Source organism: Arvicola amphibius, chromosome 12 (assembly GCF_903992535.2).
Source record: "Arvicola amphibius chromosome 12, mArvAmp1.2, whole genome shotgun sequence".
Taxonomy (NCBI): domain Eukaryota; kingdom Metazoa; phylum Chordata; class Mammalia; order Rodentia; family Cricetidae; genus Arvicola; species Arvicola amphibius.
This window is the reverse complement of record NC_052058.2, coordinates 76,832,552-76,954,447: the sequence shown is the minus strand read 5'-3', so window position 1 is coordinate 76,954,447 and position 121,896 is coordinate 76,832,552. Positions and strand designations below refer to the sequence as shown.

Below are 121,896 nucleotides of genomic sequence, written 5' to 3'. Positions count from 1 at the left end.
TATTTGGACAGTATCAAAACTGTCCATTTCTAATGAAAACATTTAAGAAAACAAGCACTTCTTAAACAAGTGACATGTGAGGCTACTTATACTTTTGCATCTTAGCTGCTGAAAGTACAAATGAGTGATTCACTGGAGTAAAACATGACGATTTTACAGTGTCTATTAAAAAGAAGTTCTCTAAGAGAAAGCTACAGTATCCTGGAGACTTTTCAAGAGCTACTGAGTACATGCACCTTTGGGCTCAACATGATTTTCCTTCCTTCCTTCCCTCTTTTCCTGCTCTTGGCAAAGTCCATTTCCATCACGTACACTCTGATGACACTTCTCACTACTGCATTTAGCTGGGAAGTAGCTGTAACTTTTCCGTGAAGCCCACTACAGCAGTGAACCCCTCAGGTAATTATGGTTAAATTACATCCAATGTAAAATTTCGAATTACATCCAGAGTCGAAGTATCAAAGCCGCACATATCCAACATGCCTCTATCGTCTGGGTCTGCGATGGTAAAATCATTTGATGTCATCCCACAAACAATCAATTTAGCAGGAATATCCATTTTCTGTATGAAAAATATAGGGAAAAGCAAATACATATATAATTATATGCAAGAAAAACAAAAAATTAAGACCTTCTTTTGTCAGGCTGGTCTAGAACTCACAACCATAGTCCACCCTACCTAATTCTGAGATTGCAGTGTGTACCACCAAGTCCAGCTTACAATTTTGATATATACAATAAATCTTACCCTCCAGAACTACAGTTCTGCCCCATTCTCTCTCTGATCTTCTCCGTCTCCCACCTGTTTCTCTCCCTTCTTCTTACCTATCTTTTGTGCTATGGATCAAACCAGGACCTTGAGTATAATAGATAAGCTTTCTACTACTGAGCTATAATCCCAGTGTCTTGATATGTAGTTAAGATCACAATAACTAATTATTAAGGAAGAAACAATCAAGGTTCATTTTGTCAGGTACTATAACAAACCTATGAAAAAATATATTATTTATTTATTTATTATGTACACAATATTCTGTCTGTATGTATGCCTGCAGGCCAGAAGAGGGTACCAGACCTCATTACAGATGGTTGTGAGTCACCATGTGGTTGCTGGGAATTAAACTCAGGACCTTTGGAAGAGCAGGCAATGCTCTTAACCTCTGAGCCATCTCTCCAGTCCTGAAAAAATATACTTAAAGACTTTGTTTTCATAAACTTTCCTTGAGAGAGGATTTCACATATCCCAGGCTGACCACAAACTATATAGCTGAGGATGACCCTTCTCCCTCTATCTTTCAAATGCAATGACTATAGGCATGTATCACCATCCCGAGTTTTATGCAGTGCTAGGGATTGAGTTTTCCTGTATGGTAGACAACTACTCTACCAATGGAGATACATATCCAGCTCTTACTTATTTATATATTGTGACAAGATCTCACTATATATGTAGCACAGGCTAGTCTCGAACTCCTTATATAGCTTAGACTGGCCTCAGACTCTTTTGTTTAAAGACTTTATTTTTAATGTGTTTATGTGTGATGCAGGTGGTTGTAGACTCATCAGATCTCTTGGACCTGGAGTTATTGGCAGTTATGAACCTCCCAACATAGGTGTTGAGAAATGAATTCAAATTCTCTGCAAGTGCAGTGTGTGCTCTTAGTTACTGAGTCACCTCTCTAGTCCCTTGCCTTCATTTCTTGAGTACTAGGATTACATGCTAAGTCACCATACCCAGTTCTGATGATAAATTTATTTTGGACACAAGGTAAAACTGTTACCAACTCTAAGATGTATGGACCATTATCTACTATGACATTTTATCAGTTAACTAATTTGTGCAGAATCCACAGTTAGCAGAAGAGACTTAGGACTAATATTTATTTTGTAAAATATTTATTGAAGATGTGTTACAATTGTTTATGCTGTGGAATATTTGTTTAATGATGCAAAGATGTGTTGCATTCTTTTATGTTGCATTTGTTTAACTCTGTGAAGCTGTGTAACGTTGTCTGCCTAAGACACCTGATTCTAATAAAGAGCTGAATGGCTGGTAGCTAGGCAGGAGAGAGAAACAGGAGGGGCTGGAAGGCAGAGAGAATAAACTGGAGGAGAAATCAGGAAAGAAGATCAGGGAGCAAAAGGAGGGGAGGAGGACTCCAGGAGCCAGTCACCCAGCTACACAGCAAACCACAGAATAAGAAGTAAAGAAAGGTAAATAATATATAGTAAGGTAAAAGCCAAGAGGCAAAAGATAGACAAATTAATTTCAGAAAAGCTAGCTAGAAATAAGCCAGGCTAAGGCCAGGCATTCATAATAGGAAACACTAAGCCTCTGTGTCATTATGAAGGAGCTGAGTGGCGGACCCCCTCAAAGAGTAAAACAACCAACAACATATCCAAAGCGCTTTTAAGTGCAAATACTATTTCCTACGTTATGGCACTCAAAAGCAAAGCACTCATGGGAAACCTGAAGTCTACTGATGGGGTTTGACTCAGCAGATGTCTGATGGGGTCGGCGATTTACATTTCTAACATGAACACCGAATGATGCTTAGCTTGTGGGAAAATTATGTTGTGAGAACCAGTATTTTTCACAGCAGGTTCTGCTTATCCTTCTAGCCATGTGAGCCACATGTTCATGCTTAATAGCCTAGTGACCAACGTCCACCAAAAAGGACACAATAGTAACAGAACATTTTTGTCAAGGAGAATGTCAATTAAGATATATCCATGAAATTTAGAAGACAGACTGAAAAGCGTACTGTAACTTTATGTAGTTCTTTAAACTCACAAATGATAATTTAATTTTTCAAGGAATGCAATGTATCATTAACAATATTAGCTGCAGTCAGATACTTATTTGGTCATTATCAAAGCTGCTGGCAAAGGGCATTCTTATTACTATTTAGCACTGGAAATGGGTGATGTATGTGTAGTCCCTACCTTTTTACTTCAAGTACTGCTGAGCCCATCTGCCACTGGCTTTCCTACACAAATGAAGAGAACGTACTCAAAAGGAAGGAAGTATGGTTTGTCTGCACAGGTTTGTGCTTTACCTTTCGGTACTCCCTCAGGGCAGCAGCAGGAGACACCTGTCCTGAGTAGGTCTCATTATCAGTGAAGACAATGAAGACATCAGCAGCTGTGTTTGTCTTCTGGGCCCAAATCATTGGAAGAGAGCAATCGGTGCTACCTGCTGGGACCTATCTCAGGGAAAGAAAGACAATAAAATAAAATTACCTCAAAGTCTATCTAGCATACGTCTCAAATGAATACACAGAAGCTCTAATTTTTAGAGCACCATATTATGTAAAACCAGTATCAAGGCTTCGCCACGCCTGCACATAGATATTTTTGGTTGTGCTTGCTATGGGAAGTTAGAACAATTCCTTCCTACAGATATTATGCATACCCCAAATTAAAAAAAATATAGGTCATATAAATAAAACAGTATCTTACTTTAGTCATAGCTGTTAAAACCTGCTGCAAGGTCATGTCTGAAGTCACAGGAAACGGTACCATATCACAGGCAAAAGCAACTACTGAAGACTCTTTTTCTGTTTGTGTGACCAGCTGTAAAATGCAATGTAACACTTTTCAGCATACTGACATAATTACAGTCTCTTAAAGGCTTATAAAACTTCATCTCTGAAAGAAACACTATGGGGCTTATTATTCCTGAACTTGAATATTTGTGTTTCAGAATACAGAGTCACGGCACTGTTGATGTCTGGTGAGATGGCTCAGTGGGCAGAGGTGTTAGCTGTCGACAATCAGAATTCAGTCACTGGAATCCACGTGGTGGAAGGACAGAATGACTCTTATGAGTTATACTCTGAGGGTCTGTCTCCCCAGGGGCCAATGCACTCCATAAATGAAAACAAATAAAAAGTATGACTCAAAAACTCTCTGAGAAACTGGTATTTACAGCACCCTCTAAGGCGAATAAACAAACATAAGCTTCTCATTTTACTAAATTAGGAATAAAGGCACAGAAGTGAAGGGGGCTTTCTTGCCACGTAGTGATGGAAGCATGATTGAGAACTGAACTGCCTAGTACCCGTCAATAGTTTGCACTTTTAACATGTTTTCCTCCCTCCCTTCCTTCCTCATTGTCCCCACCCTTTCTTTGTGTAGCCTTGGTAGTCTGGGAACTCACTCCCTGGACCAGGTTGGCCTCAAACTCACAGAGATCCGCCTGCCTCTGCCAAAATCTCTGGGATTAAAGGTGTGTAGCACCTCTGCCCCGCTAAACATATTTTTTCTAATTATCATCTACTTTTTTTTCTTTTCTTTTCTTTTTTTTTTTTTTTTTTTTTTTTGGTTTTTCGAGACAGGGTTTCTCTGCAGCTCTTTTAGAGCCTGTCCTGGAACTAGCTCTTGTAGACCAGGCTGGCCTCGAACTCACAGAGATCCGCCTGCCTCTGCCTCCCGAGTGCTGGGATTAAAGGCGTGCGCCACCACCGCCCGGCTTATTATCTACTTTTACAAATACTAGTAACATTTAATCTTGCTATAAAATTTGGCAGCTCAATTCTGATTGTTCCTTACACATGCATTTTGAGCATAACTGAAACGTTGTCTTTAGATATAAAATGGTAAACATTACATAAATGGACTGATAAAGTAAGTGAAAAACAACTCTTTTTTGTTCTGTTTTTGTTTTATTTTATGTGCACTTGTGTTTTGTCTGAATGTATATCTGTTCTGAGGGTGTCTGATTCCTTGGTACTGTAGTTACAGACAACTGTGAGTTGCTATGTGGATGCTGGGAATTGAACTTGGATCCTTTGGAAGTGTAGCCAGTGCTCTTAACTGCTAAGCCATCTCTCCAGCTCTGAAAAACTAATTCTTGATAATGTTCACCTTTAAACACATTTTTGGGGTGGGAATGCTAAATCGTTTTGGGGGTCTTACCATGCACATTGCTGCAGCAACAGTACTAGCAGTGAGTATACTCCCCAAAACTCTCTGGTTCATAGAAGCACTGACATCAACAGCCAGCAGGAAACGCTTCCCAGTCGGCTCAACTGTCTAAAAGGCAAACAAAGTAGTCACAACAAAGGCAGAGTAAGCAGGAAAAAAAAATCGTATTTCTTCATCTTCCATTCAAAAGGGTCCCAGAGGAAAGGCCTGGTTTTTTGATATCTAAGTTAAATGCCTATTATTTTTAAAACTCTACCTCTTATTAACTGGTAAAATGAAGAAAACAATGTAAACCATTTAATTTTACTTGAAGAAGCTATGGTCCTAGTTTGAAAGACTTTTCTCAATGAAGTAACATGGAAACATCTAAGATTTATTTTATTTTTTTTTACTGTGGAAAAAGATAAATAACATTATAAACAATAATGTTTAGCCACTTTTAAGGGCATAATTCCGTGGCATTAGGTCTACATTTACAGCTTACAAGCACTGCCTCTATTTCTAGATGCTCTTACCATCACAATAGAAACGTCATCCGATTAAGCAGCAACCTTAAGCTTACGCATTCACCTTGAGCAGCCTTGCGCCTTCCAGGCTTTTTCTGGCTCTACAGTGTGTAGTGTGCTTCAGAAAGTGAAACACCTGGGCACCTTTTGGTTCCTTGAATAATGCTGGGATGGACACTAGATACAAATACAAGGTCAAATACCTCTTTTTGGTCTTCTGGGTCTCTGTCTCTCTGTCTCTGTCTCTCTGTCTCTGTCTCTGTCTCTGTCTCTCTCTCTCTCTCTCTCTCTCTCTCTCTCTCTCTCTTTCTCTCGACTGGGTCTCTCTATGCAGTTTTGGCTGTCCTGGAACTTGCTCCATAGACCAGGCCATTCCCCAGGTAACCTCATATTAGAAAAGAAAGAGCAAAAGTATGCTTGCACATCCTGGCCATCTGTCAGGATGGAATGGGTCTACTTGTATGAGCCATATTATTAATGTCAAAAGAACCAAGTAATCACGTCCTGAGTCAGAATGTGTAGCGACACTTACCAACCATTCTGAGCAATGTCCAAACTCTCTGACAAGGTAGAAATAGGCTCACATTTTTGGGCCTCCACAATCCAGAAAATTTTGAAACAAAAAACTTTTAACTTATAGTTCTCATTCCCATTTTGAAAACCTGATTATCAAGACTGATGAGACTCAGCTCCTGATTAGCAATGGAATTTAAAAAGAATACTAAGTTGAAGGAACCCACAGAAATACAAATTCTCAAATTCAGTAAATTATCAATATGACCTTAAAATGTATTAAAATGATCTTGGGATAAGTAGCTGTTATTCAGAGTAACAAGAATTACTCATAAACTTACAACATCAGTTTTGCAGTCAGCTTCATACCAATTAAGAAAAACCCATGCATATACACTTTAAACTAGATAATTAATAATTAATAATAATACTAATATTATTATTAAAATGTGTTTTTACAAAATATATTAATCCATGAGTATTTTTTAAATAAACAAAATAAGCTATTACCTTAAATGTTTTATAAAAAGCGGCATCCAATGCTTGCAAAATTTCTTTATCTGGAGTCCACTTCAGTTTTCCTCTGAGCCCATGGCCTGTTCTGTAGGTTTCTAGTGCAATTAAAACATGAAATGGATGTATACAAGCCTAGAAACAAAACAGACAGAAGGTAGTTGCCAACTTCAAGTTAAAATAACAATTATGAGTCTTCAGAGTTCTCTATTACTATAGGTAATAAAGACACTTACTAAAAAAAGAACAAATATTAAACTTAGATTTAAGAATTAAATGCAACTTGTCATGAGAGAAGTCTTAGTTCACTTGAGAGCCAACTTCTTTAGCTAACCACGTCATGGGCCACACATACCTTTCTGAGCAGTTTTTCATTGCACAGTTTCTCACATACTAAAGATACTTCAGAATTTCCTGGTTCAAGCACGGAATTAGCCGTCATCTTTCCCAGATTCCTCAGGAGTGCAGTAAGGGGCATTTCTTGTAACAAAGCCTTCCATACCTACAGGGGGAAAAAGGGAACAACAGAGGGTGAATAGCATAGCTAGAAATGTAAGAAATTAATGGGAAATGGGTCAGTATAACAGCTAAATCAACCATATTAACAAGATATTCTGTCAAGTTTTTACTTGGGGTTTAAAGAATGCAAATAAAGTGATCAAAGGATTATCAAGTAAGAACTTGAAGGTTTTGTGGAGAAAATACAGGGCTTTTTAAATTTTCAAGGTAGTCTTTTTTTTTTTTGGTAGTATAATAATGTCAGTATCATCCTAACATTCAATTTTTTTTTCTTTTTTTGGTTTGTTTGATCCAGGATTTTTCGGTGTATCAGCTCTGGCTGTCCTGGAATTTGTCTCATAGACTAGCGGGCCTCAAACTCAGAGATCTACCTACCTCTGCCTCCAAGTGCTACGATTAAATGTGGCCCAGCTACACTGAATATTTTTAATAGGTATCACTGTAAAGATATATTTGGGTTCTCTCTCTATATGAGTGTGTGTGTGTGTGTGTGTGTGAGAGAGAGAGAGAGAGACAGAGAGAGAGACAGAGAGAGAGAGAGAGGAGAGACAGAGAAAGAGAGAGAAAATATGAATGAATGAATGAATGTGTGTCTGTGTGAGTGAAAAGGCTGATATTGATGTTGGGAATCGAGAGAGAGAGAGAGAGAGAGAGAGAGAGAGAGAGAGAGAGAGAGAGAGAGAGAGAGAGAGAGAGAGAGAATGAATGAGTGTGTGTGAGTGTGAGTGTGTGTGTGTGTCCTGATGTTGATGCTGGGAATCTTCCTTGCTAGGAAAAGCTTCTAACTTTTCCTTTTGAGGCAGGGTCTCTCAGTCAAACCCAGATCTCCTTGATGTGCGGTCTGGTTGGTCTTGCTAGTTACCTTGCTCTGGGATTCCATCTGTGTTCCTACTGGCATATGAACACTGCTTGGTCCTCCAACGTGTTCATCAAGTGCTCTAAACACTAAGTCCTCTTCCTATCCCCTTCTCTTGTTTTGGAGTGTTGGGGATTGAACCCTAGGTCTGGAACCTGAGGTTTCTCTTTTCAAAGGAACTAACTCACCTCTTTAGACTTCAAGTGGTTTGTGAGCAGATGCTCCCTAACTAACTGGTGCTCTTCGATTAGATGAATGACCTCCAGCTCGTCATTCGTACGCTTCACTTTCTCCACAGCCTCTAGATACTTTAACAGTTTTTCAGTCTCCCCAGAAAGTGCCTTTTCTTTATACAGTTCGTGAACTTCTTTCCAGCCCTTTGTGATATATTTGGTCACAACAGCAAGTCCTTTAACAAGATAAGGAATTGGAAAGGGAAGGAGGATTAGTGAAAACAGAATGAACGTAATCAGCTTAACTAGGAGACAGGAGCTGACTCCCTTAAAGTGGGATGTTATGTTCTGCCGCATAACAAACACATTTAAGCAAACGAAGTGAGTTTTTTTAAAATACACCTTTACCGTCTACACATGTGGTGGTGGAGGAATCTGTCTATAGCTTAAACAAATTGTACTAAGAGGCACTTTTGAGATACTGAAATTTTAAACTTTGTAGATAGTCTCTATTTCATGTCCATGACCTCACTTAGAGTACAGATCTATTCCAATGATTACCATACTTTTTTGTCTATGCTTCAAGCCCAATATTTAAAAGAAGGAAAAGAACTTGTACATTCCTTTTACATTTTTTTATCAGTAAAAAGAGGTTTGGAGTGAGAAAAATCTATGCCTACAGTTTGCTTCTCGTAATATCTTTTGCTGAAAACACCTTTTGTGTTTGAAAAGACTAAACTTTGGTCAGACCATGAAACTGGTTTCATACACCTTGAGATCATTTAAAACTATTTACTTAACCTTCTAGTCTACTGTGTACTGGTTTAAGTTCAACCTGCCTTCAGAAAACAACGTAACCAGACTTATTATGCCTTGGATTTCCCATGTAATCAGCCAGCTTTTACATCCTAAGCAAATCTTAAAGTATGTACTCTTCCATGCCTCTGACCCAGATTAATGTATTTATGTGTGTGTGTGTGGTGGTAATTATATAGGTTAAAAGCAACTTAAAATAACAAGTATCTATGAAATGTTGGAAGCAACATATGGATATAGGTTGATAAGTAACATCCGTGCTGGTTTTAAGAGCTATTTTGGGGGCTGGAGAGATGGCTCAGCGTTTAAGAGCATTGCCTGCTCTTCCAAAGGTCCTAAGTTCAATTCCCAGCAACCACATGGTGGCTCACAACCATCTGTAATGAGGTCTGGTGCCCTCTTCTGGCCTTCAGGCATACATGCAGAGAGAATATTGTATACATAATAAATAAATAAATAAATAAATAAATAAATAAATATTAAAAAAAAAAAGAGCTATTTTGGTTCAGTAAAGGAACTTTTTCCCTTGTAAACTGTGTTAAAGATTTTTACAGCAAAGTATTCCTCATGCCTTTTCCAGACCAGTTTTCTGTGCTGTTCTACAAATACAGAGCAAATCCCTTTGTCAGGACAGGCAACAGTACCAGATTAGAGACAAACTACAGACAACAGATAGGCCACAGACCACAAAGAAGTGGAGAATTCAAATTTGGGCTCATTCTTGGTCTAAACTACTCCAACAGGGAGTATATTATTTTTCATTCCTTAATGCACATTTCTGATAAACTGTGATCGATCTTTCTACCTCTTAATCTCCAAATCTGTAAAGGGTAGAGATTAATAAATTCAGGTGAAACACAGAAACAGGTCATGGTGATCTGAAAACCATGGCCAGAGAGCCATGGTAAAAGACATGGCCAGAGAGCATCAACTGACACGCACTGGTTTAGTGGTTCCAAAACAAACAACCCCACCCATCCCCAAACAAACCAAAAACCAACAACCAACCAACCAACTAACCAAACAACAACAACAACAACAACAGCAATAAAACCTTTCCAGAAGTTTTGACCAGGCCTCTTAACACAGGCCTCTAATTCTAGCTTCTCAGAGGTCGAGGCAGGGGGATCGTAAGTTCAAGGCTAGCCTGGACAATTTAGTGAGACCTTGCTTCAAAATAAAAAGCCTGGAGTGTGGGAGATATAGCTCAGTGATAGAGCTGTACACCTCATATGTGTATAGCTTACGTCTAATCTTGGAAGGTCAAGATGAATAAATGAGCAATAAAGAATAATAAGAGGGTTGAGAATACAGTTCGGTGCTTCATGGAGTACTTGCCTACCATGTGCGAGGCCTCAGGCTCAACCCTAGCACCATGGTCAGCTCATCTGGAGGCTGGTCAGAATACAGATTTATATATCACATCTTCTGATTTTTTAATATACTGACAAAACTTAGTTTTTCTTAAAATATTTTATAGGCTAAATAAAACATATCTCTAAGTAAAGCTGAAAAAGCCTATGTGCTATTTTTGAACTCTAATTTAGAAATTTGATCAAAAGTTAGTATTAACATGCAGGAATTTCTACAGTATTGTAACTTGCTATCTTACAGATTTATGACAAAGCTGTCTTAAATGATTCACCTAGAAGCATCTTCTATGTTGTTTTTCCAATAAAAATAAAAATTCCTTAAACCTAAATATTAAAAACTTAAAAGTATAAAATCAGCATGTTCAAACTTTGATTTGGCAGGTCTTTTGTTTCAAACTGATTTTAAATATGTCTGCATTAATTAAGCAACATTATGTTTTGTGAATGAAAGCTAATTCTAGAAAATGAATGAAATTTTGCTACTTATTAACCACCTATGTCTGCTACCCATTAGGGAATCTTATGCTTACCTTCGCTGGAAGGTTTAAGATGTGACAGTCTTAAGAGATCTTTGTGAGACCAGCCATTCCTTTGCTTATACTTTGTAACTGCCAGAGCGATGGCCATGCCACCTTTCTCATTGTACCAGTCTGCAACGGCCTTCCGGAGGGCACGCCCCCACATTCCACACTTCATGCTTTCCTTCAGATCTTTCTTAAACTGGATGAAAGTGAAGAGATGGGTTGGAATGCGACAAACTTCGGGAACAGCTTTAAAGGCTGCCTGTTTGGTCTTTGTGTCTGAACACTGGGAACAAATGGCAAGCGCAAACAGCAAGGGCTCCTGTTTCGCACTCCTGCCTTCCTGACTAAATGACCTGATTTCCTGTATCACTTCACCTCCTCTGCCATCTTCAATCAATCTTACTAAGGCTTCGGCATTTTCGAGACCCAGCTTCTGTTCTTTGATATAGTAAGTACCACCTTCAGAACCAAAACATAAGAAGCGGTGCAGCCGGTTCATGTCTGTGACCTGCCATATGTATCCGCCCTCCGAGTTGGCCACTTGACTATCACTCAGTGGCTGCAACTGGTTTGCAGATTCTTCCATCTTCCTTGTCCTTTGGGAAATCTATCAAAAAGACAAAGTGCAATTACAGTTAAATGGATTTAGTACATTTTATAAAGGCAAACAATAGTAAATCTCTGCTTATTGAAATGTTTTGAGCTTTTTAAAATTTCAAAACATCTTTTGAACTCAGAAAGTTTTTCTCAGTAAAACATCACCAAAAATGTCATGAAAAATTAGAAAAGGCAGAAATAGAAAAAAAAAACACTCAAAATCACATGTGACCATCCAATACTGACTTAGAGTAAGACCTTGCTTATGATTTAAAACTTTTATTATCTACTCATATTTTTATAACCTAGAGAAATCCCAATTTTTCAACAACAGTAGCAAGTAGTATAACGATCACAAATAACTAATTTTAAGATACAATATATTATGTCTAACTAATTATACAATATATAATACAGTGTTACACATGAATTACACCACTTATTAATGAAGTAGGTCAGTGTGAGAGCTAAGGTCCAGATAAGGACAAAACGGGAGCAACTATAGACATCAGCTCCCTAAAGAAAAAAAATCAGCTCCCTAAATAACTGTGCATTTCTGGTCTCCATTCTAACATCTGCCTTCACAAGAGACTACAGGGAAGAGGATTCCAGGGAAATAATGTCTGGCAATGTCCAGTGCTTGGAGATCATCATCTAAATAAGATAATGATGGGAATGGCTATTGCAGTGGCTTGGAAAAGAGAGATGACTAGCCAATCCAAGTGCAGCAAAGTGACAGAAGGAGGCTGAGCCAGTGAGAACAGGAGACAATGCTCTTTTCCTTCCTTCCTTCCCCCCACAGGGTTTCTCTATGTAGCTTTGTTTGGAGCCTGTCCTGGAACTCACTTTGTAGACCAGGCTCGAACTTGATGGAGAGTTCTATGTGTTAATTTCATTGGTTAATAAAGAAACTGCCTCGGGCCTTTAATAGGACAGAAAATTAGGTAGGCGGAGTAGACAGAACAGAATGCTGGGTAGAAGGCAGTGAGGCAGACAGTTAAGGCAGTCACCATAAGCAGTAGCCATGCTTTTCTCCAAGACAGAGGCAGGTTAAGGTCTCTCCTGGTAAGACACCACCTCGTGGTGCTACACAGATTACTAAATATGGGTTAAAGCAAGATGTGAGAATTAGATAATAAGAGGCTGAAACTAATGGGTCAGGCAGTGTTTAAATGAATACAGCTTCCGTGTAATTATTTCAGGTATAAAGCTAGCCGGGTGACGGGACGCAGCCCGCCATTCCATCTACAGGAACTCAGAGATCCACCTGCCTTTGCCTCCCAAGTGCTGGGATTAAAGACATGTGCCACCACTGCCTGGCTCAGATCTGCTCTCTTTACAGAAGCATGGTTCTGAGCTATAAAGGAAGGCAGGACAAAAACTGCGACCTAGAAGAAAACTTTCCTGCAGTCTTCAGGAGTGTGCTACTGAGGGTGGCGTTGAGTCAACCTGGAGAATGGGCGACAACAGAGAGAGGATAACTGAGCAAGCGAGACTCCTAAAAGAACAGGACAGAAAAGGTTACTGAGTTTGAAATTGGTCCGGGGTGACAAAATAGAGACACTGCCTTTTCTGAGGGAGTGAGATGTGCTAAGAAAGAGAGCGAAGCAAGATGAAAAATGAAGAAAGTCCCATCTGGCGGAACATGCAGCGTTTCCCATAGGTGGGGAAGCCAGGTAGCCTGAGGACCTAGGGTATCACACAGCAAACAATGGTGTAGGGATACATGCATAAGGGGATGGGAGAGTCTTACATTATGAATGAGACCGAGGGGACAGTGATTAAAATTTACATTAGAAATATCAGAGTCAAGATTTCAAATTAAACCTCAAAGCTGCTTATGTTAGGGCAAGTGTAGGGTATGCCTTATGTAGTTGTAGAGAAAGTGACCACATCAGGAATTAGAGAGGGCTTTAGAGTTATAGAAGACAGGCTGAAATTCCTGACACTTAAAGTCTCCGAATGAAATGAAATTTATGCCCTGACACTGAACCTTGCATGGGCAGCCATATATGGCAGTTTTGTTGAATTTGTCCATATTGGGTTTCATGGTCTAAGTTAATGAGGACGACTGGCTAGGTCTCAGATCTCATTATAGTTCATTGTGATCCACCATGTGGTTGCGGGGAATTGAACCCAAGACCTTTGGAAGAGCAGGCAGGGCTCTTAAGTGCGGAGCCATCTCTCCATCCTGCTTAATGCCCCTAGTTTGCCAAAATCTTATAAGGCGGGAGAACATTTCCAGCGACTTGCAACTTCAAAGAGAAACCCTTATCATTTGATCTTTACGACACATTTATCATTACTAGACTTTTCTTGGCTTTCACAGAAATACGGTGATGGTGCTCCAGCCTGTCTATCCCAGCCTATTCACATGTGTTAGCAGAGTAACACTGACATGACATTTAACATTGTTATTTTACTATTTCTGTTTTCCTCTCCCAAGGTTCAAATGGTGATTTAAAGATCTGAGCCCAAATTTCAAAGCACATCTTTCTCATTCTTTTCATTCTATTATTCATCCCAAGCATATCTATCTATACATTACTGGCTCCTAGGAGAGCAAGGACTGGATTTTATGTTAAAATATTTCTTCTACATCTATGACGTCGCAGCTAAGTAAGGTGCAATACATATTAAAAGAAATCTAAATAGCATCAAAATTGATTTTATGAATTATTTGCTTAATGGAAGTAATGCAAAATGGATTTTCTTTTCTGTAATTCACTTCTTTTGAAAAGGCCTCAATGATGAAAAATTTACTATAATTCTTTATGATAAATCCTGCCCCTCTCTCTCTCTCTCTCTCTCTCTCTCTCTCTCTCTCTCTCTCTCTCTCTCTCTCTCTGTGTGTGTGTGTGTGTGTGTGTGTTTGTTTGGTTTTGTTTTTCCAGACAGGGTTTCTCTACGTAGCCCTGGCTGGCCTGGAACTCACACACCAGACCTGTCTTGAACTCAGAGATCTGCTTGCCTCTGCCTCCCGATTGCTGGGATTAAAGGCATACGCTATTATTGCCTAGTTATAAATGTATTAATGTATTATATGTAGGAAATACAATCAAGAAGAAAAGGCACAGTAGTAAGAACTGGGCAAAAATGTCAAGATAAAACAGTATTCTCTGTTATGTTTTCCCGTGGTCTCTCTGACCAGGCTGGCCTCGTACATGCAATCCTTTTGCTTTGGCCTCTCATGTACTGTGATTACAGGTGTTTGTCACCAAACTTTAAATGTAAATACAACTTATGAGCAATTAGCAAATTGGCTTATTTTTCATTTTAAGCTTCACTTACTTAGTATTTAGATCTAAATTATGTCTTTGGAATAATTTAAAATTTAAAAGCTACAACAATTACCCATACAGTTACTATTACAAAACCCAAAAGAGTCTTTGCTAATGCCCATATTCTAACCTGTCTTTCTGAGTATCTTTTTTCTTTGTGTGTGTGTGTGTGTGTGTGTGTGTGTGTGTGTGTGTGTGTGTGTGCAAGCTTGGTGACATTGGATGTTGTGAAAGGAAAAGAAAATTCCTAGAAAAAAGCTCTCTCTCTCTCTCTCCATGTGTGTGTGTGTGTGTGCGCGCGCGCATAAAGGCTGATGAACTGATTAAGACCCTGGATAGCCCAAACAATCCTGAGAAAAAAGAACAATTTTGAAAGGCTTACCATTCAAGACTTGAATATATATTACAGAACCACAGTAATAAAATAAAAATGGTAACTTTTTTTAAAAAAGGTACCAACTTAAAATAATAACTTTTTAAAATATTTATTTATTTATTTATTATGTATACAATATTCTGTCTGTGTATATGCCTGAAGGCCAGAAGAGGGCACCAGACCCCATTACAGACGGTTGTGAGCCACAATGTGGTTGCTGGGAATTGAACTCAGGACCTTTGGAAAAGCAGGCAGTGCTCTTAACCTCTGAGTCATCTCTCCAGCCCTTAAAATAATAACTTTAAAAAAAAAGAAAAAAAGACCTAAATATGACACTTAACTACGGCCTTATAATATTAGACAAAGATGTTAATAACATATACTGGAGAAAAGACAGCATCTTCAGCAAAGAATACTGAGAAAACTAAATATTCACATGCAGAAGAATGAAATCACCAAACAGATCAAAGACCTAAGTCTGAAACCTAAATGTGAAAAAGGGTGATGGTGGTTGGGACCGTGGGGAGGGAGGGCAACACAGAAGGAGAGGAAGGAAGGAGGGTAAAATAACATATGGATATCTGAAAAAGTCATAAGAAGTCATATTATTATCTATTTACCTAAAATTAGATACAATACATGTAAGTCTGTGTATACATAAATAGTTTAAATAAAATTTATCTACTTGGGCCGACAATGCTTCCCCTAAGACCCAAAGACCATCTAACAAAACCCCCAACACTAGGTATGAGAGTCCCTTTTGAGTTGTTGGTCAGGGTTGTCTAAGAGATTCCCCCCCAAATGACAGGCTATTGCTGTTACCTATAGTTGCCTCCCACAGCTGGAAGGTAAGTCCTTACTGCTTAAGATATCATGTATTTCAGACACGTGACCAAGAGGACCCAAACTGGATCTGTCCTGAAAGCCCCCTCCCTAAGGGCTAGCTTTCATGATACCAGAATGATGTAGGAGGATCTTCTATCTACCTGTTGCTTTCATTGGTAAATTAATAAAGAAAACTGCTTGGCCTGATAGGTTAGAACATAGGTAGGCGGGGAAGACAGAACAGAATTGTGGGTGAAAGAGAGTGTCGGGCAGATGCCATACTTCTCCTACCCAAGGTGGTTAGACTCATGCCGGTAAGCCACAGTCAAGTGGCGATATACATTAATAGAAATGGGTTAATTAAGATGTGAGAGTTAGCCAGTAAGAGGCTAGAGCTAATGGGCCAGGCAGTGTTTAAATGAATACAATTTGTGTGTTGTTTTTTCGGGTGTAAAGCTAGCTGTGCGGGGAGCAGGGCGGGAGCCAGGTGGGATGAAAAGCAGTCCTGCTCGCCTCATCACTACACCAGAAGTCACCATGCAAGCTTCCAAGAAAGGGAAGCGACTCACAGTACTACCTAGCTACAATGCCTATCTATGAACTACAACGACCAGCATGTCATCAGACAAGACTTACATTGTCTTCTGCAATGTAAGTCAGAGGGTCCGGGCCACATCTGAGCAGAGGTCTCTGAAGAGAACTCCTTCAGGCTGTAGAGCAGGTATTGTGGAATTGCATCTTGGCATCCTGGTGACTAGGTCACCTACAGTACTTCTTTACTTATGTATATATACATTCATATATATAGCAGGATAAAACATTTAAATATAGAGAACTGAATGGTAGTATATTTCAAGCTATATATATATACCATTTCCACCCTAAGCACTGAAACACAGATTACTTTAAAACTGCCAACAATATATGACATGGTGATACAATGCTTACTGATCATTTAAAAAATCCTCTGGAATGTGCCAACTGTTAGGAGTATCTTAGTAATACTGATGAATTGACTCATCCTGACCCCCAAGACAGTTTCAAGATACCCATCAACAAGCAGGAGCTTAGTTTCTTCTTTCTTCAACGGCCTGAAGACCCGGATATTAACCCACAAGCCTATGAACACCTGATTTTTGACAAAGGAGCTAAAAGTACACAATGGAAGAAAGAAAGCATCTTCAACAAATGGTGCTGGCAGAACTGGATGTCAACCTATAGAAGAATGAAAATAGATCCATATCTATCACCATGCACAAAACTCAAGTCCAAATGGATTAAAAATCTCAATATCAATCTGAACACACTGAACCTGATAGAAGAGAAAGTGGGAAAGAGTCTACAACATATGGGCACAGGAGACCACTTCCTACGTATAACCCCAGTAGCACAGACAATTAGGGCAACATTGAATAAATGGGACCTCCTAAAACTGAGAAGCTTCTGTAAAGCAAAGGACACTGTCAATAAGACAAAAAGGCAACCTACTGATTGGGAGAAGATCTTCACCAGCCCCACAACAAACAAAGGTCTGATCTCCAAAATATATAAAGAACTCAAGAAACTAGACTTTACAATGCTAATTAACCCAATTAAAAAATGGGGTACTGATCTGAACAGAGAATTCTCAACTGAAGAAGTTCAAATGGCCAAAAGACACTTAAGGTCATGCTCAACCTCCTTAGCCATCAGGGAAATGCAAATCAAAACAACTTTGAGATACCATCTTACACCTGTCAGATTGGCTAAAATAAAAAACACCAATGATAACCTTTGCTGTAGAGGATGTGGACTAAGGGGAACACTCGTCCATTGCTGGTGGGAATGCAAACTTGTGCAACCACTTTGGAAATCAGTGTGGCGGTTTCTCAGGAAATTCGGGATCAACCTACCCCAGGATCCAGCAATACCACTCCTGGGAATATGCCCAAGAGATGCCCTATAATACTACAAAAGCATTTCCTCAGTTATGTTCATAGCAGCATTATTTGTAATAGCCAGAACCTGGAAACAACCTAGATGCCCTTCAGTGGAAGAATGGATGAAGAAACTGTGGAACATACACATATTAGAGTATTACTCAGCAGTAAAAAACAATGACATCTTGAATTTTGCATGCAAATGGATGGAAATAGAAAACACTATTCTGAGTGAGGTAACCCAGACCCAAAAAGATGAACATGGGATGTACTCACTCATAATCGGTTTCTAGCCATAAATAAAGGACATCAAGCCTATAATTTGTGATACTAGAGGATAAATAAGGTGAACCCAAAGAAAAACATATAGTTATCCTCCTGGATATTGGAAGGAGACAAGATTGCTGGGCAAAAATTGGGAACTTGGGGGTGCAGTGGGATGGGGGCAAGGGGAGATGGGGAGAGACAAGTGAGAAGGGGAGGATTGGGAGAGTTTGGGGGAATGGGACAGTTGGGATGGAGGAAGCGTGGATATGGGAGCAGGGAAGTACATATCTTAATTAATGGAGCCATTTGAGGGTTGGCAAGAGACTGGACTCTAGGGGGGTTCCCAGCTGTCCAAGGAGATATCCCCAGCTTGCTCCTTGAGCAGCTGAGAGGGCGCCTGAACTGGCCTTATACTATAGCCACACTGATGAATATCTTGTATATCACCATAGAACCTTCATCTGGCGTTGGATGGTGATAGAGACAGAGACCCACATTGGATCACTGAACTGAGCTCCCAAGGCCAAATGAGGAGCAGAAGGAGAGAGAACACGAGCAAGGAAGTCAGGGCCATGAGGGGTGCGCCCACCCACTGTGATGGTGGGGATGATCTAATGGGAGCTCACCAAGGCCAGCAGGACTGGGACTGATGGAGCATGTGATCAAACCGGACTCTCTAAACGTGGCTGCCATGGAGGGCTGACTGAGAAGCCAAGGACAATGGCACTTGGTTTTGATTCTACTGCATGCACTGGCTTTGTGGGAACTTGGTCTGTTCGGATCTTCATTTTCCTAGACCTGGATGGAGGGGGGAGGACCTTGGACTTCCCACAGGGCAGGGAACCCTGACTGCTCTTTGGACTGCAGTGGGAGAGGGAGGGAGAATGGGGGGAGGGGGAGGGAAAGGGGAGGAGGTGAAAATTTGTAATAATAATAATAATAATAATAATAATAAAGAAGAAAAGTACTGAGGGTGGTGTCAAGACGTCACCCCATGGTAGTACTCTGAGCAGTACTTTTTCTTCTGGAAGTCAAAAGTCTTCCTTGGAACATGCTTGGAACAGCAGAAATCCTGACAAAATATACTCTTTAAAACCATCTTAACACTACGGCACTCTATAGGAGTCTGATGAAAGAGAATTATTAATTGAAAGTAGCCATTTTTGCTTTAATTCATCAGAACCATCTCAAGTGAAAAACGCTCATTTCTCTGTAAGGCACTGCAGCCCGATATAAGAGCCTCTTATTCCTTTGGACTTCTAGGGCAAATCTTTTAGGATAAAAAATAAACAAATGTTTATTATTTCTCTAAGAGAAATTCGCTTTCCGTCTTCCCACAAAGCTCCTTCTCAAACTCGCAACCGAGACAACGCCTCTGTACCAAAGGCGCAGGAGGAGGGGGAGAAAGTGAAAAGGGCCCCTGGCTCCGCTAGGAGCTCTGCAAGTAGCATAGTCGTCCTGGGTTCCCCAAGACCCCACCCTCGGGAGCAACCGGGCCAGGCCCGATACTTCCCGAAGGGAAACCGGTCCTGCTGCCCAGGGGGTCGGGAGCGTGGAGGCGACGAAGGCTTTGCCTGGCCTCTGCTGCTGGGATGCCGGCGGGACAGAGTGCGCACCGGCCAGACTTCGAGTGCCAGGCAGGATCGCTCGGACCACACCAAACCAGGTTCCCCATCCCACAGCAGGCCTCCAGCGACCCACCTGTGCCTGGAAGTCGGTGCTCAGGACCTGCGGCGCCTAAATGAGAAGCCCTGCGCAGCGCCGGCAAGAGGCGGCGGCAGCGGCGGCCAAAAAGGGCGAGGGCAGCTCCAGGTCCAGGTCGGAGCGAGCCCCGCCCCTTCCTTAGACCCGCCCCGCCTATCGCTCCGCCCCGGCTCCGGAGTGCCAAGGGTCCCGGATGTGCCTCCTGTCGGCGCTCTGAGGCCCCGCCCCTTCTCCCGCCGGGCGGAGGGCGCTCTACGGATGCTGAGAGGCTGAGGCGGCGGAGGAGGAGTTTCGACCTCTCCCGGGCGGCTAGAGCGTCTCCCCGCGCGTCCGTCGCGCGGCAGGTGACGGCGCCCGGAGGCTGTCGGGAAGTAGGCGGGGTGACGTGGGGTTGACGCTCGGCGGCGGGTTTTGCTGAGGTCCGCGGCCGGTGCCAGCCTGGTGCTTGGGGGCTTTGGAGAGCGCGCGGTGGAAGTGGGGCGGCGTGTGGCCGGGGCCATGACGAGCAATGCCGGGGAGTGGTGTCTCATGGAAAGCGACCCCGGGGTCTTCACCGAGCTCATTAAAGGATTCGGTGAGCACCAAGGGGACCGTCCTGGGCCGGGGGTTCCGGGAGGAGGCCCACGGTGGGCCAGGAGGTCACCTGCCGCCCCTCTCCCCCGACGCCCGGCGTCGGAGAAGTGACTTGAGGGACTGGAGTCGGCGTGCTTGGAAAGTAGGGCTGTCCGGGGCAGCCGCGTCTCCGCCGTGATCTTGGGAGCCGCACCACGAGGGAGGGCGAGGATCCCCTCTGCCTTGGCCACGGCTGTCTTCTCCGGACTTGGGACTCGACTTGAATTGACTCGAGCGCCTTCCTTCCCTGTCTCCCTCCCTCATCATCTCCTGCGCGCTTTCTCTTGTCCTTTCCACTGTCCCTTGCCCGCGTGCCGAGCCTCCCTGTCCCCGGTGGGGGTCAGGTGCATCGCTCGGGCCGCCGGGGTGCGTTTTCCAGGGTGGTGTCTGAGGCCCCAGCCGCGCAGGAACTCGAGATGCTAGTTTCTCAAAACAGAACTGTCACCTTTCGCGTATGGGCACCTCTTCCGGACCTCCATGGATGCCGACTCCGCAGCCCTGCACGCTGCGTCCCCGGTTCTTTTGCTCCCTCCTTTTTGGCTTCCGGTGAAGTGAGTTTTCTCGAGGTAGTGCTTTCTCGCCTAGAGGCCACATGCTTACCTCTGAATTTCTTTCCGACTCTTATTTCCTTCCGTACTAGTCAACCAATAGGACATTTTATCCTTACTTCACTTATGTTCCCAGCCTCTTTGGGGTCCCCCCCATTTTAATTTTTTTTCTCAAGTATTGTTTTTAACTGTGTTGTTAAAATTTGTACCGGAGATAGAGCAAACATTAATGCAGATCTTCTCTGTTGTACATGGCTGAATATTTGGATTACCTAGCATATGTTCAACTGTACCTCCGGCATACAGTTAAGGATTGGGAAATTTTAATGAGAATAATTGAATTGCTGCTGGGAAGAACTGAGAACTAAAACTATATTAAGTGTTCTTACATTGAGAGTATACAGAAAGTGTTTTAAGCATATAGATCATGGAAGAGTCAAGCAAAAGTAATCATAATCTGAATGTAGTTTATGGAACAGCTAGCCAAGTCACTAAACTATGGTGTAATGAATGGGCGGGAAGAGTATAGATCTTGGGTGAAAAGGTAAAGTCATGCCATATTATATATCATATTGAATACATTGGGTTTCCCTGTAGTCACTAGGGACTTAACGTCAAAAAAAAATTGAGTGAAGGTCAAAAATATTAAAATAAAATTAGTTTGTGATTAAGATGGATTATGCATACAATATTCAGAGTTATGAAAGAATGAGATGAGAGAACCTTCTTGAAAATGGTAAGTTTGTGGGTGATTGGCTTGACATGAAGTCATGGGCTACAGAAGAAGCAGAGTTGGTATTTGCATAATTATTTCAGTTTCAAGTTGCATGTGGAAATACCTTCTCCTCATTCTCTGGAGCAGGAATACACCCAGAACATGCTACATTAAAAAAGGAGTTCTCAGGGCTGCCAGCCTTACAGTAGAGGTTGAGCAGTAGTATATTTCTCCTACACAAACAAAAGAATTAACAGAACTGCTGGTTTACTGAATGCAGGAAAGAAGAGACAACGTGACTCCAGTCTTAGCCTGAGTTGCTAATAAAGTGCAGTTAAAATAGTCTTGATAGGAAAGAAAACTCGGTTCGTTTTGATTCTTTACTGAATTTGAACTGTTTGTAGGATTATTGTTAAATTTTACCCTCAGAATCTTTTCGAGATAGGGTTTCTCTGTGTAACAGCCCTAGCTGTCCTGGAACTAGCTCTGTAGACCATGCTGGCCTCGAACTCACAGAGATCCACTTCTGCCTCCCGAGTGCTAGGTTTAAAGGCAAGCGCTACCACTTCCTGGCTACCTTCTGAATCTTAACTTCCTTTAAAAAGTTGACTTTAGATAGTGGGCCAAGTAAGTTTATTTTTCAATTAAAGCATGCAGTCTAGAGGTGGTGATAAAACAAGTAACCAAAAAACGGCTTGCTGCCCAAGCCAGATTACTTGAGTACCATTCCCAGAAACTGGTAGATGGCGCTCACCCCTCCCAAAGTTGTCCTCAGAATTCCACACACTCGTGGCATAGGCACATTAGTACTCTCACACACACATGCACGATAACAAGAAATTCATGTAGTAGTTCACAGCCAGCTGTTGTTTTCAGTTTTACGTATACGGAAACCTTGGCATTTGAAAATAATTTAAGTACATTTGAGTAATAATGTGGAATGTGTTTGTACATATTAAAAATAAAGCAATAGTTTATTAATGGATTGACTGCTAATGTAGAAGAACTTTGCAAAAAGTTAAATGAAGGTAATTTATATCACCGAATGCTTCAAAGGAAGAAAAACCAACTTTATTCCAATTATTTCCATCTTTTTTCTGCCCAGCTCTTGTATTTACAGTAGGGTTTGTAAGTTAATTCTTTTGAAAGTGACACGCTTGTTTGTATTATGAATACTACTACTACAGGTTTCTTTGAAATGAACTCACTAACACTGACTAGACTAGTATTTACTCTGTACATACTTTTAGCTCACTGTTTTGATCCAGGTGTAGCAAGGTACTGAGGTCTTTATCTAGAGTGATTTCCTCATCTGTATCTACTGACCCGTGCCTTAATACAGATGTGAATTACTTGGGTCCAATGTGATGATGTTTCCTTGAGATTAGGTCTTCTGTGATCACATCGAAGGTATATTTTACTTTATTCTGAGGAAAGAGACAAGTTAATACTTGGCTTTCATACAAGAAATGTAGTTTGGGAGGTTCATAAGCATTGCTTATATTTATTGGGATCCCCCAAACAGGACTGATTATTTAAAGGGTATCTATCAGTCTCTGATTTAGGGCTCTCACTTAAGTTCAGATTGTATAGTCCTTTTTTTTTGAAAGGTTGCTTATTCATATTACCAGTCATGTGGCATACATGTATGTGTGTGTGTGTGTGTGTGTGTGTGTGTTTGTGTGTGTGTATGTGTACAATGATACCATAGGTTAACTGAGAATGGGGTTGAGGAAAACTTAGCAGACTGCTTTTTGTGGGGTGTGGAAGCTGGAGTCATCCCTACTGCTTTTGGTGGACTTGGTGATGTTAAGAAAATGAAAAATTGTTTTGAAGCCATCTGTTGAAAGATAGCAGTTATTTAAGGGAATAGCATTTTGGGAGAATACCACCAAATTAGTTTTTATAGGGAAGGGTGCTATGTGTATATTTAAGAAAATTATTTTTCTCTATGGTTTGGAGAATCCTGATAGCCATACTCTTGGTTTGTAATACATGAATTTATTAAGTATGTAGCAATTTAAAGTACGAAAATACATAGCAAAAGATGGAAAGATAAAGCATCAAGTCGGGACCTTAGAGAAGGTGCAGTGATTAAGAACAGTTATGCTTATAACTGCTTGTAACTCCAGCTCCAGGGGATCCTTCTGGGTCCCAAGGACACTTGAATTTATGCATATGCACACATACAATTAAACAATTAAAAAATAAACACTTAGGAAAAAGCATCATTCTAGGCTGTAGAGTTAAGTTGACTGAACAGTTAAGAGCACCAATCGCTCTTCCGAGGACCTGGATTTGATTCCTAGCACCCCACATGGCAGCTCATGAAACTGTAGCTCCAGTTCCAGGAGATTTGACCTCTGTAAATACATAAATACATGTGCACATAAATACATGCAGGCAAAACACATAAAATAATAAATCCTAAAAAAAAAAAAAAAAAAAAAAAAGAAACCAAAACATCCTCAGGTCTGAAAACACTGAGCAGATCCACTGGAGAAGTCCCTTTGAGGTAGCTGACTGGGCAGAGCAGATTGTCCCCTCCAGTGAAGCTTCCAGGGAAAGAACAAATCACAGCTTTCACAGCATCCAGCAGAGGCTAATGGAGGAAGTTGAGGCCAATTTAATAACTTTTGCTAAGTACCTGTAATTTACTGATTGTTCGTTTACTTTGACTTGCTATATATTTAATAAAATCACTCATTCAAAACCAAAAGTATGACTACCGTAAATCATTTTTTCTTGGCCAGGCATGGGAGGCTGATGCTGGAGAATCACAAATTCAAGGTCAACATAAGTTGATTATTAAAACTCTAAGGGGGGGTGGGGAGAAAAATGAGGATATTTTTGAAATTAGATTTGATGTTTTGTCAGGTTGTGGTGGCGCACGCCTTTAATTCCAGCACTTGGGAGACAGAAGCAGGCAGATCTCTGTGAGTTCAAGGCCAGCCTTGTCTACAGTTAGTTCCAGGACAGCTAGGGCTGTTACACAGAGAAACCCTGTCTCAAATAAAAAACCAAACAAACAAACAATAGTCCCTGGCCATACCACCCTGAACGTTCCCGATCTTGTAAGCTAAGCAGGGTTGGGCCTAATTAGTACTTGGATGGGAGACCGCCTGGGAAGAGTGGGTGTTGTAGACTTTAATAAATAAATAAACAAATAAATAAATGGAGTTTTATGCTTCTATAAAACCACCTGTGTCAGTATGTTAGTGCATAAATATTTCAAAATTTCTGTCATTTTAATTTTAGAACCTCTAGAAGAGTGTTCTGGTTTGGATGACATTATGTTCATATGGTCTAGAATTTAGTTCAATTACTCATTAAAATGTTCTCATAGACATCAGTAGTAATGAATGAGCTGTCCAACTCTGAATGTATCCTTCGTATCTAACATATGCATCCTGCACTGTCTTTGATTTGTATGTCTTTATCTCTTGGATCGTAAGGCTTAATAAGTGTTGCAGTGGTTTATTAATGTCTGTTCTTGACAGGGCCTACTACTTGTACCTTTGCACACAAAAAGGATTTGAAAAATACTAGTATTTCATTAACTACAAAAATTCTTCCCTCATCAATGTGTGTGTGTGTTTAGTACACATGTGTTTTTGGAGGCTAAAGGTTTCTTCAATTTCCACTTCAGTTTTTTGAGATAGGTTCTCTTATTGAACCTGGGTCTTAGCTATTAACTAGGCCAGCTGGCCAATAAGCTCCAAAAATCTGCATGTCTCTTGCCACTCTCCTGCCTCCCAATGGTTAGGGTTATAGTAGCTTGCTGTCTTTGACTTTTTTTGTGGGAACTGGGAATCCAAATTAAGGCTCTTCTGCCTGTTTGCAGGGACTACACTGCTTGATTATTCTCAACGTTTTATTTAATATAGAGTAGGAGAGTTAAGTTCTTTGTGTTTGGTATTGTTTTCCTCCCTCTGTGTGTAATAGGAATACTTTTTTTTATTTTGCTTTAGACAAAACAGGTACTGGCTTTGATTTGTATATGTGCATGAGAAAAGCAAAGCTCTGATTTTCTTTTCTTTTTCAAGTTTGAGCTTCAAGACAGCCAGGTGTGGTAGCTTAGACCCGTAATTCAGCACTTGAGAGAATGAAACAAGAGACATGAGGAGATAGGCATTTGAGCTTATGCTTTGGTTCTGTGCTGGGGATTGAATGGAGGCACTCTACCATTGAACTAGAGAACATTCAAGTTTTCTAGGAGGCCTGAAGGCTTCTTCAGTACCCATTTGAAAATAATCAGGACTATTAGATTTCCAGACAACTGCAAGCAAATGTTTTATTTAGTTTTAATTAATAGAAGCTCTGGTGAATTTAGACTGACAACTTAGCATTTTGAATACTCTTCTGTGAGTCGTATACTCTGTAGGTATTAGAGAATCCATCTGAAATAGTTTGCACACAAGAGACATTGGTAGGCATAGTCATTTTTATGTATTGTGATACTAGCTAACATCGAGTGGCCTTCAGTGTTAGGCACTGTATTAAATGTTTTATTCTTTGATTTGTGCCTCACAACAGCTGTATGAGAATGAGGGTATAGAGGCAAAATGGTCATGCATAGTAAATGGTTGAGTCATGATTCAAATTTAGCAGTTGGGGCTGAGAGTTTACCACATGACTACTATGGTTCTTCTAGAATAAAGTTTCTTAATTGGGGATTAAGAAATTGGGAATGACACTATTAGTTAGGTAATTCTGGAGGCCTCATTACATTGCCCAGGCTGGCCTTGAATTCTTGTATTTAAATTATACAGTGTTAGCTGTCTTTGACTTTTTTGTTAGCTCTGAGTACTGGGAACTTTAGATGTAGTCTCTCACCCAGCCAGATGATTTGTGTCCTGTATAATGTTTATCATTCTGTCTTCCTAATAGAGATCAGTGGTAAGTCATCTGTACTCTCCAGACTAGTGACAATAAAAAAAGGTCTCTATAGACATTGCTGTATATTCCCAGGTGAGCAAAATCACTGCAGTTGGAAACTGGTGGTCTAGAAGATTGTGCTTGGGTTAGGAAAAGAGTGATGTGGAGAGTCTTTTGTAGAAAATACATACATGGAATGTATCGAGGGTAAAGATCAAAAGTCACAGTTCTTTCACATAAGAAAGTATATGATGATTTAAGAAGGGAGTTAAAGCCGAGTGTTGATGGCACACTCAGGAGTCAGAGATGGAAAGGGGTGCATCTCTGTAGGCCAGCCTGGTCTACAGAATAAGTTCCAGAACAACACAGAGGAATCAAAAGAGAGAGAGAGAGAGAGAGAGAGAGAGAGAGAGAGAGGGGGGGGGGGGCAGGTAAGAAACAGAGCCGAAAATTGAGGTACATTGAAGGTAGAGATTATTTAGTTCAAATAAACTCTTGAAACTAATACTGTGCTGCTTTCACAGTAAGTCACTGGGAAGCAATGTAGGCAGCAGTGGGCACTGGCTAGGAGTGGTAGTAGGCTTTACCATCTTAATTTGTCGTTGTCCTGGAATGTATCTTTCTTTTAGTTAGTGTGTTGTTTATTGCTAAAGGAGAAAATAATTTATTTGTTTTCTAAAGAAAATAATTTATTTCAGGTTGCCGAGGAGCTCAAGTAGAAGAAATATGGAGCTTAGAGCCTGAGAATTTTGAAAAGTTAAAGTAAGTGAAGTTTTAGTTTTGTCTCTTCATTTTACTGAATTATCCTAGGCTGAGTACATTTAGTGTTTTTTTGTTTTTTTTTTTTTTATTCTAGCAAGTGATCAAGTGATGGATATATAGATATACTTCTAGGCCAGGCCAACCTGTTTGTTTGTAGAGACTATGTAGTAAGATTCTGTCTTTACAAACAAACAAAAAACATTAACTGTAGCTACAAATGGAGGACTAGATAAGTTTTCATTTTGGGAGAGTTCTTAGAGTCTTAGAATGGCGATAAGAAATAGGCTTTTCTAGGGGAAAATGGCAGCTGGGTCTGCTGCCTCATTCTTTGTAATCTCAGTTTAGGAGACGGAGGCAAAGGGCTGGGATGAGTTTGAGGCCAGTTTGGACTACAGAGTGAGACTTTGTCGCACAAAGCCTACAAAGTAAATAAAATAGAGGTGGGGGGGATGAGTACTTAAAGCTACAATACTGTTTTTAGTAGTAAGAAAAGATGAATTCTTTCTCCTGGTTTCATTTTGCCCATAGAAAGAGCAGTGGTTGGAGACAAAATTCATTCTGGTTGCATTCAGGAAAGGTGAAGATGTATCATATGAACTGTATTTTAAAATACAGTAAAGAATTTTTTTTTGAGAAGGAAGCTTTTAAAGATAAATCTTAATGACTTCATGTTTCTTATAAATCGATTTAGAGTGAGTAACTTTATTATGTCTGAGATGGCAGTAATCATTCAGATGGTAGTTTGAGGATTATATATAAATTCAGTAATCATGCAAAAGTGTGTACCGTCAGCTGTTTTTATATAAGCACTGTATAGGAACTTTATTTGTACATACTGGAATTTGATATAAATGAATAGCTTCCAGTTTTACTGTGTTCTTTATTTTCTATTTCCCTTGTTTATGACGAGTGACATGTAGTTGCTCAGGCTGGCCTCAAACTCCAGTTCCTTTTTGTCTCTACCTCCTAAGTGCTGGGTTTGTGTTAGTATACTCAGTTATTTTTCTGTTTTTTTAAAGTGATTTCACATAAGAATGAATTGTCTCCAAATTTGAGGGAAAAAACTATATAATTCTGTTCTAAATGATCTAGATTTTAGTTTTATTAGCTTTTAAGCCCACATTTTAATGAATAAATGGCTGTTTTAGTTAAAATTTTTCCGTATTCGCTTAACTTAGTTAATTTGTATTCTTTGTGAAATAGCTGACTATGACTTAATATGTTGATGATGTGGTTTTTGTGTTGCTAATTTAGTTTTTCATTTTGTAGGCCAGTTCATGGGCTAATTTTTCTTTTCAAGTGGCAGCCAGGAGAAGAACCTGCGGGCACTGTGGTTCAGGACTCCAGACTTGAAACAATATTTTTTGCCAAGCAGGTATGGTCTGTAGATTCTCTGAAAAATTGCACAAGTCAAGGGACTCTGTGTATTTGCATCTAATTTAGTACTTTTCTTTTGTTGTAGGGTTCCCTTGCACATTAAAAATTTATTGTCAGAAATTAATTTTGGATTATCTCTTAGTATTTACAATAAAACTGAGACATTTAAAAGGTGATTAATTGATTAAAATTTAACAAGATTGTTAGATGTTAATATAAGTAGCTTATGAACAAACTAGATGTCTACCATAATAAGCAGCCATTCTATAATATAGTTTTATGAGGCTCAAATAACATTTATTTATTTATTTATTTATTTATTATGTATACAATATTCTGCCTGTGTGTATGTCTGCAGGCCAGAAGAGGGCACCAGACCTCATTACAGATGGTTGTGAGCCACCATGTGGTTGCCGGAAATTGAACTCAGGACCTTTGGAAGAGCAGGCAATGCTCTTAACTACTGAGCCATCTCTCCAGCCCTCAAATAACATTTTAAATGAAAATATAACTCTACCAAACCAAAATGTAAAAGTGGTAAAAAGAAAAAAAAATCCATTGTTTTAAATCATCTCAAATGTGTATAATACCTGGATTAATGGCATTCATGTAGATTGTTTCTTCTGTTTCTTCATTAGTCTCTTGTTGAGATGTTAAGCTCTTTTGGCTTTTTGAGGGACTCACCACCTAGCTTGTGGAGGCCCAAAAATGTGAGTCTATTTCCACCTTCTCTGAAGGTCAGAGAATTTTAGCTTGTTTAAAGTTGTGGATGAGTGTGGCTGCACACTCTTACCTAGGGTGTAGTTGCTTGGTGTTTTGGACATTAAGATGGCCCATAAAGGTGGATACACTCCACCCTGACCAAAGGTCAGAGAATTCAAGCATATTTCTGCTCCTGCTTTTGAATTAAGAGGTTTGACCTAGGGAGTGGCTGCCTGCAATATACTTGGTCTAGGGTGGGTTTATTTCTAAACAACAGAATGCTTTTCTTATGAATTAATGACTTGATGTTTCAAAGTATTGAAGCAAGTAGCTGTTCCAGTTGTCCTTTGTATCATGTTAAAGCAGTCAGTCTCTTGCCTTCTTCCCCTGTTGTATTGGGGTATAAAAGTATATGGAAAATAAAACATGGACAGTTTCAGTACTAGAACTCCCTCCCTCCTGTGCTTCCGTTTTATTACTTTCACTCTTGTCTTTGTTCTCTTTACTTATTTTCTAATCCCCATGCTCCTACCCTGGTAAGTGGTCTACTTGTCGAAGCTAGTCTGACACCAGTTCCCTAATAAATCACACACATGCTTGTTCTTATGAATGCTTGGCCTTAGCTTGGTTTGCTTCTTGCCAGCTTTTCTTAAGTTAAATTATTCCGACTACCTTTTACTTCTGGGTTCTTATCTTTCTCTATTTCTGTATATCTTTCTTTACTTCTTTCTCCATGGCTGGCTGTGTAGCTGGGTGGCTGGCCCCTGATGTCTACCTCTCCTTGTTCCCTTGTTCCTCATTGTCCCTTCTCCCAGAATTCTCCTATTTATACTCTCTGCCTGCCAGCCCCTGCCTATCATTATGGTTCCTGCCTTACTGTTGACTGTTCAGCTCTTTATTAGGACCATCAAGCATTTTAGGCACAGTAACACAGCTTCACTTAAATGAATGCAGTGTAAACAAAAGTCATGCATCTGAAAGTAATATTCCCCAACAGTTTCTCTTTGTTTGGTTTGCTTTGGTTGAAGTCAGTAAAGAAAACCTGCACTTTTATATGTGTGTAGTTAGGAGAGGAGTAATATATTTTTAGGTAACTGATGTTCTTTGACACTGTATGGAAACTCTAAAAGTGTTATTCTTAAGGTTATGTCAAACTGGGTGGTGGTACTGCAGGCCTTTAATCCCAGAGCTTGGAGGTAGAGGCAGGTGGAACTCTGGTTGAAGGCCATACTGGTCAATATAATAAGTTCAGGCTCATCCAGGGCTATACAGTAAGACCTTGTCTCAAGAACAAAACCCAAAAATGTTAGTTGTTTTGTGAAATGGACCTTTTGCTCTGTTAAATTCCTGTGAATTATTTTATCCTTTGTCATTTTTTTTATTCTAAATGATTGTAAAACAATGTTATTTGGAAAACTCACTGTTTATATACTTCATTTAAATATTGATTTGATCGAACTGAGGATTGTAGCAAGTCACATTTGTTAAAAATCATTCTCTACATTATTAGAAAAATCATGTCATGAAGTTTGTAAACATAGGGTTTGTTCAGAGTTTTATAAATAAATATAAATAAAAAAATTCTAATTTTTATTTGCAAGTTCAGATCAATGATAAACACTTGTGAGATTTTCTTATAGGGTGCTATTATTTATTTTAAGGAAAAAAATTTGTTAGATGCTCTTGGTTGAAATCATGTTGGTTAGTCATTTATTCTTTCAAGTAAAAATGATGTTCCAGGAAAAAGGTATCAACTTAGCTTACAATTCAAACTATTACAGGGATTAAAGTTGTGTAAAAATTTTAAACTGCTTAATGCTACTGTTTGGATTTTTTATTTTTATTTATATTTTTGAGTATCAGGAGTTATTTATTATTATTATTTTATTACTTTAAAAAATATCAATCCAAATTTCCACTTCCTCCCCCCTTCCCATTCCCCTCCCACTCCCTCCACAATCCAACCCCCCACCCTCCTCTAATCTTAAGAGAGGGCAAAGCACCCTGCCCTGTGGAAAGTCCAAAGCCCTCCTCACTACATCCAGGTTGAGCAAAGTATATATCTAAAGAGAATAGGATCCCAAAAAGCCAATACATGCAGTAGAGACAAATCCCAGTGCCATTGTCATGGGCCCCTCAGTCTGCTCCAACTGTCAACCACATTCAGAAGGACTAGTTTGATCCCATGCTTGTTCATTCCCAGTCCAGTTGGGGTTGGTGAGCTCCCATTAGCTCAGGCACACTGTCTCAGTGGGTGAACCCCTCATGGTCTTGACGTCCATGGTCATATTCTCCCTCCCGCTCTTCAACCGGACTTGGGAGCTCAGTCCAGTGCTCCAATGTGGGTCTCTGTCTCTGTTTCCATCTGTTGTTAGATGAAGGTTCTATGATGATATTTAAGATATTCATCAGTCTGACTACAGGAAAAGGCCAGTTCGGGCACCCTCTCCTCTATTGCTTAGGGTCTTAGCTGAGGTCATCCTTGTGGATTCCTGGGAAATTTTCTAGAGCCAGGTTTCTTGTTAACCCGAAAATCGCTCCCTCAATCAAGATGTCTCTTTTCCTTGCTTTCATATCTGTACTTCCTCCATCTCCACTATCCCATTCCCTCAAGCTCTCCTCAACCCTCCCCTTCTCCCCTTTCCTTTCCCTTTCCCCTTCCCTCTACCCCCCACCCCAATGTTTCCAAATTTTGTCAGGCAATCTTGTCTGCTTCCAATTTTCAGGTGGATCTATATATGTTTTTCTTTGGGTTCACCTTATTACTTAGCTTCTCTAGGATCATGAACTATAGACTCAATGTCCTCTGTTTATGGCTAGTATTCACTAATGAGTGAGTACATAGCATATTCATATTTTTGGATCTGGGTTATCTCACTCAGGATAGTGTTTTCTAATTCCATCCATTTGCATGCAAAATTCAAGATGTCATTGTTTTTTACCACTGAGTAGTACTCTAATGTGTAGATGTGCCACACTTTGTTCATCCATTCTTCTGTTGAAGGACATCTAGGTTGTTTTTTAAAATATACCATTACTTTTATGCCATCAGCAAGTGGAAAAGCAGGGGAAAAGGTGAAAACTGCTTTACTTAGAATTACAATAGAAGTAATTGAACTTAGAAAGGTTTTTTGTTCTTTCTAGAGATTCATGTGTTCACACTTTCACAACTGCTCTTGTTTATATAGTGACTAGAAAAAGGTTAAATCCACGTTAGATTTTCTTCATATAACTGGCCCATTGTTTCGAAAAGTTGAAAAAGAAATAGTTTAGTTTGTTGGTTTGATCAGTGTTTGAAATCCAAGCCAAAAAATTATTTAAGTTTAAAAATTGTGATTATGTCTGATATCCTCAAATCATGTATAAACATAAGAATTTATTTCAGTTTCTACTTGTTAGATCAGACTGTAGCCCTTAAGAACCTTTGGTAACCTCTTTGGTTTTTTTCTCCTTTCCATTTGTTTGTTTATTCTTGGTCTCTTTCTATTTTCCTTTAACTTCTGAATTTCATATATTTAAGAGAAGTTAGAATTTCTTTGTTCTTTCTGGAAAATATGCTTTTATTACTGAGTTAAAATGTTACTTCCAATAGTATAGAATTATAATTATGAACATAAATACCTTTATAATCCCACACTGAGAGGAAGAGCATGGCCCTCTTGATTTCATCTCACATGGTTCCCAGGGCCTCCTGAGGTGACACAGACCACAGACATCCACACAGCCCCAGCTGTAGGTAGGCCACGGACCCAGACATGGCCTACAGCATGAGCTTGGGCCCAGTAGACATCCTTTCTCTGGGTGAAGGGACTTATCACTCAGGTAGGAATGATTGTGGCCCTAACCTTGGGCCTCTATGTGACCTTTGGTAGTGGTGCAGGACCCGGACTTCAGTACAGACTCCAGCCATGGTAGAACCATCGACCCCAACATGGTCCTCATCAGTGACTGGGTCTGATTGTCACCACTGCCCCAGTGGCAGGATGGCCCTGAGACACCTACATGGCCCCTTAATCTCTGTTGACTACATGGCTTTCTATGGTAACAGGTACATTGGACATCACCACAGATCCAAGATGTAGTAGGGCCACAGACCATAACATGACCCTCAGCTGCAGCTCTGGCCCAGATATTACCATGACCTTGTGTAGCAATGCAGGCTACTCAGATCTAGATGCTTCCTGGCCCTTGGACACCAACCTGAACTCAGGTTACTGATCTGACCCTGGGCATCCTCATGGTGCTTGGTCGCAACAGGTGCCCCATATGTTAATCCAGACCCTGGCTGCTATAGGACCATGGACCCTGACATGGCTCTCAGCAGCAACCTGGACCCAGATGACACCTTGACCCTGGGTGGCAGCATAGTCCACCCATATCTGTATGGCCCCTGCTGTGACGTGGCCCTCAGAGTCCAACCAAGTTGCAGTCTCTGGTCCAGATCCCGGACTTCTATATTGGCCCTAGTGGCAACCTGGGCCACAGACTTTAACAGAGACCCTGACTGCGGCTGGGACTTAGACCCAGACATGGCCTCATGCATCCCCTTGGCCTGTTTGACATCCTAACTCCAAGTGGTAGCTCCGGCAACTTGTATTAGGATGACTTTGATAGAAGTATGGCCCCATACACCAATGAGGCCATAGGTTGCAGCCCAGATCTCAGGCTTCATGTGGCTTTTCATGGCTCCCTTTGACATGGGGTCAACATAGACCTCATCTGTGGTGGGACCACGAACCCAGACATGGTCTTTGACAGTAGTCCAGACCTGGTTGTCTTCATAGTCCCAAGTGACAACAAAGGCCATCCTGGTCAGTATGGCCCCAGCAGCAGCCTGGATTGTTGATTCAAACATGGACGAAGGAGGCAGCCCAGGCTACTGGAATCAGCAAACACTTGACAGCACCAGGAGACATGGACATCAAACACAGACCATGGCTGTTGTTGGACAGGGACCCCATATAGTCCTTGGCAGCAGCTCGGCCCAGACATCATCATCATCATCATGGCACTAGGTGGCAAGTAGATCTTTCCCTCAGTCTACTCCTCACTGCCGTCACCATGGATTGAAGGGGCAAACGGACCAGCCCCTCAGTCTACTCACTATCATCATAGGTGCTACCATCCAGATAGCAAGCAGATCTGCCCTCATGCATATCTACCTACCTGCCACATGCACGCATTACCTGCAGAGGCTAGAAGAGGGCATTAGATCCCCTGGAACTAGAGTTAGAGACAGTTGCTAACCACCATGTGGGTGCTAGGATCAAACTCCAGTCCTTTGGAAGAGGAGTTAGTGCTCTTAATCACTGAGCCATCTGTCTAGTCCCCTGGGTTACATTTCTTTCTTAACATTATTTAATATTTTATTTGTATTGTACTATTATATTTAAGATGTCAAATTACTGGTTTCCCAATATTATGTTTTATGAGAGCCTGTGAAGAGAATTATTACATAAATACATCATCCTTGATTATGTTTCAAGAGCTTTAAGGTTTGCAGTGAAGAGTATTTAGACTTTTAGGGGTATTTTCTGGAATTTAAAGATTGCATTTGAACTGGATGTGATTGTTGAAAGCTGAAGCATTGCATTGCAGTAATACTTTTGTACAAAATCCTGTTGTCATGTTACTGACAGCTAAATCATGATTTACTAACTGCCTTTTTATTTGTCTGACTACATCTGCCTGTCAGGAGAGAGTTGATTGAGTAGTTAGAAAGACTTGTAGGCTTCACCAAAAGCTGTTAGACTCACCAGTTATGGTTTACTAGAGCTGATATACAGATAAAAATCAATAAAAGTTATTTGAAGCAAAATCCAGAAAAGTTCCAAGGGTGGAACTTTCAGTTATATTCTGCCAGTAATGTTACAAATCATACTGACTTTTCATTCAATGCTTTCTGACACTCTTCAGGGAAATTCCAACTGATTTGTAGTGGTGATGGTTTTTATAGATCTTGATTGGTTATTCATATAGGTTACCTTAGTCTCCTGCCCATAGGAGACAGAAATGATAATGCTGACCCAAAGTTACACTGTAAGGCACCTTGTTGGAATATGAGTATGGCACAAGCTCCTATACAAAGACATCTTTCTCAGGCATCACTTTTCAAGACTCCCGAGGCAGAGATGAACCAAGGAGTCAAACTTTTGAAGGCAAAGTTATTTACTGAATAAATAAAAAAGGAATTTGTCCTTGTTGAGGAGTGTAACACAAATTCTAATGGGTTTTAATAATAAAAACACAGAGTCAGATATTAGGGGAGAAAGCTGAGAGATCGGAGAAGTAGTACAGCCAGCTATTTGAGAGACCTTTTACCTCTTTGAATCCTCAGACCAAAAGGGCAGTCCTTCCCTTAGACTGCATCTCCAAACTGCATCTATCTCCACCAAACCTCAGACTTCAGGGGTGATCCTCAAACTGCAGGGATAATCCTCAGAGTGCACTGAGCTCTTGTCTCCTTCCACCTTATATTTCTCTTTCTGCCGAGCCATACATTCCTGTCTCTACTTCTCTAGTTCTGGGATTAAATGCATAGGATCCCAAGTGCTAGAATCACCTTTGTGTGAGTTGTTTCTCTTTTAGATGATTCAATTTTGTTTAGCCCAGGGTGACCTTGAACTAACAGAGATCCCTCTGCCTCTGTCTCCAGAGTCCTGGGATTAAAGGTATGTGCCATCACTCCCTGGCCTGTATGGCTGACTAGTATGGCTGCTTTACCCTCTGATCTTCAGATGAGCTTTATTTGTTACCCTCTGATCTTTATTTGTTACCCTCTGATCATCAGATGGGCTTTATTTGTTAAAACACAAACAAAATATCACTACAGAGGAGGTCTGAGCAAGCTGAAAAAGTAGTATTTCAGCTGAAACTGTAGGTTAAGTAGGTATTAACTGGAGGAAGAGGCAGAGGGTCATTCCAGACTAATGACAGCTTCATGGTAAAAGGAAATATGACTAGCAAAAGATTCTAAAAGGCCAGTAGCTAATTATGGAGAACAATGGGGAGATGTCATGTTATATGCATCATTTTTTTTTAAATTGATATTTATTGAGCTCTACATTTTTCTTTGCTCCCTTCCCTGCCTCTCCCTTCCCCTCTTCAACCCTCTCCCAAGGTCCCCATGCTCCCAATTTACTCAGGAGATCTTGTCTTTTTCTTTCTACTTCTCATGTAGATTAGATCTATGTATGTCTCTCTTAGTGTCCCCATTGTTGTCTAAGTTCTCTGGGATTGTGGTTTGTAGGCTGGTTTTCTTTGCTTATGTTTAAAAACCACCTATGAATGAGTACATGTGATAATTGTCTTGCTGTGTCTGGGTTACCTCACTCAGAATAATGTTTTCTAGCCCCATCCATTTTCCTGCAAAATTCAAGCTGTCATTTTTTTTCTGCTGTGTAGTACTCCATTGTGTAAATGTACCACATTTTTCCTTTTCCATTCTTTGATCGAGGGGCATTTAGGTTGCTTCCAGTTTCTGGCTATGACAAACATAGTTGAGCACATGTTCTTGTGGCACGATTGAGCATCCTTTGGATATATCTCCAAAAGTGGTATTACTGGGTCTTGAGGAAGGAAGGTTGTTTCCTAAAATTGCCACACTGACATCTGAAGGGGTTGTACCAGTTTGCATTCCCACCAGCAATGCAGAAGTGTTCCCTTTTCCCCACAACCTCTCCAGCATTAAGTTGTCATCAGTGTTTTTGATTTTGGCCATTCTTACAGGTGTAAGATGGAATCTCAGAGTTGTTTTGATTTGCATTTCTCTGATGACTAAGGATGTTGAACATTTCCTTAAGTGCCTTTTCAGCCATTTTGTATTCCTCTGTTGAGAGTTCTCTGTTTAGGTCTGTACTCCGTTTTTATTGGATTATGTGTTCTTTTGGTGTCCAGTATCTTGAGTTCTTTGTATATTTTGGAGATCAGACCTCTCTCTGATGTGGGGTTAGTGAAGATCTTTTCCCATTCTGCAGGCTGTCGTTTTGTCTTGTTGACTGAGTCCTTTGCTTTAAAGAAGCTTTTCAGTTTCAGGAGGTCCCATTTATTAATTGTTTCTCTCAGTGTCTGTGCTGCTTGGGTTCTATTTAGGAAGTGGTTCCCTGTGCCAATGCATTCAAGTACTTTCCACTTTCTCTTCATAAGGTCAGTGTAGCTGGCTTTATGTTGAGGTCTTTGATCCATTTGGACTTGAGTTTTGTGCATGGTGATAGATATGGGTCTATTTTCATTCTTCTACATGTTGATATCAGTTATGCCAGCACCACTTGTTAAATATGCTTTATTTTTTCCATTTGATATTTTTTTGCTTCTTTGTCAAAAATCATGTGTTCAAAGATGTGTGGATTGATTCTGGGTCTTCTATTCAGTTCCATTGGTCCTTCTGTCTGTTCTTATGCCAATGCCAGGCTGTTTTCAGTACTGTAGTAGAATTTGAAGTCAGGGATTATGATACCTCCAAAAGTTCTTTTATTGTACTGGATTGTTTTGGCTATCCTGGGTTCTTTGCTTTTCCATATGAAGTTGAATACCATTCTTTCAAGGTCTTTGAAGACTTTTGCTGTGATTTTGATGTGCATTGTGTTGAATCTGTAGATTGCTTTTGGTAAGATTGCCATTTTTACTGCATTAATTCTGCCTACCCAAGAGCATGGGAGATCTTTCCAGTTTCTCGTGTCTTCTTCAATTTCTTTCTTCAAAGATTTAAAGTTCTTGTCATAAAAGTCCTCCACCTGTTTGGTTAGAGTTACTCTGAGATATTTTATGCTATTCGTGGCTATTGTGAAGGGTGTTGATTCTCTGATTTCTTTCCCAGCCCTTTTATCATCTGTGCACAGGAGGGCTACTGATTTTTTTGAGTTAATCTTGTATCCTGCTACATTGCTGAAAGTGTTTATGAGTGGTAGAAGTTCCTTGGTAGAATTTTTGGGATCACTTATGTCAATTATCATATTATCAGCAAACAGTGAGAGTTTGACTTCTTTCCAATTTGTATCCCCTTGATCTCCTTTTGGTGTCTTATTGCTCTAGCTAGGACCTCAAGAACTATATTGAATAGATATGGAGAGAGTGGACAACCTTGTCTTGTTCCTGATTTCAGTGGAATCGCTGGGAGTTTCTCTCCATTTAGTTTAATGTTGGCTGTTGGCTTGTTGTATATGGCCTTAATTATGTTTAGGTATGTTTCTTGTATCCCTGCTCTCTCCAAGACCTTTATCATGAAGGGATGTTGTATTTTGTCAAAAACTTTTTTGGCCTCTAATGAGATTATCATGTGGTTTTTATTTTTCAGCTTGTTTATATGGTGGATTACTGTTGAACCATCCCTGCATCTGTGGGATGAAGCCGACTTGATCATGGAAGCTGATGGTTCTGATGTGTTCTTGGATTTGATTTGCTAGTATTTTATTTAGTATTTTTGTATCAATGTTCATGAGTGATATTGGTCTGTAATTCTCTTTCTTAGTAATGTCTTAGTAATGTTAATGTCTTTCTGTGGTTTGGGTATCAGGGTAATTGTAGCTTTATAAAAAGAGTTTGGCAATGTTCCTTCTGTTTCTTTTGTGTGGAATAATTTGAGGAGTATTGATATTAGTTCTTTGAAAGTCTTGTGGAAACCATCTGGTCCAGGGCTTTTTTTGGTTGGGAGACTTTTGATGACTGTTTCTATTTCTTCAGCAGTTATAGGTCTGTTTAGTTTGCTTATCTGGTCTTGATTTAATTTTGGTAAGTGATCTTTATCCAGAAAGTTGTTCATTTCCTTTAAGTTTTCCAGTTTTGTGGAGTACAGGTTTTCACAATATGACCTATGATTCTCTGCACTTCCTTCCTGTCTGTTGTTATGCCCTTCTTTTCATTTCTGATTTTGTTAATTTGGATATTCTCTCTCTGCCTTTTGGTTAGCTTGGATAAAAGTTTGTCTATTTTGTTGATTTTCTCGAAGAACCAGCTCTTTGTATCCTTGATTCTTTGTATTGTTTTTTTTTAATTTCTATTTTGTTGATTTCAGCTCTCACTTTGATTATTTCCTGCCATCTAGTTCTTTTAGGTGAGTTTGCTTCTTTTGTTCTGAAGTTTTCAAATGTTTTGTTAATTCACTAGTTTGGGATTTTTCCAGTTTCTTTATGTAGGTGTTCAGTGCTATGAACTTTCCTCTTAAACACTGCTTTCATTGTGTCCTATAAATTTGGGTATGTTTTGTGGTCATTTTCATTGAACTTTAGGAAGTCTTTAATTTCTCCCTTTATTTCTTCCTTGACCCATTGATGATTCATGTGAGCATTGTTTAATTTCCATGTGTTTGTGGGTTTTCTGTAATTAGTCTTGCTGTTGACTTCCAGTTTTATTCCATGGTGATCTGATAAGGTATATTGGGTTCCAATTTTTTTTTTTTTATTTGTTGAGGTTTGTTTTGTTACGCAACAGTTTTGTTCCTTTGTTCATGTCTGCTATTTCAGAGGTTTCTTTATGGTCCAAGATCATTGCCCGAGTTTGGTCCTTCTACCACAGTTCCAGATTTTAGATAGTAGAAAGCAGGCAGCACACTCTGTTGTCTTTATGGACATTTGTAGAATTTGTCACTGTTACATGCTTACTTCTTTTTAAATAAAGCTTGGTAACTTGAATTAGCAAAGGAAACTAAGAAGATTGTCTTTATTCCAGGTCACCATGGACCAGGACAAAATTTGGGCATTCAACTCTTATTCAAAAAACAAAGGTAGATACTAGGAAACAACTGTCAAATTATACCTGAAGGAAAGGGACAGATCACATAGTGTATTTTAGGTTGATTGACACTTTCCTTTTTTTTTTTTTTTATTAAGCATTAGTGAAATTTTAGAATTATACAGTGAAAAAAATAAGTTTCTCAAGGTTTTCAAATTTCTACATGTTATCTATGAGATTCAGGAACAATAAATCAGTATTCCTTGGATGTTTTATTATTTTAAACATCTAAAAATCTTAACACTCTATTATTTGAGAGACTTTTATTTCTTGAGAATTTCATATATACATATAATGTGTATTGGTCAAATCCACCCCTCATGCCTTTCTCCCTTTATCTCCTCTAATAACCTTGTTTCTGTCCCAATCTCATGTACTCTGCTTTTAAACCCACCAAGTCTACTGAGTGTTGCCTATATGTGCAAGGGTACAGGGCTGTGCCAGAGTAGTTTCTGAAGGAATACGGTCCTGAATAAAACCACCTCTTCTCTCCTCCAACAGTCATCAGTAAGTAGCCTTTAGCTCCCCAAATGTCCTCATATGAATCTGTGCTAGTATGCTAACTTGATCTCAGAGGCCTTAAGCATGTAGTCATAGCCACTGTGAGTTCATGTGTGCAGCAGCCTTCATTAAGATTCTTCTCTGTATTCTGTAAATAATTGTAATCTATTAAAATATTTTTCAGAAGGATGACATGATTAAATTTTCATTTAGAAAATCATCTTGGTTACATTGCAAGGATGCATTTTTGACATGTCGTAGAATATAAGTATAGATATTAATAAAATGCCAGTTGAGAATAAGCAAGACTGAAAGTAGAGATGGATGTAGCTTTGAATATACTTAATACTTAAGAAGTAAAGTAACTTGCATCTTTAGTATGTGAATAGATTGAGAAAATGGAGGAGGAAGACAGTAGTGATGCCTTTATTTTTCTTAATTTGCTGAGAATACAAAGAATAAACTGTGTATTTATATTTGATTTATAACAAATTTATGGTTTATATCTTGATAACAAATTTTTGATTGGCTCATAGTTTATTTATTTATTTGGCTATTGTTTATTTAAAGAAATACAATAAATGCCTAAGAATATGAATAAACTTCTTGTATTTTCCTCTGTCTTACTGTTTCTAATGTAATCTATATCTTCCCTCTCTTCATTCAGCATAGCCATCGTGTGGAATTCTGTTTCTTGTTCACCTTTGCCACTCTGTGTGTGTGTGTGTATGTTTCTCCATATCTGTGCATTTGTGTATGGAGGTCAGAGCCCAGTCATAGGCATTCCTCAGGCACCATCTACTTTTTTGAGTAAAGATCACCCACTAGCCCAGAACTCAGCAATTAGGCCAGGCTACCTGTCCATGGAGTTCAGGTATCTACTTACCTCTACTTCCCCAGCACGGAGATTCTGAACATGATTGTTATGCCAGTATTTTTTTTAATGTGAGTTCTGGGGTGTAGCATGAATAATAAAATCTCAGAGACAGATATTGGGGTTCAGCCTAAAGATCAGAAAAGGAAAGCAGCCAAGCCACTAGAGAGATCTTAACATCTACCAAGGTTCAGACAAAGGTGCTCACCACCCACATCACACTCCACTGAGTTCCTGTCTCTTCCCCTTTATATTCCCCTTTACGTCCAGCCATAACACTCCATCTCCACCTTCCTAAGGTTGTGATTAAAAGCGTGGGATTCCAAATTCTGGGATAACCTTTGTGTGAGCTGTTTCTCTTTTAGAGTCAATCTAAAGGTGGCCTTGAACTCAGAGAGATCCCTCTGCCTCTGTCTCCCAAGTCTTGGGATTAAAGGTGGTGCCACCACTCTCTGGCCTATATAGCTGACTATTATGACTGCTTTGTCTTCTCATCTTCAGGCAAGCTTTATTTATTCAAACACAAATATTATACTACTACCTTATTTTGCAAACACTTTATTGACATTGAGTGAACCTTCTCCCCATGATTCTTGTTTGCATTTTTAAATAGTTTTTGTAATTTTACAAACTTTAAAAAGGATATATATATAAATTTTTACTTAGGAAAAAGTATGCTATATGTAATTTTGAGATACTTTTTCACTCATTAAATTCCATGCATAAGTTGTCAGTATAATTAATTTATTTTGCGTGTTATATAATCTGCATGTACTATGCTATTGATTGATATTGGATTTTCTTCTCTGTACATTTCTTATTATTTGTTTGTTTTATGTTTTTTGGTTTCTTTTTGAGTTTTTTTGAAACAGGGTTTCTCTGCAGCTTTGGAGCCATTCTTGGAACTAACTCTTATAGACTAGGCTGGTCTCGAACTCACAGAAATCCACCTGCCTCTGCCTCACGAGTGCTGGGACTAAAGGTGTGGGCCAAAAAAAGACAAGGTTTCTCTGTGTAGCCTTGGCCATTCTGGAACTCATTCTGTAGACCAGGCTGGCCTTGAACTTAAAGATTCGCTTGCTCTGTCTGCCAGTGCTGGGTTTAATTTTGGTCTCATATTTTGTTTGTGTAAATTTTTCATGTATCTCCATGAGTAGAATGATGGCTTCATGTAATATATAGATGTGCAATTTAGGAGAAACTGTTAAACACATTCCCTGAAACAGCCTTTCTGATTTGCAGTCCTCCTAGCAAAGTATAAGAATTGAAAGCTGGGAGTGAACAAGATGGCTCAGCAGGTGAAAGAGCCTGTCACCAGACCTGCCAGCCTGAGTTTAGTTCCTGAACTTCTGTGTGGAGGAAAGAAACCTGTTCTTTTTTTCTCACCTTGTTTCTTTGAGGAATAGCATTTCTTGTAGAGTCAGTGCTTTTTATACTTGAATTCAGAAATTGTCTTCTCTCTGGTTATAAAGGGCATTTATCTATATGATTTAATTTTTAGGAGATAGGTTTTGATATAGTAGTGTGAAGAAGGTGTCCAGCTTTATGGTTTTCATGTAGATTACCATTCTTTTCCCTTAATTAATGTGTTAAATATTTATCTCTTAGTTTTTTTAAAGACAAGCTCTGCAAAGCTGCCTTTTAAAAAAAGATTTATTTATTTATTTATTATGTATACAATGTTCTGCCTGCATGTGTCCTTGCAGACCAGAAGTTGGCACCAGATCTTATTAGAGATGGTTGTAAGTCACCATGTGGTTGCTGGGAATTGAACTCAGGATGACCTCTGGTAGAACAATCACTGTTCTTAACTGCTGAACCATCTCTCCAGCCCCTATTTCCTTGTTTTATGTTATACCTATGTTGTACCCCAAAGTTCCATGTCTATGTTGAAGAGTATATTGCTTGGACTCTGATCCATTCACTGATATGTCTCATTATACACTGTCTTAATACCTTTGCTTCTTCATAAATGCCAGTAACTAGTAGGTCTTCTTTCTTGCTCTTTTCCAAGAATATGCCTGCTGTTATTGTCTCTATGGCCATCTAAATTATTATGTCACCTACAGGTAATAGGAGTTGTATGCTTTCTAAACCTTTGGGCTCATTTACCTACAATAAAATCATTTAAGACTTTGAAAGGACTACTTCTACTGTTACTCTATTTAGTATATTGGCTTTGCCTTGTTTTGTAATGTTGTTTTTTTAAATAACAAAGAATTGCCATTAATTTATTGTTTTTATTATGAAAAGATACTGTACTTTTTTTCTTTTCGAGACAGGGTTTCTCTGTAGTTTTGGAGCCTGTCCTGGAACTTGCTCTGTAGACCAGGCTGACCTCGAACTCACAGAGATCCGCCTGCCTCTGCCTCCCAAGTGTTGGGATTAAAGACGTGCCGCTACCGCTCGGTTGATACTGTACTTTTTATATTTCTGTTTAGATTATCATGGTTAGTACTCCCCATTTAATAGGTTACTATGGCTAATGCTGGTGAATTTTTCTCTTATAACCTTTCCATACCTTCACTGACCAGCTGGTCATAATGTGGTTCATCTTTATGACTGAATTAAATATTGTTGTAGTTTGCTTAAAGTTTTTAAATTATTATTTATAAACGATATGTGCCTTAATTTTTCAAAATAGTTTTGGCTAGATTAGTTTTAGTATTAGGGCCATGGTAATTCAGTTGAAATTTATTTTATTTTTATTATCTTGAAGAACTTTTTTTAAAGTTAGGATGATTGTTTTTCAGTGCTAAGCATAGTGACCCACCCCTTTAAACCCTGCACTCAGGAGGTAGAGGCAAGCAACTCTCTGAGAGTTCGAGACCAGCCTGGTGAGACCCTATCTTGAAAAAGTAAAGCAGAACAACAACAAAGAAGATGATTTTTTTCCCCCAAATTTCGGTATATTTGGCCTGTAAGGTCATCTTGGTTTGGCATTTGTGAAAATCTTGTAAACTACTCTAAATTTAATAAAAACTTCAGGCTATTTATTTCTTCTTGAGTCCCCCCCCTAGAATTTCCCAATTTGGGTCCGGATTTTTAATGTTATTTCAAATGGTTATTAGCATTTCCTTATTTTATATTTTAATTTTAGACACATTCTTGAGTTCTAGATTCCTTATTTACATGAAAGTAATTTTATTGTTAATATTCTACCTTTAGTATTTAACTTGTTTTATTAATTTTTTTAATTCATTTTTATATTATTAAAAATTTTCGCCTCCTCCCTGCCTCACATTTACCTCCCCCTTCCCCCTCCACTCCCCCTTCCTCTCGTGCCTGAAGAGCAGTGAGGGTTTCCTGCCCTGTGGGAAGTCCAATTTCCTCCCCCCTCCATCCAGGTCTAGGAAGGTGAGCATCCAAACAGGCTAGCCCCCCCCCCCCCCAAAGCCAGTATTGTAGTAGGATCAAATCCAATGTGATTGTCCTTGGCTTCTCAGCAGTCCTCATTGTCCGCCATGTTCAGGGAGTCCGGTTTTGTCCCGTGCTTTTTCAGTCCCAGTCTAGCTGGCTTTGGTGAGCTCCGATTAGATCAGCCCCACCATCTCGGTGGGTGGGTGCACCCCTCACGGTCCTGACTTCCTTGCTCATGTTCTGCCTCCTTCTGCTCCTCATTTGGACCTTGGGAGCTCAGTCCGGTGCTCCAATGTGGGGCTCTGTCTCTATCTCCATCCATCGTCAGATGAAGGTTCTATGGTGATATGCAAGATATTCATCAGTATGGCTATAGGATCTGGCCTTTTGTGGCTCCCTCTCCTCAGCTGCCCAAGGAAGTAGCTGGGAGCATCTTGCTGGATACCTGGGAACCCTTCTACAGTGAAGTCTCTTGCTAACCCTCAAATGGCTCCCTTAATTAAGATATATGCTTCCCTGCTCCCATATCTACTCTTCCTGTATCCCAACCATCCCATTCCCCCAAGCTCTCCCCATCCTCCCCTTCACACTTGTCTCTCCCCATCTCCCCTTGCCCCCATCCCACGCCACCCCCAAGTTCCCGTTTTTTGTCCGGCAATCTTGTCTACTTCCAATATCCAGGAGGATAACTATATGTTATTCTTTGGATTCACCTTCTTATTATCTTCTCTAGGATTACGAATTATAGGCTCGACGTCCTTTATTTATGGCTAGAAACCGATTATGAGTGAGTACATGCCATGTTCATCTTTTTGGGTCTGGGTTACCTCACTCAGAATAGTGTTTTCTATTTCCATCCATTTGCATGCAAAATTCAAGATGTCATTGTTTTTTATCGCTGATAATATGTATGTATGTATATAGTCCACAGTTTCTTCATCCATTCTTCCACTGAAGGGCATCTAGGTTGTTTCCAGGTTCTGGCTATTACAAATAATGCTGTTATGAACATAGTTGAACAAATGCTTTTGTAGTATGATTGGGCATCTCTTGGGTATATTCCCAACAGTGGAATTGCTGGGTCCTGGGGTAGGTTGATCCCGAATTTCCTGAGAAACCGCCACACTGCTTTCCAGAGTGGTTGCACAAGTTTGCATTCCCACCAGCAATGGATGAGTGTACCCCTTACCCCACAACCTCTCCAGCAAAGGTTATCATTGGTGTTTTGGATTTTAGCCAATCTGACAGGTGTAAGATGATATCTCAACGTTGTTTTGGTTTGCATTTCCCTGATGGCTAAGAAGGTTGAGCATGACCTTAAGTGTCTTTTGGCTATTTGAAGTTCTTCAGTTGATAATTCTCTGTTCAGTTCAGAGCCCCATTTTTTAATTGGGTTCATTAGCATTTTAAAGTCTAGTCTCTTGAGTTCCTTATATATTTTGGAGATCAGACCTTTGTCAGTTGCAGGGTTGGTAAAGATCTTTTCCCAGTCAGTAGGCTGCCTTTTTGTCTTAGTGACAGTGTCCTTTGCTTTACAGAAGCTGCTTAGCTTCAGGAGGTCCCATTTATTCAATGTTGCCCTTAATGTCTGTGCTGCTGGGGTTATACGTAGGAAACGGTCTCCTGTGCCCATATGTTGTAGACTCTTTCCCACTTTCTCTTCTATCAGGCTCAGTGTGTTCAGATTAATATTGAGGTCTTTAATCCATTTGGACTTGAGTTTTGTGCATGGTGATAGATATGGATCTACTTTCATTCTTCTACAGGTTGACATTCAGTTATGGCAGCACCATTTGTTGAAGATGCCCTCTTTCTTCCATTGTGTACTTTTAGCTTCTTTATCAAAAATCAGGTGTTCATAGGTTTGTGGGTTAAGATCTGGGTCTTCTATTCGAGTCCATTGGTCAACTTCTCTGTTTTTATGCCAATACCAAGCTGTTTTCAATACTGTAGCTCTCTAATAGAGTTTGAAGTCAGGGATGGTAATGCCTCCAGAAGTTCCTTTATTGTATAAGATTGTTTTGGCTATTCTGGGTTTCTTGTTTTTCCATATAAAGTTGATAATTGTCTTCTCAAGATCTGTGAAGAATTTTGATGGGACCTTGATGGGGAATGCATTGAATCTATAGATTGCCTTTGGTAGAATTGCCATTTTTACTATGTTGATCCTCCCAATCCAAGAGCAAGGGAGATCCTTCCATTTTCTGCTGTCCTCTTCAATATCTTTCTTCAATGACTTAAAGTTCTTGTCAAATAGATCTTTCACTTCCTTGGTTAGAGTTACCCCAAGATATTTTATGCTATTTGTGGCTATCGTGAAAGGTGATACTTCTCTGATTTCCCTCTCTGCTTCCTTATCCTTTGTGTATAGGAGGGCAACTGATTTTTTGGAGTTGATCTTGTATCCTGCCACGTTACTGAAGGAGTTTATCAGCTGTAGGAGTTCTTTGGTGGAGTTTTTGGGGTCGCTTATGTACACTATCATATCATCTGCAAATAATGAAAGTTTAACTTCTTCCTTTCAATTCGAATCCCCTTGATCCCCTTATGTTGTCTTATTGCTATTGCTAGAACTTCAAGCACTATATTGAAGAGATAAGGAGAGAGTGGACAGCCTTGTCGTGTTCCTGAATTTAGTGGGATGGCCTTGAGTTTCTCTCCATTTAATTTGATATTAGCTGTCGGCTTGCAGTAAATAGCCTTTATTATATTTAGGAATGACCCTTGTATCCCTAATCTCTCCAAGACGTTTATCATAAAGGGGTGTTGAATTTTGTCAAATGCTTATTCAGCATCTAATGAGATGATCATGTACTTTTTTTCCTTCAGTTTATTTATATGATGGATTACATTGATAGATTTTCGTATGTTGAACCAGCCCTGCGTCTCTGGGATGAAGTCTACTTGATCGTAGTGAATAATTTTTCTGATGTGTTCTTGGATTCGGTTTGCCAGTATTTTATTGAGAATTTTTGCGTTGATGTTCATGAGTGAGATTGGCCTGTAATTCTCTTTCTTGGTTGAGTCTTTGTGTGGTTTAGGTTATCAGGGTAACTGTAGCTTCATAAAAGGAATTTGGCAATGACTCTTCAGTTTCTATATTATGAAATACATTAAGGAGCATAGGTATTAGGTCTTCTTGGAAGTTCTGGTAGAATTCTCCATTGAAACCATCAGGTCCAGGGCTTTTTTTGGTAGGGAGGTTTCTGATAAGAGTTTCTATTTCTTCGCGACTAACAGGACTATTTAAATTGTTCACCTGGTCCTGGTTTGACTTTGGTATATGGTACTTATCTAAAAAAATGTCCATTTCTTTTACATTTTCCAATTTTGTGGCATACAGGCTTTTGTAGTAAGATCTAATGATTCTCTGAATTTCCTCTGTGTCTGTGGTTATGTCCCCCTTTTCATTTCTGATCTTATTAATTTGCTTGTTCTCTCTGCCGTTTGATTAGTTTGGATAGGGGTTTGTCAATCTTGTTGATTTTCTCCAAGAACCAGGTTTTTGTTTCATAGAGTCTTTGGATTGTTTTCTGTGTTTCTATTTTGTTGATTTCTGCCCTCAGTTTAATTATTTCTAGTCTTCTACTCCTCCTAGGTGAGTCTGCTTCTTTTTTTTTCTAGAGCTTTCAGGTGTGCTGTTAAGTCTCCAATGAGTGCTTTCTCCGTTTTCTTTAAGTGGGCACTTAGTGCTATGAACTTTCCTCTTAGCACTGCTTTCATAGTGTCCCATAGGTTTGAGTATGTTGTGTGTTTATTTTCATTAAATTCAAGGAAGACTTTAATTTCTTTCTTTATTTTTTCCTTGACCCAGGTGTGGTTCAGTAGTTGACTGTTCAGTTTCCATGAGTTTGTAGGCTTTTTGGGGGGTAGCATTGTTGTTGAATTCTAATTTTAATCCATGGTGATCCGATAAGACACAGGTGGTTACTAATATTTTTTTGTAACTGGAAGTTTGCTTTGTTACTGAGTATGTGGTCAGTTTTCGAAAAGGTTCCATGAGCCGCAGAGAAGAAGGTATATTCTTTCCTATTTGGGTGGAATGTTCTATAGATGTCTGTTAAGTCCATTTGGTTCATTACCTCCATTAAGTCTTTTAATTCTCTGTTAGGTTTCTATCTGATTGACCTGTCCATTGGTGAGAGAGGAGTGTTGAAGTCTCCTACTATTAGTGTGTGTGGTTTGATGGCTGCCTTGAGTTCTAGTAATGTTTCTTTTACATAAGTGGGTGATTTTATATTAGGGGCATAGATATTCAGGATTGAGACTTCATTCTGATGGATTTTTCCTGTTATGAGTATAAAATGTCCCTTTCTGTCTCTTCTGATTGATTTTAGTTTGAAGTCAACCTTGTTAGAAATTAGTATGGCCACACCGGCTTGTTTCTTAGGTCCATTTGCTTGATAAACCTTTTCCCAACCCTTTACTCTGAGTAGATGTCTGTTTTTGTGGTTGAGGTGTGTTTCTTGTAAACAGCAGAATGTTGGATCCTGTTTTCGTATCCAATCTCTTAGCCTGTGCCTTTTTATAGGTGAATTGAGTCCATTGATATTAAGTGATATTAATGACCAGTGGTTGTTAACTCCAGTCGTCATTTGTGTGTGTGTGTGTGTGTGTGTGTTTTGGTAGTAGAGATTGTGTGTCTCCCTTCTTTGAGATGTGCTGGTGAAGGGTCGCTAGATGTCTGAGTTATTGTGAGTATTGTTGGACTCCTTGGTTTGTGATTTTCCTTCTATTATTTTCTGTACGGCTGGATTTGTGGCTACATATTGTTTAAATTTGTTTTTATACTGGAAAATTTTGTTTTCTCCATTTATACTGAACAAAAGCTTGGCTGGGTATAGTTGTCTGGGCTTGTTTTCTGGGCTTGCATCCTTGTTCTCTTAATTTGTGTAGTACATCTATCCAGGACCTTCTGGCTTTCATGGTTTCCATAGAGAAGTCAGGTGTAAGTCTGATAGTTCTACCTTTATAAGTTACTTGACCTTTTTCCTTTGCAGCTCTTAATCTTTCTTTATTCTGTATGTTTTGTGTTTTGATTATTATATGGCGAGGGGATTTTTTTTTTGTCTATGCGGTGTTCTGTATGCTTCTTGAACCTTCATAGGAATATCTTTCTTTAGATTGAGAAAGTTTTCTTCTATAATTTTATTAAATATATTTTCTGGACCATTGAGCTGTCATTCTTCTTCTTCTACCCCTATTATTCTTAGATTTGGTCTTTTTATTGTGTCCCAGATTTTCTGAATGTTTTGTGATGAGAATTTGTTTGATTTGCTGATTTCTTTGATCAGTGCGTTTATTTTCTCTATGGTATCTTCAGAATTTGAGATTCTTTCTTCTATCTCTTGTATTCTGTTTGTTATGCTTGTTTCTGTAGTCTCTGTTCGTTTACATAGATTTTCCATATCCAGCTGGCCCTCGGGTTGTGTTTTCTTCCTTGCCTCCATTTCAGTTTTCTAGTCTTGCACTGTTTCCATTATCTGTTTGATTGTTTTTCCTTGGTTTCCTAAGATATCATTTACGGATTTACTCAATTCTTCAAACTTTTTGTTATTCTTCTCATCCATTTCTTTAAGGGAGTTTTTCACCTCCTGTTTAAGGGCCTCTATCACTTTCAAAAAGTCAATGTTTTCTACTTCTTCTTGATTGAGGTGTTCAAATCCTCCTGTTGTAAGATTGCTGGGTTCTGGTGATTTCATGTTGTTTTTCAGATTGTTGGAGGAATTCTTGCATTGGCGCCTGCCCATCTCTTCTTCTGAATGCTCCCCTGTGGATCTTCTTTTACAGGATCAGGTGTCCTTGCTTGCCAAGGAGCTCCCAGACAAAGGGCCTGCCTTGCTGCAGTGAGGCTATTGAAACAAACTCCCTACCCGGTCACAGCGCCCTGATCAGGCTGAGCTGGAGATGTTATGAACCCGAAGAGGGGAGGAAGAAGGGAGGGTTTTTCTGGATGCAAGGTGGGTGGGATAGGAAGAGAGAGGCAGTAGCCAGGGAGAGTAGCCCCAGCCAGAAGACCAGGAAGTGTAGGGTGTTGAGGAGAGGCTGTGCTCCTTCTCCCTGGCTGCTGCCGAGGGGTCAGGAACTCACTCACCTCCCGGATGTATCTTCTGGTCAGTATTTCACATTTTTGTTAGGGTTAGGATAGCAACCTAGTTGATCTTGTTTGTATTTTCAGTTCTCCTTAATTTCAGTTCAGTTTTTCTTGAACACTTTTTATTATGTAGTTTCTGTATAGAAAATCTTTAAGAACATTGATTTGTAACTTAACAAATGACCCCATGACGATAACCATACCAGTACAAACAGAAATGCTTTCTAGTTCTTAAATCTTTGATCCCTAATTTGTTCCTTTACATAAACTTTCTATATCTTAGCGAGAATTTCATTCTATTTGCTTTACTCAGTCAAATTTATAAAGCTTTATAAAAATATAAAAATTTATTTAGAAAGGACCTCTGATGCATCAGTTAAGATTATTTCTTCAGTATTGGTTTGGTTTTCTGTTGTTCATATCTTTTTGTGGCTCCTCATTCCCCATGTTTCTTCGTGAGCAACATGCTTATCTCAGTACTTAGTTTGAGTTTGTATTTTTGAGATAGGGTCTTACTATGTTGAACACTGAAGCTTAAGGGATCCTACTTCCTCAGCCTTCTGAATTTACTTTTTATACTTAAAATATAATATTATATCCTTCTTGTATGTGTTGTGTTATGTATATGTTGCATGCATATGTATCTTTCGGCATGTATTCTTACATACATATAGAGACTAAAGCAGGATGTATGGTACCCTCTATTGTTTTCTGCCGACTGATTATCTTCCCATACATCTTTGAAAAAAAGTATTATTTTTCTCATCAGAAGCCAGAATTTACCTGATTACCTCATTCATTGGTGTGTGTGTGTGTGTGTGTGTGTGTGTGTTTGTGTGTGTGTAGTTTTGTGTGTTTTTTGAGACAGGGCTCACTGGGGAGCCCTGGCTGGCATTAAATTTGCTATGTAGAGTAAGTCTGCCTTGAACTCTGCTTTCTGAATGCCAGTCTGATTCACTGTTTTTGCTTTTAATTATTTATATGTTCTTGTGTCTGCATGTGGGTTTATGTGCACGGGTGCTCCTAGAGACTAGAGACATTGTATTTTTTGGAGCTGGTGTTACCTACAGTTGTGAGCAGTCTGATGTGAACCAAATCCAGGTCCTCTGTAAAAGCAGCAAGCTGCTGAAGCCATCTCTCTAGCCACTTTCTTTGCATCTCATTTTGTTGATGTTTACATTGAATGTAGTTCATGTGAGCAGTGTAGAGGATAATATTTTATAAATACATAATGATTTTGTTGGGGAAGCATATGCTTCCCCAACAAAAAATATATATATTTAACTTGGCGTGATGTCTACTACACAAATTCTAGAGCCAGAATCTCTCAGTTAGCTATATGTCTTTGGGAAACCACTTAACTTTTTTATGCCTCAGTTTCCATAAACATAACATAAAAATAGTATTTTAATAGTTTGTTGGGAATATTAAAATAGTTGGTATATGTAAAATACACAGAAAACTATCTGGTGCATAGGAGGTACTACTAACTGTTTTTGTTGATGCATGTTTATATAAGGTCCATGTAGTCTGTTGAACATAAAATATGATAACACTGTGACGGGACTGAATGAAAGTATGTGAAGAGTATACACTTTTGTTGGGTATTCATTTTGTTTGTTTGTTTTTTGAGTCAGGGTTTCTCTGTATGGCTTTGGTGCCTGTCCTGGAACTAGCTCTTGTAGACCAGGTTGGCCTTGATCATAGATCATAGAGATCTGCCTGCCTCTGGGATTAAGGGTGTGCACCATGGCTGTTAATGCTATTTGAATACTACTGTTTGGCGGGTGTTTTGTCGGTTAAAAAATTTAAAACAAACTAATAGTATTCTTCCTTTTTCTATTGTGTAGGTAATTAATAATGCTTGTGCCACTCAGGCTATTGTAAGTGTGTTACTGAACTGTACCCATCAAGATGTCCACTTAGGAGAGACATTATCAGAATTTAAAGAATTCTCCCAAAGTTTTGATGCAGCTGTGAGTAGTCTTCTTAATCTTAAAATGACCTATTTGTGATTGTTCTTGTTCTAAAAAGCTAATTTTCAATATTATTTTAGATGAAAGGGTTGGCATTGAGCAACTCAGATGTGATTCGACAAGTGCACAACAGTTTTGCCAGGTAAAGGATCTGTGTTTGTCTCTGTTATCTATTTTTGTCCCTTTCTCTCTCTCTCTTTTCTTTTGTATTGTTCTTACTCCTTTTTCTTCCATGTAGACAGCAAATGTTTGAATTTGATACAAAGATGTCAGCCAAAGAAGAAGATGCTTTTCACTTTGTCAGTTATGTTCCAGTTAATGGAAGACTGTATGAATTAGATGGATTAAGAGAAGGACCAATTGATTTAGGTAATTTGCTTTCTGTTCTGGTATTTCACATTGGAGAAGGGAAAAAAGATTTTATATTTTCCTTTATGTTGGCTTCAGTTCTACTTAAATTTTGAGGGTGAAAACTACTTTGAGGTAGTATATATGATGGTCTTGAGCACTTGATGAAACTGAATGATAGGACACATAGCAAGGACTTACTGATGCTTCATTTGGGGCCTGTGAGTTTTTCCTAAGGGAATGTGCTTTTTCAACATGTAGCTCACATAAGTAAATTTCTTTATTTTGAGACATTGCTTTCTAAGTAAACTGGCGTTGAATTTGTGATCCTCTTCTCTCTCTCTCTCTCTCTCTCTCTCTCTCTCTCTCTCTCTCTCTCTCTCTCTCTCTCTCTCTCTCTCTCTCTACCCTACTGGGATTACAGCAGGAGATTACATCATGCTCAGTTTTGCAATGGAGAACATGAGAGGGGAGGAAAAGATCTTAAGGGAAATGGTCATGGAGTACATGTTTACAGTACATGTGACAAACAAGCAGAAATAAGGGAAAGAAGAGAATTAACCCAAAGTGGCTAGGAGGCATCGCGTAGGGCGTTTTGGGAAAGCGGCAAATGGAAGCAGAGCGCAGTGAGGAGTGTGTGTGAAAGTGCTGAAGTGGCAAAGCTGTACTTTAGAGCCTGTCCTGGAACTAGCTCTTGTAGACCAGGCTGGCCTCGAACTCACAGAGATCCGCCTGCCTCTGCCTCCCGAGTGCTGGGATTAAAGGCGTGCGCCACCACCGCCCGGCTTTTTTTTTCTTTTTTTTTCTTTTTTTTGTTTTTGACAAAGCCGTACTTTTATGATAGCCTAAGAAAATGCTTCAAGCGTGTGTGTGACTGAGAGACAGACACACAGAGAGCGCACACATGCTCACGAAGCCCTACAATAGATACTACGCAAGGACTCTAAAACTCAACTACACTCCAGCTCTTCCCAAAAGAATTATAATTCTTTTTGTGACTTCATTAACTTTCTTCATTTGTTGTATTAGATTACAATCGAGCAAACCTTTGCTTTATTTGAATCTGTGTTGTAAGAGGCTGCTTGTTTGTTTTCCCGCCATCCAGCCTCCCGAAATAGCCACACAGAAACTATATTAATTAAATCACTGCCTGACCAGTCACTATAGCATATTTCTGGCAAGCTCTTACATATTAAATTAACCCATTTTTATTATTTTATATTTTACCACAAGGGTCATGGCCTACCAGCAAGGTTCCACCTGGCAGCTTACTAACCCTAACCCTAATGTCTTTCCCTCTTGGCTACATGGCGTCTTACTGACTCCACCATCTTTTTCCCAACATTTAGTTTAGTTCCCTGTTCCCCCATCCCCAGTTCTATTAAGGATTGAGTCCTTATTTTGCCACTAACTTATAGATTTTTTTTCTAAGCCTTCAGTTTTGTCATCTATAAAACATGATAACCTAAAAAAAATTTGATTAAAGAATTTATGTGTAGGGGAGGAAGAGAGGGAGGGAGAGAAAAAGAGAAAGATTTTAAATAAACATACCCATGTGTTAGGCAAACACTCTACCACTGAGTGTACATTTAGATGAGTTGTTTTGGGGTTTTACATTTAGGTGGGTTATCTTCCTAATTTATTATTTACTTCCTCAAGTATTTTATTTCATGTCTATTGCTAGCATGGCACGATGTTAAATGACAGTATTCTTTCTGTTATCAGAAAGTAAGAATTGAAGCTTACCATAACTAAAAACAAATTGACAAGTTGTGTGGTGGCTCAGACCTGCAGTTCAAGCTCTGGGAAGGCTCCATCAGAAGAACTGCTTGTTTTTAGACGTAGCAGACTACATACCGAGACATTAAAACACATGACTTAAGTCCTGTGTTTACTTGAGTATTGTTGATTAAAACTTAGAGAAATGTTAATGCTGTCTTTTCTATTTTTTGTTTTAACTGTTTGACATTTCTTTCTAGGTGCATGCAATCAAGATGACTGGATTAGTGCAGTGAGGCCAGTCATAGAGAAAAGGATACAAAAGTAATGCTCCACTAATGTCATTGATGTATAAATCTGGTTTTTAAGGTTTTTTTAATTTTAATTAAATTTTTAACTTAAAGTTTTAATTCTTTTATGTTAAATGTTAAACATCTAACCTCCTCTTGTTTAAATTAATGCTTTTGGAGATGTATTTAGAATTTTTTTTTTTTTTTTTTTTTAGTGATATGGCAAGTAAACATTGATCTCTATTAACTGAGGATTTAGTTTTTGTTTTTTGTTTGTTTTGTTTTGGCAGTTCAGGGCATCAAACCTAGGGACTCAGGTATGCTAGGCAAGCTATCTACCACTGAACTACAGCAGCAGCCTTAAATACGCTGTTTTCTACAGCTAATATTTGTACAGATAGATTTGGAGTGTTGTTTTGGTTTTGAACTTTCAAAATAAAGCACCTTTGAAATAATTATCCATGTTCAGTTCTAAGTAAGAGATTATGGGTACTTTTTACCTAATCATCGAAGACACCTACGCTATAGTATCACAGCCGAGATACTGATACTGGTAGAGACAAGGCACAGCAGCAAAATTCAGTCTCACTCTATGGTCCTTCATGTTCCTTTATCCCCACGGTTCACTCCCTCCCCTGATACCCACTCTTCTTCTGTTTACACCTTAATTCCTAGTTTGATGTTTTCACATTATGAAACTAGAATCAAACATTTTGTCATCTTTTAACGTTACATCTCTTTATTCAACATAATACTTTAGAGGTTTTTATTGTTGTGAGGTGCTAGGGATCTAATTCAGTACCTTGTGCACACTAAGCTGGCACTCAACCACTGAGGTACATCTGTAGCAGCTGTTCAGTTTTGTTGATGGGTAGTAATCTGTAGTATAGAAGTTGAATTTTTTTTTTTTTGCCTACTCTTTGAAAAAAGTCTTATTCTGATCAAGTTCAGTTTATCAATATTTCCCACTATGAATTGTGTTTTGGTTGTCAAATTTAAGGGTTCTTTGCAAGGCACTAGATTCCATTTCATTTGTTTTCCTTAGGAGGTTTATACTTTATTTTTAATTTAACTCTGAACTATTTTGAGATGATTTTGTGTATGGCGTGGTGTTCAGCTTTTAAGGTCTGTTTCTTTAGCTTGTGCATTTTCAGTTTCTCCATCACAAGTTGTTGAAAGGCTACCTATTCTTCACTGAATTCCTTCAATAACTGTTAAAAATCTTTATGTGATCTGGGCATATATGTGTGATTCTATTTCTTTGTCACAGTTTTTTTTTCCTTGATCTGTTTAGCCTCCTTTAGTGCTGTATGATGTACCTGATCCGGATAGCTGTGAGCCTTGATTCCTGGTGACCAGTGCCTCAGACTTCCATTTCGTTCTTCACAGTTTACTTTAGCCAATGCAGTTGCTTTGTTTCTCAACACTTTTTAGCATATTTCCTGTCACAGTTAACAAAAGTTTTTGGGAGATATGAATTTAAAGAAAAGTTGTTTTTTTAAACAATTTGAGAATTGATATATCTACTGTGTTGAGCTTTTCAATTCCTGATTATGATACATTTGTTTATTTAGATCTTGATTTCTTTCACCAGCATTTTGTATATTCAGCGTATAATTCCTGTATTTATTTTTTTAATTAGCTAAGCATATTTTTGAGTGGTATTATAAATGCTGCTACACTTTAATTTTTGGTTTCTGGGTGGTTTTGCTACTTAACAGAAAGAAAAATAACTTTTTTCTTCTTTGTTTTGTATTCTTTAACTTAAATGAACACACCTATTCTATGACATTTTTCTTCCTAAACAAACACGATCTGCAAAAGGGAACAGCTTTGAATTTCTCCTTTCATTTTTACCAATTTTGCTTTATATGTTTTCTAGTTTAGTTATTTATGTCTGCATATTATGATCAGTGTTTTATTTTTTTAAATCAACATATAGCATTGTATATAAAGTAATTTTTGTAATTTTCTTTTTCATGATTTGTCTAATAGCCTAGCCATTTTTGCTTTATTTTGATTATAAAAAATGCAGATTTTTCTCAATCCTTTAATTTTCAGTTTGCCTAATGACATATTTGAAATGAATTTTTTGTAGGCAGTATATATTCATGTGATGTTTTCCAATCTAACCTATCAGTTTTTTAATATTGAGTTAATTTTTATCAAATATAATTTACATAAATTTGCATATAAAATATATTGTGCATTTAATGTAATTAGTGTGGTTTAATTCTGTCCATTAGATTTTCTGTTAATTCTTTTTGCTTTTCTGTTTTCTGTTTCCTGCCAGTTTCTTGGACATTTTTTAGAATTCTGTTTCTTTTTATCTATAGGATTTTTTTTTATATTCTCTGAATTTTTAGTGGTTTCTCATCAGTCTGCTTGTGTCAGTATTTTACCAGTTATGACTGTAATGTGAAAGTCTTTCCTTCTCATACTTTGACTGTCCAAAGCATGTCAATATCGTTGCTATGCATAGTTCCTGTATATGCATACTTTAAGAGAACTTCAGCTGTAGAATTTTTTGCTTTCATCATGAAAGAACATAGAAAATTTAGAGAAGATACATGTGCCATATGAGGTTGTGTTTTTACTTTTCCTGTTCTGTTTTGTTGATGATCCAAGATTCCTTCTATTGCCATCTTTGTTGTGTTAAAAAAGCTTCCTTTGGCTTTTCTTTTTGGGTCGCTTCCCTGTCAGCATATTCCATTTTCTTCTTCCATAGTTTTCTTAGAGATAGCTTAGTTTTTTCTGTTTCATTTTGGAAGGAAAGTCTTACAGAATGCTTAATTGAGCCAGGTGGTGGTGGCACACTCCTCTTAATCTCAGCACTCAGAAGACAGAGGCAGACAGATCTCTGAGTTCGAGGCCAGCCTGGTCTACAGAGTGAGTTCCAGGACAGCCAGGGGTATACAAAGAAACTGTCTCGAAAAGCCAAAACAGCAACAAAAACAACAAAATAGAATGCTTAATCGATGGTCTTTTGAGTGTTTGGAGAATGTTAAACTCCTGGACTCTGGCTACTGTGGTTCCTGATATTTTTTCCTTATGCTTCTCTCAGAATTTTTCTCTTTATCTTCAGGTTTCTTCAGAGGTTAGAAGAAACCTCTGTGTGTTTGTAGTTTGCTAAACTTGGGAGCTTTCAGCTGTCATCTCTTGGAAAGTTTAAAAATTCACTCTGTTTTCTTTTTCCTGGCTGTCAAGTGCTCAAATATTGGATCTCTCATTTGGTCCCATGGATTCCCCAGGCTTTTGTTGTCTTTAACTGCTTGCATGTTTGCAAACCCTGCCCCATTCTTTCCTTTCTTTAGATAAGGTCTTTGTATGTAACCCTGGCTGCCCTGGAACTCATTATGTGGACCACCTCAAACTCATAGGTCTCTCTGCATCTGCTGGAATTACAAGTATGCATCACCACAGCCAGCCCAGGGCTGTATTTATGTTGGAATGTTTTCTGTCTCCATTTACTGATTCTTTTCATCTTGCCTTCCATTCTGCTGTTGAGCCCATCTATTGACGATTGAGGTTTCTGTCTTGGTTATTATATAAGTCAGTAGTAAAATTCCTATTTGACTCTAAAAATGTGTTCATTGTTTTTCTGTGATTGCTAACTGAACGCTATCACAAGGACTCCGATAGTTCTGACAGAAGGTACTGATGGCTGGCACCTCACTATGAAGTGGCTTTTTTTACTCAGCTTGACGGTTTGTTTCATGGTTTTCAACTACAGTGAATAGATCTACTAGCACCTGAACATTTTGATTATTATAACTAGATTCTGGATCTTATTTCAATTTCTTTTTACTCAACACTGCGCTGGCAGGGAAAATTGGGATTGCAGCCTCATTAATGTCAGATAGGAGCAGAAATTCACATTTCCCACCTGGCCTCTGTTGACACCTGAGGAAGAAAGAGGTTTCCTCTTAACTGCTGGGCAGTAGTGGGAGTTCTGACTACCAAGACTTCTGGTGACCCTCTTTGGCTAGGGGAGGTATGGCTTCTTTGTTAGTGCTCTCTGCATGCCTGTTCTAATGCTAAAGTGGGAGGGACTTCTTTGCTATTAGATGGCAGTGGCAGTTCTGATTTCCCATCAAGCTTCTGATACTGCAGATGGGTGTTTTTATTACCACTTGGCAAACATTGGAAATCACAGCTTTACTCTCACCTGTTTCTGCTCACTAACTCAGGCACCAGGCATCTCATTATCACTTAGTGAGGTTGGAAATCTTGGCTTTTTACTGTTGTTTTGGGGTATAGTATGGGGACTGTTGTCTAAAAGTTTGTGTCTTTCCAGCCTTCAGCTTTTCTTGTTTGATTGGAGAGCAGGTTTTTACTAGGTCTTTTTTGTCAGTGCTTGTCATGTAGGTGGGGAAGGGAGCTGTTAGTTTGTTTTTGTTTTTGCTTCAAATCTGGGATATGTAAGGCAAAAAGAAAACTCAGAGAATTACCCTGCCTTGTCACTCTGGAGCCAGTGTTCCTTAACTTGTCTGCCTTCCCTCCGCCTGTGATTTTTCATTTTTCTTTCTCCTTTTAATATATTATTTCCACAAATTTCAGTTGTATTTGATAGGAAAATTAGGAATAATGGAACTCTTTCAATTTTAACAAAATCTAGAAATTTTAAAACATTTTCATATACTTCAAATCATTAGTTATATTGGTTTTTGTTCTTTCTGATGAGTGAAATTAATTATAGACTAATGCAAGTGTGGACTTATATTTTTATAGTGTTCTGTTATCTTGAGTAAGTGCCCTTTATATGTTATAGTTAATTTCTAATATAATACTTTTATGACAATTTTTACTGTCACAAGCTTTTTATCAGTGTAATAATTTTACAACAGGATATTTTATTAAAATGATGACACATATTTCATATTTATAAATAAAAGCTTAAAATATTAACTAACAGTATAAACTACATCATGACTTGGAAGAAACAGTGTAGTATCATCAGTAGAGTCTAGCAAATGAATAGTCTTGGTGTAATTCTTTTCTCTGAGATCTTAAGTAATAAATGTCGTATCTCTTATAACAAAGAGGAATGATTAAAACATGATATTTTAAATGTTTTAATTTAAATTCATAATAGTGTAGAACATTTAAAAATACTTGTAATTAATGAAAATTAAATGGTCTTTTGCTGCATTATACTTTCTTATACAAAACCTTCATAAAATGCCAATTTTTATTTTTAGTTTAGTGATAGTTAATCAGAATAGTAATACTAATGATTTTATAATTTTTATGTATTATAAACTTTTTTTTGTAGGTATAGTGAAGGTGAAATTCGATTTAATTTAATGGCCATTGTATCTGACAGAAAAATGATATATGAACAGAAGATAGCCGAGTTACAAAGACAACTTGCAGAGGTTTGTGGTCAGCTATATATATATATATAAATATATGCACACATGCACACACACACATACATAATCACAATGAAGTATTTTAATACTAATGATTTTATAATTTTTATTTTGTTATAATTTTTTTGCATATAGTGAAGATGAAATTCGATTTAATTTATATCCTTGGTTGTGTATATCTGGGAGGATTGCTGGGGAGATACGTGTAGAAGCTGGAGGACGATATCTAGTATCCTGTTAGGTTACTGTGCATTATTTTTTTGAGACCAAGTCTGTCACTAAACTTGGAGCTAGGCTAGTGGTAAACAAGTTCTAAAGAATTTTCTTCTTTGACCCTCCAGCGTCAGTGTTATAGGCATGTGTGTGGCAGTTTCCTGGTGTTTTGGGGCTGCTGATGTGTGAACTCAGGTGAACATGCTTGAACAGAAAGTACTCTTGCCCACTAAGCCTTCTTTCCCTGTGGCCTTTAAGTATAAAATTTCAGAATAGGTATTGTATTCTCTCAGGGGAAAATTACTTTGATTTTCTTTTTCAAAATAGATTCAATCATTTAGATAGGAGATTAAAGGAAAATATTTGAAATTTGTGCTACTTAGTTTTAGTTACTAGCTTTTTCAATTGGTATTTTTCTGTTTCTTAATGTAGCATGAAGATATAGTCTTTACCATAAAATATTATCACTAGAATTAAATTTACCTAACGCTTAAAGACTAACAGGAGCTAAATGTTAGTATTGAGTTATTTTGGCTATTTTCTCTTATTTCATTATATAATTAGAGTATACATCTGTAGGAGTTAACTAGGTATATATGAATGTACATGTAATATTTACTAATCTTAATGATTACCTTTTTACTGCTGTAAATATGATTGGAAAAGAGAACTAAAGATAGAGAAAGTCTTTTAAAAGTCCTTTGATCACATCTTAGGAGAGTTTAAGCAGATATATTTTGTAGGTTAATGGATTGTAGCACTATAGTATGTTACAATATTGGTAGCAGAAAACATGTCATGTATTATTATAGAACATAGAAATATGGAAGGTGTATTTAGAACTTTCATCCTTTCAATTTTTTATTTTTCGGCTGATATTCTTGACAAAATTAAATTGAAATTTGAAATAATTATAGTATCTTAATTATTTAAATGTAGTCAGGACTTAAGCCACAGTCATTAGGGTGCTGTTTCTTTTTCTTCTCACTAAGGAGGAACCCATGGATACAGATCAAGGTAGTACTGTGTTAAGTGCTATTCAGTCAGAAGTTGCCAGAAACCAGATGCTCATTGAAGAAGAAGTACAAAAGTTAAAGAGATATAAGGTATGTTTTTCAGAATGGGCTACTTTTAACATTTTAGAAAATTTTGAGATGAAGGTACGTTGAAGTGATTGCTTTCCTTCCCATCATTGTGAGTTTTCAGAATAAGGTATTGATTACCTGGCATTTGACAGTTTCACTTTTTAAATGCTATTATGAAAAGATTTTTACTCTGTAAGATGTCTCAGTTCACTGTGCCTACTGTTCTTCCTGAAGTCCAGGCCATCTTACCTACGATCATGGGGGATAACTAGGACCTCTTATGTATAGGCTTTGAGAATTTCTGTACTGTGTAATGTGACGTTTCAGGTTCTTCAGGTTTTTCTTGATCAATACTTGCAGTCAGTTTTGCAAGTTAATAATTTATGTTTTTTGAGACCATCTCAAATGTAGCCCTGGCTGTGTAGCCATTTCTGGCCTCTAACTCAATGTGTATATAGTATGTTAGCCTTGAACTAGTGGGTGATATTCTTGCTTCTGTCTTTGCAAGTGCTGGGATTACAGATACGCACCACTACACTAGGTGCTTGCCTGACTGCTTTTTCAGGTTAAGAAGTACATTTTTTTTAATGCAAGATGAATTCACACTAATACTTTTTTAGTATTAAAAAGGCTTTCCACTTAATGCATAAATTGTATTTCTTAGTATGAAAATTTTGATTTCTCTGAACTTTACTCATTTGCCTAATGAATAGTAATAATAATAAAAATTTTTAAATTAATTTGTTAGCATACAAAATAATGGATCTCATACCATTTTCATACAAACGTGCTAGTACCGTTAATAAAATTAATTTTTTTCCTATAGCCTCTTTTGTTTCTTATTATATGTCCCATTTTAAATGTACAACCAAATTACTATACCTTAAAATCACTTAATGTTTGTCTCTTGATTTTTTGCTTTAAAATTCTTAGGTTTTTAAGAATCCTTATTTAATTTTGTTTAGTTATCAACGACGTTTATGTTCTTCTGCCATCCCCCTTCACTTACAGTGTGTTTAGTAAGCTGAGAGTGGATGAAGGAGGGACTTAGGGACTGCATGCTGCACTGTGTATGCTTTTCACATGGAGCTTGAAGTCAAGGGCTTCATTTCGTTGTTTTTGCTCACTTGTGTCAGCAGTGTCATGTACTTAACAGCCAACAAATGACTCTTAAAGATTAAAGTAAATAAATGGAACAGAACTGAATCCAAGTAGGATTTTTTCATGTTTGAGGTGGACAAGTTCTCAGAATACTTTAGGCAGAGAAAAGAAAGGGCCAAGGTTTAAGGGGATAGGAAAGTAAGAGATGGTAGATTATCATCCATGTCACATAATACTAAAAAGGTCCACAGCCTACCTATGAATTAATTATAAGAGCTTGTAAAAAATCACAGCTAGTTTAAAAGAAATTAAAAATTCAAATTTATGTGAGGGAATGTTGAGATTTCTTATGAATGATAGAAGCTATAACTATGGGAAAGGAGCACTCAATCGAACATCTAGATGGAATGTATAATAACTTAGTGATCATGAAAGGCTAGAAGCAAGTAACTTGGAGACTGTTTACTTGCTTTTCAATGAAGCACAGATTTTCTTTTTCCACTACCCTCACTGTTTTAAAACAATCCCCAAGAAAATTTGTTGATATTCAGAAACTAAAGCTGGTGTCATTAGACTGGGCTTTAGTTAGCAGTTGTATAGTTACAGTAGCAGGGCTGTGAATTTATCTTGTAAACCTTAAGGTTGTTTTTTAAATATCCTTGGAATGCCCCCCCCCCATACTGTAGCACATTTTCTAGAATGGACTTTTAAAAAGCCTGTTTGCTACATGTTTTGTTGTATAGTCTTTATTGTCAGTAGAAATCGAATCTCATTTCTTTTACTGTTTATGAGGATGGAAGATTTTATGTTGGATACAAAAAGATAATATAATCAGAAAATGTGTTTTATTTTCAGATTGAAAATATTAGAAGGAAGCATAACTATCTGCCTTTCATTATGGAATTGTTAAAGACCTTAGCAGAACACCAGCAGTTAATTCCACTTGTAGAAAAGGTACGTACTGCAGTAATGACTATTCAAACTCAGATTAGATTCTTCCCCAGTACATTGAGCTTTTGTAGTTTTACTCTTTTGCCTAGTGTTTTGCATTCTAGGAAAAGAAGTGTAGCCTGATACTTTAACACAAAAACAAAGCATTTCCCCATGACTTCAGCATTCCATAATTCTTAATGTCTAGAGCTCAGCTTTTTCTGTATTAAAGCATTCCTTTCTTTTAAAATTTTTTTTCAGTGTTAAATAACTGAAATAATGGATTTTTTTCTTAGCTAATTTTATAAAATTTTGCATTGGTACCGTAGAGTTTAGAACTGGAAGGGACATTGTGGGGGGATTAAAAGATTTAATTGGCTAGCAAATAGAATCTAGAATCTGTCCCACTGAGGGATATTTAACATAAATAAGTAGAAAATTCTGATTTATTTTTCATTGTTAGGTACTTAATAAAATATTTGTGGATGAATGAAGTACAGTTAAATTGTTTGTAAGTTTATATTGTAAATCAGCTTTTCTGAAAAATGACCATCTCTGGATGCTCTTTAAATTACGTGTTACCTGGCCCCCTCCCCAGATATTCTCACGTAGGGGAAGGAATGTTTAATAAGTTCCCCAAGTGATTCTAATGCAACTGATCTGTGTACCACATTTTGAGAAACACTTTGAGAAGACACTACTAGGCAAATAAAAATTTGGACCATTAATTTAAAGACAAGAATACATGGTAGGTATATTTTTCTTATTGATTTTAAAGTGTACAAAACAAATACATTTTTGTCCCAGATTATTTCTTATTATAAATTTCACATAATACTGAGATTTGAATCATATTTGTGTTTGCCTTTTTACTTGAAACATACGACCCACTGTTTAGTATTAAATGCAGACTTACTGTAGAGGACTGAAACTCTTCTCTTCCTCGTGGGACTTTTCTGTTAATGTTCCTCGCTAAGATGGGAAATTAATTTTCAACTTTTATTAAGACCTGATGGTCCTCCTCCTCAGATTTGTTTGTTAAGAGGCTATCTAAATACAGTATTGTTTGAAACACCATGAACTGTTTCTGTTTTGAAAATACTAGATAGAGTTAGGTGTGGTGGTACATGCCTGTAATTCTAGTATTTGGAGGTGGAAGCAAGTGGATTCAGTGTTCAGGGTCATTTTGAACAAAATTTCTCATAGGAAACCTATGGAAAAATTATCACTTATACAATGTAAATTTTGCTTTAAAGTTTGCTTTCAAATACAGTATTTTTTTATAGATTAGGTAAAAATTTTGTGTGATTTAAAATTTTTTTTCACGACAGTATACTCCCCAGATTATTATTTATTTTTTTTGGGAATTTAGAGAGAACATCTCTTCATTAGAACTATAGTTACTTAGTTCACATTGTTTTGACACAAGGTGGCAGTATGTGAATATATATTAGTGTAACACCAGCTCTGTTGATCCTTCTGTTTGTATATTTTTTAAGGAAAGTAGTTATTGTCTAGTTTGCCAATTTTTCAGAAATTTTTAGAAATTATAATTTTAATAAGAAATGTATATATTCTTTATATATAGATTGCTAACTGCTATGTTGTGAGGGTATTTGGATTCAGTATTTGGTGGAGTTGTTTTAAATTGTTCATCTCATTTGTCTAGCTGCACTTACATTCTAGGTATTTTGTTATGATAAATTTATTCAACCAACGTATGCAATGGTTTGGGAAAGGGTGAAATAATTATAGGGTGCTGAATAGTGATTAGTATTAGCATTATGCTAAAAGTTTGGACAGAGTAGCTCCTAAATAATATTCTTAGAGCAAATGTATTTTATCATTCTTTTTTGAGGGAAAAAAATTATTATACTACTATGTTGAAATTCTGCAAATGAATGCATATGTTAAAAAGAAAGCAAATTGAGGAATAGATAAAAATAGATTAGGATTAGATTTTAAAATTATATGCAATAAGAAGCTTTCATTATGTTTGTTAATCATAGTACTTTCAAGAAGAACTACCTGTAGATTCTAGAAGTGGATTTGGAATGTGTGGAATTCTCACGCACCTGCCCCAACCACCCTTTAAGGAAAAATGGCTCCTAGAGTGTTAGAGGGAGTAGGATGAACAAGACAGAAAAGATGCGTCACTCTAAGTATTGATGCTAAATGCCAACCAGAGACACTGCTTACAGCCTGTGGACAAGTAGTTAGGACCAAAATCTTTTCATTTTAAGAAAAACAAGCAAAACAGACTTTAATTTTCCCTTGGTCATATAACTATAAAGATATAGACTAAAATTTTATGGTTTTGTTATATGAGAATTGCATACTTTGCATAAAAACTGCTCAGGAGGTAACCTAAAAGTAGTTGTAAAACTTGTTGTACCATATACCAGTTCTGTTCCTTGAAACATAAAATTAGCTAGATTAACATTCCACTTGTGAACCTTCTATTTATTCAGGTATACTTACAGCACTAAAAAATATTATTGCGTGAGTGTGTGTGTGTGTGTGTGTGTGTGTGTGATTGCAGCATATATATGTATAATTCTAAATCATTGTCAATTCTAACTTTTTAAACTTTAGTGCCTATTAGATAAAATCATGAATGTAGTTGATAGAGGAATTCAAAATGATTTCACAGTATTGAAGTTTGAATCAATTGATAATAAGTAGCTAACCTTTAAAACTTTTTCTTTCCCTTAAATAAAGAAGTAGAGCAATGATCACAATATTTTTGTTAATTTTAGCAAAAATTCTGTACTGTATTCAGAGACCAAAAGCAAAATAGTAAATACTTTACTTTTTTTTCACATTATGCCTAAAATTTAGTTGTATTTTCATTATTTGAGAACAGGAAGCTTTTCTGAGGATGGTGCATCAGCATTAGGAAGCCTAGGCAGGAGGACTGTGAGCTGTAGAGCCTTCTAGGCTATGAGGGGAAACTGTCTCAAACATAAAGAAGCCAGAAAAAAGGAAAGAAATTTTGTATAGAATAGGGTATACATATTAAATTTCTAATTATGTTTACTGATTAAAAATGTTCATATAGCAACAAATTTTGCTATTTTTGTGCAGTAGTTAGACTTTAGATAGTACCTATATTTTATATATACACATTTTTTATAATAATTTGCTCTTGGTATTGTGTGGTTTGTCTTTTTTTTTCTATGTTTTTTTTGTTTGTTTTTTTGTTATTTGGTGCAGAAGTTAAACCTGAGAGCTTCTCACAGGGTAGGTAAGCACTCTACCACTGAGCTACACCCAGCTAGTTTTATTTAACTGGTCTTGAACTAGCCTTTTTACCTCAGCTTCCCAAGTAACTGAGATTATGAGATTATAGGCCTGTGCCACCACATCCATTAAGTCTAATGGGTAGCTCTCAATTTTTTCATACTGCTGCGTAATAGTTAACTGATATATAATAAAAGTTATAGTTGTCCTAATTATCCTATCTTTTAATTATATAATACAGAATTCTAATCTACTGGTTGTTTTTCAAAGACCAGCAGAATGGTGTCACCTGAGATGAGACTTTGTTAGGGTTGTACAACAGTAGGCATTTTGATTCCTGAATCACCATTATATATTTACATAGGGGCCCCAGTTGGTGTATGTATCTTGAAAAGCACTACTGGAGAACACAAGTGTCTTGGACCGCTCTTGAAACTTACTATTTGTTAATTGTGTGGCTTTGGTCAACTTTGGTAATGTCTATTAGCTTTGGCTTCTTTACTTACTAAAGAACAAATAGAATTACTGTGTTGAAGCCGTACAATTATGAGGTCAAATAACATCATGTGGAAAAACATTTAGGTCGAATAAACTTATTGATACCACTGATATATTCTTTTAGTGACGTTATATTAAGCTCACTAAAACCATATTAAATTCATTTATTCCAATATAACAAAAGTATAAAGAATTTTTTAGACTTAGTTTGAGTAAGAAATGGATAAGTGTGTAACTTTGGAATTGTTTTGGTTGAGTTTGATGTTCTAGAATTATTACAATTATTACATTTCATATTCTGTAAACCAAAGATGTTCATATCTACTGAGGGTAAATAACTAGAATTCAACAAAAGTTGTTGCAAGGGATAAGTAATAAACTGCCATGTTCTCAGTATCTTAGAACACACTCAGAAATCTCAGTGTTTGTTTATTTATTCGTTTATACCTATCTTTTCTATGTTGCCAGTAGCTAGGACTACAGTTCACCATACAGCTCTAGTAGTGTGACCTATACATTTATCTTGTTTCCTGAGAATACCATTGGATGCATTTTGTTTTAATATGATTTAAAATAGTCTTTGAGAAGTTTAATTTTTAAACTTTAATTTTAATTTTTTTTATATCTTTAACTTTTAGGCAAAAGAAAAACAGAATGCAAAGAAAGCTCAGGAAACTAAGTGAAGAGGATATTTGGACCTGCACTTATTTTCATGGAAACCATTAAATATTAAGGAAATTTGAACAACATCCTAATTGACTCAGTGCACGTTTGGCATAGTACCAGTCTGTCTTGTCCTTTATGCATGGATTCAAAAACTTCTTCCCTACTTGCATCATGTGCATGTAGTGCATATTAAATAAAAGTGGCATAAAGAGTGCTGGCCAAATTCTATTATTTGATATTGGATCTGAGAGCTTTTGGTACTCTGCAAATATATCTATAGTAATGGACCTGGAATATACACAACTGATACTTTTTATCTGTAGTTGTTCTTATTAATACTTTTATTTGTCAGCTTAAATATATCCAATTTACAAATGTCAGATCTTACTTAAACTGGGTCCTCTGCTTTTAATTGTGGCAAAAATAATCAGTATTTTTGTTTCAGATATGTGTTTTGCAGATCTTAAAATTGAATTTTATCTCACACCAATTTGATTTTTTTAAGGCCAGTCATTTGGAAAGAATACAATTTTTAATGATTTACATTGCAGTCTGTAAAGAAGACAGTAAACTTCCCAATTTTATTTTAGCAAACTTTCTTAAATTGTTTGGGGTTATTTGTTTATATATTGTATTTGAGGAAGGTCTGAATATTTTGCTTCAAAACAAAACTGGAGGTCAGAACATTTTGTAAATCTTAGGGTTCAGAGTTACTCTCAAGTTTTTAAAATTAAGGGTTTGATAGTTTGTTATCTGATTCTTTTAAAAGATTGCAGTGGTAGTAGAAGATTCTTCTGTGCCCATTTAATTTCTAGAAGCCATGTATTTTATCTCACATTGGATTTAAAGACCTGACACTGGTGGTTTTTTTTTTTTTTTTTTTTAAAGCTTTTTTGAGACAGGGTTTCTCTGTATTACGTCCTGGTTGCTGGAACTTGTTCTTGTAGACCAGGTTGGCTGCAAACTCACAGAGATCCTCCTGTCTCTGTCTCCCAAGTGTAGGATTAAAGTAAGATTAAAGGTATGTGCCACCACTGCCCAGCCCTACACTGGGTCTTTGTCTCTTGAAAGTTGTTTCTATTTTTCTTCCAAATTAAACTTTTTTAAAAAAGATTTATTTATTTATTATGTATACAGTGTTCTGCCTGCATGTATACCTGCATGCCAGAAGAGGGCAGCAGATCTCATTATAGATGGTTATGAGAGTAGTTGCTGGGTGTACTCAGGAGCTCTGGAAGAGCAGCCCCAGTGCTCTTAACCTCTGAGCCATCTCTCCAGTCTCTTCCCCTCCCCCCACTTAAACTTTAAAGGAAATTTTCATGAACATCCAAGCACAGTTTTAAAATCAATACATGGCTTTTAAACATTTTTTATGTAAAATTATTTTATTAGATTAGTTGTGTACACATTTTCCAGATTTGGATTCCAGCTTTGATTCAGATTCAATTTATTTAAATTAGTATACAAACTGATAGTTTATGTTTTGGCATTTTCATACAAATTTTTTTTTCCTTCTCTTTACTCATTCTGGTATTTTTTTTTCACAAAGCATGTATTTGACCTCCCAACCTTCCTCAAAACCAGTTTTATCTGTCTTATGGGCCCTTTATAATTAATAGTTTAAAGACTGTGATCTGGTGAGAGAGAAATTGTATGTCATGCATTTTCTGAGTTACTCCACTTAGTAGTTTCTTCTGTAGATTCTTTATTTTTCTTTACAAATGAATAAATTTATTATGCATAAAATTGTTATGTATAGTACCACGTTTTCATTATCCATTCACCTGATCTCATTTCCTTGCTGTTATGAATAGAGCAGTAATAAACATCTCTGGGAATCTAGAGTCCTTTGAATAGATACCCATGAGTATATAGCTGGGCTACGTGGTAGTTCTGGTTTCGTTTTGTTTTGTCTTTGAGAAGCCTCCACACTGCTTTCCTTAGGGGCTGCACTTGTCTGCCCCCAGGAGCAGTGGTCCACATCCAGGCCAGCCGCGCTACCCATGTCCTCAGTTTGTCGTTCTTTGTTTTCTCCGTTCATTCCCATTCAGGGGGACAGAATCACAAAGTCATTTTAATTTGCATTTCCCTGATGATTAAAGACGTTGAACACTTTAAAAAATATCTTTTGGTGATTTTCATTTCTTTTAAAAACACTATGTGATTCATTACCTTATTTATAAATTATTTGTCTTTCATCTGTCTGTCTATCTATCTATCTATCTATCTATCTATCTATCTATCTATCTATCTATCTATCTATCTATCATCTATCTATCTATCATCTATCTATCTATCATCCATCCATCCATCCATCTATCTATCTTTGTGGTTCGAGACAGGGTTTCTCTGTGTCACAGCTCTGACCTAGACCTGATTGGCCTCAGATTCACAGAGATCCGCCTACATCTGCTTCCTGAGTCCTGGGATTAAAGGTGTGCGTAACCACTGCCCAGCTACAAACCGATTTCTAAGAATTATTTTAAAGTCTCTGATAGTGGTATTACTAGATGATTTAGAATTAAGTTTTGGAGTAAATCTGAGAAAAGATATTTTCAAACAGTCAGATGATGTGGTCTTTCAGTTTTGTGAGGAAGTAGACTTTGCTCTCAATAGAGTAGTAACAATGACTGTTTCCAAGCTGGGCATTTAAAATAGTCTCCTGGGCATTGTCTTGGACTCACAGTGATCTAACTCATTTGAGTTTAACTTCATTTTTTAAAGTATATTTTTATTCTTTGAAAATTTAACTCCTTCCTCCTAACTTTTTGTTTTTTTTTTTTAAACTTTCTTTTTCTTTTAATAATCCACAAAGGGTATGGGGTCATCTAGTAGGGGCACGTGAACACACCAGGGTCACACTCCAGGAGAAAATTAACTTCCTTCACCCAGCAACCATGCTGCCACTAATTCCTCAGCAGAGGAGTGTGGCCTCTTGCACTCCCCTGTCTATACTGGAATGTTGGCTGAGTGATCATAGCAGGTGACCACAGCTGCCCTGTCCAGAAGGGGAAGCTTCATAGCTGCCTCTGACCTCTGGCTCTGACTGTGTCTTCTGAGCACTGGGGAAGGGGGTATAATGTAGTTGTCTCATTTATGGCTGAACATTGAGCATTGTTTCCACACTTTGTTGAGGCTTAAGTTTTGTATAAAGTTATGCAACATTTACTGTAGAAAGTAGTAGGCACTAGTCAAATAAAGTAGTAGAATATAAATCTACTATCTAAATCTAAAATAGATTGCTTGATTTTTGACAAAGGTGGCAAAGCAAGAAAGAACTTTTCAGCAGAAGGGACAGAATATCTGTATTTTCATATAAGAAAAAGAGTGTGACCTCAACACTTCTCCCTGAAGTGAATTTGAGCTTAATCATAGACCTACATGTAATAGCTGAAAAGCACAAACGGTTTTGTTTTTGTTTTTGCAAAATCATAAATGAATATCTTTGTGATGAGAATAGCCACAGGTTTCTTAAATCACAAACAGCAATAACCATAAAAGACCTCAAATTAGACTAGACTAAAACTAAAAACTTGTCAGTGAGAGATGGAGTTAAGAGCAACTATTATCAAATGACATTTTAAATGTAATTTTAAATAAATCTAATTCTGCTAAAATGTAAGAATAGTCACAGTTTAAGAATAGCATGTCTGTCTCACAATTGTGAATACAGGGTACTTCATGGCTATTTCTGCTTGTGAATAAAGAAGTCATTGGTCCCTATATGTTTTTGATTTGTAATTAAGTAGTGGAGGTCAGGGTAAAGAAAATGGAGAGCTGAACCATAAACCAGAAATAGATACATGTTAGTTAGGTGGACACAGTTGTGGAAGGAGCCTTTTCTAAAATCTCGCTTAACCACAGATTAGAGAAAGGCTGGTTGTTCTGTTTTACTGTACTCAATTCTAAGGGATGTGCCTCTGCTGTTGTAAATACAGAAAACTTCCCAGCAGCTGCAGCACTGCCTCGCCTCAAGCGTAGTTCCCAAGATAGCTGCCCTTTGTCCAGCAGAGAGCAGCAGCTGGACTGTGCCACTAGAGTAGATGGATGTTTGTGTCTGGAATTAGGGCACACATTGCTCTTTTAGGTGTTAATATATAAATATGGTGCTGCATTCAGTTTAATACCTTCAGTTAGTTTTAATTGCCTACATTTTTTGAAAGCCATTTAATTTTTTTTCCTTTTAGAAGGATTTTGTTTATTTGAAATGGTGAGGACGTAAAGGTTTTTTTTTCTTTTTTTTCCCCTTTAAATAGTAGAGAAAACAGATGAGCAAAAATAAAATTTGTTCACACCAACAGAGATGATCCCAAGAATGTTTTTAATATATGTAGCAGTTTCGTCCTATGTAGCTATCCCTGTTTTTATGCATGCCCTCTCTATACTGTATACAGAATTATATGACACATTAATTGCAATTCTCCTTTTTATATCTTTATTAACTTGTAATACTCAAGCTGACCTAGGAATTAGATGGGGAAAGAAGAATAATGTTGAGTGTTTTGAAGCTACTATTCTTTCTGTGTAAAACTATTGCAAGGTTTGGAAGAGCGGACTCAAGTGTAAGTCTGCAGAATTGACTTCACAGGATATTTTCCTTCAACCACAGTGAGAGTAACTACCATTGAAGACAGTGAAGTCAGAATGTGCTCTCCTCTGTTCCAGGACCAAGAAATCTGCAGCAAACACGCAATATACAACTGGAATAGTAAAAAAAGCAACCTCTGTATCTAAACATGCCACCTGAAAAATAGTATCTGAGTCACAAGAGACGACTTCTGTTTTACTTTGGCTTTGTAAGTCTTTCATGGATTTTCTGGCAAGGGATTCTGGGAATTTATTTTATTTTAAGCTTTACAGTCTGCTGCACAGGAGCATAGACTGGAAAAAATGTTGGAAGGGATGCTGAGTGGAAGTTCACTCAATCACATGTTGTTACTGTTCTACATCAAAGTAATTCCATAAAAACTTTTGCCTAACATGTTAGAAAAATGAAATAGAAAAAAATTAATATAATTTCATTGTCCAGAGAGAGTCACTGTTAGTGTTTTAAAAAATATCACACCAAGTATTAAACATGTATAGGTGCATGTGTTTTCTTTTTATGAAAATGTGCTACTAAATATTGCATGTTTTTTCAGACTTGATGTCAGTAAATATACTGTATCACCATGCTTTAGTGATAACCTAGTATTATACTATATAAGTGTGCACAAGTGTAACCATGCCGTACAGCATAGGACAAAACAGAAATAACATAAAACACTATCTAGTTTCCTTTTTTTAGGATTTAAGTAATGTGAATTCCTAAATCTGTTAAACATGCATGCTACTTAGTTTATTCTTTCCCTTAATACATGTTTAATAAACCTTAATCTTACTACTGACAAAGCCAATGAATCACAGCTTCTAGCATACTTAATACTTTTGCTTTTTTCTTGATTATACTCAACAACTGTTTGGCAATTTATTCAGCCTGATATAAGTCATGTCACATATATTACATAAGTCATATGACATTATAAGTCATTATATAGTGTATGTCATTATGATATGACTTAATAGGCTGAATAAATGCTAGAGATACAGTGGTAAACAAGATAAAAATCCTTACCATGTGTTAATATAGATAATAAGTGAGATTTCATACATGTTTCAAATAATTGAAAGAAGTGCTTTTGAGAAGGCAGCAGTGCAGAATGCTGTGAGCTGAAGCTTTTATAGATGGTCATGCTGAGCCCCGTGAAGAAGATGGTCTGGTAAGCAGAGATGTGATGCACAGCTGTCTTCTCTCCAGTACCTTAGCATCATTGCATATAGGCAGAACCAGTTCTAATTGAGAATACTAATGTGTAATAAAGTTTGATAATTAAAAGGTGTTTGAAGGTTGACCTGGGCTGTGTCAGTATCAAAATCAGTTAAATAAGCAGAAAAGGTTGGAATCTCTAGTCAAGATGCCTTTTATAATTTATAATATACTTCCCAGGCTGCCCCTCTCCATTTGTGAGATAGACTTGTCTATCCCAGGCTGCCTCAAATTGACTTTGTAGCCAAGGCTAGCTTTGAACTCTTGATCTTATTGCTTCTGCCTCCCAAGTGCTGGGATTACAGGCATGCACCGCCATACCTGCCACTGGCCCTTTTTGTAACAATGACATTTGAAGTAGTGGGGCATACAAAAGTAGTAGAGGAAAATCTGATACAGGTGTGGTTTTTAAAAATAATTTGAACTCCCCTCATCATTATTAGAGGTAGTAATGTAACAAAGAGTGAAGTTACGGGGCTGGAGGGATGGCTCAGTGGTTAAGAGCATGGCCTGCTCTTCCAAAGGTCCTGAGTTCAATTCCCAGCAACCACATGGTGGCTCACAACCATCTGTGATGGGGTCTTGTGCCCTCTTCTGGCCTACAGGCATACAAGCAAACAGAATACTGTATACATAATAATAAATAAATAAATATTTAAAAAAAAAGAGTGAAGTTACTAGAAAAACTGACAGAATTACTTGAGAATAGAGAGGAAAGCTTCCCAAGAGATAAAACAGAAACACTTAAAAATATAAAACAGATGTCATATAACTCTTAAAGTCAAGTCAATAGAATTTTGCCGCACATACAACATATAACCTGAAAAATAGTGATGGGAAATATAGAAAACTGGCATTGGATGAAGAGGGAATGGAAACTCAGAAGAAATGGCAAGTGGATATGAGCAAGCAGTTTGCAGGGCAATTCAAATGGCTGCAACATGCATAATAAATCACACCAGTTGTCAGGAAAATAGAAACTTTTAAAGGAATGCATTTCCTGTTTTCTTTTTTCCCTACCTCCTTCCCTCTCTCCTCCCACTTTCTTTACTCCCCCTCCTTCCCTTTTATGTGCTTGATCTCTTGTGACACTCTTGTGGTACCTCCAACCACTCTTCCCGTTAGAATGTTTGTTTGCTCTGTAGCCCTATGCGAAAATTGCATTAGAGACAGAATTGTACAGTAGAACCACTCTCGGAGGAAACTCTGGGTTTGTTAGTGCTTTCTAGGGGCCATTGATGACCTTTGTAGGTAACTAAGGAATATGCAGTGTAAGTGGTAACCATGTGAGCTCTGGGATCCAGTGGCTCTCTGAAGGCTGGTAATTATGATCATGATTAGAAGCTAATAAGCTAGCCAGGATGGGCTTCCTGGATAGTGTCTCCTAGTGAGGTTACCAAGGCTCTTAATTTGAAATGGACGTTGGCTGATCAAACTCAATAAAACACACAAGACCCTAATGTTACCTGAAAAATAAAATTTATTAGTTTACAATTGTAATTGCCAGCAGACCAAATATTCCTGCCAGCCTGTCAATATATTCTCTCCTTGGGAGGTTAACTTACCAAGGAAACCAAATTAAGAGCAGAAACTTGGGTGAGTAGAGACTGGCCCAGAGGAAATGATTTGTCTTTTAGACGCTGCTGGCTATGATAGCCCATTCTGTGCTTTGCCATGCTGGATACTAACTAAAGCACCTCTTTGTTCAAAGCATTGCTTACACATTCTAAAAGCAGTTGACAGTTTTTAAACTTCCATAATTGCTACATTCATGACTGATATGTTTCTGCTTCCTTTCCTATATCAGTAGATTTCCCAAGTGATGTAATTTAAATTAATACACATTTTAAAAACTTTTAATCTGGTATTTTAGGTAATCAGGAGAGAGCTCCCCCACCCTTTAAAAAAAAACAAAAAACTATCTCTAGATGAGAGTACTTTTTCTATAACCAAAGAAACTTCTATTAGCCTTTCGAGTCTAATGTTGCCTGTATAACTTTACTGTTCTATATGTTTTCATAAGTCTGTAAAACACCAAAGGGTTAGTTAGCATTAAGAACCCTTTTACAGTAAGTAATCAGGATTTCTGAAGACCAGTCTTTGCTCCAAGTAAGATCAGTTGGTCTTGGAGAGCTAAAGGAATGCTGGAACAGGAACCCTAGTAAGGTCTAATAGATGAAAAGATCTTATTGATTGTTTAATCAATAGAGCATTGTTGGGTACAGTGGCATGTTTGCATCTCTCCTGTAATCCTTGAGCTGCCATGCTGTCTCATCCTGGACTGCTGCTGTCGCTAAGGGCCTCTAAGTATCTCCACACCCACAATTGTCCTGGAGTGACTGGCTTGTTCTTCTAGGCCTGGTTTAGGCCTAAGGAGGAGTGGGGCCATGCTTTAGCCAGTATACCTACCATTGGACCTGGCTTCCTGGTTCTGGCAAGATCCAAGCCAGCACCATAGTCCGCCTTTCCATCAGTCATACATGGATGCTGAATGAAGCCAGGAGTGGGTGAACAGTCTCCACCATTGTACTCTTTCTACGGGGAGGGAATAATTACCCACCTCTCGGATAAACTCAAACCCTTTCGCTTACAGTCTTTTATCATGGAAAGCATCTTCTGTGAACTGTTGCCCAGGTTTGAATGCCTTCTCAAAGCTCACAAGCATAGTTTTTGATGTCCACAACTTTTTTCCCTAGGAGGTCTGACTCAACACCAGTATTGCTACGTTTGTCCTTAAGTTACCTTCAAGACTCCATTGTCTGCTTTGTTCTTTTCTCAGTCCCTCTTATTTGCTATAACAACTCAATTTACCTACTAGTCTATATCATTTAGATCAGCCAGAGCCTCTTCTACCTCAACATAAACATGCATACTCATCCTGAGGTCCCTGGTGAATCAACCTTCCTATTTATGCTCCTATGATCACAGCCCTTACAGCATGGTGAAATGGACATAAAATATCTCGAGCCCAATTTCCACAGTACTACCTGTCCTTTCTCTATTGACTCCCAGTCCCTGATATTTAAGGTGATCTCTGGTAGTCATAATTAACATTACTTAATGGCTCAAGTGAGCCAGTCCTTTAGAGACTGATTTCCTTCATGTTGCTTCAGGAACAGCAGCTTTTGTCTCAAGATGAATAGTTTACATCATGGTTTTTCTCTACTCCTGGGGCACTTAGACTGATCCCATTAACCCCCGTGTCTCACAGCCTCACCGCCCAGACCCTGAGGAATACTCTCGTCCCCAGTCCTATCAGCCGAGATTATCAGTTTCTAGTACTTGGCCATTGTATAGTCTCTATCTGTACACTGAATGAGGAGTTTTCCCTTCCTCTGTAGTAAATAAAGATCATACCTGAGGGCTCTCTTCTAACACTTCTGCTTCACCCTTTCCCTCTTTGCTCTTTTGATTCTTTCTGTGGGTTCCAAATTTTGGGATCACAGAAAGCCTCTTTAGCTAGATCTAACTTGTACGGTCTCTCCCGTTTCTAACAACTGTAAGAAACAGAAATCCAACACCTCCATCTCATCTTCCCCCTCTCCACTTTTCCTGCTAAATCAGAGGCTAATGCAGAGGGCCACCATCCACAAACCTCTCTCCTGTTGCAGTTCTTTACATGGGCAGAGAGCTTAGCCTCAGTTGCATGTTTTATTGTCTAGAGCAAAGATAATGCAACAGCTGCCACAGCTTTTTCACAATCAGGTCACACACATGCTACTTTTAGCGAGTGCAGTGTATTCTCCTGTCAGCTATTTCGAAGGGAGGTGTCCCTGTCCTCAGGAAGCAGACCCAATTCATCAGCAAGGCAGCCTACCCCATATTGTGTAGAGGAACATGACCATCCTGGGATGGCCCCTACTGTCACTTCATTCCCAAATGACTAAGTCATGGTTTGCATGTCTTATTACCCATTACAAGGAACATGCAGCTGTCAGGCTAGGAAACCACATTCTATACTGTAGAGGAAAAGGTAACATCTAGTTTGTACCTATCAATATTTAACCTTAGATGGATCATTGCTGCATGTGATATCACCCATTTCAGGGACTCTACAATCATTTTTTTTCTTGTGATTCCTATTTGGTTCTATTGATTCCTCTTCAGGTGTAAATTGAGTTTATTTCATCGCGTTTTCTGGAAAGGTGTGAACAAATGTCAGTTTATTTCAGATAAAGTAACAGATAGATGAACTGATTACCCAAACCCAGCTCAGCAAACCAGCAAGGTTTATTTTGGGTGGAGGGATGGGGACTTACTTACAGAAGATTCAGTGATCCAAAGGTAGCCATATCACTGAAAAGTTTACCCCTGTGTCAGCTAATACTCAAGAGAACTATGTTCCCTGGGCTCCTAGAATGATTTGCAGGCAGCTCTGCCAATCGATATAGTCTCGCAACAATTTGTACTGATTATACAACCCTTAAATGGGGGTCTTAGGAATCTTTCTCACATTTTTTGTAATGTTTTTGAGCTTTCATCCATGAGTACTATATTTACAGTATTTCCCCCACACTCTTCGCCCCTTTCAGTTCCTGCTGTGCTGTAACCTTCTGCAGTGGACTGGATCCTCCACTGCTACCAGGCAAGGTGCTCAAGTCAATCTATTTAAACTGTGCCAGACCATACTTGTGTGCCTTGTTTCCTCATAGTTGAGTCTAAATGTAAAAATGGAGGATTATAAAACTGGGGGTGGGGGGTGTTAGGAAAAAAGTATTATTGTGCTGGTTAGTTTTAATTGTCAACTCGATACAACCTAGATTCAATTTGGAAGAGAGCTTCAAATAAGGAATTATTTTGATCAGGTTGACCTGTGGATATATCTTTGGGAAATCGTCTTGACTGTTAATATAAAGACAGAGCATACGTAGAGAAAGTGCTCTAGAGAATCAGAGGGCTTGCAGGCAGCTTGGACAGGGCTGGAACCCAGAATGTGTACATTTGTGTAAATGAGTGTGCGTAAAGACGGCTGGCTGTGGCCTCTTCTCTTCAGCAAGTATAGGTGCTTCCCCCCATTTTCTTTACAGGTGAGGGCCTCTCTGTAGTTCACCCCACACCATCAAGTAAGGGACACTTGCCCAGACTGATGGCATTGTGAGCCAGAATAATCACCCATTTAAGGAGATCAGCCAGTTCCAGTTATAGCTGAAAGCTGCCAGATCCCAAAATCCCAGTCTATTCTGGTTTCCCAGTTCATAAATGTTGGCTTAAAAGTTTTTTAAACACTGGAGTCCAAACTGAACCACGTATAGAATGAATACAATCTACAGTCTCTACTGAGTAACCCTGGCTTGACTTAATCAAATATATTCATACTTCACAGGCATACTTTAAGCATTTATAAGTTATTTTGAGGTAGAGACTTACTGTGCAGTCCTGATAGGCCTCAAATTTGTGACATTCCTGACTCAACCTCACAAATGCTGGGATTACAGGTTAGTGTCACCACATCTGGCTTCTTGTGCACTTAAAGGCCATTCTTGTTCTTCATTAGTGAAGTATCTATCATATATTTATTTTTTGCTCATTTACCATATTTGCCAATCATTCATAATATCTCTTTAGATATTAAGAAGTACTGTTTTCTAAAGAAAGCTAAAGTCTTATTTCTGATGCTTGCCACTGTAAGATCTCTTATGTGCTCGGTATAAGGCTAATGATAGATGTCTGGTTGGAGCTCTGGTAGTGTTCTCTGGATCAGGTCATATTGAATATATTGTAATTCCAGGGACTTAGTTTCTGACTGTGTACTGGTGCAGACAATACACTCTTTGTTCATGCAGGCTTGGGGGACATGAAATAGTCACAAAGGCATAAATGATAAACCAGCTCTGGGGAGATGGCTCGGCGAGCTAAGCGCTTGCTGTGTAAGCTTTAGGACCTCCCTTTGGATCTCCGGAATACACATAAAAGCCTGGGTTTGTGTCAGAGACAAGCAGGTCCCCAGAGTTCACTGCCTAGTCAGCCTAACCAATCAATGGGCTCCAAGTTCAAGGAAAGAGCTTGCCTCTAAGACTGGAGTAAAGTGTGCTGGACAAAGACACCTGATGTTTGTCACAACGTGCTCAGACGTTCATGGGAACACACACACACACACGATAACTTAAGAAATCACTGTCTATTAAAGTGAAAAGTTCAGTGGAGCAATAGAAAAGGGGACATGATTTACCTAAGGAACAATCTTGAGCTGAGGTCTGGAAGATAAGTAGGTGTTAAGTAGACAAAACCACACAGGTTTATGGGGAGAGAAGTATTCTAGACCGAGCTATGAGTGAGCAAATATTTTAGAAACACTAACAAGGTCAATGGGACAGGTGTTGAGAGCAGATACATATATAGAGGAGGAGACAGAACTATCCAGGTTGTGCAGGGTGTGTGTGTGTGTGTGTGTGTGTGTGTGTGTGTGTCTGTACGCGTGAATATGTGTATGAGCGTTACAATAAATATTTTTAAAATTATTTTATTTTAAATATATTTTAAATTTTTATGTGTTCTTTAATACTACATGTAAGTAGGTTCTTGTGGTGACCAGAAGAGGGCGCTAGATCCCCTGGAGTTGAAGTTGGACTCCATCAGTCATGGGTGTGGGAAACCAACTCCAGTCCTCTGGAAGAGCAGTGAGTGCTCCTAACCACTGTACGAAGATCTATAAAAGCTTTAAAAAGGTATAAGAATTATTTTTTATAACATCATGTTTACTATAACAGAGAACTGGAAGGAGGAAATCTGTTGATATTCAACAAATGATTGCTGGTTTTCTGTTTTTGGGGACGAGTTAATTTTCTACTTACACAAAAAAATCTCTGTATATGTAGGTCGGCCTTATAAATAATAATTTCTTTGTAAAATTACTTGAGAAATTATGTTTTATGACTTAAAACAGTATAAATAGAACAATAGCTAGTTAGCTTTGATCAAACAGTGGCACAATAAGGCTTACATATAAGAATATAATATTCTTTTTTTAAAGAATAATTCCTTGAAAAATTCTTCATTTTTTTCACATATAAATTTGTTTAGTTTTTTTATCTTAAGTCATATTTAGTAAACATATTTTAAAAGAAATTCTGCCATTTTATTAATATCTTTCATTTCTAAGTAGAGACATACATATATTGGTATAACTTCTTTATAACATTTTCCTTATAATCTTCTGCTCACCTCTTCATTATTTAACTATTTGTTTATCTTCCCCTTAAAATGTGATCATCATCAGCTTTATTTTTTCATTTTCTAATAATTAAATATTTTAATATTTATTACAGTTAATATTTGTTAACAATGTAATTGCTAATGTATATAGTTAAGATTTAGGATTTTATGTTAATAATGGTTTTAGCCCCATCTCATACATTTTTGTGTGTAGTATGCTCAATGATTTTAACTTTAAAGGGTTTTGATTATTTTTCTGACCAAAAGTTCTTCCTTTTTAGTTCTGATTGTCTTAGCATTAGGCATCCATATTTTATATTCATTTATTTTACTTAAATCATTACAATGAAAAAATTTGAACTTGATCCTTTTCATTTTAGGTTTGGGGTTTGTCCAGAATTCCTTTGTTATCCACCTGAATTGTTGATGAAGTCTTGTGGGTTGATTGTGATCAGAATGCTAAGAATGCCAAGCCTGGAAGTTGGAAGGAACTGGTTACTATATCAAGCCTGGGCTGGTCAAAAAATAGACTTGCTAATCCTCGTTGTTTTTAGTGACAGCTGAATGTATCCTGTAACAGTGTATTCCAAAACCTATTCCAATATGCTGTCAGTTAATTCTATGACAGTCAGAGGTCTAGCACTATAACAAAATCTTTTTTTAAGCTTTTTTTGAGTTAAGACCTCTTTATGTAGATCTGGTTAGCCTGGACCTCACTATGTAGGCCAGGCTGGCCTTGAACTCACAGAGCTCTGCTTACCTCTACCTCCCAAATGCTGTGATTAAAGGCATTTGCCACGATGCCTGGCTATAACAAATTCTTGAAACAATCAACTTGGAAAGAGGAAAACATTTATTTTACATCAAAGATTTAGACATTTCAACCCTTGATTTTCTAGGCCGACAGGGACCACAATGAGGCAGTACATCATGATGGATTCTCTGGTAGAGTAAAGCTTCTCAATACATGATCAGGGAACAAAGAGGACTTGGAAGGGGTTGGAACCCCTTAACCCCATGGAGAATGTGATTCTAGTTATCTCGACATCTCCCTTTAGACCCTACCTACCGATAGTGCCACTCTGGGAACAGGTCTAGAACACACCGACCTTTTGAGGCTACCTAACACCCAATTATAGCAATCCTTTTGTAATTAAAATATTTGTTTAGATTTATTTTTATTTTAAAGTTGTGTGTGTGTGTGCGCACGTGTGCGTGCACGCATGCGAGCACACATGTGTGGAAGTGCATGCATATGAGTGTTAGTTCCTTTATAGGCCAGAGATGATGAATCTCCCTGGAGCTGGACTTAGAGTTGGCCCAGGTAGATGTCAGGAGTCAAACTAATATTCTTCTCTATAATACTAGTATTTGCTCTTAACTGCTGAGTTATTTCTCCGGCCCGATGATTAAAATAATTCTACTAAACTTAAGAAACAAACAAAAATCTTTGACTGAAATAGCCATTCCATGCTTATTTCTTTTTCTTATTCTCCAAAAGCAACCAGTGTTTCTCATTTTTATGTTTGAACCACAGGTGTGATTGAGTCGACTTCAATCCAGAGAGACGGAGAGCCTCGGCAGCCCAGGGACCAGTTCTTTGAGGATTCTACCCCATGCTCATTTGCATCCAACCCTTCTTTCAGTTTTCTGTCTGCTTCCTTGGTTTTTTGAAATGGAAAGGCTGTAATTCTCAAGGTGTGCTACCCTAAGATACTGTGTTCACATTCCTAGTGACGTCAGTGTGCAGGGCTTTACCTCTCCAAAAGCACTCTGCCTGTGAATAATGGTTTCCTACCACTCTGTCACATAGGTTTATAGATGCTTAATGAAGCGATGGAGTAATGAAGAAATAGTTGAATAGTGAGTTGGGAAGGAAGCAGAGGGAAGCAAATACTGAAATTTGTCATTGACCTTATGGGATCCAGATCCATCCCAATGTGGTTTGTTAGGACTTTAGCTATTTCTGGGGATGCTGAGCCCAGGTATCTGAATCATACAGTTGGAGAAATAAGTATTTCTCCTTCTTTTGTAGGTTATCTCTGTTTCAGGAGGTGATCAGGCTTATCAAGAATTAAGGCTGGTTTTGGCTTAGTCTTATTTCATTAGACTTATGATTAGCATTAAGTCCTCCAAATTTCTGATGTATTTACAGAGAAACTGAAAGCACCTGAACTTGACCAAGTGGCTAACAGCCTCTACTGTGGCTGCTCTTCAAAACTTCTTTAAAATTTTTTCCATTAAATCATACAATAAAATTGCAAAATGGGTATCATAACTATTTATAAACTCACATATTCTTTCCCCATTTTATCCCTCCCTCCTGGTCCCTCCCGACACAGGTGACTGGTCCATTGATGTCTCCATCTATGTCAGCTCGGTGACGTTCTTCTAACATAGTTGAAAGATGACTGAGTTAATTTCTGACACATGGTTCTCAGCTTACCTGTTCTTCCCACGGTGTCCTTAGGACCACTCTGATAACCTCTCACATTCTGCCCACACACAGGGTGAGACATTTTGAGGATCATAATAACCCATTTCCCATTGAGCTCGGAAGCACACTTCCTATTAGTAATAGGCTGCAGCTAACTGTAGACAGGAAGAATACAGGTTCCTGTGCAAACCAGTGGGCAAATGATAAATGAAATGTTTTGTTTCCCGTGTCCTCAGTTTTCCCAAGCTCCGTTTACACATCCACCCTGAACGATCACCTGCATTCGGCTCTCTCCCACACTCAGAATAAGCACAGCAAAATGTTCATTTCTTTTAGGGCAAGATAGGAGGAAATTCTGAATGTTTAAAAAATTGTATTGTTTCTTCTCAAATGGTGTACTGCTGTCTTTGTTAGGTTCCTCTGTTCTCATAAGTTTAATTCACACATTCATTTCGATGATTGCCAAGTTCTAGTTTCTCTCCTCCATTCCTGTCTAGCAACCTACCGAACTTCTCCATCTAGATAGATCTTCTGTAATCTCATGTGTGTCATGGCCCCAAACATGCTCCCATCTTTCCTCCTGACGTATCTGCTCCCTTACTGGCAACTAGTCACCCTAAATTAAACATAGTCATCTTTGAGTCTTCCTTTACCTTCTCCTCCTGCACTCGGTGGCTGTCTTCTGGTGTGACTCACCTTGGTAATGACTCATCATCTCACCTTTGCATTTCCGTGGCCACCACCCTAAACTGATAGAGCCATATCAGCGCCATATCCCATCTCCCCTGTACATCAATCAAATCAAGTCTGTACTGTATGCATTCGCTGAAAGTGATTTTTTTAAAAAAAATATTCTTTGTGCTTCTCTTAGTGTTTCTTAAGTTCATCATTAGTGGAAATAGTTTATCTGTTTCTTAAGTTCATCATTAATGGAAGTAGTTTATCATTACTCCCACTAATAAAAGTTTTGGTTTCCAATTCTGCTGCTGTGCTTGCTCCCTGTGGCTTGTTTTATTCTATTTGACTGCCTTCCCCAGTCTTAAACATTTGACATTTGAGATGCCTTCTCTAACACACCGAATTAGTCACGTGCTACGCACGCAGCAACAGCATCTCTACCGTTTGGACAGAGCTCATCTTTTGAGCCCTTCCCCCCCTTTTTCTTGAGTCTCACATTCCACTTGAGTTGAACTAGCTCCCAGAGGAACTCTTCATTATTTTTTCCTCTAAGCTTGTCTTACGCTGTAGTCTTCTGAGCACAACCCCATTCTCCCAATTTTGATCTCCACATTCCCTCAAATCTTTTGCAACCTCTCATTATGCCTCAGCAGCCATTTTAAATATTTTCTTCTTTGTCTGTTTCCTGCCGCTTCATAAACAAGCAAACAAAGCAAACTGGAGGAGCTACAGTTTCCTTGGGTCTCATACAGTTCCTTAGTTCCCTTATGGCCGTTAGTATATTTTGTATTATATCAAGATTTGCGTATGACTTTTTTTTTTTTTTTTTTGGTTTTTCGAGACAGGGTTTCTCTGCAGCCTTTTTAGAGCCTGTCCTGGAACTAGCTCTTGTATACCAGGCTGGCCTCGAACTCACAGAGATCCGCCTGCCTCTGCCTCCCGAGTGCTGGGATTAAAGGCGTGCGCCAACCACCGCCCGGCTTTGCATATGACTTCTTTCAAAGACACAGGCCACATTCCTAATTCATTTTGTTCCACAATTCATTGTGCTCAGATCTACACAGTGCACTTTCAGATGCTGTGCTATTTATACAAAGTCCGTCCCCAGCCTTTTCCTATATAGTCTGCTTCTTGAAATTTATTTCCATCTATAACTGTCTACATTGCCGTAGGCTCTTTCTCAGTAGTCTAGTTCCTGTCTGTGAAGAATTTGATACTTTTCAAAATTACATGGTTTTTACCATTTTAAATGTTTTTAAGTCTGAGGAAGAATAGTTCATTTACTGGACATGCTTTCTGAATGAAGAAATCAAAGAGAGGCAATTTTATATCCGTTTCCCAAAATTCTGCAGAAGAGTGTTCAACAGACACTATTACACTGTCTTAAAAAGCTTCTTGGGACTTTTTTTTTCTCAAGAGAGGGAATAACTTCCAACTGTTATTTCAGGAAATAAAATATTGAATGTTTCACTTTTGAGTCACCAGAAGAGACTACTTCATACTCTGGGGATACAAAAAGGGGGAGAGAACTTCCACTGATTGTGGGAGCTTGCTAGTTTTCACATGTGTTTGGCATCATTATAGGTATGGCCTGAACTAGCTCTTTTTGTTTTATGGAGGGGAATGAAAAGATTTCTTTAGAAGAATCACCCAAAAATATATATTTTAGATACACACTGTAGATTTTTTTTACTTCTTTTATTTTTACTTATAAAAGTTTACGAGGGTAGAGTTACAATTCTTTACACAGAAAGAAATAAAATTAAACTTGGTTAAGTGGATTAGCTGAGCCACACAACTACAAAGTGAGAAAATCAGAATTTTACCCAGACCAGTCTAGCTCTACCACTTCCACCATTTTTAAAACTTTTCTGAATATGTTTGAAACCTTCACTTTAGTAAAAAAAATTCATGATGTTGAGATTGTTGTGGGGTATTCACCAGAGACGACTCCTCAGACATGGGTTTAAGTCAATAAAACTCTTTGTTATCTCGTTGACAACTACCGTGTTAGCCCCGAGCCTTTCTCAGGGGAGCTTTTAAGCACAAAAACCATGTCCTGGATTGACATACTTCAGTTACCAAGAACAGTTAGCCAGAAGCAGAACTACAGAAGCCAAAAAGCAAGATTAGTACATCTAGAGACTTTCCCTACACCATGGGCTTCGATGGGTTGGGCCTTTGTTTCAGTTTTGGCAGGTGGTACCTTCTACATGCTGATTTTTACAGCCTAAGTTGTACTTCTACCATGGAGTCAATTGTGCTGAGGTCATGGGGCCAACTGAGGTCATGGAATGGGTAAATTTTTCTAGCCATAGAAACACTACTATCATTCTAAAACACCCACACAGACACACACACGCACACACACATTTGTCCATTTAAAAAAGAGTTTAAAATTGGGAAACTATGAAAACCATTTTCCCAACTTCTGAAGAGCATTATATCATTTTAGTTATTTCAAAAATTCAAAAAAATTAAGGAATTTTTAAAAGATTAACAATGCTAATTTTGAAGAGAGAAAACTGAGTTCCTACTAAGACCTATGAATGATAAAAACAGGATTTATTTTGCTTCAGAAGAGGCACTTTTGATTTAGTTACTACCACTTGTGAAGATCAAGTCATTTATTGCAATTGCAGTCTTCACATGACAATTAATTACACTTGCTACAAATTAATTATCTTGCTTTGCATTCCTTCAATTAACATCTAAAATTTTCTTAAGGAAGTCTTATTTGGTGCTACAATTGTAAAAAAAATGGAAACATTGAAGGAAGTCTAACCTGTTTCTTTTCTCTTATGTTATGAAGGAGTTTCTTTTCTTGAGTGACCAGAATAAGACAGTTTGATAAAACAAGATGATGATGACGATGACGATTATGATTGGCTTCTCAGGAAATGGAAAGTGGATGTTTTGGTGCCAAAGGAAACACAGTTTGCTGGTTCTTGGTGTCAGAGGTCTTCCTGTCAATGTCCAAGAAGCTTTTGACCAGGAGGATGGAATAGAATTTGAGCAGATGGTACCTGAGACCTTCCACGTTTCTTGTTTTCTTTTCTCTTGTCAACTTCTTTCTTTATCCAAGCTCTTTTAGAAATGCTATCAGCCAGCACATAGGTTCTGGTACTGCTGGAGAGACGATAGAAATGGCCAGGACAGCGCTGGGAAAGCAGAGCATCTAGAGCATGCTCGCTGCTCATGAATGGCCTCTCCCACTGCACACAGCGGGGGACTTCTATTTGCCAGCGGACTATGTGCTTTTGAGTTCATTTTGGCAACAGAGGTTGGCAAACAAGGCTGCAATTTGTTTTCCAATCCATTTTACAGCAGATTCTTTTTCACTTACAATTGTTGGGTTTCTTAAGGATGGAGAAGTGGTTTCTAGCTCTTTCTATGATCTTTTTAACATTGTAAAGATTTTACTATTAGTAATTTGAGGAAAGAGGAGATAAATGAATAAAAATGAGGACTTATTATTCAGGGTGTATGTAACCTTGGAATGTCTTAACTTTGAGTCAAAAAGAATCAATGTCCTTATCTAAGCATTGTAATAAGAGCAGCTGACTCACTGGGTTGCAGTTGGAAGGATGAAATGAAGTGTGTCATGTGAAGCAATTAGCATAGGACTGGAAATAGTGAGTGCTTGATGAAAGGTAGTTATCATTATGATTGCTTTATATTACATTCTGATTTAGTAGGCCAGACATGTAGGCTGAGAACCTGTCTTGCAAAGCAGTCTGTTTCTGCCCTAGACATTATCCACTACCTTTCAAAAGTAGTAAGTGTTTAAAGTTCATAGACACAATTATGATAGTGGATATCCTCATATCCTGTATTTAAGCAGTGCATAATATCAAAGCTGTCCTGACTTTATTTACACTTGAAGTCAGTTTGTGTTTTCTAGTTCAGCACTGCACACACAGTTGAAAGTGGGTCTGTGTAAAGGGTTCATATTTAGTATATAAAGATGATGTTTGATATGCTGTTGATTTCAATTACATATGAACAGGATCTTGCTAGAACCTCTGATGCTAGGGCATTACTTCATAACCAAAGAGTTTTGTCGAATATGATGGACTCTGAAAATAAAGGAAGGGAGAGTTCAGGAAATAAATTAGGGAAATATAGGAAACACTGAACATTTATCTTCCTCTTAGTCTGCACAAAACATCACTAATGGTGGTGCACGCCTTTAATCCCAGCACTCGGGAGACAGAGGCAGGCAGATCTCTGTGAGTTCGAGGCCAGCCTGGTCTACAAGAGCTAGTTCCAGGACAGGCTCTAAAACTACAGTGAAACCCTGCCTCGAAAAACAAAAAACAAACAAACAAACAAACAAAAAAACATCACTAATTGCTAAAGCTCCAAGACATCCCAAATAAACACAGCTTTTTAATTTAAATCTAGATGTTAGCTCCTGAGGTTTCCCAGTTTCATCTAACCATAAACCTATTATTGCCATCTGTTAGCATTCCTGAACCTAATGTTCTGATGAACATACCAAGAAATACTGCCCAGCTGTAGGGGAACAGGATTTGACAACAATCTGTACTTTTGACCAAAGGCTATTCTGCTTATTGCAGATATTCAGTAAAATTTATTGATTGAATAAAAGATGAAAGGATGAAGTCAGTTTGTTAGATGTCTTTAATGCTCAGGTCTTTATGGCCATGACTTTTTATTACAAAAGAAGATTATGTGTTAATCTGTGACATTGCTACAAAGATAGAGATGTCCTTTATAAGCATTAATATTTTTGTCCTGTTTGAGTATTCAAAGATGTGGAACTTACAGAGAATAACTTCCTAGTTTGCTTTTAATTATTTCCTAGACTCAAGCAACATTTGGGGTCCTCCAGAATACTGGAGAATTTTCAAAATCCCAGGTGGGATCTGAGGAAGCAGAAGCAATGACAGTGGCCCAGGTAGTTGCTCCAGACTTCCACTGTCAACAATGGGAAGCCACCGTTGTGACAAGAGGAAAACGAGGAGTGCCATGTATGTGTCCTCACCTTGATTCGGGGGAGAGAAACTGCTCTAAGATTTCTTTGAAGACTACTTAGCTCTGTATAGTTTAAAAATGTAAACAACAAGAAACTGATTCTGTGAATCTAGAAGGCAAAAACTTTTTTTTCTGCTGCCAGAGACTGCATCTAAGACCTCATACATGGCAGGTAAATGCTCGCCACTTAAGCTATACACCAACCATAAGAAAACCTTTATTTTGATTACACTTGTTATTTGTATTTGTGCAAAAGCAATCTATTCTTGTTAATTTGTGTTTTGTTTCTCCTTTACAGAAGTAGAATAAGGTAGAGGCTTCTATTAGTTATCTTTCCATCACTATAATAAAACACCTACCCAGGCTCCTTAGGAAGTATCAAGAGGTTTATTCAGCTCATACTTTTGAGGGTTCAAAGTCCAGGATCAGGTAGGACTCATTGACTTGGCCTTTGGTGAGGGCAGTGGATGATGTTACAGGATGGCAGGAGAGCATTTCTATGTGAAAGTTCATATCACAAACATGGGGTAAGGGGTGGAAAGAGCAAAATAGAAATAAAGAGATCCCTTACAGTCTTCTTGTAGTGTTGTCCCCAAAGCTATGAAACTCCCCTTGAATTCTGCCTTCTGAAGGAAATACTATTGCCACCACTCTTGGGACCATGCATTCAACATGTGAGTCTTAGGGAGCATTTAATATTGAAACGATAGCACAGATAAAGAAGACAGTGCTCATAAGAACTGTGCTCAGATTCAAATGTCAAATTCTGCTGTTTATGTGCTAGGTGATATGTTGCCCAGCCACCTGCTCTTCCACTCTGTCTTTAAGTTCTTCAGTATAGTGACGCTGTTAACTAGCTCACATGATTACTGTAAAGCAAACAGGCTCTATTTAAGTGATATATACATGCTCAAAACAAGTACTTGTTCCTATGTCTCATTTCTCTACCAGACACATCTAATAGCATTGGTTTTGTTTGAAGTCTTAGCCATGGGAAACAATGTTAGGTCATTTTGGCCATGTTCCCATTCATTTCCAGAGGACTAAGCTACCACGGTAGATGTGGATAATGATTAGGCTAGGTCACATGTAGCAAAATATGGAGAATAATTGCTTACAAAGGAAAAACAAAGAGCCAGCAAGATGGTTCAGCCAGTAAAGGTGCTTGCTATAAAAACCTGAACCATCTGAGCTTAATCCCTGAAACCTGCATCAAGGTAGAATAAGAGAACCAGCTCTGCTGGAGGTCTGTGTCAGGTCCCACCCATCAGATCTTGTGGAGAAGGTGGCAGAAAGACTTTAGGAATCAAAGGGAATGGAGGACACCGGGAAAAAATGGTCCACATGGGCTCACAGAAACTGAAAAGGCAAGCAGGTAACCTGGAGGGATCTGCACTGCCTCCCCTCCCCCCCCCCGCCTATATGTTATGGCTATTAGCTTGGTGTTTCTGTGGGACTTCTAACAGTGGTAGTGGGTGTATCTCTGACTCTTTCCTGCTCATGGGACTCTTTCCCTTCTATTGGGTTGGTGTCTCCAGCCTCAGCATGAGGACTTCTGCCTTGTCTTATTGCATTTTGTTTTTATCATGTTTGGTTGTTGTTTCTTGGAGACCTGCTCTTTTCTAAAGGGAGATGGAGGGGAGTGAATTCTGGAGAGAGGGGAGGTAGGGGGAAGCTGGGAGGAGTGGAGAGAGGCGAATTGTGGTCAGAATATAATATATCGATGTGGGATTCCCCTCTGTGTGCTATGAATAAGTTTTATTACCACTGGTTATTAAATAAGCTATTTTGACCAATGGTTTTGTAGAGTAAAGCCAGGTGGAAAATCCAAACAGAGATATAGAGAGAAAGTAGGCAGAGTCAGGGAGACGCTATATAGCTATATAGCTGCAGAAGCGGAAAGAAGTTAGCTGCCAGCCAGAACCTTACTTGTAGGCCACAGCCTTGTGATTCACCGATTAATAGAAATGGGTTAATTTAAGATGTAAGCGTTAGCTAGAAATATGCATAAGCTATTGGCCAAAAAATGTTGTAATTAGTATAGTTTCTGTGTTCTTATTTGGGTCTGGGTGGCCGGGAAATGAATGAACAGTCTCCACCTACAGTGTATAAGAGAAGAATCTATTTTCAATACTACTACTACTACTAAAAGACCAAATTTAAATAGAGAGAGAGCATTAACTTCACAATATTGTTCTCTGACTTCTACACACATGCTATAGCATGTGCTCTAGCCCTCAGTAATAATAAATAAAATAAAAAATTTTAAAGGAAAATTAAAGCTCACATATATATGAATATTTTTGTTTAGCCACACCAATAAAGAAATGATATTCTGTTATTTTCAACAACAAGAATAGAACTAGAGAACATTATTATAAGTCAGGTACAGACAGATGAATGCCTCATAGTCTCACTTAAGGAGGTGTTCTTATAGAAATGGTGAATAAAGTAGTAATTACCAAATCCTGAAAGATACCAAGAAGAGAAGGGAAAAGGGTGGTTAATTAGGACAGGATGAAGTTGCCTAGGAAGAATAGCTTCTGGGTGTTCTAGAGCACAGTAGGAAAACCTGTGCTTTACAATGAATAATTGACTATTTGCAAATAACTAGTAGATGGGATTTTGAATGTTCCAAGCTCATAGAAATGTAAATTGCCAATTGCTCTGACCTGAGAATTACATATTTATGCATATACTGACACACCACACTGCACCTTGTAAATATATATAACTGTCTTAATTACTTTTCTATTGCTATGACAAAACACTAAGACCAAAACAACTTGAAAATATAAAGCATTTAACTGGGAGGCTCATGGTCCATGACCATCCTAACAGGGGGTGCAGTAACAGTCAGGCATGTAGCTGGAGTGGTAACTGAGAGCCTATATATAATCCGGAAAGCCTAGGCACAAAAGAGAGATCAAACTGGGAATGGCATGTGCTTTTTGAAAGCCCACTCCCAGTGGCACATGTCCTCCAATAAGGCCACACTTCTTAATCCTTCCCAAACAACTCAATCACCATGATAATGAAGTATTCATTGAAATGAAAATGTTTTATCAAAAGTAAAAAAAAACAACTCTAGAGCTAGGTGGGCTGGGACAGATATGACAATTTCACAGAATTAATGTCTGAGGTTCCATCTATCTTGTCCTGACACACTTGGCTTAACTTCCAAGGCCACCTCAGTAGGAGACTTCCTGAGGTTGAAGCTCTCCTAGTAACATTCCAGAAAGGGGATGAGTGTTAGAAAAAGGTGCTCTTTCTCTTTAAAGGTGACTCCTAGGAAGTGACACACTGAATATAAATGTAATATTGTTGAAGGTGCTAGCTAATATGCTTCAGATACAGGGAGGTAGGGGTTTGTTACATGGTGTAATCCAAGGACCCAGGCTAGCAAGGTCTTGTCTCGCTGTGAGGTTAGAAGATTGCTATGGCTCTGGCCTGTCGCCATCTGCATTCAATAAATAGGAAGCTGGTCTATCAAGACCTATCAAGTCCTAGTACCATGGAAGTCCCCAAGGCTTCAACATGTTTGCATTAAGAAAAAAGGGAACCTTATCACCTCTCGTCAAACTGCTAGATTGATGACATTCTCCTTACTAGTAGCTCCAGTTAAGGTTAGGATTTTCAAACTGTGAATCAGTGTTATAAGTTCTTCATATTCAACTGTAAATGGCTCATATGATATAGTAAGACCTGTGACTTTTTATGACATGGGAAGCCTGTCATTAGTACCTGGAAAGCACATTGTTATGGGTTTGACAGAAACTAAAACTATCTGTATTAAGTAAATCAACCTTTTAACTGCTATATCAATAGTTTCTTATCTCCCTTCATTTACCTGTGAATTTGTCAATGTTAGTTCCGGCCTCCTCTGAAAACAATCTGTTCCTTTGGCTTCTGAAATATTAACTCACTCTTGGCTTCTCCATGCCCTGGGATTGCTCTACCTCAGCACTTGCATCTCTTCTTTATGTTGCCTTTTCTAAGCTTCTGTCTGGAGAATGTGTCTCACTGTGAAACATAGCTTCCCTGTCTCCACACTCTCTCTGATGAAGACAAGTACTGGACTCCTATGTGTTTCAAAATTCTTTGTCAATGGAGAATACTGTATTTATTTCTTTGGGGCTATGCTATTAAATAAGCACTTCTGGAGTTTGGTTTGCTTGAAAATTTTAGGATATGAAGAAAGGTCTCTTTATTGTTAGTGATATGTTTATTTTTATTTTTATGCAGTTACTATGACATGATTTTAGTTGTAGTTATTTTGTAGTTATTTTCAGCCATGCTTCCTTATGCTTTAGATGTTTCTTACAAATAACACATAGCAGGACTTACGTTTAAATTTGGTTCTTACCTTGAAAATTTGGTTCATTTACATTTAATGTAATTATTGATGTCCTTTATTTACAATTTACCACTTTATTGAGTTTTTAAAATTTTGTCCTATTTACTATTTCTTTTTCTTAGTTTTATCTCTTTAGTTTATTTTTATATTTATTTACTTGCTCACATCATTTCCAGTTGAAAATATTTATATGAAAAAAATCAGTATTGCTGGGTTTGGAAGTATATGTCTATAATTCCAGTACTTGGGCCATGAAGGCAGAAGGATCTGAATTTCAAGATCTTCCAAAACTGCACAGAAAATTTGAGGCCATCCTGTGTTGTTCTTTCTCAAAACAAAAAATTCTATAAATTATTTGTGTAAAGGGGATAAGTCTTTGAAATTTTAACATTTGATTTTCATTTAAGAATAAGTTTTTGGCTAGGCAGTGGTGGCACATACCTTTAATCCCAGGACTTGGGGGGCAGAGGCAGGAGGATTTCTGAGTTTAAGGCCAGCCTGGTCTGCAAAGCAAGTTCCAGGACAGTCAGGGCTGTTACACAGAGAAACCTTGTCTTGAAACACAAAAACAAAAACAAAACAAAAAATTCTTGCCTTTTGATGTTCTTTTACTTCAAAATATATGAACTTATCATGTGGTTTATTTTCTGAATATCTTAGTGGATAGCTATCAAATTACCATGTGTCCTGGCAACAGTGGGTTAAAATTTAACAGTGTGTTCCTCTACCATCTTCTCCACCTGCCCCAATAATCCTGAGTCTCAGGACAGCATGCTCAGTGGAATCTGCTCCCTCTGTCCCCAGCCCCATATGGGACTGTAGAGCTATGTGTTCCGTTCCTTGTTCTTCCACTCAGGTCTCAGGCTTCAGCTACTGGTTAAGTGCCGCACCTTCTGCTTGTTTTCCACAGAGGCTGTGCTAGATGGGAATTTTGTTCTCTGCACCGTATTTGTAATTTTTTACTTCTGCTCTCTGGTTCTGACGTTATTGTTTTTCTGAACAAGAGAGGGTAATAATGTACAGGATAAATATCACACATTTTCTCTTATGTATGTGTGTAACATGAAAGCAGAAGTGGGGGTATGGGAGAATAGGACTCAGCAGGAGTGGCGAGTGGAGACAGGAAGTGCAATGGAAGTGACTATGACAAAGGACAATGACAAGTACGTGGGGGGATAGCTCCAGGAGCAAAGTGCTGACTGTGAGCACCGAGTGTGAAAGCGCAACAGCCTATGCCTGTTATAGTGCTGGGAGGGGGACAGCAGATGGGAAGGGTCCCAGCGTCTCGCTGGTCTAGCCAGTCAGCGGGCTCCAGATCCATGAGAGAACTTGTCTCTAAAAACAAAGAAAGTGATGGATTGGAAAGTGACATATATATATCACACACAGAATATAATACACAATACATAGTATCAAACTGAATAGTGAAAAGAGAAGTAAGCTTTACATTTACAGAGTTATATTACAAATTGATTTCTAAATTAGCTTCTCTCTTGTTTTGACACACTTCCTTTTGATTCTCAAGATTATTTCTGTGGTACATGAATGTGTATATGTTAGTTAGAGTTTCTGTTGCTATGAAGAGACACCAAGACGATGGCAACTCTTATAAAGGAAAACGTTTCATTGGGGGCTGGCTTATAAATCAGAGGTCTAGTCCATTATCATCGTGGTGGGACATAGAAGCATACAAACAGACATGGTGCTGGAGAAAGTTGAGAGTCCTACATCTTGATACACAGGCAGCAGAAGAAAAAAGCTGTGTTACACTGGCCAGATTTGAGCTTATAAGACTGCAAAGCCAACCTTCATAGTGGCACAATTCCCCCAACACAGCCACACCTATGCCAAGAAGGCCATATCTCCTAATAGTAATAGTAAAATACATGATCTATGGGGCCATACCTATTTAAACCACTACAGTGTGTGTGTGTGTGTGTCTCTGTCTCACTCTGTGTCTCTCTTTCTCTGTCTCTCTCTCTCTCTGTGTGTATGTGTGTGTGAGAGAGAGAGAGAGAGAGAAAGAGAGAGAGAATGAAACTCACTACTTTGTACACTGACTAAAAAATAATGAACAAGCTTATCATTATAGGTAAATGTGGTATGGTAAAGAGTGATTGAAATTGGGAAAGAAATAGCTGGTTTCAAATCTCAAGTATAAGTCTATGCCCCTTGTGCTACTGAATGGCCATGCCATCTCCCTGGGCTTCATGACATTCTTTTGTTAAGTATGTTAAAAGTACATTATGAAACTTACTGTAGTGTATGGAAAATACCCAGAGGAGTTCAAGAAATTTTATTTGACTTAAAATCCCATTCTTTCCTGATTAAAATAGGAGAATGGAATTGCTGCCTTATTTGTCCTTGTGACATCTCAGGTTTGCAGTGTTGGGTGCATGGGATTTACCAAGAACTTTTGTTAAACTGAATTAAGTGGAGTGAATCTAACTGTAAGAGATTAGCAAGCATTGAAACCCTCTTTATTTGGGGAGATATTAATCTTCCTTTAAATGTACTGTCTTCTGTGTTGCTTCTCCAGCATGAGGTAACCCGAGATATCTTAAGGTAGAGAACTGAACACTTGCAGTTAGAGTCTCAGAGTAATGTATCAATATTTCCTCAATTAGTATTTTGTTTTCTATTATATTCATCATGCTGTATCTATAAAGAAGACCTGGACCTTTCTGAAAATTTTATAGGTAGCATTTTTTTCTAAGACCAAATAACCTATCTTAATTTTCCCAAATGTATTTGATTAATATCAGTGGAAAAACCTTGCAATCCTTAAATCTTGAGGAATAAACGTGATGTCCCAGACCTGGTTCCAGTTTCTCCTGTCTTGTGAAGAGAGTATCTTCTCCACATGGTTTTGTTTTCTTAGTGATAGGAAGTTCTTTGATGATATAACTTAGAAGCAAACTGAATTTATAGTGTGTGTAATCTGTGCATTTTACTAACTTAGTATTCAAGTAACAGAAGTAAGGCCTGGTGTGGGGTATATAGTAATACAATCCGAGGAAAACATAGATGCAGAATCAAAAGGACTTGTAGAGATCAGCGAGGCTAGTTCTTTATTCGAGAGAAGATACAAAGACAGCGAGGAACTCCATCAAAACCATAAAAAGAGGAGTCAATGCTAGCATGAGAATTGCAGCCATCTAGAACAGTCCAGGTTACTGTAGATTTCTTCTCCTATTTTAACACTAGTGCGTTCTCATTATCAACAAGAAGCACAATACTTAATATCGCAAGGTGATGCTTTACATGCTCGTTCTTGTTTTTTGCCCACCAGTGCTTACGGATAAATCTCAGCTCTTTTTTAATTCCATTTTTAGATATATTTCATATTATGTGTATGAGTGTTTTGCCTGCATTTATGTATGTGTATAACATGTGTGACAGTGCCAATGGAAGACAGAAGAGGATGTTAGAGCCCCTGGAGCTGCATGGTTGTGAGCCACCGTGTGGATGCTGAGAGGTGAAGGGTACTCTGCAAGAACAAGTGCTCTTTCTGCAGAGTCATAGCTTTGGCCCCAAAAGCTCCATTCTTAAGAGGCCAAGATATTGCCCATATTATGTCATTTGTAAGCTATTGGTCCAGGAAAACTGGTCATCTTATGAAGGGCAATTTTAAAGTCTGACAAACCAAAGGAACCAGTGTAATTCTTAGTCCATGTAATGCCTGTTACAAGTCTATTGTGGAAGGAAGAACTGGTTTCAGAATACAGAAGTTTTTTGTTTAGTTGTTTTTTTTTTTCTGCATACTTTTAGAATCACTTCATCTGATCCATGTTCTGGCCTCTTAGATATCAACCTGACATCATATAGGGTATTACATTGGATTTTTATTTAATTAAAGTTAATGGTTATAAAGCAGACTATCATCCTAACAAAAGATTGGGACTGGCTCACTGAGAACAGCCCATTGAACACCTGTGGTACTGAGTCAATCATCAGCCTACTGTATAAAGCCAAAATTTACATTTCTCTCACATGGCACTTAGATATTTTGCCAACCCAACACCAACACTTTCGCTATACATTAATTAAAGGCATATTGAATAGTAACTGGGCTCAACTCAATGTAGTGGTTCCAAAAGGAAGAAGGACAGGGCTCAGAAACTCCGAAGTTCAGGTTTGGGGACAGCAGCTCTTAAGGGAAGCTGGAGGAGTGTATTGTAACCAGAGTTCCAGTGGGAGGTGTTATGGTAAGCCACACCACGGATGCCATTTGCAGTGATTTGAAACCATAGAAACAGGTCGGAGCTACTGCTTATGTTTGTTTTGAACTGAAACCTCATGCATGCGAAGCGTCCACACCACCAAAAATAGTTGAGAGTGGTCACCAGCCCCAAAATAGATTCAGGTACTTTTGTCCTGTCTCAGTGAATCCGTGGATGTTTAATTATTTTAACAGTTATACAATCATATTTCTAACCTGACAATGTTGAGGACATGACTTTAGTTTTCTTAGTGATAAGGGACCTTGGAGGTGAGTGAAGTGAGAAGAAATAACATTGTCAAGCCGTTCTGCATGATGGCTGTTAACACTTTAGCTATAGAACAAAATCCTCCAAGCACAGGAAATCACCCAGGCCTCTTTGTTTGACTATGAAGGACACACATAATTCAGAGTGCTTACCAGCAAGATGAAAAACAGCCATCTTTGACATGTTGACTAGGAATAACACATTGACATTAAATGTGAATATGATAGAATCGGCTTTTAGGAACCTTACCACGGAGGAACTGGAGCTCTTTCTTCCTGCTGAGAACTAGTCTGGAAAACATAAAAGTTTGCGGCTAACAGTGTAGAGAAGCTTCTATTTGACAGTATATGACAGGCCTGTATAAAATGATTCCCTAAATGAAACAGAGCTAAAGAGGATGGGTTTTCAAAGTGTGGAAAAATTTGTTTGTTAGAATAGAATAGTGCTTATACTTCAGATTTCTGCAGATGGCTCTTTTTTATGTGGATATTAGAAATAAGATATAGTCAAATGCCTTCCCTTCACCCCTCTGTTGATAGTCACAGGTGGGCAGCCTAAGGCTCAAGCTGGGTTCTCAGATTTTCGCTGATTTTTTTATGTTCATTGTTATATTTATCATACTTATAACTTTTCTTTTTTAAATAGTATGGCTACCACCACAACAAGGTAGTGTATAGTTGTCTTAGGGTTACTATTGCTGTGATGAAACCATGACCAAAAAGCAAGTTGGGGAAGAAAGAGTTTTTTTTTTTTTTTTTTTGGCTTATACTTCCACATTGCTGTTCATCATTGAAGGAAGTCAGGACAGGAAATGGGACAGGAAACTGGAGTCAAGAGCTGATGTAGAGACCATCGAGAAGTGCTGTTTACTGGCTTACTCCTTATGGCTTGCTCAGCCTGCTTTCTTATAAAACCCAGGACCACCAGCCCAGAAATGGCACCACCCACAATGGCTGGGCCCTCCCTCATCAATGAGTAATTAAGAAAATGCCCTATAGGCTTGCCTACAGCCTTACTCATGGAGGCATTTTCTTAATTGAGTTTCTTTCTCTCAGATGAATTCAGTGTGTGTCCAGTTGACATCAACTTGCCCAACACAGTAGTGAAAACATAGGATGCTGACAAATTCAGAAGGATTTTATTTCCAGTTGCTCCCACTGCTCTAGAGTGGACCAGCTAGCTAGAGTCTGAATTCACATTAATAAACAGTTTCCTGGCTGTATCTGCCAGATGCAGAAGAGCCAGAACAAGAATGGTTTCGTGCTTTGGGCTGGGCATGATGGTGGATGCCTATAATCCCAGGACTCTACAAACTGAAGCCAGCCTTGGCTGCAGGAGACCCTTTCTCACAACTACAATAAAATATCTACATGATGTGAATATAAATAGAGAATATCAAATCTAGGACCAACGACTTAGTGTTCTGACCATAAACTTAGTATTCTTTTCACTAGATCATAGCTAAAGGTTGGACAAACCTAAACCTAAGGCTTATGGTGAAGCAACAATGATAAGAGAGAAGTGATGATGGGCTGAAGAAGTGGTTCAGGGGTTAAGAACACACACTGCTCTTGCAGAGGACCCAAGTTTGAATCCCAGCACCCACAGCAGGCGGCCTGTAACTCTACCTCTGGGTAGTCATCAGGACTCTGGTGCACATTCCCACACGAGTACATAAGATTAAAACAAATAAGTCCTTGAGGTGGGAGGAGAGCATGCTCAGTAAGAGAACTCTTACTGCAGGAGAGCAGAATCTGCCCGTGGTCGTGACATCCCCTAGCTGAGGAACCTGAAGTGAATCACCACATTACCATGCACTTCACTTTAAAAGAATTACAGCGGGGATCCGGAGCGTGCTCTCTGATTGATTCTAGCGTCTTCTGATTCTGTAACCAAGAATTGCTTTTGCAGACTGGGCACAAATCATGCCTTATATAAGTTGCAACGCTTCCCCAGGGACTATCAAAGAGACACGACTGTGTGCAGGCTTGCATTCTATTTTAGACTCCTCATTCACTCCACGTGAACGCCCAGGAGCATGTCAGCAGGTAGCAGATGGCTTGAAAATCAACTTAAACTAGCTTTATAATCAAAGCCATGAGCTTGTCAATTGCAGGGCGATTCTCCTAGGACTCATTAAAAATGGCATACAAATACCATGCTGAAGGCTTTAGGAAGCCTGGGTGTGATGCCCTTATATGGCAGGCTTCCACAATGAACTGTCCTAATACTGACTTCCCTTCACTGTTCTAATGAGGCATGCCATATTTGCCGCCTCGACAGAGAGGCCTGAACATTTAGCAAGATACAGGCTAGTTTTTTTCTAAGCAGTGCATCAGCAGTTTGGAAAAATTGCCATCGGGGAAAACGATCTTCTTAGATTGAAGTTTCAAAGCTGAAAACTCAGCTTCACACAGGCAAATGATAAATCAAAAAAAAAAAAAAAAGTAACACACCAGGACTCAAATCTCAAGACAAGAAACTGGTTTAGGTCACAATGCGGGAGGTGGTGTTTGTGAGGCTGAAACTGACAGTAGCTTTGTGAGCAAATTTAAGCACTAGCTGAGTAGAAAACAGCAGTGGTGGGAACATATAGAAAATACCGAGAAAGAAATGGTAAATGGTTGGAAAAAGTTTGTGTGAGCATGGAATACCGTGGTCCTTGCCTTCATTCTTAGAAGAGAGATGCTGGAACCCAAGTTCTCAGAGGAAGGGTGCGAGCCCTCAGTTGGTGCTAGAACTCTGTCCTATACCTCTTTATGTCCTATAAGTGCCAGAAACTCAACTCATGTGAGTTAAATAAGACTGAATTCACTGATGTTTATATTCAGAGAACCCAAGGGGTAGGCAGACTGGCCTATGCTGTCTTCAAACTGCAGTCGGACTTTTTAGTCGGGACCATTGGCTCCTCAATAACAACATGGAGACATTTTTTTAAATTATGAAAACTGGGCTGATGACTTAGGCTTGTTTTTCTCTAGCTCTTATAACTTAGCCCATTTCTACTAATCTATGTGCTGCTCTGAGACTTGTTAACCTCATCTACGTACTGTCTGTCCATCCTGCTTTCCTGCTTCCTCCATGTCTCTTCACAGCTCCTCCTTCTTCCCAGCATCCCTAGGAAATCCTGCCTAGCGACTGGCTGTTCAGCTTTTTAGTAAACCAATCAGAATGGCACTTTTTCACAGTGTAATCACATATCTCACAATACCACACACTAGGTGATTTCCCTTATTAGCCGTGCTTCTCTCTGGCATTGGCTTCCAACTGTTTGGAAACTCCTTGTGTACAGCAGAGAGGTCATTCCTAAACAGCTCTGTGATTCTACTCCTTCCTCCCTGTCAAACGCTCTCACCTGCCAAGTTCTCCCTCATACAGAATTCTTACAATGAGTTAGACAATTTTCTCACAAGGGGCATTATCTCAGTTATCTCGATTATTATTTTCAGTTTCCACGTGTGACTAGACCAAATACAACCCGTAAGATATGATTAGTCTCTCAGAGAAACAGACTCTGAAATGGATAAAAATGCAAATATCTTTGGAAGGGAGGGAGGCAGAATGGGTCAGAAGAAAAAAGTGACCTGCCGTGTTACAGTAGCTGGGGTCTCAGTGCATCCTGCGGGAGCTTCATAGACAGCAGGGTCCTGAGAGTCAGCCAAAGCAGAAGCAGGCTGACCAGGGTGGGGATGAGGATATAAATATGCTCCCCCAACTGCAGTAGCTCCTGAGGAGGGGCTCATCTGCACCTCCTTGGTAGACAGCACCACTGGAAATGGGGTTTGGGCCTCAGAGCCACAGTGGTATCCAGGAGCATGGTGGTACTCACTAAGACTTTTAAGGCTCTGCCCAAATGTCAGATCTATTTTCATTATGGTTTCCAGGCAGGAACAATCTCTTCAGCCAGAGAACCTTTAAGATGTTTTCATTGTCAGAATAAATAAGAGAATAAAGTGGCTGGACCAAGAATATTAATCTTTCTTAGAGGAGGCAGCTATCCAAGACAACACAGTGAGTGAGATAATTACAGGGAGGAAGAGCACCGAGCCTACAGTCACTCCCAGGGTCAGTAAGCAAAGACCTGTTTCTGGAGGGTCTCGAAGAAAGATTTAAATATCTCAGTTCAGAGAGAACCTGACAGAACTGTTTGGAGCAGACAGAAGACACTGTACCCAGAGTTCATCCCTTGTCCAAACTGCTTGACATCAACAGACCTTTAGTGAGCAGCACCTAGGATGGATGTAATATTATGTTTTGTTTACAATAAATTTTAAACTCAATTGCTGTGCTTTGTTTCTCCCTGAAAATCTTTTCATGCACCTGTGTTAGGTCAAAAGAGAAGAGAGTTAATAGCTGTTCTTTGCTTCCTGGCATAACAACTGGCCTCTGGCTCACATTCTCCTGTTCCCTCTCCCTCAGCCACTCCACTGTCAGCCAGATATGCCCTCTGCTAAGTCCTAACCCTGGTCTCTTGTAAGATAACAGACCTGTTCCTATGACTATAAGACTGGAGAAGGTGGGACCCACCACCGCACAACTTTGTCTCCTATATTAACTGCATAGAAGATTACAGTTAATATTAGAGTTTAGCTGATTGGTTGTAATGACTTGTGGAAATGACAACATAGCCGGGGAAGGAAACTACTCCCAAGTGTGACTTTTCTGTATAGTTCAAAGGAAAACAGTATAAGACATAATATGCTGGAGGTCAGTTCCTTTGTGGTTGCCACTGACCCCTTTCCCTTGTTTCATCTGACGTGGGTTTCTTCATGACAGCATTGTTTCTGTGATTTCCCATGGTTCCTCATATACTTATTTTCATAGTAATATCTACTTGTAGATGCTGGTATTTCCTCTGGGCTTCATACTCTTCTTGGCAATACTTTGCACCAAATCTCTGTCTCACTGTGTGTGTATGTGTATGCATGTTGTAGTGTGTATGCACAGGTGGGCAGATTGTAGCACCTGTAATGGTTTAAGTAAAATGCTGCAGGTCCCCCGGTGGCGGCAGGCAGCAGTCCTGAGATCACAGCAGGGGCAGGGCACAAAGGCAGCTGGGTCCCAGGCAGGGAGCCACATGGCTGGTGAGAGACCAAGACAGATAGATAGGCACGCCATGCAGAGTGAAGTTGGATATTTATTTAGTGGGTTACAGAAGGGAAGGGGAGAAAGAGGAAGAGGAGAGAGAGAGAGAGAGAGAGAGAGAGAGAGAGAGAGAGAGAGAGAGAGAGAGAGAGAGAGAGAGAGACAAACTCAGGCTGGAAGAAGAAGACCAGCTTGCCTCAGCAGATGGGGCAGGGAGTGGGTGTGGCTTGTCTTTTAAAGGAACAGGTCAGACCATTTCAGTGCCAATGGTGGGACACAGAGAGACCAGAGGATGATTCTGTTGTGTTCTTCTACTGATCTACACATTGTTTTTGCTAATATTATTGGAGAAAGGGTATCTTGTTGAATCAGAGGCTCACTGTTTTACCAGACTGACTGGCTATTAAGAGCCTAGGGTCTACCTGTCTCCACCCAAAAAAGCTTGGGTAACATGTAGGTATGGCCACATTCAGCTTTTAAATGGATATTGGGGATTTGAACTTGGGTACTCTTCTTTCCATGGCAAGTGCTCTTACTTTTCATATCATCTGCCTAGCTGCTAAATTAGTCTTTTCAGAATGACATTTTGTAGTATTAAGGTAGAAGTGTCTACAGGAGATATTGATGTTCTAAGTCCCTAAAAGGTATGAGTGTGCAGTGTGGCTGTGCAAGACAGAGACCTTGGTACCTCAGGATTCTGCCAACCAGACCAGAAACTGAAAATTGATTCCATTTAAGGCTTCCACTTGATGTGAGCCATGGACTTCTTTATTCTTACAATTGTTTAACAAATATTTAACTTACTATCACTCCAACCCCCCCATGAAAAAGAAGAAAAGCCTCAAATGCACCTTTTAACAAACTAAATTCATTGTCTTAAATCTATATTCAGATTCTTTATAAAGTTATTATAGGACCCAGCCCTGAAAAGCTCAGTAGAGGCCTGAGTCTTAGTAGTTTACCCTGAGACAATACCTGGTTCCAATAAAGACCACAAAGTGTTATGCCCAGTTTGTGGGGAATCCCAAAAGACCACCTGGGAGGCCAACTCACTGAAATGCAAAAGCAAGGTTTATTGTATAGCATGAATAGAGTTTTCCATTTGGTATGGTTCTTCCTCTCCATTTCGAAGTGTGCAGATTTGGGTCTCTCTGAAATAAGAAGCTGAAAAGTTCTTGGGTATTTCCTTCTAGCTGGCATTACTGCATCTACTTCATAACAAAATACAATTTGAAATTATCTTTTTAAAGTAACTTGATTATTTGTTCTAGAGTGCCTGCTGAGAAATTAAAGGAGGAATATAGCCACTTTCATTCCTATACATGCTGTAAAGTTTTTTATATTTAGCCTTTGTTAAAGTTTGTTCAGTTATTTTCTATGTATTCTTCTGTTCCCCACCAAGTCCCCCACATGGTGATACAAACAGATGCCTAAACCAAATGGACCTCGTTACAGTTTTGCCAGCTAGGTAATCCTGTTACACAATCCTATCTAATTGTTTTATGCTTTTTTAAAATAAAGAAGCAGCCTAGAAAATTTAGGCAGCACACAGTGTTTATTTAAAATCAACTTTGGAACTTTATTGGACTGTTTATGGTTAGGTGTCTTTTTTTTCTGAAGTACTTATCTGCAGTGAGGCACAGTGAGTGCTATGTGGGAGGTGATGCTGAGCAAGAATGTGGAAGGAGGAGATGGCTTGCGGGTGGACACAGGGAGGACTTTTTAGGAAATATGATTTCAGGCACAGACACAAATTAGGTTTGTTGTGTAACTAAAGTAGTGGAGTTGGATGAAAATTAATTAAGTGAAGACATATTGCAAAGATTAAAAGAGGTATTTTTAAAGGAGAGTTATAGGGAGTTTTATACATATGGAAAGTTATGGCACCAGAGAATGCATAAACATTCGGTTTAGGCAACAGTTTGGGTGGTGGTGGCATTTATCTAAGGTGGTAATGTAGGAACACCAGGGCTACAGGTGTAGTGATCTGGTGATAAGTATAGTATACTCAAGGTCTTGGGTTCAGTTCTGGGTTATCTAGTCTCTGGTTCTTAGTCACCCAAGCAGTGTCAGGAATGGGTTCCATCTTGTGGAGTGGGTCTTAATCAGATATTGGTTGGCTACTCCTACACGTTCTGTGCCACCATTGTGCCAGTATTTCTTGCAGGCGGGACAGAGTGTAGGTCAAAGATTTTGCAGCTAGGTTAGTGTTTACATTTCTCTTTTGATGACCTTCAGAGTACCTTCCTAAACCAAAGAGACTGCAATGTAGAGACGAAGGCTACATGCAAGCATCAGTTCAATTTCTCCATGTTCAAGGAGTTGTGTGGGTGTTGCCCTCAGGAATGGGGCCCTGATGTTAGTTTGTGGAGAACAACCCATTGTTTTAGCAGCAGCCTGGGTTCTTTGGTCATTTTGATGTGACTACCTTGGCCAATAACTCAATCAAATGCAACTCAGTCCCATTCCTGGAAGCTTCATTTGGTAACAAGGGATGAGCAGTTGAGACTCTGTATCCCCATTATAAGAGATCTCATTAGGATCACCTTCATGGATCCCAGGAAGTTTCTACTGTACTACATTTCCATATCTTCCCTTATATGCCCCTCAGTTCCAGCTGTCTCTCCCCATATACTCTTCTTCTACCCTATCACCCCTTCCCAGATATCTTTCAGTTACTGTCAACACCTGCTCCAGTCCACTTATAAAATCTATTTCTTCCTCCTAGAGAGTTCCTTGTGTCTACCCTAGATCCTCCCACTAAACCTAACCTCTCTGGGTCTATGGATTTTATCTTGGTTATCATTTACTTAAAATGGCTAATATTCACATATGTATTTGTCAGGGTTCTCTAGAGTCACAGAAATTATAGAATGAATCTCTTTCTCGTATATATATATATATGTATATGCACACACACACATATATATACATACATACATACGTATGAGAATTTATTGGATGACTTACAGGCTGCAGTCAAACAATGGATAGATGTTAACAGAAAGTCCAAGAATCTAGCAGTTGCTCAGTTCCATGAGGTTGGTTGTCTCAGCTGGTCTTCTGTACACTAGAGTCCTGAAGAAGTAGACTCCAATGCCAGTGAAAGAATTAGTATGCTGACCTGACAAGGGGGGGGGGCAGGCAGGTGCAGAGTGAGCGAACCCTTCTTTCACTGCCCTTTTCTAAGCTTCCAGTAGAAAGTGTGGCCCAGGTTAAAGGCGTGTCTTCTCATCTCAAGATCTGGATCAAAAGAGTGTGTCTTCCAGTTTCACAAGTGTACTCTCCATTTCTGGATTGGAGTTCATTCCAGATCCAGTCAAGTTGACAACCAAGAATAGCCATCACAATATATAAGCAAATATATGCCATATTTATCTTTCTGGGTCTAGGTTACCTCACTCAGGATGATTTTTTTTTCTATTTCCATTCATGTGCCTATAAATTTTATATCTTTTTTTAAACAGCTGAGCAATGCTTTATGAGTACCACATTTTCTTTTCTTTTTTTTTTTTCACTACGAATGACACTTTATTCAGCCATTTTCTTTACAACTGAAACTCTGGGAATTCAAAATTAACATCCTTGCCCGTGAGCTTCTTATACACACCAGAAAAAGTTTCCACCTTGTGCTCCACGTTGTTCTGCTGTGCTTTGTCTAAATGAACCTTTATGAGCCAGCTGCCGTCCAGTTTCACACGGATCCTCTTGCCCACAATCTCACTCGGGAAGACCAAGTCCTCAAGGATGGCGTCGTGCACTGCTGTGAGCGTGCGGCTTCTGGGGCGCTTCTGCTTATTTTTCGTACTGCTTTTCCGAGTTGACTTGGGCAGAATCCTCCTCTGAGCAATGAAGACTACGTGTTTCCCGCTGAACTTTTTCTCCAATTCACGAACCAGCCGGACTTGGATTTTTTGGAAGGATTTCAGCTGAGGAACTGGTACAAAAATTATGATGGCTTTCCGGCCACCACCAACTTCAATTTCCTTGGCAGCGGTGATGTTCAGCTCCCGCAGCTGCGCCTTGAGATCCGAGTTCATCTCCAGCTCGAGCAGCGCCTGAGAGATGCCCGACTCGAACTCGTCCGGCTTCTCGCCATTGGGCTTGACGATCTTGGCGCTCGAGCTGAACATGGCTCGCCCTTACGGAATGCCGGCTTGGAAAGAGCCCACATTTTCTTTATTCATTCTTCTGTTGTGGGATATCAAGGTTGTTTCCATTTCTGGCTGTTATGAATAAAGCAACAAGGAACATGGCTGAACAAGTGTCTTTGTGGTAGGATGGAGTATCCTTTGGGAATATGCCCAAAAGTAATATATAGCTGGGTCTTGAGATAAATCAATTCCCTCTGTAGACCAGGCTGACCTTGAACTCAGTGATCTTCCTCCTGAGTGCTGGGATTTAGCACCACACCAGGTAATAATTCCATTTCCAATCTTCTGAGGAGCAGAACACTAATTTCCATAGTGGTTGCACAAGTGTGCACTCCCACCTGCAAAGCGTTAGTGTGTTATCCTTATTCTACATCCTCTTCAGCATGAACAGTCACTTGTGTTATTGATCGTAGCCATTCTGACAGATATAAGATGGAATCTCAAGGTACTTTTGTTTTGCATTTTCTTGACAGCTAAGGATGTTGAACATTTATTTGTTTCTCAGCCATTTGTGTTTCCTCTATTGAGAATTCTGTTAAGATCTGTACTCCATCTTTAAATTGAATAGTTTAGTTTTTTTAATATATAGTTTCTTGAGTTCTTTATTTATTTTGGAATTCAACCTCCGTCAGATGTGAGGATGGTGACTATCCTTTCCCATTTCTGTAGGCTGCCATTTTGTCCTTTTGACAATGTCCTTTGCCTTACATTAAAATTTCAGTTTCCTGGGGTTCCATTTATTAATTGTCAATCTTAGTGTCTACGTGATTGGTGTTCTGTTCAGGAAATTGTTGCCTGAGCCCATGAAATCAAGGCTATTCCTCACTTTCTCTTCTAACAGGTTCAGTGTATCTGGTGTTATGTTGAAGTCTTTGATCCACTTGGACTCAAATTTACACAGGGTGATAAGTATCAATCTATTTGCATTCTTCTACATGCAGACATCCAGTTGGACTAGTACCATTTGTTAAAGATGATATCACTTTTTTTTTCTTAAATCCAAATCAGGTACCCATATGTCTTCAATCTTCAATCAATTCAATCCCATTGATCAATGCCTGTTTTAATGCTAGTACCATGCAGTTTTCATTATTGTAGCTCTATTGTATAACTTGAAATCAGGGATGGTAATGCCTCCAGCAGTTCTTTTGTTTGGGATTGTTTTAGTTATCTTTGTTTTTTTTTCCATATGAAGTTGAGAATTGTTCTCTCAAAGTCTGTGAAGAATTGCATTGGAATTTTGGTGGGGATTACATTTTGATCTGTAGATTGCTTTTGGTAAAATGGCTATTTTTACCATGTTAATCCTACTGATCCATAAGCATGAGAGATCTCTTCAACTTCTGATATCTTCTTCAGTTTCTTTCTTCAAAGACTTGGAGTTTTTTTTTCCCACGCCATGAGAGGGCGTGGAATGGCAGGCACACTCGGGACACAGATGGCACACTTCCGCTCTGTGACAGAATCAGGACAGACGGCCCACGCCGCTCTGTGATTGGACTTGGGATTCGGACTCGGGATTCGAACTTGGGATTCGCAAGCGCTGCGCTTAACACTCTGAGCCACTGCTCAGCTCGCTAAGACATGGAGTTTTTAATCATACAGGTCTTTCACTTACTGGCTTAGAGTTACCTCAAGTTACTTTATGTTATGTTATTGTGAAAGGTGATGTTTTCATTTCTTCCTCAGTCTGTTTGTCATTTCCATATAGGAGGGCTACTGATTTTTGTGAGTTACTTTTATATCCAGCTGCTTTGCTGAACATTTTTTATCAGCTATAAGAGGTCCCTGGTAGAATTTTTAGAGTCACTTACATGTACTATCATATAATCTGCAAATAACAATATTTTGACTTCTGCCTTTCAAGTTTTTATCTCTTTGTTCTCCTTCACTTGTCATATTGCTCTTGCTAAGACTTTAAGTATTATATTGAATAGAGAGGTAGAGAGTGGACAGCCTTGTCTTGTTCCCGAGTTTAGTGGAATTGCTTTGGGTCTCTTTTCATTTAATTTGATGTTAGCATAGACTTGCTATAGTCTCCTTTTATTATGTTTAGGTGTGTCCCCTGTATCTCTAATTTCTCTAGGACTTTTTCCATGAAGGGATGCTTGATTTTGTCAAAAGCCTTTTCTGTATCTATGAGTTGATCATGAAGGGTTTTCTTTCAGTTTCTTTACATAGTGGATTACATTTATTGATTTTTGTATATTGAACCATCACTGCTTTCTGAGGTGAAGCCTAGTTGATAATGGTAGATCATCTTTTTGTTGTGTTCTTGGATTTGGTTTGCAAGTATTTTAACATCTATGTTCATAAAGGAAATTGATCTGTAATTCTCTTTATTTGTTGGTTTTTTTGTGTGTGTGCTTTGGGTACCAGGGAAACTGGTCTGATAAAATTAATTGGGCAATGTTCCTTCTCTTTCTACTTCATGCAATAGTTCAAGAAGTATTGGCACTAACTCTCCTTTGAAAGTCTGGTAGAATTCTATGCTAAAACTACCTGGCCCTGGGCTTTTGTTGTTGTTATTGCTGTTGGGAGACTTTTTTTTTATTCTGGAACTTTCAGATGTGCTGTTAAGTTACTAATATGGAATCTATCCAGTTTATTTATGTAAGTACTTATTGCTATGAACTTGCCTTTTGAAACGACTTTTACTGTGCCCTATAAGTTTGGACATACTGTGTATTCATTTTCATCCAGTTCTAGAAAGTTTTTAATTTCTGTCTTGACCCATTTTTCACTCAGCAGAGAGTTGTTTACTTTCTCTGAGTTTGTAAGTTTCCTGCTGTTTCTGTTGTTGATATTCAACTTTAATCTGGTGGCCTGCTAGGATGCATGGAGTTATTTCAATTTTCTTGTTCTGTTGAGACTTGTTTTGTGTCTGGGCAAGTGTTAAATTATGGAGAAAGTTCCATGAGGTACAGAGAAGAATGTTATATTCTTTTGCATTTGGTGTTTGGGTGAAATGTTCTGTAAATATCTGTTAGATCCCTTTGGTTTATACCATCTGTTAACTCTAGAATTTCTCGGTCTAGTTTTTGTCTGGATGACATGTTTATTGCTGAGAATGGGGTATCGAAGTCTTCTCTCAATGCATGAGGGTTTTTGTGTGATTTAAGTTGTCTTTTACAAAGGCAGGTACCCTTGTGTTTTGGCATAGATGTTAAGAATTAAAATGTTATCTTGGTGTATTTTTCTTTGATGGGTGTGTAGTGTTTTTTGCTATCTCTTTTTATTAGTTTTATATTGAAGTCTATTTTGTTACATACTAAATTGGCTATATCAACTTGTTTCTTAGGTCTATTTGCTTGGAATATCTTTTTCCAACCCTTTACCCCAAAGTAATGTCTATCCTTGATGTTGAGGTGTGCTTCTTGGATGCAGAAAACAGATGAATACTGTTTTTGCATCCATTCTGTTAGTGTGTGTATTTTTATTGGGGAATTGAAACAATTGCTATTGAAAGATATCCATGACCAATGACTGTTGATTCCTGTTATTTTGTTGTTATTGGTGGTAATGATGGTGGTGGTATGTGCTTCCCTTCCTTTGATTTTGTTGGTGTGTTTCTGTATTTTTTTTCCTATGGATGCAGCTAACTTTCTTAGGTTGGAATTTTTTTTCTAGCACCTTCTATAGGGTTAGATTTGTGGACAGATATTGTTTAAATTTTACTTTATCATGGAATATCTTATTTTATTTATCTATGGTAATTGAAAATTTTGCTGCATACAGTAGTCTGTAGTCTCTTAGAGCCAGTAGTACATCTGTCTAGGCCCTTCTGGTTTTTACAGTCTCAACTGAAAAGTCAAGTGTAATAATAGGTCTGCCTTTATATGTTACTTGTTCATTTTTCCTTGTAGCTTTAATAATCTTTTTGTGTATTTAGTGCTTTGATTATTATGTGCTTCAGGGACTTTCTTATCTGGTCCAGTATACTTATTGTTCTGTATGCTTGATACATATCTCATAGTCTAGGTTAGAGAATTTTTTCCTATGATTTGTTGAAAATATTTTCTGTGCCTTTTACCTGGGTTTCTTCTCCTTCCTCTATTTCTAATTATTCTTAGATTTAGTCTTTTTAGAGTGTCCCAGAGTTCCTGAATGTTTTTTTGCGAGAATATTTTAAAATCTTCATTGACTGATACATCCATTTCTTCTAGCATATCTTCAATGTCCAAGATTCTGCCTTTCATCTCTTATATTCTGGTGTAGGAGGTTCTTCTGTTCATGTGTTGCTTTCATTGGTTAATGAATAAAGAAACTGCTTTGGGCCTGATAGGGCAGAACTTAGGTAGGTGGAGAAGACAGAACTGAATGCTGGGAGGAAGAAAGCAGAGTCAGAGAGAAGCCATGGATCCTCTGCCTGAGATGGACTCTGGTTAGAATCTCTAGTAAGCCACTGCCATGTGGTGATACTTAGATTAATGGAGATGGGTTAAACTAATATGTAAGAGTTAGCCAATAAGAAGTTAGAGATAATGGCCAAGCAGTGTTTTAATTAATACAGTTTCTATGTGGTTATTTCAGGTGTAAGCTAGCTGGATGACCAGGACAAACAAGTGGCCCCCTCCTCCAACAATATTCTGTTGGTAAAGCTTGCCTCAGTGGTTCCTATTTGAATTTCTATATTTTTCATCTCCAGAATTCCCTCATTTTGGATTTTCTTTATTGATTCTAGCTCAATTTTCATGTCTTGAACAGTTTTTTTTCTTTCCATTACTTGTCTGTGTTTTCTTGGATTTCCTTAAGGGATTTATTCATTTTTTTCTTTAAGGACCTCTGGCATCTTCATATAGTTTGTATTAAGGTCCTTTCCTTGTGCTTCAGCTTTGTTGGAGTATTCAGGGCCTGCTGTGGTAGATTAACTGGTCTCTACTGGAGACACATTGTTCTGGCTATTATTGTGTTTTTATGCTGGTGTCTAGGCATCTAGGTTTGGGATGGTTATAGGTCTAGGTACTGGTTTCTAGGTTTGTTTTTGCTGGGTGGGTGTTTTATTCCTTGGTTTCTGTTTCTTCTCTGGATTTTCAGAGAGTGCGTTGTTTGTGTGTTGCTTGTCTTCTTGGCCTATTCAGCTGGTGTGTTTACAGGGAATTCATGCTAGTGTTGGAGGCTGAGCTACTGGGATGAGTGTAGAAGGAGCGGTGGGCTGCGTCCCGCCACCCGGCTAGCTTTACCCAAAAATAATTACACGGAAACTGTATTCTTTTAAAACACTGCCTGGCCCCTGGCCCATTATCTGTAGCTTCTTATTGGTTGATTCTCATATCTTGCTTTAACCTATATTTAGTAATTTATATAGTACCACGAGGGGTGGCTTACCAGGAGAGATCTTAACCTGTGTCCATCTCGGAGAGGAGAAGCATGGCGACTGCCTGAAGCGTCTGCTCACTGCCTTCTACCCAGCATTCTGTTCTGTTTACTCCGCCTACCTAATTTTCTGTCCTATTGGGCCAAGCAGTTTCTTCACTAATCAACCAATGAAAGCAACACATAGACACTCCTCCATCAGATGAGGTTGGGGAAGGAAAGCTGTAGGAGAAGGTCTTTGTCACCCATTGGGGATGGGGTCAGACAGGAAAGGGAGACTGCTTTAGGAATTCTGCTACAGAGCTGGGAGTGAGACTTGGGGGGGGGGGTGATTGGAACTAGAGGAACAAAAAGAAAGGTGTGGATCTGCCTTCAGCCTACTTCTGGTATCTATTTTTATCTGTATTTGAGACAGGGTCTCACTATGTAGTTTTGGCTGGCTTAGAACTCATCATGTAGACAGGCTAGTTTCAAGTGATCTTTCTGCTTCTGCCATCTGAGTGGGGATTATTCATGTGTGTCACCACCCTTGGAGTATGTTTTTATTGTTGTCTCTAACTAAACATGTGTTCATTGCTAGAAGCAGATGGATTTAATTTTTATTGTTGAATAACACAAGCAGAAAGTAAAATACAAAAAGGATGTTTCCATGTATATAGTAATAAGTTGACATGAAATCTAAATTTATGATGTTTAATTTGAAATATCCTACCAAAACACAATTGATTGACAGGATAAATATTAAAACCACTAATAGGATGCCTTGTTCCTATTGAGGTAGAGGATTATGGGGCAAAGATCATTTTATTTATTACTCTGTGAAGGAAGGAGAAGCAGGCAAACAAATGAGGGTGTGGGCCTGGTGCCCTCCAGGGATACCAAGTGAAGACTAGGTAACCAGTGTCACAGTTCCCAAGCCCAGTGCACCAGGGTTTTCTGCAGGGATATTGAGGGAAGGCTAGGTAAGCACCCTCATGCAGTCCACAAAGCCAGGACACCAGACTCCTTTGCAGGGATGTGGAGAGAACTACCCTCGTGGAGTCCACAAGCCAAGGACAGAATTAACCACTCAAAAGAAACAGGAACAAGTCCCGTGGAACCAGAAAACAAAAGAGAAGTGAGCTTTAAAATGAGATTTCCAGCAACACCCTGCAATGCCTATATAGTCCACAAGCCAGGACCTGAGCCCCATTCCTTTTCTGCTAATTCCTTTTTCGCTAGTGCTGTCAAATGAGTTACCCAAGGAAACTTTTTGGCATTTAAAAAAAAATGGGGTGATAGTGGTGAATATTTATTTAAATTTTTTGTAGAATTACAACGTACAATGGGGGAGGGAAGGCAAGTTTCTTTCTTTTTTTAAATTGTTTTTATTGAGCTATATATTTTTCTCCCCTCCCTTTCTCTTCCCTCCCTTCAATCCTCTCCCATGGATCCCTTGATCTCAATTTACTCAGGAGATCTTGTATTTTTCTACTTCCCATGTAGATTAGATTCATGTATGTCTCTCTTAGGGTCCCCTTTGTTGTCTAGGTTCTCTGGGATTGTGATTTGTTGGCTGATTTTCTTTGCTTTATGTTTAAAAACCACGTATGAGTGAGTCCATGTGATAATTGTCTTTCTGGGTCTGGGTTACCTCACTCGGTATGTTTTCTAGATCCATCTGTTGAAGGCAAGTTCCTTAGTGGTTTAAAATTCCTGTCTTTTTTTTTTTTTTTTTTTTTAAGATTCAGGGACAATAACTCAATGTTACCAGGAACTTTCAGAATTTTCAAAATTACATTTATTTTAAATAAATTATTTTTATTTTATGTGCATTGGTGTTTTGCCTGCATATATGTATGTGTGAGGTGTCAGGTCACCTAGAACTGGAGTTACAGACAGTTGTGAGCTGCCATGTGGGTGCTGGAATTTGAACCCCGGTCCTCCAGAACAGCAGCCAGTGCTCTTAACTGTATTACAATTGTCTTAAAGATACTTCTAACAATAAATGTATCTTTGGTAAAATTTCCCCTTGTAGCCAGCCATGCTCAAGTCACATATCTCCTAGATGAGGGGGATTTGTGTACACATGGCGTTTCCATCCTCAAACTATGAAAGCACAAACTAGAAGTTTGACGTGGAAAGGGAGGATAAATTCAGGCCTTCTTAAACTAAAAAGAAAATAAAAAGATTTATCGCAACCTCGCAGGAAATAATGCTTTAGTTGTTATTAGACTAACTGCCTTTTTCAAGTCCATACCTTCTGGAGCACTGGGATTTCCTCTGACTTTGATTTCTCTTTTCCTGTGTTTTCCTTTTGCGAAGTTTCATTTTTCTGGCTATTCTGAGTAACTGGTGAAAGTAGACAATTACAGTTTAGTGGGTTCCTGGGCTTAAGATTTCCTGGCTGAGAAAGTAAAATAAGTCAGGGCACGCCAACACAAGATTACTGATCTTCTTATTGTTTTGTTATTACAGACACATGGAATAAAAATTCTGAATATAATTAGATACAAAATCCACTCTGTTGTACTTATTTCCCATAATTCCTCTTAGGCTGGTGGGAAATGTATTTCTGGTGAATTCCAGCCTGGAGAGTCACTTTGGTGTACTTCTGAAATAGCCAGTTCAGAGGGTCTGGCTTCAGGTTACAAACACAGTTTTCTATGTTCTTTGTTTTGTAACTGCAAAAATTGACATTTCATTCAAGGAAATTGAAACCATGCTTAGGATGAAGTCTGCTTCTGTTTTTATTATTTTATTATTTATTATTTCACCCCCACCCACAGTTACAGCCTTTTCCCCTCTGCCTTTGTGGGTCTCACACCTGATGGCCACCGAACCACTGGGCTCCTTTGTGCTTTAACATTACACTGTCCCTTCTGGAGGGTTTTGCCTTTAAACCTGATTCAAAAGCCAAATCCCAGGGGCAAAGGCTTCTTGGGGGGATGTCCAGGTAACGACAATGTCTTTCTATGTGCTCTCATGAGCATGTATAGAAGTCTCTTCTGAAGCACCCCTCATGATGTTGTACACTAATGCTTCATTTATATAGTCTCTTCTAGAAGAAAACAACATGCTTTGATGTAAATATGTACATTCCTGCAGAGGTAAAATATGCCAACAGGAAAAGGTCACCTGAGTTTCAAAATTACCATCTTTTAATAAGAGTGACACCAGAGGCAAGACTTTTCTTGCATGGGTTAAGGCTAGCAAAATAAAGTAATATGAAAATTTCCCTCACCCGCTGGTATGAATTTTTTATTTATTATTTTTGTTTTAGTTTCCTTCTATTCCACTCTCTGCTATGTCAACACCAGCCTTTAGAAGATAATATGGCCTAGCTGCTCAGTATTGTTTTTTAATATAATGTATCCTACCCCTGGTATATTTACCTGCCTATATGAATAATAAAGAAAGTAATACCAGAATGCACACACACACACACACACACACACAAACACACACACACGCACGCGCGCACTTCCATACACTGAAAAGTAAACAGTTATTATACCATGTATTTTCCTTTATGGAGAATCTCTTCACCTGCTAATAAAAATGCTTTCATTTCATCACTCTTAATAGGCGCCTTCAAAGGCTGAATGGCTGTATCTGATGTGTGTTTTGCTTTCCTGTACAGTGTCCGTAATAAGTATTTGGGAAGGAGAGGGCGGAACATCTCTTCTGTGCTTTGGCCTGAGGCTGAGCTGAGCCACTAATGAGTCCAGCGGCCTCCAGACTTCCCAGGGCAAAACAGGAAGGCAAAGGAGAGGGGAGAGGTAGCAATGGGGTGACTCATTTTGTTTTTGTCTTTAATTCCTTCTTATCATAAAGTGAAAAACAGTGGCTGGATAAAAAAGAAAAGAAGATGTGGTTTACAAACCTTCATCATCACTTCCTTACTAAAAGGGCACTACAACAACATGTAATTATGAAAGCTGCTTTGGGTACCCAGATTACACTCTTGTGACGCAGGGCACAGCACTTATCTCGACACAAACATTACCTTCGCTGAGGTTTTCAGATTCTGACATCATGTTATGAAACAAAGTAATTGAGAAAATAATAAATCGATTTGGGAAATTCTTTAAATACAGAGATGAAACATTCAGTGGCTGAAGAGAGACATGCCCCTGGGGAAGACTTGGCCAGAAGAGTGCCCGAGCCTGGTTACTGGTGTTATGAGCCACACCTGTCAACACCAGGGTAAAAGCTGAGAAGGCCACCTCCAAGCTTCTCCAACGACCACCCCTGAACTTCCCCACCCCTCAGCCTTTCTCCTTATGCATTTGCTTGCTGAATGAGTAAAACGGGAGCTGAAGGTGCTATGGCCCCTCTCCAGGTTGCTGTCTATCCTAGTAGACCTGGCATGGCCTAGAGGAATTAGCAACTGCTGTTTGCTTCAGCCTTTGTGGCTAAGCCATTGTGCTGAGCAGAAAGAATGGGTATTTATTTTGCCTTCTCCCACAACAAGGTGTAGGAAATCACTAGGGTACTACTTAGCACTGGATTGCCTACTCAAAAGCCACTGTCGCTCTCCTTGTTGGCACAGCCCTGACTTTGGACATTCACGACTCCTGCTGTGCCTTGAGTAAAATTTGATGAAATTAGATAATTCTTTTTTCTCTTGTTGGAATTGGATTAGAGTATAGAACAAAAGGAGACCCAGGAATTAAGTAATGTAAAGCCTCTTCATATATAGGATGCTGTGGCACCCAGTGTGACTGCAAGACTGAGGCTACTTTGTGAATGCAGAGATTTAACCCAGTGTTAAGAATGACAGAAAATAGGAAAATAGAAAACAAAGTTTCCCTGAAGAGTTTGCCACTATAACGGTGTGCCTGGAATGTTTCTACCTCTGTGCTCCCTTACCTAAGACAGTAAGTTGCCCTGTTTGTTGAACCTGGGTTTCAACATGTTTAGAAGTCAAAACTCCCATGTTGCTAGCCTTCATCAGGAAGCCCCAGTGATTTTCCTTCAGTTGATTCTCCAAAATTAAGCTTCGAGGGACACTTCCATTCTTCATTAACTTTACTAACACTATTCCATCCATAGAACATAATCCTGTATTTTACTTGTTTGTCGTGGAAATGCATACATGCTCTACATCTATTTGAAATCCCATCACCTAAAACAGATTTCCAACAGTTTACTAGTCAAAATAATTTCCTGCAATCAATGCTTTTGCTCTGAATAGAGAGTGTTGCTTTCATCCCTCTTGGCTTTATTCTATATGTATGTATTATCAACAATCTCCTAAAAGTGTTTAAAACGTCTTTATGGCAGGAATGAAATAACTTTGCCATGATTTTTATATGATTATCCCTCCCTCTGCCCCTGGCACCTTGCCTTGTAGCAGGTGCTCCACACAGTTGGCCATGTGTAAAATTAAAGGTTTGGATTAAATGACATCAAACGTCATCCAGATTCTGGGAAACAGTAATGAGGTCTAACTGGAAGGGAAACCATACTTCCTAGGGACATGGAAAGGTTGGAGAGTTGAATTGGAAAGAAAGGAAAATGGTGAGTGTGGGTAGAGGTGAACTACAAGTACTGTGAACTTAAGAAAAAGTCAGTGTCTTAAAGACTATACTTCTAGTATTGGGAGCTTTGCTCATGGTCTTTGCTGTTTGACCATTATTCAGTATAGTTCATTGCAAATGCAGAGCCCAGCTGTTTGGGAGGAATTTGCTGAAATTAAAACCTCATACTTGGTGGCCAGTCATAAATCTTTCATAGTTCTGCCAATATTTTGGTATTTATGGCAGAGTTTTCTATCTTTGTTTTAAACGCTGAATGTCCCTAATATTTTGACCTTGGAGAAAGATTTGTTTTGCTTGAGGGAAACACTCCAGTGAGCTATTTTTGCACTCACGTTGACATTTAGACTTGGAAATACTTCGTCTCCATGATACTGATCCCCAGATAAGCTTGCGATGCAAGTAAAACAACCTCTTTGGTCACATTTTTAATTGTCTGCTGACATGATCATTTAGGGGATTCCCTGAACTATGGGCTTTTCTTGCTATAGACTGATTGATGGATAAATAAATTAATAAAAAATGAGGGAGGAAAGGAAAGTTTGAGAATTCTTTTTTACCCCTTGATTACTCACCTCATGTTTTTATTTCTTTGGTTTATGAACATATGAAAAACACACATACAAAACTAGACAGTATTGTGTTTTAACTTAATGATGGATCCAATCTCTGTTTTCCCACTACTGGCTCACATGAGAAACGACAGCTAAGTGCACAGTGGTTCCTGAGCAGGTTCCATGGGAGTGATGGGGTGGAGATGGCTATCTGGGAGATGAGAGCAGGAAAAAGGAAAGGCTTTTGTTTCATATCTCTGCATCTTTGCTCATGTTATTACTTCTATCTAGAAACATCCTAGTTTCTCTACCCATCTCCTACTTTTCCCTCCAAATTTTAAGGAATATAAACATTCCTTAAAGGCCCCCTTTCCCTAAAGTCTTCCCTGACTCTATCTCTGCTGCCCACCAGACAGAGTTTACTAACCTGACCTGAATGGTACAGTTATGCACGATAAAATATACGAAGATGCTTTGGTGAATAATACCTATTTTTTATCATAAATATATTTTATTTTCTTTAAGGCAAGAACTAGTTTTTTTAAAATAATCTTACATCCCCAAAGTTCAGCAACTTATTTCATTGTATTCAGTTTATACTAGCTGCATGTGTAAATGACATATATTGGTGGCGATAGGGAGTGGGGTGCTGCGTTCAGAGCAAATCACAGTGAAAGGACTTCTGAGCCATTCTGGGTAGATGAGAGCACCAGTTGTTACCACCCGGTAACTACTTCATCGAAAGCCATCATTCCCACGAGGGCGTGTACCACCGTGATGATGAGTGTCCCTTCCCTGGTCTGCTTCAGAATCCTGCTATTAGTATTCTCCTGGGCTTAACTGCTCTGCCCCCAACTTAATCCCATGTAACCTCACAGAAGAAATGAACAATATGTAATGCCTGGCGAAGGCTGCGGCTTTGTTTCTAATGTATTTACTACTCAGAGCATTCAAGGTACTAGGCTAACCCACTCAAGGGTTTTAATTCATGAAACCTGCCCACACGTCTGTCTTACCTTTGATATGCCCAAAGGATATTCCAGAAGCAATTCACTAGTCTTCATGCTTCCTTTATTCCCTGTCGTACTTATTAATAATGAATGAAGATTCAGCAGGGAATCTCTCCTTTGCTAGGGTAGGAATTTGAGAGTACAGGAGAAGGTGTGGTCATTAGAGGCACCTGGATCAGTCTTGGCCTCTCTTTTCTTCCCTTGGATTTGGGGATAGATTCAATCTCCACCCATGAACACCAGTTCTTTACCAGAAATGACTGAGATGATAAACATGGGAGTGATGGGAGAACCGAGTGCCTAGAAGATGGCAGAGGCTCTCCTCCTACCATTTCTCTAGTTCAGAGCCCTATAAGTCTTCGCCTCCAGCAAATGTGATGGTTTTCATGAGTGCATAGTTTGTAGACAGAGAACAAGTCTGTACGTTAACTGATAAGGGTTGCCTGTGACAGGCTATCAAAACCCCTGAGAGAGAAGAGAGGTTGATAAGACAGAGCCAAGGCCGGCCCCACTCCAGTCCCCTGCCTTCTCCCCAGCTTTCCTCACATTACACCAAAGCCTAAAGGAATAATGTCAGTGGTAGAATTTGTACAACAGAGTGGGAAAAAGCTCAAAATTAAGACCAACCTTTGATACTTATTCACTAGTTAATGTGAGCTAACTGATGAAAGATCCTGTCACAGATTAAGGTAAAATGGCCCAAGCCCCTCATGCCGCGACATCCATATCTTAGCTCCGGAATGTATGAATATGCTGCTATATGTGACAAAAGACGCTTTGTGTTGTAAAGTTGACTGAATTAAGGACCCTGAGAAGGATGGTACCCTGGATCATTCAAGTGGCTTCGATGTCATTACTAAGGTCCTTATAAAACACAGGAAGAATGAGAGTCAGGAGATGGGATGCTGGACCCAGGGTGTTAAATGATGCACTTTGATCGGAGGAATGGGTCACAAGCCCAAAGCGCAGGTACCCCTTGAAACAGGCAATGCAATGACTTCTTCCTTGAAGAATCCAGCAAAAACTTAACTCTGCTACCAAATGTCTTAAAGTCCTAGGTTTGTGGGTATTAACACCAATTGAAAACGGTTGCATCAGAAGTTTCTACTGTCCAAAATAATCCTCTAATACTACACAATGAATATTTATGGTGTGAGGTACTATTTTTGGCATGGCAGGGATGGTACTTTAGAAAAGGTCCTTGCCCTTAGAGAGTTGACAGTGAGGTAATAAGACATGTAGAAAGTTATTTTTAAACAGCGTAAGATTCTGTGAGGAAGCAAAGCAGCTGAAGAGAGCAGGGAGTGTGATGAGAGAGTGTGTAATGGGCGGGGATGCCGAGCTTCAGTGTTTGTTGAGAGACACCTGTGAGAAGGCAACTGGCAGAAGACCTGCTGCAAGCTCCTTCCCCGGAGGGAGGACACATCGTGTAGAAGACAGGATATGGTCACCAGGTACCAGTCAGCGTGCCTGGAGTGGAGCCGGCGAGGGAGCTAGCACTCTAGTTGATCTCCGGAACACCACCATGAGGAGTTTGTATTTTATTCAAGATACAGCAGGAGGCTTTGAAAGCAGCAGGCAGAGAAATGACCCACCTAGATTTGTATTTAAGGAATAATTCTAACAGTAGTAACACTTCACATCTATATCCTAGGAAAGTTGACTAAGTGTTTTTACCAGAACACCAATAATCTTTTGAGGTTTTGGATATATTGGCTAGCTTGACTGTGGTTACCATTTCACATATATATATACCGAGTTCTGTGGTGTATATGCGCGCGTGCGCGCACACACACACACACATACACACACACACACACACACACACACACACACACACACACACACGTATATATATGGCAATTTGGATTTGGGATCAGAGTTGAGGTTGGATCTGAGGTAGTTTTCAGATGATGCTGATATTGTAACCAAGGGTGGAAGAAGCTTGCTCACAAATGGTGCAAGACCGTTGTGTGGTAGGGGACCAGACAGAGAAGAAAACGTCAGGAAGGAGCATGTGGACATTGAGGCTGGGTTCGCCTTTGTCAAAC

At 38.8% G+C, this 121,896-nt stretch overlaps 3 protein-coding genes, 1 non-coding gene and 1 pseudogene across 8 annotated transcripts; 3 read left to right on the top strand and 2 right to left on the bottom strand.

The window, feature by feature from the left end:
• Positions 1 to 401: 401 nt before the first annotated feature.
• On the bottom strand, positions 402 to 19,815 carry Ro60 (Ro60, Y RNA binding protein). Of its 2 annotated transcripts, none has more exons than XM_038348867.1 (9): positions 19,689 to 19,815; positions 10,729 to 11,329; positions 8,025 to 8,245; positions 6,817 to 6,963; positions 6,459 to 6,596; positions 4,921 to 5,037; positions 3,463 to 3,576; positions 3,060 to 3,206; positions 402 to 562 (listed from the first exon to the last, which is right to left on the bottom strand). In XM_038348867.1, the coding sequence occupies exons 2-9, from the start codon at positions 11,306 to 11,308 to the stop codon at positions 410 to 412; spliced, it is 1,617 nt and encodes a 538-aa protein (XP_038204795.1). In that variant the 5' UTR covers positions 11,309 to 11,329; positions 19,689 to 19,815; the 3' UTR covers positions 402 to 409. The 2 variants fall into 2 exon arrangements, with proteins under 2 accessions (XP_038204795.1, XP_038204796.1); XM_038348868.1 differs by lacking the exon at positions 19,689 to 19,815 and having other exon boundaries at positions 10,729 to 10,918; positions 11,182 to 11,290.
• A 232-nt stretch (positions 19,816 to 20,047) lies between these two features.
• Uchl5 (ubiquitin C-terminal hydrolase L5) lies at positions 20,048 to 68,495 on the top strand. 4 transcript variants are annotated; one of them, XR_005287721.2, is made up of 12 exons: positions 20,048 to 20,265; positions 27,143 to 27,206; positions 28,476 to 28,581; positions 52,690 to 52,815; positions 52,896 to 52,957; positions 53,054 to 53,184; positions 55,143 to 55,206; positions 60,448 to 60,550; positions 61,753 to 61,866; positions 63,802 to 63,900; positions 64,475 to 64,624; positions 68,256 to 68,495. XR_005287721.2 is itself a non-coding variant. In XM_038349744.2 (11 exons), exons 1-11 carry the CDS (start codon positions 20,190 to 20,192, stop codon positions 68,298 to 68,300), a joined length of 987 nt encoding a protein of 328 aa, XP_038205672.1. In that variant the 5' UTR covers positions 20,048 to 20,189; the 3' UTR covers positions 68,301 to 68,495. The 4 variants fall into 4 exon arrangements, 3 of the variants coding, with proteins under 3 accessions (XP_038205672.1, XP_038205671.1, XP_038205673.1); XM_038349744.2 differs by lacking the exon at positions 64,475 to 64,624 and having other exon boundaries at positions 61,756 to 61,866; XM_038349743.2 differs by lacking the exon at positions 64,475 to 64,624.
• Positions 21,675 to 21,807, top strand: LOC119799620. The gene has a single exon (XR_005282900.1). It is a non-coding gene; the product is annotated as a small nucleolar RNA U109 (small nucleolar RNA).
• LOC119799627 lies at positions 24,605 to 24,713 on the top strand (annotated as a pseudogene).
• A 38,312-nt stretch (positions 68,496 to 106,807) lies between the features above and the next one.
• Positions 106,808 to 107,438, bottom strand: LOC119827709 (40S ribosomal protein S7-like). Its single transcript, XM_038349540.1, has one exon. The coding sequence runs from the start codon at positions 107,420 to 107,422 to the stop codon at positions 106,838 to 106,840; it is 585 nt and encodes a 194-aa protein (XP_038205468.1). The 5' UTR covers positions 107,423 to 107,438; the 3' UTR covers positions 106,808 to 106,837.
• Between the last annotated feature and the right edge of the window lie 14,458 nt (positions 107,439 to 121,896).

What these genes read in the sequence shown, in the direction of transcription:
- Uchl5 (XM_038349743.2), top strand. Translation starts at nt 20,190, where the DNA reads ATGACGAGCAATGCCGGGGAGTGGTGTCTCATGGAAAGCGACCCCGGG. An exon ending in CGAGCTCATTAAAGGATTCG is followed by an intron (nt 20,266 to 27,142) that starts GTGAGCACCAAG and finishes AATTTATTTCAG; the next exon opens with GTTGCCGAGGAGCTCAAGTA. An exon ending in TAATTCCACTTGTAGAAAAG is followed by an intron (nt 63,901 to 68,255) that starts GTACGTACTGCA and finishes TTTAACTTTTAG; the next exon opens with GCAAAAGAAAAACAGAATGC.
- LOC119827709 (XM_038349540.1), bottom strand. Translation starts at nt 107,422, where the DNA reads ATGTTCAGCTCGAGCGCCAAGATCGTCAAGCCCAATGGCGAGAAGCCG.
- Ro60 (XM_038348867.1), bottom strand. Translation starts at nt 11,308, where the DNA reads ATGGAAGAATCTGCAAACCAGTTGCAGCCACTGAGTGATAGTCAAGTG. An exon ending in TCTTAAACCTTCCAGCGAAG is followed by an intron (nt 8,246 to 10,728) that starts GTAAGCATAAGA and finishes ATCTTGTTAAAG; the next exon opens with GACTTGCTGTTGTGACCAAA. An exon ending in ATGAAAAACTGCTCAGAAAG is followed by an intron (nt 6,597 to 6,816) that starts GTATGTGTGGCC and finishes TTTTGTTTCTAG; the next exon opens with GCTTGTATACATCCATTTCA.